This window comes from Tyto alba, unplaced genomic scaffold (genome assembly GCF_018691265.1).
Source record: "Tyto alba isolate M040663 unplaced genomic scaffold, T.alba_DEE_v4.0 Super-Scaffold_39, whole genome shotgun sequence".
Classification (NCBI taxonomy): domain Eukaryota; kingdom Metazoa; phylum Chordata; class Aves; order Strigiformes; family Tytonidae; genus Tyto; species Tyto alba.
The window spans coordinates 6,877,912-6,999,807 of NW_024881314.1; the positions used below are offsets into that span (position 1 = coordinate 6,877,912).

General features: G+C 42.3%; 5 protein-coding genes across 14 annotated transcripts; 2 read left to right on the forward strand and 3 right to left on the reverse strand.

Moving 5' to 3' along the window:
- Positions 1-10,644: 10,644 nt before the first annotated feature.
- Positions 10,645-16,203, reverse strand: WFIKKN2 (WAP, follistatin/kazal, immunoglobulin, kunitz and netrin domain containing 2). The gene is made up of 2 exons (XM_009975276.3): positions 15,652-16,203; positions 10,645-13,430 (listed from the first exon to the last, which is right to left on the reverse strand). The coding sequence occupies exons 1-2, from the start codon at positions 15,850-15,852 to the stop codon at positions 11,919-11,921; spliced, it is 1,713 nt and encodes a 570-aa protein (XP_009973578.2). The 5' UTR covers positions 15,853-16,203; the 3' UTR covers positions 10,645-11,918.
- A 14,982-nt stretch (positions 16,204-31,185) lies between these two features.
- On the forward strand, positions 31,186-38,589 carry LOC116960239 (ankyrin repeat domain-containing protein 40-like). Its single transcript, XM_042802742.1, has 5 exons — positions 31,186-31,683; positions 32,347-32,495; positions 34,004-34,420; positions 34,987-35,162; positions 35,863-38,589. Exons 1-5 carry the CDS (start codon positions 31,550-31,552, stop codon positions 36,004-36,006), a joined length of 1,020 nt encoding a protein of 339 aa, XP_042658676.1. The 5' UTR covers positions 31,186-31,549; the 3' UTR covers positions 36,007-38,589.
- A 1,562-nt stretch (positions 38,590-40,151) lies between these two features.
- LUC7L3 (LUC7 like 3 pre-mRNA splicing factor) lies at positions 40,152-59,901 on the reverse strand. Of its 7 annotated transcripts, XM_033002576.2 has the most exons (13): positions 59,673-59,900; positions 52,773-52,839; positions 51,872-51,911; positions 51,497-51,641; positions 50,178-50,252; positions 49,986-50,090; positions 48,734-48,895; positions 47,984-48,267; positions 47,267-47,427; positions 42,152-42,292; positions 41,941-42,046; positions 41,461-41,526; positions 40,152-40,602 (listed from the first exon to the last, which is right to left on the reverse strand). In XM_033002576.2, the coding sequence occupies exons 1-12, from the start codon at positions 59,769-59,771 to the stop codon at positions 41,502-41,504; spliced, it is 1,410 nt and encodes a 469-aa protein (XP_032858467.1). In that variant the 5' UTR covers positions 59,772-59,900; the 3' UTR covers positions 40,152-40,602; positions 41,461-41,501. The 7 variants fall into 7 exon arrangements, 6 of the variants coding, with proteins under 6 accessions (XP_032858467.1, XP_032858468.1, XP_032858466.1 ...); XR_004408537.2 differs by having other exon boundaries at positions 41,461-42,046; XM_033002577.2 differs by lacking the exon at positions 41,461-41,526.
- Positions 59,902-60,722: 821 nt separating this feature from the next.
- On the forward strand, positions 60,723-71,648 carry ANKRD40 (ankyrin repeat domain 40). Of its 3 annotated transcripts, none has more exons than XM_033002583.2 (6): positions 60,723-61,529; positions 64,446-64,594; positions 66,335-66,808; positions 67,683-67,864; positions 69,215-69,268; positions 70,607-71,648. In XM_033002583.2, exons 1-6 carry the CDS (start codon positions 61,393-61,395, stop codon positions 70,691-70,693), a joined length of 1,083 nt encoding a protein of 360 aa, XP_032858474.2. In that variant the 5' UTR covers positions 60,723-61,392; the 3' UTR covers positions 70,694-71,648. The 3 variants fall into 3 exon arrangements, with proteins under 3 accessions (XP_032858474.2, XP_032858475.2, XP_032858473.2); XM_033002584.2 differs by having other exon boundaries at positions 60,729-61,529; positions 70,908-71,648; XM_033002582.2 differs by lacking the exon at positions 70,607-71,648 and having other exon boundaries at positions 60,735-61,529; positions 69,215-70,376.
- A 674-nt stretch (positions 71,649-72,322) lies between these two features.
- On the reverse strand, positions 72,323-121,648 carry ABCC3 (ATP binding cassette subfamily C member 3). 2 transcript variants are annotated; one of them, XM_042802653.1, is made up of 31 exons: positions 121,534-121,648; positions 107,020-107,196; positions 105,988-106,113; positions 104,965-105,102; positions 103,082-103,207; positions 102,203-102,264; positions 100,877-101,008; positions 96,669-96,887; positions 94,176-94,353; positions 93,471-93,632; positions 92,290-92,382; positions 90,834-91,037; positions 89,473-89,619; positions 88,984-89,071; positions 87,901-87,967; positions 86,253-86,379; positions 85,729-85,905; positions 84,699-84,866; positions 83,769-83,952; positions 82,761-82,866; positions 81,916-82,069; positions 80,296-80,503; positions 79,421-79,731; positions 78,492-78,691; positions 78,271-78,397; positions 77,387-77,488; positions 76,218-76,364; positions 75,122-75,280; positions 74,582-74,748; positions 73,393-73,587; positions 72,323-72,751 (listed from the first exon to the last, which is right to left on the reverse strand). In XM_042802653.1, the coding sequence occupies exons 1-31, from the start codon at positions 121,561-121,563 to the stop codon at positions 72,643-72,645; spliced, it is 4,590 nt and encodes a 1,529-aa protein (XP_042658587.1). In that variant the 5' UTR covers positions 121,564-121,648; the 3' UTR covers positions 72,323-72,642. The 2 variants fall into 2 exon arrangements, with proteins under 2 accessions (XP_042658587.1, XP_042658588.1); XM_042802654.1 differs by lacking the exons at positions 72,323-72,751; positions 73,393-73,587; positions 74,582-74,748; ... (9 more) ...; positions 83,769-83,952; positions 84,699-84,866 and having other exon boundaries at positions 85,798-85,905; positions 86,253-86,395.
- Positions 121,649-121,896: the final 248 nt, after the last annotated feature.

Consider the following 121,896-nt stretch of genomic DNA (forward strand, 5'->3'; position numbering starts at 1 on the left):
AGAGGAAGGACCCATCGAAGGGGAAATGCCTCCACCTCCTCCCTCCTCTGCTGGGCTCTTTTTTTTTTTTTTTTTTTTTTTTTTTTTGCTTTGTTTGGTTTTCTTTTTTACTTTAAGACATAAAAATTAGGAGGGAGGTGGTCTGAGCCCTTGCTTGTGGCCGAAGGGCTCTGCCCCCGGTCCCAGCCTCCCGGCGCGTCCGGAGCGGGGGACAGGACAAGGTGACACAGCCGGGCGCCACGTCAGCAGCCCGCGCGCTCCCGCCTGGGGCTGCCAGCAAAGGTGGCGGCTGAGAGCGCGCGCTGCCTGTGCCCTCAGCAACCGCGCTGTGGGAACGGGGCCGAAACCCCCCGCTTGGCTCTGTGCAGGCAGCTGATGAGCCATGTGAGCGTGCTCTCCTCCTCCTCTGCATCCTCCTCTTCCTCCTCCCCCTCTCCAGCAGGTCTCCAGGGCACCTGGGGAGCGGTGGCAGGTTGCAGGCCGTGGGGTTGCGCGAGAGCTGGCCGTGCGGAGCCGGGGCAGAGGACTGTGCTGTGGGGAAATGGGCTCCCCCAGGAGAATGAGCAACACCCACCCAAGTAGCCACAAAGCAAACAAATGTGTGCTTTTCCTCAGCCCATTGACTTTTTTTTTGTCAGCTGCGGATGCAACAGCAGAATAAGGGAAAATGTAGCTTTTTATTTCCCTTCCTTGCTCTTGCTAACCCCAGCCATCCCCTATGTGCTGCTCCAGAAGGAATGAATAAGGTTATTTTTGTTTAAGGCACTTCTGCTTCAGAGCATAAAGTTACTCAGCATTTGCAGGACCAGGTCATTGTAGATATTTTTATTCTGTGTCTATTTTGCTCTGCCTCGGTCTGACGTATTATGGATGCTTCCAATTAACAGGGCATGCACATAAACAATGCTCTACTCCTACGTTACAAATCAAAAGAGATTTTTTTTTTTTTGTTACATTTGCAAAAATGTATTCATGTTCAGATTTTCTTTATGCAAAAATGAAAGCACCTGAACTCCAAGCCAGGGAGGGTTTGGTGAGCAGAGAGTGTAGGAGCCTGGCTACACCATGTTATATAAACAAACTGGTGTTTTTGCAAGCAGACCCAGAGGAGTTTGCAAATGCATTTATTTAAGCAAGCAGCCCATCTGCTCCTACCAATAATGGATTTGCAGACCAATTGTGTATTTGCTCAGCTTACAGGCCAATGAGTTTTACGTATGTTACATGATTTGCACAAATCGATATGTAACATAGACACACGTGCTCACATCTGGCACACTTGAGCCATGAAGACAGGGACTTGAATAGTGACCTAGTTAGCACCTAGCAGCAGCTGAATCTTCAGGACAAAAATATAATATTAATTTTTTTTTTTTTTTTTTTTTTTTTAATGAACTGTTATATTTTATAAGGCAGACTGTAGCAATGCCCGTTTCACAGGACTGTGTGACTCCTGGGGGATGCAGCTCCCACGGGAACAAGGCTTGGAGCGGCTTCGCTCACCTGGCTGGCCAAGAAAGAAAACTCCAAATTACATATCAGTGTAGTACAGCTGGATGGAGGATCTGCCCCCACTCACAGCATTGCCAAGTACATGGAGCTGTCTCTTAATTCTAGCTATGGAAGTAGGGAAGAGAAAGCTTTATCCAGAAAAAGAAAACTAGTCCCTTCTGTGGGAAAACTTCTGTGGGAAATATGGAATATAAGCAAAACTTCAAAGGTTCTACCTAGAAATTTCCTTCTGAGCCCTTCAGGGTGTCGAGGGTCCCTGTTTCTATTTATGTGTCCATCTCCCACTGCTTCCTCCTGAAGTGGCACCTGAGACTCTGGAAACCTCCCTTCTTGCCAGAAATGTTTCTAGAAACAGCACTTTTTTCGCCACGCTCAGGAATGCTTGCAGAATGTGATCTCAAATGGTCAGTCACGAGCGTTTGCCCTAAAGCTTGATTTAAGGAGCTGTGCTCGTCCAGCAAAATCCGGGAGCTGTTTCTGTGATACGGTCCCTCGACCAGCCTGGTGAGAAAAGTGAAGGCCAGGAACTTAAATTTTATGACCTTGTAATGCCCAGAGGCTCAAACCCATGAAAAAAGTCTCAGTGGTCAAGGCAAGTACTAAAAAAAGGAGAAAGGGAAAAAAAAACCCAAACCTGTCTTATCTCCAGATTACCAACTAAACAACCTGTGAGCTGCAATAATTCTGCAAAAGGTGCTCTCAGGAGTGTTTTTTACAGTGAAAGTAATCATAAATAATAATAATAAAAAATACATGTGTGTGTATTTTACAAAGGAAGGAAAAAAATCTCTTCCTCTTCAAGCCCATAGTCTGTGAATAATTTGTGAACAAGAGAAGCAGCTCCATCTATCTTACACTGTATTTGTTACAAATCATCTGCTCATGTGTAAATATTCCTGCCAGGGTAGGAGCAGCAAATCCTCCTTCAATTTTTGTTTGCTGAAAAACTTTTATAGCTAAACATGAAAAATTGAATTGATAAGTAACAGGTGTAGAAGTGCATCTCAGGATAAATGTATTCCTGGAGCCTGTGATGGAGGGGCTGGGTGACAGTCTTTATGAGGCAGCTGGTGGCTGCAGGGCAGGATTCCTGGCTGGAACACCTTGCTGAGCCACAAGGACTAATCATTTTGCAGGGAAACAAAAGCCAAGCCCAAAAGACCACCGTCAAAGCCCACTTCCCTCCTAGCACACCTAAAGCGAGCAGGCAAACAGCCACTGCCTGAGTGAAACGCATCAGAGCATCCCATCTTGGAGAAAACTTTTTCAGAGCTCACAGAAGGTCCCTAGGTGGCAACACTGCTCCTCCTGACCCTCCCGTGAGTCTTGTCGTGGTTGATAGATCTCCAAAAGCTCCTGCTTTGGAGATTCCGTGACTAAGCGAGACCTTAAACTTCCATTCTGAAATAAAAGTGAGAAAAAGAGTATATGTTTTATGCTGGTGGTGGCAAAGGAGAGTGTAAACCTGTGATGGCTGAAAGGCTCTGCCAACTGAAGGCAAATTAAAAGAACAGCTGAAACACCCAAAAATTTATTTATTTAGAAGAAATAACAAGATTTTAAAGCCAAGTTTGCGACACTGGGAGATGCGACTTAGGATCTCTAAATGCTGTAGGTTGCCAGCGTGCATAGATGTTTCTGTAACCGAGAGCCCAACGAGTAACAACTGCAGAAAGGTGGTTCAGCCCTTCCAGCCCCTGCGCCCAGGGCCGAGGATGCTCGGCTGGGCCGCGGCACCGAGGGACCGCTGGCTCCGTCCCGTCACCCCCTTGGGACTGTAAGCTCCCTGCAGGTGATCGCAGCTCTGCATCGCTGCGGGCAGAGCGCGGCCCCCTTCCAGGCAGCCCCGTGTTACAAACACAGTCAATAATCCCAAGTACAGACATGGGCTGGACAGTCGAGGGGCAAAATGCCCACCCCACCCTGTTCCTGATATTTTCAGGGGAAAAGCACATCAGAGACCCAACAGATAAGGAGATTTTGGTGTGAGTCCTGCTTATCACACCCCTTAGATGAGTAGATCTGAGAAAGCCATTAAATTTTTCCTTTTAATCTATGTTTATTCTCTGCTGACTCTGTGCAAGCCTGCTGTGTCTACAAACACCCGTCCAGCGCGGCAGCTCCGGTGGCACGTGCTTGTGAACGGCTGCTCCTTCACCAAAATGCCAAACCAGCTGATAAAAGTAGCAATTTCATTATGTCAGAGATTCAATACTTTTGCCCGTCTCTTGATCAGATGACTTTTGGAACTAGCTAGCACAGTAATAGTTGTGAATTGCAAATACTACAATCAAATATACATTTTGAGTTTCATCCTAAGCTAATTACCTGAGTAGTATACATCTGTTAGCTACAATAAATTAGAGCAGAAATGGAGAATTTGATTGCAATATTCACTTTCCAGATGATCCGCAGGTCAAGTATTATTCACTGAAGAGATTCATGAATAATTTTGAATAACTGGACCAATATATTTAGAAACTGTGCAATCTGAAAACAGGGAGAGAAAAAGCCTCAAATAAATTATACATTGTGTCTTTTTCCTGCAGCTCTGGAAGTGGATTTGATTGTCTTATCACACTCCCTACTATATCTTTTTTTTTTTTTTTCTCCTGATAAACCTAAAATCTCTCTTGCTGTATTACTAACCAGAAAAGGATGAAATCAGTTGAATAAGAACAAGCTATCTAGCTCGGGAGTGGGGGTTGCTTTCCACTTAGAAAATCTAAATTATGCAGCCAAGTGTCTATGAAACAGTTACATTAACTAGGGTGAGGCAAATCTGACCACAACTGGAGGAAGCTTCACTTTAAGAAGCAAATAAACCAGGCGGGTGAAAAGTTACCGAGTGCCAGGTCCCCAAACCGTGATGCCACACGCCACCTCGTGTCAGGCGCTGGGAGTAGCTGGAAGCTCCTGCCCCAGTTTCCAGCCATCTGACATAATTTCAGTGCTGAGGGATGGCTTTTGTGTCTTTCTTTTTTATCTTTGCACCCCAAATAAAGCAAAAATAGGAAGACGTGACCGTGTGAGGAAGATCTTGGTTCCTTCATGCTGAGGCCATGGTGGGTGCAGTAACTGGGTGAGTGACTAGTTGTGTGCCAGTGCTTGGGTTTGGCTCGTGTAATTACATGATATGTTAGTGCTGGATGGAGAACCGGACCCTGCCTGTTCATAGGGTGAGTCCTACTAAGGACAGTGAGGTCTCCACTGCCCCATCACTGTCTCATTATCCTGGTTGCACCTTGCTTTCTGTCCAAGCATGGACAACCTTGGAGTCATTTCCAGCCAGAGCTTTGTGATTTCCAGTGTCTTCCCCAAGCCCTGGAGACGCAGCAATTGTGGGACACCTTCTAGAGACACGGGGCTCCAGAGTTGGAAGGGTTTGTGACTGTTGTCCCTCCTGCAGCGTGGTGTGCTTGTGGGGGCACATGGAGGTGCGGTTCGTATTTTAGCAATATTTGACATTATGGGGCTGAAACGTGCCTGAGATTTATCTGGTGATCTTAGGAGCAAGTCTAATAGCAAGTAGTGTCTTCTTAGCAAGGCAGTAACCAGCCCAGTCTGAGCATGATGTGCAAGTGCTGCTGGGTTAAGATGTCCGTAGGCTTTTGTGCTTATTAATGGGAGTGTTGCAAGTCGTCAAGCTGCTGGTGCTGTTTTGAGAGATGCGATGTGCAGGATCTGCTCGGGGGGGTGCCTGAACAGTAGAGGCAGGCTGGACCAGCCGCCCTGGTCAGACCCATGTGTGGATCATCCAGGTCTCAAATAGGAACAGCTTGTTTGAAGTCATCATAGGAATGCACAGCTAGGACTCACTTTTCCCCCCATGTCTGTCAATCAATACTGCATTTCATCTGCTATTTTATCATCCTGTCACTTTGTATTATGATGCCCTTCTACAGCTCCCTACAGTCAGCTTGCATTCTTGCAGCCCTAAATAACTTGATCTCAGCAACAACCTTTGTAACCCACTTCTCCCATCCCTCTTCCAAACCATCCACATCACCCAGTCCAGGCCCTCGCACAGGTCCCCTTCATTGTGAAAACTGACCTTTTGGTCTCACCATTTCTTTAGGATGTTTCAACCAGTGGTTGGCTCAGGAGACAACCTTACCTCTCCCTGCAGGACAGCTAGAGGTTTTTAAAAGCCTTGGGTGAGGAAGTTGCTCTAAGGCCTTGATCCAAGTCAACTCTATCAGCTGGACCATCTCTGTCCTCGTGATCGCTTCAAAGAAAATTAAGTGTTATGGAGCTTCGCTTCCCTCTGTTGAAGTCCACAGACTCTTCCTCTTTGCATGATATTCATCATTCAGCTGTGAGTTTTATGCTCTATTACAGTTTATACCAGACTTGCTGAGTTTTCATACTCAGCCTCGAGGAACTCTTTTCTGAAATTAGCCATTATTCCATCCTCTGGTCCTGCCGCAGACTGAAGCAAAGGTTATCCACTGCAGTTAATGGTTAAACAATTTTTTATGTGAGTACTTTTACCCTTGAGTGAATACCATCTGATCCTGGAGATTTATTACTGTTGTTTTTCTAGTTATTTCAAGCAGTAGAGGAAGTCACATCCTTTACATGTGTTACAATACCCCCTTGGTTTGGGTGTGTTAGGAGCAGAGCAAAGGAGGAAGAGAAGGCACAAACCCCTTTATAGGTAGTTTCTTTTTATGCCAGTTAATCCAGTCCAACTACCATGTTGTCTTGCCAGTTTAAGGCAATAAAACGCTTCCCCCTCCTCCCTCTAGATGCTTCTTTTCCTCTTTCTTTTTTTTCCAGCCTTCTCCTTTCCTCCTGCATTTCTAGCCATCACTGGGACAAACGAGAGGGGGTAGGTGGGACAAGACCCATGGTCCTTTCCATCCTGCAAGCACCAGTGTCTCATGCCCCAGGAGACTGCACAAGATGCCCCGGAGTGGGGTCTGGAGGAGGCTTCTCGCCACCCTAAACTGGCCATAATCCTGACACATGGACATTCATGTCCGCTGGGTTTTGCCCTCACTGCCGTTGTCAGAGCTGCTGTGGCCATGGGCTTCTGCAGCACGTGCAGGTCTGTGACCACCAGCAAGCCTGAGGCTTGGGGGGGACCCTCCAAACGGTGCCGGCGGAGCTCACAGTTCAGCGGTTGGATGGGTGAGCACCCGGCGCTGTGGAGGGTTGGCTGAGAAGAAAGGTGGTAATAGGGGTGAGCACAGGGGAAAACACCGAGATCAGAGCGTTTCCTGACTTTGAAACCTGAACCACATGGCAGGCTTTAGAAGACTTTCCATTCGCTTTCTAACGTCTCAGGCCTGAATGTCATATCATTTGCTCAGCCATAAATAGCTGTGAATTAAACAGGCTGTGCTGCTTTTTTGGCTAATAGATATGTCCGCTAGTGCTACAGCCTTATCTTCATATCCCACTGGTGTTTGCATTGTAGATCAGGAGCTCAAGCTGACTTTTTTTTTTCTTTTTCAAGATTTAAAGAGCTGGCAGAACATTTATTCAGTTGTGCAACCTCCATTCAGAGTATTTCTCAGATCCTGGACATGGGGCTCATTTTTTGTCCTTTGACAGCTGCTGTAAATCAATAAGGCAGTTGGAGGTCACTTGTAGTCAATCAGTAACCGGTGCCAGCGAAGGGGAAAACACTAAATATTTGGTATAAAAACACAGGCTCTAAACTTGAAGTTCTCACTCAGGGTGACATTTTTGCAGCTGTGCCTTTGGAAACCTGGCTCCATTCAGCCTCAGTGTAGATACCCAGCCTGGCCATGATCTTTTCCTGGTAATTATCTACACGGGGAATTTCACGGCACGTGCACATCGCACAAATTATAGCAAAATAGGGCGCAAGGTGCTTCAAGTGGGGGAAGTGGGTCTCATGGTACAAGGTGCTAATTTGGTGCCAGCTGAATTACTCCTCCTTTTTGCAGGAAGTCATTAGGTGCTGGCTGAAGCCATGCATGACCTTTGTTACAGCCACCTCCCTCAGGATCTGAGACCCGTGGCCAGGTGGTAAATCTTGCAGGGGTCCCTAATTCCCTTTGAAACAACTGGGAACTAAGCTCTTAAATACCTTTGCCATCTGAATCATCTTCCAATGGCGTCATCACCTCTGTTTGCTCCTAGTTCTGGAGCTGGTTCCCCGTAAAAACATCTGCCTGACCTCATCTGAAGCCTCTGCAATGAGAACACGCTCAATTTCCTCCTTCCTTTGACCTCAGCTGCTCTGGGCTTTGCGGTGATGCAGGATCCTATCTCTGAGTAACCATGCAGCCATCCCTCCAGGCGTGCTAACGCGGGGCCCTCGTGCCCTGCATCGCCGGCTGTATAATGCATCAGGCCTTATACATAATCAAGCCAGGCTCTAGCAGTGCCCTGTACAGAATCTGCACACCGTCACTTTTTTGCTGGTATTTTGTCCCCCCGTTAACAGAGCTCAGCTGCACAGACAGTTTGCACAATAACCTGTGACTCATTTTCAGATCCATCTGCTGGATGGTTTCCATTGAGCTCTAGCTGCAGGGTTTGCAGAGTCAAGTGTTGCACTTTTCATCTTCGCTCCAGACCGGGAGGTGGGCACACCACGCTGGTGCCAGCAGCTCTGCTCTTTCCTCTAGCCTCCCTGATCCATCTCTGAGCCCTGGCGAGGTCCTGCAGGTCTTGAACCCAGCTAACGTGGCTCTGCCTCCTCGCTGCTCCCCAGCCCAGTGTCTGCAGGCAATGCTGCTTCTCTGGTGTCCGTGCACGGAGGAGAGCTTTGACAGCGGTCGACGGTCATGGCCGCCTGGCTTTGGAGGTGGCATCCTTCCTCCAGATCTTCCCTGGGACCTCAAACTGGCACTCGTGCTCCTTCCCAGCCCACCGCCATGCAAGGAGAGGAGCCAAGCAGGCTTTTTCCCTTTCTCGCCCTCCTCTCATATGTTTAATACAAACTTTAAATACTGACATTTCCTTCCAGCTTTCTGACAACCTTGAGAGATGCACGCACCCCAGAGAGCAGGACGGAAAACTGAGTGCATGAGCAACACAAAAGGGATTTTCTGATCAGGAGCTGCACGCAAGTGCCTATTAGCCTTGCAAAGGCTTTAACGACATCCCTCAGCGCCTGGCCCTGTGCGTAGGATTTCCTCAGGCTGGCTGACTGGTCAGACTTGAATTTTAGGCTTCTTAAGGGTTTAATAAGAGGCCGAACTAAAATACTAGCTTTGAGTGGAGAGCCAAATTCTTCAAGGTCAGAAGGTGGAGAGGCTCAGGGTTAGGGTCAGTCCCATGCCACGGGGAGGTGTGGTGTTCTCAGGATGGCCAGGGATGGATTTTTTGCCGGTGAGCCGGCGAGGGGCTGCCCATGGCATTGCTCCTTCTGCCTCAGGGCAGACGTGGTGTTTCAGTGCAGCGGAGCACAGCCCTGTGCACCCCCGAAGGGCTCCCAAAGGAGCTGGTCACATCCAGTATTTGTCCTCTCTGGGCGCCCTGTCACTGTGGGGCCGCTTCCTGACACCGAGCTGGTCCCAGCCGACACGCCTGCATGGCACCACAGGAGCTGAACGGATCAGCCTGACCCGCGGCAGAGCGGGCACCGTGGGGGTGGCGGCTGGGTTTGGTGCTCGCCCACGCTGCCTCGTGCCGAGGGTGCGTCTGCCCGGCACAGAGCCGTCCCGCAGACACCGCGGGGCTCGGGAGCAGCCTGGCTCCGTGGGTTTGGGCAGGAGCCACCCGAGCGTGGCCGTACCGTGGCTGGGAGCTGGGCTGGCCTGTTTGGTGGCCCCTCGTACTGCACCACGTTGGAAAACTGACCCAAAATATCCCCCCAGGATCCCCCGTGCATGAAAGCCCTCGCACATCAGGACACATAACACCTTGCACAACCCCGGGTCACAGCACCAGCAGATCACTTGCACACTCACTTTGCTTTCAGTGCAGGCTTTATTCCCGGGGGTTTGACTGGGAGTAGAAGTTAAGACTGCGTTTTAGACCCCAGGCTTGAGCACTGTAATGCACTAGCTGGAAAAGCAATGAATCGTGTGCTTTTTTGCTCTCAGCTACGTTTGCATCCCAGCTCTTCTGGAACAACCGGGTACATGTCTCCCGAGTCACTCCAACACTCCCACACTTGCAAAATCCTTTAGCTTTTGGAAAAAAAAGAGCCATATAAAGCCAGTCTTTATTAAACCTTCATCCTCCTATGCCTCTGTGTTAGAAAGTATGGCAAGAACAAGACACTTCCTACGGCTTGCTTGAAAAATGACAGATGAGCCATCAAAACAGTGGCACTTGCCACAGCCAGGGATGATCCAGCAGAGGTGCTAACTGCTTCGGAGGGCAGTGGGGCCAGCATCTCCCAGCTCCAGAAAACCGTCTTCACAAGAACGTACCCAAACATTATGGACCTTTCATTGGAGTTTATCTGATGTATGCTTAGGAAAGGTGCAACAAAAAAAACAAGCAGGTATTTTTCTTGGCCAGCAAGTGTGGTCCAGGCTCCTCCCCCTCCCACCTAGCTGCTTCTGAAAGCATGCAAAAAAACTGGAGATTCAGATCTGTTCCTGTTGCCAGAGCATCTCAGACATGACCCGAGCCCAGACCACTGGGAGAGGAGCCCAGTTCCCCGTTATGCTGTGGTCTCTGCCCGTGGCTGGTGCGGGTCATGGGGAGCCTTCATGAAAACCACACCTGGCCCCACGTTCAACGCTGTTACCCTCGCTGTCATTCTTCCTCCTTGCAACTGCAAAGCACCCAACCTGTGCAGGCTTCGGGGGGGTTTAGAGCCTTGCAGTTCATGCTGAAGCGCAGCATCTGCCTGTTTAACCTCCTTCCCCCCAGCCCTTAGCACTCCCAGCCCCAGCACATGTCTGCAAAAGCAGCTGCGCATCCACTGCCGGGCACCGGCCCCCTGTCCCGCCGCCCACCCTGCAGCAAGCCCGTTAGATGGCACCACGGAGTTGCACTCACTGCACCTTCCCTCCTCTCGCCCAAATGTGCCTTGACACCCGTCCAGCCTCCGACGGGCCTTTTGTGCAGGGCAGAAAGCTCTGGGCACCGCCGCAGTAACTCCCAGCACCAGCGAAGGAGAGCAGCGATAAGGCCCGCCGTGCCACGCTCGCCCCTCTTCCCTGCAATGACAGTCCTTAGCGGAGGCAGGAATTTTCCAGGATCAGCTTTTTCTTTATTTAAGGATTTTTGCCTAGGTAAATGTTACATTTTTGGGCACACAAATGTTAAAATGATCAATCCTATGTGCACGCACGTGCTCACACTGACAGCCCGTGCTGTCTCTCTTAGGGTATTTATTCATACGCGTATATACAGTGGCCTGGAAGAAAATATTTTCTGCGGTTTGAAAGAGTGCTCTAAAAGGGTCAAATTGATAAATGCCTTTAAAGAGTGTTCACTCTGTGTGTCTGTGTCTGTGCAGTTCGGTTTCAGCAGCTTTGTGACTGTATAATACAGTCTGCAGACTGTGTATTGCACTTTTCTATTTTGAATTTTGTTCTGCCTCTCCTTACTTTACTCCCTCAGCTATAAAAGCAGGATTTCTAATGAAAATAAGCAATAAATTGCTGCATAAGCTCAGGTGTAAAGAATTTTCAAAAGCAAGACAGCTGGCATCACACTGCCGTCCTTCTGCCTCGAACTGTTTGTGATGGACAATATATTGATTAAAACAAAAATAGGGAAGTGCAATGGAATGAGGGTGTTTGCTAACCTTTCTGTATTGACAGAAAAGTCATTTCAGGGTGAGACTGTGCCTTGAGCTTCTACAGGGACCTGTTGTCCTGGGCATAGGATCAAGGGAGTTTTTTTCTCCAGTAAGAATTGCAAGATAGGTAGTAGTTGCCATTTAAAACCGAGGTACATTCCAAAGAAAACTGCTAGGAAAATGTCAATTAAAAGAAGCAAATTCTTAATGCATAGATTGGTTAAATGTGCACAGTTGTAAATGTAGACAATAATTTACAGGCTTTTCTCTTGAAATATTAGTGCTGCTATAAGGAGACAAGTGTGACTTATTTATAATGACTTACCATAGCATTTCCATACTGTAAATGAGACAGATTAAGTTGACATTATATATTACTTAGCTGTGTACCAATTAGCTAAACAAATGCTATGAATTCCGTCATTTATGATGGAAGCTACATAAAAATTGTATAATTACTGCAGTGAGTCATCTATTTAAATGGCACTCCTATATGGACGAATTGATTTCAATGCAAGATTAATAGCCTTTTGCTGCTGTTTTACGTGCTTGCCAAAGACCATACTACATTGTTGCTAAGCATCATTAATGGATTAAAATAAGGGTTCTGCATAATTCCTACAGTGTATCTTCAAACAGCTTTAGTTTGTGCACTAGCCTAGCGCTCGTTAGCCCTACATAGCACACGGGTCTGGAAGGCTGACACGTGTGAAGGAGGTTAATGCAATCCTAGGAACTCTTTCAGAAGCTCACAGGTTTTCTTGTGGATGACTTCACGGAGTTTCCGCACCCGCCGGATGCTGGAGGTCCCCACAAAGCTGTCTGGCTGTAGGACAGCCATGCCGTTGTGGACATCTCCCATGATGATGAGCTGGCCATCCACTGTGGTCATGTTGGGACATGGGCAGCTCCAGTCCATGTTCAAAAGCGTGATTTCTAGTGGTTCCTTCCCCAGGAATTTTAATCCCATTTTTTCATCTTTGAGAATCTCCTCCACTGTCACCAGGGCATGTCCCGAGTCTTGGTCTTCAGTCAGCTCTGTTATACGGCCCAGGATAACAAAGTCACTTTTGCAGAAGCTCGTCACCAGCTTCTGGCGTGGTTTGCAAGCTTTGCAGTGTGTGTTCTTTGGGAAAGGGCACATCTCTTCACAGGCCTCCCGACTCTCAAAGTTGTTCTCGTTGCCCCCACACCCACCATAAATGAAGGACTGGCACTGCTTTGTCAAGCTGTTATAGGCCCATCTGGGCTCGTAGGCCTTGCAGTGACCTTGGAGGGCTGGCAGATTGCAGATGTTGATTGGGCCATTCATGCACGTTAACATACAGTTCTCGTAGGTCTCAAAGTGGTTGAGGTTGCTGTTGCAGTTCCCATAGATGAAAGTAAAGCAGTTGTTTTTCTTTGCGTCATAGTACCACCTGGTCTGCTCTTCCCCACAGTCTTCACTGTCTGGTTGCTTCAGGCATTCATCAGTTGGAAAATGTGTTTTGTTTTGGGAAGCTTCTTTGGATGCGGGCTCTCCTTTGATGACTGACAAAGGGAAATCAGCCCTGAGAAGGCCACCGCTGTTTTTGGCGGTGCAGGTATAGATGCCTGCGTCTTGGAGCTGGGTGTTGTAGATGACCAGCTGGGCGATGTTGGTGACCACGACGTTCCCTCTGACATGGTTTGGCTTCATAATGACTTTGTCTTTCCCATCAACCTGCTTCTCCCATGTGATTTCTGGCTTGGGTCTCCCTGTGACATCACAGAGGAAGCTGACAGTCTCTCCCACGTAGACGGACTGGTGGACGGGGTTGTTCACTAGAGCAGGTGGCAAGATATCGATGACCGTTGTCTCGGAATAGGCAGTAGTAGGGCGAGCCGTTGTTTCTGGTGGGATAGGGCTGGTGTTTGGCCAGGTAAGATGGTACCTACAGGTGACTACGTTCAGTGTAATGCCTTTGATGCAAGCTTCTGCATCCATGTAGCACTTGTTGTAGTAGGTGAGCCCGTCGGAGGCACAGGTGAAGCTCGGCTCCTTCTCACACCGGTCCTTGCACTTGCAGACGGGTTGCCCATCCCAGATGTCGCACTCTGAGCCTTGCTGGATGCACATGAAACGGTCACAAGTTGCCTCTTTGGGCATTCCCACTGGCCCTTTTTTCCCCTTGACGTCCATGTATCGAGCCGCCACGCAACTCTTCGTTCCACAGACATTGGGGCAGCACTTCTCAAAGGTCTCACACTCCTGCAGGGAAAGAAAATAATCTGATCATTACTGGGGACAGAATAAAGTCCTTTTTAGAGACCCAGCAAGCAGAGAGCCCAGAAACTTTCAAGGTGTTAGCTCAGGGGACCTGGTCTGACACAGATATCTGTGATCTGAAACTCAACGTCTCCACTGGGAATGAGTAGAAACATCCCCCTCAGCATCTCCCAAGAGGTGTCTAAACACACCGGGGTTTTCTGAAGTGCTTCGAGGGAAGACTCCTGAGAAGGAAAATGTATTTCTGTTTCTTAAACACTAACCTCATCAAAAGTCTTTCCTAGAGTCACATGGACTGCTTGACTACCAAACCAACAACCCCCCTTCTGCACTCTCCGAAATGCCTGAGGACAAGCCCTGAGAAACAAGAGCGGATGGAAAGTCTTATCATATGGCTGTAGGCAGTAATCCTTCTTATTTTCCACAGAAGTATGTAAAGTATTATTTGAATTCCCTGAGACTAACAGCCTACTCTTGGAGGTGAAACTGCCAAGGATTTGTAATTGTTCACATTGTGGAGGAAATAATAGAATATCTCAAAAGTAAGAAAATTCTTGCTCCAAAAATAATTTTTCTATGGTATTTAGAAAAACAAACCCAAAACAGCTCATTATGGTTTCTCTGTCCTATTTTAGTCCTATTTTCAAATGCAGCATCGCTCTTCTAGTGATTTATTACACTCCGTCTCAGCTACAGTCAGCTCTAAATTGCAGTTAATTTTAGCAGAATTTTCATCTACTGTGCAGAAAAGGTATTTGATATGTGTGATCACAGCTGCTGTGCTGTTACGGATTACTTTAAGAGACCATGAACACTGCTACCATGTACACAATGACACACACTTCCACTTTGTGTTAAACCTCTACAAACCCCCTTCAATCCAATGGCTTTCTCCGTAAGTGAGAACGAAATGTTTTTTAAGCTACCAAACTAAACAGCTTCCCCCGAGTCCAGTATCCTTTCCTTATTGGGAAAAAGATGACCTAATAACATAACTCTTTCCCCATTTCCAGCAGCACATTACTATGTTTCAGAAGCAAAGTTAGAAACCAGACCGGGTAACGTTTTCGGCTGAGGTTAAGGAGTGTGGCTTCAGCAAACTCGGTGGCAGAGCCCTTGGCTGCTTGCAGACCGCTCGCTCCATGCAAGGTCCCAGGACTCTGTGCTGCCACAAGGCAGAAGCAAATCTTTTTCGCCAGTGGCTTCTGGCTTTCAGTTTTTGACAAGTAAATTCTTAAAACAACATCCTCTGCTGCTGCTGGGGTTTTGCAAATGTTTTAATATTCACTGCTGCACCTGGTAGTTGAAATGAAGGGGGCTTATTTGGGCATAGCAAAAGTAAAAACAGCACCTTCATTCATAGCACATGAGATCCGTCTGAGCAAATCTCTTTGTTTACTTGATGGCCAGACTTTTTCTCCATTTCCCTCCCCCCCTCCACCCTCCTAGCATTGCAGAAACAACCTGGATACAGAACATAAACCCAGTGACATTTTTCAGCATGGTACAAGTTGCTGTCAGCCTGGTTTGGGCTGCAGGAGCTTTGCTGTTGGACATGATGTAAGAGGCAGGACGAGCAGGTATTTTCAGATGCCAGCTTGAGCTGGCAGTGCTGACAGGTTGAAAAATGAATTTTAGGATTGTAAGCTAAGCACATTTCGAGCTGGGAGCATCACAGAGAACATCTGCCTGGTCATTTTAACCATACCCCTGTTTTGCACTCCAAACACACTTTGTGTTTCAAGTGCAGCAAAGGCTGATGCTTTACATTTAAATCCAGTGGTTTCATACGTGATTCCTCCCAGAAATACAAAGCACTGACAATGGCCACCACCAAGAAAGAACATGGTGACACTGCTAAAATACTATGGATTGGACCCAAGGCTTACTGAGTTCCGGAGTATCAAATTTGGACTCTTCTTTTGACAAGAAAGCAAGCAAAAATGATCAAACAGAGAGAGCACCGTACCCCCATCAGCATAAGTGACAGCTGCCACACACCTCCCCACTGAACTGGTAACTCATCAAACCTTTTCTATTTTACATAGGTCACAGGTCAATTAAATGCACGCACTGTCTGCATCGAGTCCTGCGCGGTGCCAGCGCCCTTCTATCTGGAACAGAATCCGACTGCGGTGCAAACAAGCCCACTGACAAACCCCATCGCCCGCGACGCAGGGAGAGAAAAACGTGCATCACTCACCAGGTCAGCTTCGCACTCCCTCTTGCAAGTGCTCTGCGCGTCTACCCACAGGTTGGGGTTCATGTCATTGGGGCATATCCCAGCGTGGGAATACCGGATCGGAGGTAGGGCTCTCCCTTTCAGAGAGACCTCCAGAAGCAAGAGGACACTGCTCTTCCCCAGCAAGATCCACATCCACCGAGTGAACAGCACCACCAACATCTCAGAACTTCTCCAGGGCAATGGCAGTGACCGAGCTGGAGGTAGTTCTTGTTTGCTTGGGGTTGCTTTTTTTTTTGGTAAGCCTCAAATTTTCGAGGAACCCAAATGCACCTGACTTCTGTAAAAACTTCAGCAAGCTCCTTTGCTGCCTCTGTTGATAGTGCAGTTTGGTCTGGACCTCATTGGATTAAAGGTCCTAGGAAGTTACCCCCTTATTTTAAGAGAAATGCTAATAGTCTGAGCAGAGTTAGCTCTATTTATACCCTGCCTCTGTTAACAAGTCAGAAAAAGTAAACTTGATTTCTTTGACAGGCACACGCTTCCTATGTCCTGGTGGCAGTCAGACAGATTTGTTGCAAGAAAAAAAAGCTGGAAAGAGTTCAAAAGGCTGGAACTGGCACGGTGGGACCCCTGCATGTTTCTGAATGCAGGGAGGCCTTCTTAACCCCTTTAGACCTAAAGTACTTCCCTATGCTAAGAATGGCATTTACTTCTGAAAGAGTACTTGTCTAAATAACACGGACCCGCGGTCAGGGGATTTCCCCACGGCAAGGGGCTACACAATCACTTGCTAAAGGGAACAAGTAATAGGATTGAAGCAATTAAAGCTAGAATATCATATTTTAACAAAGGAAGTAGGAAAGAAATAACCTATTTAAACCTAGGATCAACAAAGCAATATATCTTCATAACTTCTCCCGGGGCTCCTCTGGGCTTTTTTCTTCTCTTTGGTGGGGAGATTTCCAGGATGCTGGGTTTAACACTGCCCTCCAACCCCACCAGCAAGATGTTAAAAGTGTCCCTGAATTCCTCCACATTTCCTGACAGCCAGATCCCATTGTACAGTGCATTGCTGACCCCTTTAACAGCGACAACAAAAAAATAGTAGAAGTTCAACTCTATGGAAACCTGCATAAAGGAATGTACAGCATTTTTGCATTGGGGGGCGGGGGGAAATTCAGTCAAGCTGAGTTCCTCGTTCCCTGATTATTACAGCAAGGGGCTGATCCTGCTCGTGCTGAACACGTGCCAAAATCCAGAGACGAGTGGCAGAAGTCAGAGTCGCTCAGCACCTTCCAGGATTAGAGCCTTTGGGCTGAGTTCTGGGCTAGCTTGGATGGATCCTGCACGGTGCTAAGAGCCCCCTGGAAGGACCAGGTAAGTTTGCATCCCACGTGGGGGTTCAGCAGGGCTGGAGCAGCATCAGTGTGCTTTGGGAGGAGGGAAGGTTGGGCGTCTGCCCTGTGCCCAGCACCGAGTGCTGCAAAGCCAATGGACCCAGGCGCAACTACCCCTTACTTCAGTAAAGTTTTTCCATTGGGTTTATTAAACCAGGGTTGTTTTTAATGGCTGAGTTGGCGCCTAGTTCTCCCCTGAGTGATGATGGCTGCCAACCAGTGCAACCAGCAGTGAACTGGGCCACCATGAAGGCAATGTCCCAGGCCGTGGGGCTCCTGCTCCTCCCCGGGGCAAGGCAGCAGAGCGCAGTGACCTGCTGCTGTTTCCCAAGGATTGCCTCTGAAAGGAAGGGAGAGCAACCTGGAGCCAATCTGCCCATGGCTGTGGCATTTCTGTGGCAACCCAGGCTTAGAAGAGAGGCTCTAGCAGTTCTGATTTGTGTGACCGCATTAACGATATGCACAGTATTTGAATTTCATATGACGTGCGGAGAGAAGTTGTCCAAATTAGCTATTTATAAGGAGCGAAGTCAACTGCCAGGCAGCAGTTTGCAGTTGATTTATTCTCTCTGAAACTTTCAAAAACCTGCATGACACTTGTACAAAGTGCGGCTGTGCGCGAAATGTTTTATTCAATACTTGTTTACAAAGACAAATGCAGCACCCTGTGATGCCTAAAAAAGCCAACCAAAAATGACACATTCCCAAGAGGCACTTAAAATTCTTACAGCTCTATTAACAACAAAATCACATGTATTAGTGGTTCTGTTGACTAAACAAAGACACTTTATATTGTAAAAGTGACTACAGATAAGCTTTGAAACCAGCTGTACGTGTGTCTCAGAGAGTACAGGTATCCTGGGCACTGGAGGAGCTGCTCTGATGATCCCAACAGCCGCTGTACATGCAGGGAATTTGCCCTCAGTCCATGGCATTGCCACCATGTAGCTGTGGATCTATCTTTTTTTTTTTCCCCTGCCCTCTTGGGTCTTTTTGGGCTGTTTTACTCCCTTACCCACTGGGCCAGAGGTGGGGAGCTGGTGGGTCCATGGTGCTCTTGCAGCCTCCATCTCCTTTTGTGGTGCCAGAAAGCCACCTCCTTGCAAGCTTTGGCCATGTTGAGTGAGAGACCCACCAGTGCAAACTCACCCTAGGTGGGACTCCCTTTATAGGAGGAAAAAATAACACGATAATTTTTTTTTTTTTTTTTTTCCCCATCCCAGAATAAGGATTCCTTGCCCAGAGGCACATTTCAACTGTGGGGGAGCAGAGTGGGGCTCTGAAGAATCAGACACTGGTTTGCATCTGACAAACCAAGCAGTCTTCTGCTTTGCTATGTCTTCCATCCAGAGGGATATTCTCCAGGGACGTGTAAGTCCCACCACAGCTTTCTGCTTTCAGCTCCCAGGTATCGTGTTCAGTGCAGGATGGCCAGGATGGTGGAGCTCAAGAGGTGACAGGTTGATGGGCCCAGCTGAAGTTGTCGTTGCACGGGACGTGCAATTCAGCTGATTTAATTGTGTCTCTATTGCAGATCAGAGGGGTCGTTCAAGGAAAGGCCATTTCAATGGCTGGATTTAATGTACTGTCAGCCAAAACGTTGGGCCAGTGCTCGGCACACTAGAGAGGGGCAAGGACATCCCATAGGAGCCTGGGAAAAAAGGCAAAGCAATTATCATCAATGACAATGATGGTTTTGTTGGCTCATTGTAACGTTATAAATGAGGCACAGGAAACCTGTGTTAACTGAGAAATCATGCTTTCAGCAAAACTTTTGCACAGGAAGCCTCTTAGGGAATCAAATCCTGGCCTAATCCAGCAGAAGCCGGACAGACGCTGTGCCCCTCTGACTCCCATCGCTCCAGGAACAGGGAGTGCTCAGACCCGTGAAGGATCAGTCCCTTGGACACTTGAACACAGCCGGGAGAGGGAGGAAAACAGCACCATAAATCTCCCCGTGAATGCGGGCAGGCAGCTCCTGAGGTCAGAGGAGGCAGTGAGGACTCTGAATAACCCTCGACAGCTGCCCCGTCCCTGCCAGGACATCCCAGACATGCTGTTACCCAACCTGAGGAGCACATCCAGGAGGGGACACCTCTATGCAGGCTGCCCGGGGTTGGCTTGGGGACAGCAGGGACACTGGTTGTCCCAGCATGGACAGCCAAGCTCTGCCTAAGGCACTCGGTATCTCCTGGGTTTCATTGAAGGCTGTTTTCTTGTCTGGTTTAAATTAGTTTAACTCCAGTGACCTCAACGGATCAGACTGGGTACTCCAGAGCAACACCAGCTAATGCCAGCTGTGAATCGGGGTCTTTGTCAAGGACCCTGGGCATAGTTTTTCTGTTCTTTCTTGTTTATAAAGCACTGTGCATTTTTTTCTTTAGTATAAGAAAATTATTCTCCATTTCAATTAACAAATCTATTATGAACACTGAATTTATGGCTTATCTTGTCTCATCCGTCAGATACTGATGTCATAAAGATCTTCCCAAATGAGTTCTTAGAAGAAACCCCACTACTCCCCCAAAACCCACCTTTCGAGGTGTTGATCTGAGTCTGTTGGGTGGGCAGCGGGGACAAGCTTTCTCAGAAGGACAAACCTGAGCCCTGATGGCACAAAGCAACATCCTGGATCTGCTCCTGGCAGCGGGGACTTGGGGTCTCTGACCAGTCTGTGCTTTGCAGATGTCCATCCGACGCTACACCACAGTCCTGAAAAGCCCTCCTAGAATGCCCAAGGTCCTGGTTAGGGCTGTCGATCTAGAATTGGCTTAACTGTTGCTGGGTTTTGTAAATGATAATTTCTTTACCCTTTTCCTTACTCTTGCCAGGCTCCTATGGGATGTCCCTGCCCTTCTCTGCTGCGCCAAGTGTTGACCCAGTCTTTGGTGTGACCTCTTCTAATTGAGGAGGGAAATGGGACACACAGGAAAGTATAATTGTGTTGGTTTTTTAATTAAACCACTGTTGAAGGAACAGCAAACCGTCGATCGTATTTATTAGGCAAAATGAGCAATCCTCATCTGGAGTTACTCAGCGGATGGCGGATTGATTTGCTGGTTTTATTGTGGAAGGGCTCTTGGCAGGAACCGTCACCCCGCGACGTTAAACCTCCCATCTCCCATTGACCTCTGCCTCGGCCAAGGGGCCCTTCCAGATTCGGCCTCTCGTGTTGTCTGGGCCTGCCGCCACTCGCAGCCAGTTTTGCCAACACAAACACAAACCACCCCCTCTCCAGGCACGGCCGTGATTCATCGCTGCCGGGTGGTAGCTCGCTGCCTGCGGCATCGGGAGCCCTCACACGAGGGCTCAGGGCTGGAGCAAGCACTGGCCTGTGCTGGGGGTGCGATGGGCGCCCGCAGCTCCTGCCGCCGGGACAGGCAAGCCCAGGGCTTGCAGGTTGGACCTGTGTGCCTCTGCTGGGCCTCTTCTGCCTTTAAGCTTAGCTTAAAACAAAGACTCTGGTCCTTGAGGCCTCCCTCCTCCGCCACGCAGGGCAGCTGGGCGCAGCAGGATTTGGGATTAACTCCCTGCACCGCCGGGGCCAGCGATCTGCTCCTTCATCCAAGCAGGGCACTAGAGCCTGCCCTGACTGCAGGGCCCTGGCAGCCCCAAGGACATGCTCGTCTTCAGCCCCACCATCATCATTCACGCTCCTCAGGTGGCTCCTTGTCCATGCACAGATGAAAATGTAATGCCTGAACAGAAAAGTCCTTTAAAAAAACCCTGTGTTGTTTAGCAAGTAATGATGTTCCAGTCTGTATGTAAAGCTTATTGCATTTAAAGCTGATAGCCAGACATTTGAGAGGAAACATGACTGCCAGATCCCTTACGGAGCACAGTTGCCAACTGCTTGCCTCAAGCAGTAACGTTGCTTCCAAACCCACACAGAAATCTAGATAATGCCTCAGGACCTTGGCTTTAGCTTGCTTTGGACTGCAAAGGGCCAAATCTTCCCCTTTGAGCAACGCCCCACGCCCACGAACCTCGGCAGGACTTGCTCAGGGGATGCCCAGGAAGCCTGGATGCCTTTCCACATCCCTCAGAAGAGTGCATGTCTCACACTGGCCAAGTGAGGAGGATTTTTGACACCCTGTGATGCACCTCTGAACATCAGAGTAAAAGGCAAAGGCTGCTGTGCTGGCCACATGCTTTGGAAGCACGTGCCTACGAGCAGGGGCAGATTTGGGTTGAAGGTATGCAATGGTAATAGAGTGCCTGGGTCCTATTTTCAGGGCTGTTCTTACACATAATTAGCAGTGGAAGCATATTTCAGGTTCTCCCTAGTTAAGATTTTTGTCAGGGTTCCCTGTAAGCACCCATAACTAGCAAGTGTCGGTTTTGACTTCTGAAATAACCCATCCGAGCAGATAACAGCATGTACAGGCAGGCTCGGGGAACCAGGGGCATATTTAGAGCAGCGATTGCTCACCAAAATGAGCCGCTGTTTATGTGCATTCTGCCTCACGCGCAGATGCTCAGTAAGCAGAAGTTAATGTAGTTAGACAAAAGGGCTCAGTTTGGGGGGAAAAATCAATAATGTCAGGGAGTTTATTACAGGGTTATGGGCCACCTGCTAGAACTCAGCATTAGGTCGGCATTACGTTGTGTTTCGGTGAGAGCTGATGGCATTACACTCAGACAAGGCTAGCGCCAGAATTATTATTTTATGCCTCGGCAGATGGCTTCTGCTTGGGGGTTTTATCTTTGAGTGCAGACATACGACTAATCATCATTTGCTTTCTCTTTCTCTGCTAACGTAAGCTGGGCAGGAAGCAATTGCCAGTTTGATGATGGTTCATTATTGCTAGGTTTATTCCGTCTGAAACAGCACAGCAAGAGGCAAAGAGGGTACAAAGGAAGAAAATCAACCAGTTAGCAGTGAGATATGGGGAAGAGCTGGCCTCAGAGGCTTGGCTTTCACTGGCCTGTCTCTTTCTGTCTTTCTTTCAGAGGCAAAGCCTTAGGTATCCCACAGATAATTCGGCAAGGCCATGGAGTTGGTATCTTTGGATTGCCAAGATTGCAAATGTCAAACGGGAATGAGTTCATCCTGCCTTAGAGCAGGAAGGCCCAAGTGCTTTCCCAAAGTCCCTTCCAGCCCTGTTCTCTGTCACCCTCAATGCTGAGCGAGACCCGCTCCCTCCGTTAAACATTCAGTTAGGGAAATCTGCAATCTGCAGTGCAACCTGGAAAATCAACAAGCAGGAATCACAGCCTCAGTGGCATGACTGCAGGGCCAGCACTTTCATGTCAGGCCCTCTCAGTTATCCACTTGCACGGTGGGCAAGGGCACCGTCACCCGCTGAGCGTGGGGAAACCCACACCCCACAGACACACGGCTGCAGCAGCGAGGCTTGCGGCCCTCGCTTTGTTGCAGGTTTTAGGAACTGGTGGTCAGTTTTGTGGCTGGCTTCGGCAGCAGCACTTTAGGAAACCGGCACCAAATCCATGCTGCGCAAATGGAGGTGTTCCCATGTCTTGCAGCACTGCTGTGGCTGTATAAGCCATAGCATGAAAACCTTACAGCTGAACTGGTACATTTGTTGTTGTTTATGATTTTCATTTTTTTCTGCTTGGTTCCAGCTCGATTTGAATGAAACCTCAGAATAAAAGCAAGATGCAGGCCTGGTGCATGCTCAGGCTGAGTGCTCAGCACATCTTTCATCAAAGCCGGTGATGTTTCTCCAGGGACATGAGTTAATTTAGTTCCACATGTAGGAGGCTAATGAATATTAGTAAACCTATTGCAAAGATTCACTTCGGTCTGCAAATGACCCTAATTTAACCTCCCTTATTTACTTTCAGGAATTTAAAGCTGAGAGGAAATCACTTGCTGAGTGTCAGACAGAAACAGCCATGAAAGGATGGAGTCCCAAGACCCTGCTTCCAACCCCGCGGGCACCATTTGCTTGTCAAAAAGCTAGTTGAGTATAGAAGTGTCCTGTTGCTTTTGGTTGTGATGCAATTCAACTTACAGAAACAACAAGGTTTTAACTTGCTGTGCTAACTTAACACACACCCGCCCCACCCCAGCTATCACCTTTCTTCCTTGAAAAACCGGAGTTTCTCCTGGTTTGTCCTGTAAGACTTAATTCCCTGTGACTTCAGCATGAAGGTACCACCTCACCATCACTCAGACTTGATCCTTTTAGAAAGTTTATGAACCTTTCAGTGGATGAGGTCTGAGCTGAGAATTTGTAAAGTGAGATAAAACTGCTGCAGATTTGCCTGGTTTTGTGCTCCACTGTGAGACTTTACCAAACCACTGAATCTGTGGAAGTCTGGAAGCCCTCGCTGTGGCTGGGAGCCTCTCCAGGAGATGCAGAGCAGCTCCCAGCGACTGGGCTTTTCATCAGGCAACGAGTGTTGGCTTCTTCAGACAACCTGGAAGTCCCAGAGCTCCTCTGAGGGTTTGGTATCCAAAACTTCGCTATAAACAATAACTAATTTTCACAAAATGGAATTATTTCCATTTCTGCATATATCATGAAATCCTTTTAGCGTCAAGTCTGTCTTCTTGGAATTTAAATCTAAATTAGGACAAAATTCTTTTTAACTGAAGAAATATTGCCTTCATTTGGCTTTGCTGGCTGTTAGCAGTCCTGACTGTTGCACAGCCTATTCTCTAACCACTCTCAGAGTGTGACCCCTGCCAGAAGCAGTCCCCTACCCTGGTAAATTGGGCATATTAACAGCCTTTCCAAGAGGTGAACTATTTTGTTTCAGTTTGCCCTGCGTACTCTTTTACCACCAGATGCGAGACCTCATATGCTCAGCATTGCTTGACCCAGATGACAGCCCTCAGAAACAAAAAATCTCTTTTGGGCCACTGACACTGTTATTCGAAATGCCCAAAGACGACTAAATGCAGATCTAGTATAAACAGGGTGCTCCTCTCCTGGCATTCATTCGGCAGCAGATCTGAACACAGGCTCGAGGTGCAAGTGATGATTTTCTTCCATTGATCTTCAGAGTGGCAAGCCAATCCTGCCTGCCCTGGCAACGGGATGTTTGTCTGCAATTAATGGCTTTTTTTCATTGTCACTCCTTCTGATTTCAGCTAATTCAGCTACATTTTTATTTTGATCTTTTATTGTTTGCAGCATGAAGGGTCCACCTGCAGCCTACATCATAGCAGGGTTCGCTGAGATGCAGCACTTTCTTTTCCATGGCAGTTTTGAAGATAACCAGTCCTTGATTGCCTGATGTGATGGTGGCCGGCAGAGCAATTGTAGGTAAAGCTTAAGAGATCCATGTGGTTTAATCGTTATCATTTTCCTGTGCCTCTAGGGCCCATTGCATCGGGCTCATTGCGTTATCTAACCAATTGCTAGGATTGTGTTTTAATGATAGATGCAGCAGGCTGCCTTTGAGCAGGGAGGTACAAAGGAATCGGCACATCGTTAGAGGCGAGCATTTCAAACACGCTCTGTAATGGCCTGATTTTTCTCCGATTGAAGTCGATGGTAAATATTCTTGCTGACTTCAAAGGGGAGCGGGGTGAGGTTACAGCCAAATGCTCTTGGAAATCCCACCCAGCACTTCATTTTTCTTGACCTGAAGGCCAGTTCGGTCAGCGCTGCTTCCACAAAGGAGCTTTCAGGAGTCCTGTAAAAGCCGTCAGAGTGATTTTAGCCCTGGGTTCACATGGCAGCAGCATGTGAATTGCAGCAAATCTAGAGCCCTCCCACGTTCTCATTTCTCTTCTGCAGATGTCCGGCTGGCATCGCTCTTTCTCCCTCCTCATTGACTGTGGGGAAGTTTAGATGGGATTCCTAATTAAGTCCTTTGGTTCGGTGGGGCGAACTCCTGCTGGGACATGGGAGGATTTGGGGTACCCTCACAAAACCTTTGGCTTTTCTGTGCGTCAGCCATGAGAACAAGCTGGCCTATGCACCTGGAGAACCTTTACACCTTCTCTGAAACCCATGGCATGAGCTGTGACTTTGTCTCTTCCCGTCACAGAGAAAATGGTCTTGAATTCATTTTTCTTTTGTGTTTCTTCTTTTGTAATTTTACACATTTTTCTTTTGTGTTTTTGTAGCACCATAGTTACAAAGCTCTATGCAGGGTGGGAAATCAGACTTTTCCATACATTTCCATAAACTAATTTCCTTTAAAAATCAATTTGATTTGTTGATATGGAATTGTTGTCTACACAGAACCCATTCCTGTCTCTGCCATTCTAGTCTGTGAGCCTAGACCACTTACTCCCTCCGTGCCACAGCTTCCACCTCTCTGAAGGGGATTGTAAATCTCCCAAGTGGGACAAGTGACATCAGTTTGTCTCTTAAATCCCTAGTTCTTGCCATTGTCGCAGAAGTGATGTGTGAGTGTGAAGTGTGATTTGCTGCAATCCCAAAACTGTCTGAAAAAAATGACGAACACAAAAATTGTATCTACAGACATTTGTTTGCATGTCTTAAGCATGTGCTTAAGCACAACCCTTTCTAGCTCACACACACACACATACTTTTTTTTTTTTTTTTTTTTTTTTCAAACTTTGCCATGGCTAGAAACCTAATACTGTTACTGTTTCAGAAATATAGTTGGTTTGTACTTTCTCAGCTCCTCAATTTCTTTGAGGAATCTGGCCACAGAAAACCAGGTTAGTGCACAGTAGAGGCTTTCATGGCCACTAATCTTGATGACAAAATTATTCGAACAAATACTTCTTGTGTCACCAATATATATTATGTAAAACCTTGTGACTTTGATTATGTGTCTATAATACAGATTAGTCTGTTTGGGTGTTTGGTGCTGACCTCCAATAAGCTCCTAAAGTATTAGCAAGAATTTGCAAGTGACAGGCAGGCAGAGGTGCTGTTCTGCCTAATCCCATTCTCAAAACTCTGACTATGTATGTCTGAACAGTTTCTGTTGCTTTCCTTAAGGCACTGGGCTATTTCTTCCTCTGCCCCCTCCCAACTGCCTTTGTCCTTCTCTCCACTGCATTGATGTATCACAAATGTTGGAAGATTTAGCTAACTTTATGGATTAGAGCCAGGAAGACAGCGAGAACAAATTTAGAATAGGAGGCAGAGAATGTACCAGCTGGGAGGTGATGCTCTCAATCTCCATGGAGACCTCTTTAGTTACAGCTTTGCTAATTACTCTGTTGAATTGTATAGCGTCTGGTTGAAAGCCCATCCAAGTCAATGGAGAGTTTCTAATTGACTGGCCATGTCTCAGGACCATGACGAGTGCACAGGGCATAGCCCCTAAGCGTAACCAGTTATGATTTGCATTTGTGGCTTTCTCCTTGATGGCCAAAACACAACCTAAGGAGAATGCAGACACCTTGATCTGGTCTCCTGCATGGGGCCAGCTTCTTCTAAAGAAAAAAGCCCTGCAGAGACAAATGTAGACCTTGTTTTAGCCAAACAATTTTTTTCTTAGGCATGCAGGTGAGCCACCTCCATCATCTTGCTGATAGCATATGCACTTTCCACGGGAGTCGGCTCCTGCAGGAGATGAATTGGGACAAGATCCACAGAAGCCTTTTGGCTCCAACACCTAGCTAGCACATGGCCCTACGCAGGAGTCAGACAGCTACATACATTTGTCCCATGTGCCAAGAATGAGCCTGTTTCATGGCTTGGGAGAGCAAAGCAAGGGACTACAGACACGGGCAGAGAGGAATGCTGCCAGATGTCTAGAGAAAAAGCAAAGGCGGCCCCTTGTCTGCTCAGTTTTCTGGGTTAGGACATCTCAGCCCAGAGGGGACCAGGCTCACGCCTGGGGCCCCTACCCACAACCGCAACACAAGCAACAACAACCCTCAGGGGGAGAAGTTTGGATCCACAGCACTGCAGCTCAGGCTTGTCATTACTTGAAGCCAAACTGGCTTTAGACACTAATCCACTGAACAATTTCCAGTTGTTATCAAAATCTATTGGACTTGTTAACCACGAGTCCCTGAGCTGATGTACCACTCCCCTCAGGTTCCAGTTCTCTGATTTGTTTGTTCAGAAATTATTTATTTGTCCTACAAATAGGAACAATGTTAAATTAACAACTGAAAAAAAATAAGCCACGCACCATGCCTGATTTCTAAAGGGCAGTCTGAACAGGTCCTTCTCCTGAAGATAACCATTCCCCCAAACATCAATGCCATTTTCCAGCCCCCCCCATCAAATTTCACTCCACGCTGCAGGCGTGTGCATCTGTGTGCGTACGTATGTGCTCACACCTGTTGAAAAATCCCATTCCTGGGCACTCAGCTTCCCTTCAAGCCCCTGCGGGATGCTCAGCAGGGCTGAAAATCCATGGGATAGCTGAGTGCACTGTGATTCAGGGATGCTCCAGGGGGCTAAGACCTGTCCTAATTCCCAACCTTCTGTGCCATCATCAGCATTGCAATTCCTGCCTGGCAACTTGGTGAAAGGAGTTGTGATTTAAGGGCAAAAGAAAGATGGCCAGTGAGTTCCCTACAACTTTGCAATTCACTGAAAGGATTTATTTATCTTGTCACAAATAGAGAAGCTAAAGGTAGGGTCCCAGCCACACTGTCCCAGGTGTTTATCTTGCTTGACGCTAGACAGCTGGAAATGATTGGGCTCAGAGCTCACTACCTTTGGCCTCTTCGACAGTAGGTAGAACTCAATAGGTATCTCCAGAGGATGAGTTCTCTGCACTATTCTTAGACACCTGCCCCAGGAGTTAATGAATCAGCCTCTGTGCTGCATGTTTCTTCTCAGGGGCACGAAGGGAGTGTTGGGTGATGCAGGCTCAGACTTGATAACGTGGAGCTTCGAATTGAACCTGATTCACCTACAAACTTTCATATGGGGACTTCCATGGGGTCAGCACAAAAACTGGTATAATATAAACTATTTCTCCCATGTCACTTTGAGTTCTTCCTCTGAAATTGTCTCCTCTGCATTCAAACACTCATTGAAAGGCCCAAAGTAAGCAGCGTAAATTAGTTTAAATCTAGGTGAATGTTAGGCTTGACTTTTAATTCATTACATCTTTATTCTCTACCAGTCCTGCCATTTCCCTGAGCCTTAATGCCATAACAGCTGTAAATCTCTATCTCTCTGTGTATGCACATTAAATATAATGTTTAAGGTTTCTGACTATCCCTAAATATTATTTCTAATACCCTTACACAAGTGCAGGATTGGTTGAAATTGGCAGAAACATTATTTTGGTGGGTAGGGTGGGGACTGTGTGTTTCAAATATGATTGTACAGCTGTATCACTGTGTACCTAAAAATTAAGCCTTTAAAAATATGCTTAATAATTATTATAAATTATTGAGAACTTGATTAAAGGAGTTGGGGAATGAAACCTGAAATGCAAAGGGAGCGAAAAACTTCAGAAGCCTTAAAAAAAAAAAAAAAAACAGAAGCAAAGAGCAAACAGACAGACCATGGTTTCTCCAAAAAAGGAGAAAAGAACCAATCCAGAGGTTCAGTCACTGTCGGAAGCTTGCAAAAAGACAGATATTAAAACTAAACCAATAAAATCTGGAAAACTTGCTCTGAGAACAAAGACTGGACCAACTCTCCCTTGTGGTTACTCCAAGCAGCAGCAGGATGTCCAAGCATGTCGCAGCTCAGCGCTGGCTCTGCACGGCCAGGCATGGCCCGGCGCGCCCAGCAATGCCCGCAGGCTGCCAGGGCTGCGCCCACGGCTGGTCCACACGGCTCCCCCTCGGGGGTGAACACACGGGGAGCACTGAGCACCTGTAATCACGAAGAAAATAAAGTACCACCGATCTGGGCTCCACACACGTGCACTCGCTGCGGCTCAGAGCTCAGCATGTTCCTACTGAAGGCCAAGGACATTTAGCAGGGACATTTGGGAGGCAAAGTGACTGCTCGCTTTTGCGCAGCCAAGCCATGAGCGCGCAGCACCGGGTGTGATTCCCAGCAGCTTCCCAAGGCGATGGCCAGCCCTCTGCCAGCACCTGCCCCCATGCATCCGGCTCCACGCAGCTCCCGCTGCTCCTGGAAGGGAGAGGGATGCACGTGTGCCCTGCACAGGTACAGGCACCACGGGGGCTTGCCAAGCGTGGGCACAAACCCAGCTGCCATATGGGAAAGGGAAGGAGCAGGGAAAGAACATATTCTGGGCTTTGCTTGGTTTTGTTGTCTGCAAAAGTAGTGCCGATAACCGGGGAGGGGGCAACGTGTGCGAGGGGTCTGAGCGTCCCTGCATGAGGCACGAGCAGGAAGGCTCATGGCGGCAGCGGGGAGCTTTGAGTCAAGTGAACTCGCTGCTAATCCCCTTCTACACAGTCTTTCTTGAGGGAGGAAATCTTATGACTCCAGGGAGAAGTACGTTGTGTAACTAAGCAATGGTGAACCCGAGTTGCATTTAACAGGGCTTGGCACAAGCACGACAGACTAGGATATCCATCCCAAGAGAGCGTGAGAGAGACCATCTCAGTGCATTGCCTGCCGGCTTCGAGTCCTTAAAAGCCCTGGTGTGGCCTTGGGAGAGGAGCTCAAGTAGAGGAGAAAAAAAAAAAAAAAAGAAAGAAAAGCCCCATAACCCTAAAGAAATCAGCTCACTGCACAGGTCTTCCCTGCGCTTGTTGTTGAAACATTGCATAATGTCTCTTTGCACTGCGCAGAGCTTTGAAATCTGCAGGATCAAAGCTGTATGGAGACACTATGGATGTGCTGAGAGAAATTTAAAGGCATTTTACAATTATATCAAGAAGCATGAAGCCACACTCTGGGCTCCTCTTGCTGTTCTACTATGACATCTAGTGGCACAGTGCAGTTTTACTGATGAACTGGGATCTGGGTTTCTGTTTCCAGGCCTACTCCTGTGCTCATCTCCTGAATAGCTTTTCCCATCAGTCTGAGAGATGTCATGTATGACTTTGGAAAAGGCTGTTCTGCCATTTCATCCTAATGGATTTTTCCGGATTTAACAAGTTGGGATTTAAATCTTTCACAGTGTGCAAGAGAGCATTCTGCTTCCTACAATGTACCACCAGATCTCCACATTTGTGTGCCTTGTCTTTGTTTTACAACTTTACGCCACAGATGCTGAAAACAGACAAAAGTGATCGTGGGTTAAAATGTGTGATCATTTAAGCTTTTCCTGAAAAAGAAAGCAAGCTAAAATTAAAAGATCTAGGTCACAGCAGCGTCAAGGCCGGTCTTCGAGCTCTTGGAGGTCTGAATTTACAGCTGTTACGGGGTGAATCCTGTTTGCAAACCATTCTCTAAATCGAATTGTTTCTCATACAGTTGGTTGTGTCTTTCCATACAATCCGGGCAAAATTTTTGTTCAGTCTGTTGTGTGAAATCAACAGCATGTGATCTGGTGTTAAAATAATGCCACTGAGTCACTGTGTAACCTTTGTCATGCTAGTTAAAAATGCCAACGCTGTTTGTGTGCGTCCCTCCCTGTGTTCTCGAGGGCAGTCTGCAGGGATGCTGGGCACTCACAGAAACAGAAAGGTCTAGTCTGTGGGCCTCAGCCTCTCCTGACTGATTAAAAGGAAGATGATTGTTCTACTTTTTATGTGTTTTGAAGCTTCATTGATATTGATAGGCATCAGGGAACTGTTTGGACAGTAAACGCTGCAGGCATAGTCTTCACGTAATTGCCACGACTGCCATAGCAGGGACGTGGCAGGCCAAAGTGACTGCAAACCAAGTCTGAAATTAAATGGTAGGTTAAAAATAATGTCTCTAATAAGAAAAGTAAGCAATAAAAAACAATGAAAAAAAAAAAAAAAACAAAACCAAACAGCTTAGTGCAAATTTCTCATTGGTGGCAGACACTGATGCAAAAATAGAAACCCTGGAGTTAAAAAAGAGCTCCCCAACACATGTCGCACTGATTTAATTAAGAGCATGAGCAACACGCCAGAGACGGAAGGGCTGGGAATTAGGGGTGCCAGGGCTGGGGGCGTCCGGGGAAGCCCCTGGGGCTTTGGAACCCATCCTGGTGGCACCCGCCCGGCCCCAGCCCATGGGGCTTGAAGGAGCCAGGCTCAACCCGTGAAAAACGCCCCGAAGCAGGCAAAGCCAGCGTGATGTGCCTTCGCCGGGCAGGCAATTTTGAATGGCAGCTTCTTCCCTCTTCCCCAGGAGCCGTCTCCCCTCAAGCCTCTGTGCAGGGGTCGGGCTCTTTGCTGGGCACGACGGCGGGCGAGGGCGGAGAGAGATCGCGGGAGGAAATGCCTCAGTTTTGGAGTTTTCACCCTGCCTGGGTCCCCGCGCCTCCCCAGCCCTGAGGGCTCCGGGCTGGTTTGCCCTCGGGCAGGACAGCGGCCGCCGCACCCCGCCCCGGCCCCGGGCACAAGATGGCGGCGGCCGTGAGGGCGACGGCCGGCGCGAAGGGCCGGGGCGGCGGGCGGCGGGGCGGAGAGGGCCCGGCGGCGCGGCGCTGAGGGGGTCGCCCGGCCCGCCGTTCCCCTGCCGCCTTCTGACGGGCTCCGGCGGCCCCGCCGCGGCGGGGTGGGGCTGCAGCGGCGGCCGCAGCCGGGCCGAGCAGCGGGGAGGTGAGGGGACACGACACCCTGCCTGCCCCCGGTACCGGCGATGAGCGGCGCCGAGGAGGCGCGGGAGCTGGAGGAGCGGCTGCGGGAGGCGGCGGCGCTGGGGGACGTGGAGGAGGTGCGGCGGCTGCTGGGCGCGGGGGCGGACATCAACTCCCGCAACGAGATCAACGGCTGGTGAGGGGCGCGGGGGGGGGCGGCCGGGCCGGGGGGCGGGAGCCGGCGCCGGGGTCCCGGCGCTGCGGGGGGGGGCGGGCGGGCGGCTGCCCGGGGCGGCCGGTTCCCGGGGGCGGCCGCCGGGCCGCGCTCGCTGCCGGGGGGGGCCGGCGCTGCCCTTGCCCGGGCTGTTCGGCCAGACGTGTGTCGGGCCCGGGGCTCCCCACGGGGGGCTGGGCACCCCTCGTTAGACGTGGGGGAGAGCTGCTTTGAGGACACCGCGCTTCTGTTGCCGAGTTTTCTTTTTTTACAAACAAAAAGGAACTGCTAATCTCAGGAGGCGCTGAGATTTACTGCTAAAGAGGATCACAGTAAGGAGGCCACCGGTCACTACCGTGTTTGCTCAAGGAGCTCTTCTGAAGTTGCTCCTGCCCACCAGCACGGCTCTTGGGGAAGGCAGTGGGGAGCCACTCCTCGGGCTGTAGCAAGGCAAAGGAGGTCCTTGCCCCACAGAACTTACAATAGATTCATCATTTTAAAAAAGTGGTGCAATGAAGGAAACTTTATTCCCAGTTCTTACCGCTTTACATGCAACTCTGGCAAATTAAGCTGGGTATGTGAGGAGGAGCTGGGGCGATAGATCTGAGGTTGACAGCACAGCCCCTCTGCTTCCTTCCCTGCCAGGACGTGTCTGCACTGGGCCTGTAAGCGGAACCATGCCCCGGTGGTGTCCTGCCTGCTGGATGCTGGGGCAGATAAGCAGATCCTCACGGCTAAAGGAGAGCTGGCTGCACAGTTAACTTCAAAACCAGAGATCCGGAGGATTTTGGGAGGTACTGTTCCCATCTGCAGTCATCTAGAATTCTTGGTCTGAAGACTAAAGTATTTTTAGTGCTTTTATCTGATGCAGTAGATTGGCAAAACTTTGGCTAGGACTATTGTATCTCATTAGATATCTCCAGTTTATAACTGTAATTCATACTCAGGCAAATAGACGAGGGGATTTCAGGATTTATTCTGGGCTATGTCATCAAGAGATCCGAGAGCTGTATACTTCGGGAAATTGCTGCTGCAGTCCTATCTGCACTCATTGAGCAGAAGCTAGCATGCAGGCTGCAAGTGGAGGCTTTCACAGTTGTACAACTTGACTGTTGTCTGACCATAAGAAGTCTTAGAAATCCACTCAGAACAACTGCAGCATTTCAGAAGTTGTAGTTTCTGAGTATTTTGTTGTACTGTGACTTGCAGTATGATTCATTTTTGCCCCATGCTTCTGTTACCTTACACTTTTCATATGCACAGCAAACCCAGTTAGATGTATGTGACACTCCTGAACACTGCCAGTGCCTATTTCCATCACCATCTAGGTACTGTGCTCCATATTAACACCTCTGGAAATGTTGCTGGTTTATTTTCTGCTAATTGCACTTAAAGCGCTGTCTACAATGATACGCTCTTACAGCAACACTGCATGGTTATCTTAAATGTAGTTGCAGTTGAATCATGACTAAGGTTACAACAGTCACAATTGAAGCAATGGCATGTTCTTTGCATGAGCATTTTTGTTTGCTTTTGGGCACGGTGCTCATCTCTTGGACTTAGTTCTCATGGCAAATGACTTGCGTTCTGTTTGTAACATCTAAACTATCAAGACCGAGTGAACGAGCTCTGTTACAGTTGCCTTATCTTGCATCTGTTAAGCTTTCATGTGTTTCCTGGGGAATAAACACTTATCACTTACATTCTCCTAAATGTTTTTTATTCTGGGAGTGTACTGCAATTGAGCAGATTTTTCTGAACTGCTTTGACATTAATATTAATGTCCTGTAATGCTTAGTCAAGAATGTCATTACTGCAGTACTTTTAAGCAGAAGAGTTGGCTTGGGTATTATATCAAATAGTCATGAACCTGAAGAAATACTCAGTTTAATTTGTTGACATGGGTCATAATAAACTATTTAGGCAGTGTTATTAAAAGCACTGTAAAATGAGATTTAGCAAAGAACTACTGGTCATACAGTTCCTTTGAAAATGCTGGAATAACACTGCTAGAAATTATGTGTCTTTCAACGGTTATTTTTTCCCCCACTTTGCTTTTAAAAAACACAATAAATTGCAGAGATCTGTAGATTTTTCTTTCATTCCACAGCTACTTGCCTTCCAGGTGTTACATGTTTGTAATACGTTAGTATCATCCTTTGATTACCTCAGAATGTGATGCAATTTTAAGGCACAACAAGAAAACTAACTGTATTCAAAATGCGAAAGGTCTACCCAATAACATGGTGGGGTTTTTTTCCCTTTCCAACCCTTAACCCCCATTTTTTAACTTCATTCATAGAGGAAGAAACTGAGTGTCAAGCAGTGAAGGATTTAAACTTGCCAATTGTTGCAAACCACTCGGCCGACCCACCGCTCCCTTACGTTTACACTGAAGAAACCATTCCGGACAGCTTGGCAGAATCCCGGAACGCGAGTGCTTCCACCTCTCCCGCTCCCCGGTGTGAAACTAGCCCCTGCTCGCCCGCAGCTCCGGTGGGGAGCACGTGCGCGCCGGCATCGTGCCCCAGCGACGAGGACTTGGCCGCCGCGGCTCGGCCGTGTGCGCCGCCCCGCTGGGCTGGCCGGCCGCCCTCGCCTGGCCGCACGGCGCTGGTCTCGCCCGGCGCGGCCCGGCAGCACGACAGGGCACCCGCTGGTCCCGCCCCGGCCTTTCAGCCCTTGTTCTTTACCGGCACTTTCCCGTATAACGTGCGAGGTAAGGAGCGGCGTTTCCCATCTTGCTGTGATACGATACTCCGTTCCACGGTTCTGATACAGGGCGGAGGATGAAGTTCAAGAACCATTCTGCTTTCAGACTCGTGGGGAATAGCGGCAGAGATGCTGAATTCTTTGGCCAAAAGTATCCAGAACCCTTTTTTTTTCCCCTTTTCTGCTCTGCTAAATAAAATGTTACCCTCTATTTTAAACATGGTGATGCTTTGCAAACCCACGGAAAGATCGGTCCAAGCAACATAAAAATTCAAATTTTGGGCTATATTATATAGCATCAAATGCATCTCTGGTAGGTTGGCAACGACTTCATGACTGGATGGATTAGATTTTTAACACTGTAAACATGATTCCCCTGAGTGCGTCTTGCTGTTCAAATGGAAGGTTCTGTTAACTGCCCAGTATCTCTCAGTGAGGTAACAATATAAAATAATTTGTATTATAAAACCTAAATTCAAAAGATAATGGTAAATACTGTTAGGTTTGGGTGGGTTTTCCTTTGTTTTTTTTTGGGGGGGAAAAAAACCCCTTTCGATCTTTTTTTTCAATCAGAACTTGTGCTTAAAGTGAGAGTCCAGAACCTCAGAGACAATGACTTCATTGAAATTGAACTGGACAGACGGGAACTGACCTATCAGGATCTGCTCCGAGTGAGTTGCTGTGAACTGGGTGTTAATCCTGAACAAGTAGAGAAGATCAGAAAATTACCTAATACGCTAGTAAGAAAGGTAAGAATTGAAATCAGAAATTGACTTTGCACTCTGCAGACATCACAGAAGGTGTTTTTGTAAAAAGATTGGCAAAACATGGCCTTGTGATAAAAAACAAAAACTGACTTAAGCTCACAAATTCAAAAGGATATTGGACTTTTCTTAAAACTTCATCACGTACTTAAAAATACTCTTGTCAAAATAGAGTATTTTTCAGCTTCTAAAGTGCATGAAACTATTACAACTTGACTTTTAAAAAAATGTATTAGAAACAGTGCATTAGTGTGCTTTTAACGTAATTGCCACATACTTCTTCACTGATTGCCTAAAAAGAACAAATAGTAAGGGGGAAAAAGCCCACAAATTGGCATATGAATAATTTAAAGATACGCTGTTATCAAATGAACATGCTCTTCTGTTCCAAAAGTACCTATTCTGGAAGGCTGTAAATGAAATGTATTTGGTCACAACTCTTTGTTAAGTGACATGCACACAGTCAGATCATGAGGTTCAAGACGATACATGGTTCAAGGAAAAAAAAAACAAACCCGAGCATGCTTTGAAGAGTGTATACAGGTAGCACTTTTTTCTTTCATTATTTGTTCTTATCATTGGGTGTGACCTCTCTGGGATTTTAATTTTTAGTTCCTTTAGCCATTATTATAAAATAACCAGGTATGCTTACAAGTAATGTGTAGCTCTGTCTGTTCTTTAAAAGGACAAGGACGTTGCCAGACTTCAGGACTTCCAAGAGTTGGAGTTAGTTCTTGTGAAAAGTGACAACTCTCCCTTCAGAAATGCTGCATCAGCTTTGACCGAGAGACCGTGCTACAACAGCAGAGCATCGAAGCTGACTTACTGACTCGTCTAGATGTATCTGGAGTGTGAAAAGCTGGTAATCATATGCTGCTGCCTTTTGAAGGCAGTGAATTAAGCATGTGTAAAACCTTAAGTTATTGTTAGGGTTACTATTTTAACTAATAGTTTATCTTTTATATTTAATATCCCCTTTGCTTTTATTTTTTTACTTGATACTGTATTCAGATAAGGGATACCTCATTTGTCTACTAAAATCACATGCTTCCAATGTATTTCAGTGAAGTTTATTGGTATTTGGCAACAGAGGGCAGGAAAGACTTAATTACTGATATGAAATGTATGTTGAGTACTCCCACTCTTTGACCAAATAAGACTCACGGAGAAGAGATTCAGGAAATGGTGTGTGCGTCTGTGTGTATATATATATATGTATTTTTTTTAAACTTCCTGATTAAGTTAAACGTCAGAGCGTATTTGGCATATAATGAGCAGTTGCTCTCTAAAAATGTAAAACTTGCAAGCCCCTTCACAAAGACTTGCCAAGATGTGTTGTCTTGCCTGCTACGGATAGAAATATTTAATGCTCTGAAGTGACAGGAGAAAAATTTTCACTTGGCTGAAAAATAAGTAGTGTCCCCACTGAAACGTTTCTTTCCCATCTGAGAATACTGTAACTTAAGTGATGGCAACCCTCCACATCCATAAAAAAATACAAAAGCCTCTCTTAATTAAGGAGCATTTAAGTCACAAAGCAAGTTAAAAGTGCCCTTTCAAATGAAAGCCCTTATGTTTCAGGAACTAGGCAGGGGATCACAAATCTGCGTCCATAGCTTTATTTATTTTCCCACCGCTGTGAGGAGACTCTGCATTATCCCCACCAAAATTCAGTACTGTTAAGTCAGCTGCGTTCCTTGTGGCCCACCCTCGCTGACCAGTTACAAGGCGCGTGGTTGGTTTCTGCTGTGAGAGGAGCAGGAGAAGCACAACAGTATACGCTTGAGGTATCACAACTGTAAGGAGCAGTCGCTCTTGATTAGCCATACTAAACTAGAAACATACACCACTAGCAAATAACTAACCTGTAACTTTACATGTTGCACAGTCTACTGGCACCTTTACGTACTGTCCAGAGTTTTAGCCAGAATACTGAAAGGGCTGAAGGCCTCCAGGTGCTTTCAACTGAACTTTGTGGGGGGAGAAAACCCCCAAGACTCTGGTTAAGCTACAGACTGCTTAACTTGCATTTCAGCAAGTCAATAATAAAAACATCCACCTGTGGTTTTATGAATGGCAAAAGTAATCATTAAAACACACCCTGAAGTCACTCCCTTCCCCTGCAAACGAAGTATTTAAGTCGAAGCATTGCTGGAGGCTTTTCCTGTTAACGTGGCGGTCTAAGTTACACCTTAGGAGGCTTTTTGTCTTTCGTACCAAAAACTAGGATAATGACCTTTGCACCAAAAACCTTAATTGGGAACTAGGGGGTGTGAAGGAGTTGTTTTTTCTGAACATGAGCTGCTTTTTTCTTCCCCCAATAGTACTGATTTTCCTCCCATCTCTGCTTTATTAAGCTGCACTAGAGCAGAGTTTAGGCACAGCTGATGCAGTGTTTGTTGTTGATCTGGATTGTAATGTTGACATTCAGGCCATAAATAGTACAATCAACATGTTTTGGTAGGAGCAGCACAGCTGCCACCCTCTCTCAGCTTCCTGCAGCACAGCTGCTTTATCCTCAAAGTGGCTCCCCCAAGCGAGGTTAGTAAATGCATGCACAGCCGAATACAGAAACCCCTTCTGCCAGCACAAGAGATGCTGGACTCCAGGTTCAGGATTTCACCAACTTACTTAGGCTTAAAATTCTTGCATAGTGCATTCAGAATAATTATAATCTTTTCCCACTTGCTCTTTTCACTTAAACTCTGCTGACTTGCTGTTCTCAGTCCTGGCCCTTCTCTATCCAGGAGCTGGCCTACCCTAAAGCCCAATTCAACTCCTGGTAAGCTCAAGACTGACACAGTATGAAGTAGTTCCTTAACTCTGGCTCCCACCTCGTTTTTCTTGTAGGACAGGAAAGGGTTTTATTTTAACAATTGTATATTTATCTTTTCAGCACAGCTTGGAGGCTAGTTCAGATTATGTGCAATAACTGTTTGAAAAACAGGAGTAGTTAAATGGTTCAAAATTAAGAGTAATTTCTTTTCAGTTTCTTTGTAAATCCAGTGTAAAGACTGCCTCCACTAATTACTGAACATTCAGCTATAGGAGCAGCTGGTTTAAAAAAAACCAAACATCTTTATTTGCCCTAGTTTTCACCAAGAATAACTGTTAATGTGACAAGACTAAAACTTTAATCATGATCTGACTGTAATAATAACAGTAAGTCTATGCATTCAGAGAAATATTTTTGTATGTTTTATGCAGTTTGATAAATTCTAAGGCACACTAGTTATGTTAACTGTTTTTTGCTGGGTTTTTCCTTTGAACAATAAACTGTTGGTATGACAACTGAAACTAAGTTTACAATACTTACTGTTCTTCCAAGGACAACTTTTGTTTGCACTACGGACTTGTACTGAACTGACATTGCTACTCTTCACTTATATTAAAGTATCAGTTGTTTCAAGTACCCAGATCTCTTCCTTTTTCAGGGTGTGTGTGGGGGGAATGATACATGGCACTCCTGGAATGGACAGGACCCTCTTAAAATTTCAACACAACTTTGGAAAAAAATCACAGGCAAGTGCATTTTTAACACCTAGTAAGACTGGCAGGTTGCCAAAACCAGGATGGAGAAAGCATGTAGGAGGTGCTTACTGAAATAAACTACTTGTTTTTTATTTAGCATTCCCAGAAAATCTGAGATTATATTTATTTTGGGATTGAGCTTTGAAGACAACACTTTTCACACAGATGAATCTGTTGCCAAGATGCTCATTACAGTCAAATCAGAAGGCAGTTACTACAAAGGCACCATGCTTCCTATGCTCTGAAAGACAGAATTTTTCCTTCAACACACTAGAGAAAGACTCCACTATCAGCCATGTCAGAATCTGAACCCCAGTCCAGTTTACTGCAAGGTACCTCATTTTATCATTTATACCTCTGCAAAATAAAGAAAGGAAAATGCTAGTCCCATAACAAGTATGTGCAATGGAACGTGTAAGACAAACATTTTAGCCACTGAAAGAAGTAACACATCGAGGCAGTAGCTGAATCATATCTCTTGCACAAGTTTCAAAAGGAAAAGGTGTTCATGCAATGTCCATAATTAGAACTTAATTATAGTTTTGTCTGCTCCCACTTGCATTAATTTTTCTAGTTACATTTTTCAAAAAACCCCCACCACCCAATCTCAATCCCCTGTGCCCCTGTAAGGGTGCCTGCTTTAGAATGATCAAAGTCAGAAAGGGAACATGGCTGGCTGCATGCGATAGTACTCCATTTCACCAGAGGAACTGACATGCAGATCCTTTTGAGTGCCCTTCCACAAACAGATGAGACTTGCCAAAATTAGAACAAGCAAGTTACAATAGTGCTTTGTCCACATATGACTTCAGTTACACGTACAGTCAAGCCCTGAATACAAACACAAAGGATAATGCTTTTTTAAAAAAATGTAAATTCAGTGCCTTACAGCAGTGAAGTATGCTTTACTGTTGCTGACTAGTACACATTGCAGTTCCTTCCCAACGAGAACTCCGCTTGCTTGCACTACAGCTTCACACAAAAGCCTACGGCATGTCTCGCTTCCCTTGTGTCTGTTCTGACACGCAGACTGCGCACGCTTACCAACTGCACACAGCTGTTAATGAACATTCCCAACTGATTCTACAATGCAAATACAAGGCAGGCTGATGGCCAATCTCAGCAGGGACATCTTTCTGATAATGCTGTAAAAGTTTAACTGCTTTTTAAGGCCTACATTTTTATTGCGAGATTTCTGTAATTTCCTAACTAACTGCAGCATAACCCAGACTTCTTAGGGGACACAGTATGCAACTGCCTCTAACTGCTGAAAACGTAAGCTTGAAATGAAATACTAACTGATGGCACCAAAAAACCCCAAACCCACAGACACCACAGAATAACTAAGCATCCAAATTAATGGACTAAGCTTGAAGACATGAGTAGATTTATTAGGAAAGAAACTTATTTAATATTAAATGTTCAATGACAGAGACAATCGGATTTGTAACAGAAATTCAAAGATACTTTATTTCCATTTCTCGTATATCAAGAAGCTAGGAATAGCTTAGTTGTAAAAATGGGATTCATTTTAGTTCGATTCACACAAATACTAAACATTTATTCTTGTGTTTTAAAGTCCAAGAATGAAAACTTGCAATTAAACACTGAGCAAGCCATGTGTTCAGGTTATGTTGGTTTCTTATCTTAAAAAGTCTTAAAGAAAAAAAGGATACAGGACTTATATTCTCAGTAGCATATGTGCTATTATCAACACATCTTTCTGAACACTGGGAGGAAACACCAGTCCTGAATTAAATTTTATAAAAAAAAAAATTTCTAACTCAACTTTATATTTTTCTACGCCACTACAGCTTTCTTTCACCTCATTTTAAAGCAGATCTTCAGTTTAAGCTGTCTTCCTCTGTCTTCGCAGACTCTTCATGTAGTAGTCCTATAATGCAAAATTTTGGGAAAACAGACAATTAGACAGCATTAAGAGCATTTAGTTTACCATTCCTATATATTGGCCCAGTTGTTAGCTGTCATCTTAACTCTACAGAAATGTCAACATTGGCCATGACTGGCTTTAGAAGCAATTATATAGCATTAACGGTTTAACAATCAACATTAAGTGTTGAAGAGTTCCTAGCATAAATAATGACACTACAGTAATAACTTATGGTGCAAGAAGCTCATTTATCAGCTGTACTCTCCACTGTTAGTTCCTTATTTCAGGAATACAACTAAAGACCTTCTGTAAGAGTAAGAAAGCTATGTCAAGAGTGGGGAAAAAACTTCAAGTTTTCCTTTAAATACAGCATTTTTATTTCCTATTGTTTAGCCGTTTCATTTCCAACAAACAGTTTTTCAGCATACATTCTTGCCATGAACATTGTAATTGTGTGGTGGCATCTGTCTTTGTATTTACATTTGCCTTAGAAGTCTGTTATCAGCCATTCCACTTCTCTGTACTATGGCTGACTGCAAATTCTCCTACACAGTAGGAAATATTAAACACATACCTCTTTAAAGACTTGAATTGCATTGAAAGTAACAAGGCGATTATTATGTAGTGTTTATTGCATTTTAAACTCTTTAAAGATATCTAATTCTGGGCAGCACTGCATCCCTACATACAGTTGAAAGAAAATTCCATTCTGTTAACATCAGATTTACAGTATTCACACAATACACAAAAAGTCCTTTTCACTATCTTGAAAATCAAAAACACAACAGTAAGCTTAAAGATTACAGGCAACAGCATTCAAACATGGATGTGGGTAGAGAAAGGAGTACCTGGCATGAGTACCTGCTTAGTTTGACTGAATCCTTGATTTTTAATTTGGCTTTTCATGGGCCGCTCACAACACCAACGCTGTGTGAGGTATGGTAGTCAGCTGCAATAATTCATAAACCCTACACTTCCATCAATCCAATGCTACTGGCTCTCGAGTTACAGAACAAACTGCATTAGAATGCAAGGCAATAAAGCAAAAAAACTAGAAACATCCTTGACAAAGAAATACTAGCAGTTTATATGAAAACAAAGTAGTCCAACATGTGCCTCAAATATTAAGTATTAAAGCAAAAGTTTCTGCTGATGTACCAACACAATATGGACTTAAATACAAAAACAGTTCAACTTTTTTAAAAAACGATAACAAAATCCCTAAAAATAAAAAAAGGATAATTAATTTTTCTATGGTGACTATATTACAAATATGTCCCAAAGAGGCACACTAATGGGGGCACGAGTCTGCTACAAAATAGCTGAGACAAAACAATGTACCTCAAAATGTTTTGCAGGACTACACTGTCTTTTCCTTCAGAAGGTGCTTTAGTATGTCTTCTTACTTGGCTTAGTTCCATCTTCATCTGTGCATACTTACGCTGCACTGTTAAACAGTAACAAAAAGCCCTAATCAAAGTTTGAAATAATGCACTTACCTCTGTCTGATCTGAGGTCATATCAGATCAGTTTTAATTGGACTGAGTGTCACCTTCAGATTTAATGTCTTCACTGGTCCCATTGACCTCATTCTTAGTATCACTCTCCTTCGAGTCTGTATTTGTGTCTTCACTCTGTTTTTCTCGACTACTGGACTTCATACTACTTTTTTTATCATCAGATCCCCTCTTTTCTGCCATGAAAGAAGACATTGACCATGGATTTCAAAGTAAAAACAAACATTGCACAGGTGAGATATATATTGCATACAAAACGGGACAATTATTTTCTACAGCAATAACAGTAATACTCAAAAAGTTACAGAAATAGGCTTCAGGCTACCATGCTGGAATGAAGAGGGTACAAAAAAAGGTCAAAGGGGACAGTACAGGGTGGGGAAAAGAGGAGAAAGGACAGACCTCCTAACAGAGGCAGCTACTCAGCTGTCTGTTGAAATACACCAACTGGGGGGTAAAGAGGCAGTCAAGAAGTTAGGCAAATGTGTAATTACACGGCATGGCTTCCTTACTTATCATGGGACTCTTTTTGTCCCCAGGTTTTAATTTATCGTATCTATGGCCACCTTTCATTTACAATTGTCATTAAATACGGCTCTTGAAAAGAGAATCAAAAAGAATGATGGGACAATGCATCAGTGCATTATCAAATAAATCAGTATCTGCCAGTTAAACAAACTAGCAACTCCAAACAATCAAATACTCGGGGAAACAAATAATATTAAGCACCACTAAGTCTGCAAGGTAGGGATCACAGTGACAACCAAAATGTCATAGGAGCTGCATGCTTGCTAGTGCTATTAATTCTCAATTTTATAAAAACATCAGTCATTTATAATCCACTCCTTAAAAAGGCTTGGGGACACAGTTGGGAAGATATATAAAAAGCACTGTTTTTCAAAGACAAAGGAACAGCGAGATGGGAAGGATCCCAGTTTCATCATGAATTGGAAAGTTGACTGAAGAGTTTCCTACACTGCTAAAAAATTCATTTTTTCCTCAATAATCTTCAATGAAGGAAGGAAGCCAGAAGCAAAAATATTTCCATGGGAAGAAAAACATTCAGTATTAGAGCTGCGTGCCTCATCCATAAATTCCATATTTGCAAATTTAATAAAAATATCAATTCTGTATTATTCCACACCATAATATTCAACCTTTGATAAGTAAAGACACTTTGGAGATAAAAAAATAAAGATTTGAAAAACCAACCTCTTGGATGTCATCATACAGAACAACATTCATGCGCTTTTTTCTGATTATTCCCTGCTATCCGGGCAATTAAAATAATATATATTTATATATATCCCCAACACAGGAGCACACAGATTGAACACTCTGAAAAAACTATTTTAAATAATGTTATCACCTAGACTGGCATAACACACTTTTAAATTCCAGAAGACAAAGTAGAAATTAAGCTTTAAAAGAGAAGCAACATCCCAACTTCTTTGTTTTAAAACAGACCACCAAAGGGAGGGGTAAAGCCCCCGCACAGAATTGAGGGCAACTGCCTAATGAACACTACTACTGAGGTTTCATCTGAAGCAGCACATCCAGTGCACGGTGCTTGGAGAAAGCACACAGCGATGTCAAAGCTAGCTGAGGAACTAATCGTTTTGTATCTGTCTGCCCTCAGTTTTGCAACTCCGCAGGTAGATTGCACTCTAACTAACCTTGTTAAAAAGTCTTCTTTTTGTGTCTTATAGGTATCTCCGATGCACACGTAGATCCACTGAGGAATAGTAGTCTTGTTTCCCCGCAGAGGACTAGTAGTCAGTCCAATAATCTTATCTTCTGTCCTATGTAGATATGGTAGATCTTAATAGCCCTATGGATGTGCAGTGTGCAGGGTTTTGTTCTGTCTTGTTTGTTTCTTGAATGTGGTCAGGAAGGATAATTTTGTTTAAGGTTAAAAAACTACTATTAAACTGTGGTATGAAAGATGAAACTCTTCTAAAAACTTAAATAATAAAATAGGTTTACCATAGCAAACCTCCAGTTTGCCAAGCAGAACTGAGAATGTGTATTCAGCAAATAGTCCAATAACTGAACTTCTTTCAACTCCTGGAGTATCTGCAAGCAGTTAAGTTCCTCCACTGTATTTTCAATCAGTGAGATTTCTTTCTTTAAAAGCACATACAGTTAGTCTGCTGTTGAAACTGTGTATATTATTTCAGCTGTGATCTATTAGGTATAATCACATAATATTGACTTTGCTCCCTGATTCAACACATGCACATTTTTCTGATTGAGTTTGTGCGGGCAACTGAGATGTATTTTGTGAGAATTCTTACCAAGATAATGTGAATGGTTTTACTGTTCAGAGAACGCAAAAATCAGTCAAACATAATATCCGGTATTACAGAGGGTTTGGGTGTTCTGACAGTATTTGCTGAGGTTTAATCCCTAACATGAAAACACAATCACAGAATTATTTTTATATATGAATCCAGATTAAAGAAGGTAACAAGTCTGGAAGCATGTTCCAGTATTAATCCTTCATAAAATGAAGGTACTTGCAGAACAGATGTTTTCCTTTCCTTAAAAAACCCCAGCTATTTATTCTATCTACTCTGAAGTTAGTTTACTCAAACAGTAGTTGTTCTGCATGTTTATATAAACCTAATGCTCAGCTGCTGTTTATGTCTGATGGCTCCCTCCTTTAGCAAATGTCTCCCTGTTCCTGAAACCTGAGGCAGAAATTAAGGTGTCTCCATTTTTACATATACTTTTTCTTACAATCTTAAAGGTCGCTGTAATCTACAGTATCTTAGTGAACAAGCCAGGACTTCTGAATTTTCAAAGTATGGCACTAATTAAATGTGTAACAGTAGGCAAGCCTTGGACAACTATGCCTTGCTTTTTTTTTTCCTGTTAAAATTCATGTTTATAAAGCAGTTTGAGATTTCAAGATGAAAGGCACTACCATCAGTAGTTACAGCCAGGCCTTTGCTGCTTACTTTTAGAACTACAGATCAATGGTGGGTATAAAGACAATTTGATTCTGAAGCCAATATTCCAAATGGATCACTAAATGTATTAAGTCTAACTTCTACATTACTACTTTTTGTGCAAACAGTAGAGCAGGTAGCCAGCCACACGCATCAGCTATATGACCCTCTAAAGCTATCTGCTTAACCACCTACCCACAAACTGTAAACAGGAGGATGCAACGGTGTTTACAGCTTCATCATAGAAATTCATTATTTGTCTGTTAAATACTACTGGGGTTTTTTATTTCTTTTTTCCCCTCTTTTTTTTTTTTTTTTTTTTTTAAATTAAGGATTTTCCAGAGAAAGGGAAAACCACAGACTTCTTCAGCATTACAGTCCTGTTCTAAGGCCTACTTGTGTTTCTACGAATGTTATGATTACACAGTCAAAAACAGTAATTGATTTTTCCAGGTGGAATTTTCATCACAGCTCATAGCATCACCTCACTGTTCTCGTTTCTGGAGGAATAAAGTAGCAAGCAGCAAATAAAACAGCCAGCAAGGAAATCAGTCAAGTTAAAACTAAAAATATGGAGATGCTGAAGAAAGTTCACTAGCTCCTCTATTTATGGAAGGACTAAGGAAAGAACTGAAAAGCCATTAAGCTCAAAACCAGACCAAAATTGAATAAATAAGAACAGTTATTTATATGCATAGATACACACAGACTCCTGAATAGGATGTTCTTGACTAAGCACCAGAAATCTGTTCATAAAGTAGGCAAAAGAGGCACAATATCAAGTAGGAATAAAGTAACAAATGGACAGATACAGGCTACAGTACTGAATCTGTGTTTAAACACTACACATCAGTTCCACTGCCAATTAGCAAGCAGCTAAAACCCACTTGCTTATAAAGGGCAAAGCAAAATGAGACAAGAATCAATACAAAAGATGCACCACAATATAAACCACAAAAATTAAAACAGTCCAAGGAAGTCAGGCAAGAAAAATACACAAAGTGTTACCAACATTTTGGGAACTAATCTGCTGGGTAAATACGGAAAAGTAAGGGTAGGGCAAACAGACCTATGCAATTCAGAAACATGCACATAGCACCTTTCATTCCAGAGAACCTCAAAAGTACCTTAGAAACAGAGCAGAATTGTTTCATCCATTACTGATGGTCAGCTCTAATAACGAAATGGGGCGGCTGTTTCAGACTGGACATTAGTCAGCACCCCAACAGAGCCAGTAGTTTAAGCCAGAAGTTAGTAATACATTCCTCCACAAGTTTCAAAGACTTTTAAAGGGGGAAATTTAGCAGTAACAGTGAATTAGTACTTTTTCACAGAATGTCAATCTGTAGTGTTCTCTCAGTTGCTCTTTTTAATCCTACTTAAAGGTAAAGCTTCTGAACACCAGCCTTTGATGAAGCAGTGAGTCACCATCAATGCTGTTGTACGTGGCACGTACAGCTATAAAAGCATTCCAAGGACTAATTAATACAGCATTCCTTTGGGATTCACCTGAATACTAACAAAGCAAATCTCACTTAATTTAAATTAAAAGAAAAAAAAAAAGGGAGGGGGGGTAAGGGTGTGGGGAAAGTGCAGAATATTGGGGAGAGGGCAGTAAGTTGTAATTTAGAGCATTACAGAAACTCTGCAAGATTTATCTTGATTAGAAAAAAACAACCCACAACCTTAAAAGCAGTTAAAGGAAAAGAAAGAAAACAGGATACTGTAAAGTAGTAATAGATAGTACAGGTGGAAAGCCAGCTACCAATCTCCCACAAAACATGTACCAGCAAAGGGTAATTACAGAAATACCTCCTAAGAGTAGAAATAGAAGATACTCACTCTTAGGAAAATCTGATTACATGCTTACGCTTTTCTAAAGGTAAACAGGTCTTAAAATACATCAAAATTCTCACACAACTAAATCTGCAGACAAAGTGGTAAGCTGTTAATAACTACTGTAACAGGATAGAGATGGACACTGGGGTGTACGTATGCACGCACGTGCATTAACAATAACTGGAACGAATAAAATGCTTCAAAACTGGTTAACGGCAACATATACAGCTTATAAAACCAAATCTCATTTGATGCTAACAAAACTTTCAGTCACTTCCTGAAAGACAGAACTTTTGAGACTTTAGGGAAAGTTTAGTTTCAGAACTTGATACAAACTCAGTCTTCACACAAACATACCTTTTTCTTTTGACTTCCTGTCTTGTTCTCTCTCTCTGCTTTTGCTTCTGTGCTTGTAGGATTTCCGATCCCGGCTTTTTGATCGTCTCCTGTCCCTACTGCGAGACCTATGTTTTCTTTCTGATCTATCATGACTTCTGCTTCTTCTTCGGTCACGACTCCTTAACATTCAAAGAAAATTTCAAAAATGTGAATGTCAGCTGGTATATTCTAACTCAGAAGATAAAACAGTATGAGTCACACTTACCGATACATTGATTATTTGCAGGAAACAAGTATCTAAAACAAGCCTTTGCATTATGTATACAAATATTTCTCAGTACGTAAGACCTGGCTTCATACTGCCTTCTTTACTTACTCAAACATGCAACCACACAGCTTAAAGATACCCACTTCTATGAATTAAAGACTAACTCAAGTTAAAAACAAGACTCTCTTCTTTGGGAGCATTTGTCTACTCAAAGATCTCTCATAAGACCACTTCCACCACAACAATATCAACTACTTCCAAAAATGGCGGGAAGACAGTGAACACACCGCAAAAACTTGCTTATCCTTAGAACCAGTAAACTATGTCTTCACTTAAGAGATAAGAACAGTGAAGCTAACAAACCAGTGATGTGATCCAGGCTGACAGATCAAGTCCCCACAAGATTTTTACATTTTGGAAAGTTACACAGAAATATTTTGTACACAAAAATATTTCCACACAGGTACCTGCTTCGCCTTCTTTCTCTGCTTCTTGATCTTTTGTGGTCTCGTGAACGGCTGCATCTTCTGTCAGATGTTCTGCTTGAATGTCTACTTCGCGAACGACTCCTTTTACGTCTCTCTCTATCACGAGCCCTCTCTTTTTCCTTTTCTTCTTCTTCACGTCGCCTCTTCCTTTCCCGCTCCTCTCTTTCCCGTTCTCTCTCTTTCTCTCTCTCTTCTCGTTCTTGTTTCTCTTTTTTTAATCTGTCATCACGGTCAGGTTCTTCTGTCCTTTTTCGTAATTTTTCCTTAAAAAAAAATTCACAGAAAGAAATTAAGATTACTCAAGATAAATCATTCAATATAACTTAATTTATACTTTCTGAGGATGCAGCAACTTAAGCTTTTACCATATGTCAGGGAGTTTTTCCAAACAAAGGACAGTCTATATAGAAGCACTTGCTAAAATTCCTTGTCTTGCAGAACTTTTTTTTGTCATTCTCAAGAACAAGGGCCACACTACAGTTCTTTACAACGGCCACAAAAAATTCCCACCTCCATTTACATCTTTACTTGTATCTAGTGTAATCACATACAACAAAGTATGTCAGCGCAAGCACAATGCTAAATGTGAAGTGTAGGACTCCATTTAATTTTGATATACCATCTTTAGACTATTTCACCCACTTGAGAAAGTCCACTGGACAGCTTTTATTTACCAAGGGAAGTCTCCAAACAATTTTTAAATGTTCAGTAACTGGAAGAGATGCTTACTTTTAAATCTTCTACAGTAGCTTTTATTTTGGCATAACCCATGTGCTGTTTTCCCATCAAGTGGTCATCTACCCTGGACTGTGCATCTCCTACAATTAAAAAGGCTCCACAAACTTCACAAACTTCCATTTGCTTTTCTTGGGCTGCAAAGCTCTCGATTGTCTGTAAAAGAAAAATATTTGATACAGCAAAAGAAGTTTTAGAATTTTATTGCAACTGTTGTCAAATCCTCAGTGCTAGTGAAAGCTGAAAACTGTATCTGCATGCTTCGTCTTCAGAGCACTGCACCTACTAAGATGAAAAGGGCAAAACTAGGCTACATACGCCCATTCCACATAAGCCACAATGGAAGAGTCAATTCGAAAACACAGAAAACAAACCTTATTCCTCACTGCAAAGGACTAATAAGTACAAAGACGTATCTGCAACTTTCCTGCAATCTCAAAATTAAGGAAAATAAAAATCAGTTTTGTCTTAAGATGGCTTCTTTGACATCAATTGAAATGTCAACAGCTGCAAAATAACCATGGAATGTCTCAGGGAATGAGAAGGCTAGAATATCCCATAAAGAAATACAAAAAGGAATGCTGGGCTTCTACACTGAGAAGGATAGTGGTCAAATTAATTCACTGTTTCAACACACATATGAGAAATACACTGGAATTTCAACAGAAACCCAAGTGAATATTGCTGTGCAATGTTCATGAATCATATGGACACAAACACTATTGCCTGCAACATTTAACAATTTTTAAAAAAAATAAAACAGGAATCACAATTTGAGCATATTATTAAACACCAAAATAAAATGTTTAAACATAAGCTCCTTTATATTGACAAGAACTTGATACTTAACACATTACCTCTGGCTTCTGTAGCTCTCAAAGTGAGACAGATGCCTGTCTATAGCCGCAGCCCTAACACAAGGGCTTTCTGTAACAGTCAGATTTGTAATTCAGTAAAACAATATTGTGGAGGCTACACAGTAAAGCTGAACTGAGACCTGAACTAAAGTATGATGCAAGCTCACCTCCAGGACTGCTGCATAAATAATTGCATCGTTTGTGTGCAGGAAACCCACTCTCAAGGTAGCATGCTAAATCAACCCACTGGATTAACACATTTTTATGTCCTGTTATTAAGTTCTGCACAGAACTTGCATGCTTTCAGTGTAAGGACAAGGTTAAAAAGAATGTAATGTCACACCAAATTTTGAAATAAAGTCTGACAGAACTACAAGCACGTTACTTACTGAAGTTGTAGACCTCAGCAATTCTCTCTCTTCCTTTAACTGTTCAACAAGTTTCATCATTCCTTGTGCCTCTTCCACCTTCCCTTCTGAACCTAGTTCTTCAATCTAAGTAACAGTAAAAAAATTCAACTTTTATTTTTAATCAAGTAACAAAAGCAAGAGATGTCTGTTACAGAGGGTGAAATTACTCACCTGTTGTAGAAGTACATCAATTTTGTCAGTTAACACCTGAATCTTCTCTTCATTTTTACCAGTAGGTCCCGCTCCCTGCCAAACAGTACAAGTGTGTCTTTTTTCTTTTTCGTTTTTTTTAAAGTTAACATAGCTTTTAAACACACAACTGGATGTCTTCTCATATTCCAGTGAGACTTCAGGATTAACCTCCTCATGCCCCTTCTCCCTTGAGGACCTACTAATAATAGTCTAGTCTAACTTAAAACACTCCTCAACACAGCCTACTCCACTCTTGCTGAGAGAAGCAAGTTCTAGTCACACTAATTCCTTCTAAATAAACAAAAAAGTTCAAGGTCCTGGCCCATAAAAGGTAAGACATCCGAATTCAAAGTCCTAAATTTAAACTCTGAAACTTCCATGCAGCTATTACATATCTTTGCAGACACTCAAGTATGACTTAGAAGTTCTGTGGGCTCTGAAATTTAATTTCTGAGCATAAATGCAAAAAGAATCTCACTTTATCCAAACCATACTTGTTAGTAGTGTCCTATCTGTAGGCTGCCAGAAGAGATACATCTGCTTCCCCCACCACCTTTGCTCTACTCCACATCCAATAAGCTCTCTTGACTGGATACTGTCCACAGCTCCTTCTGAAGCAACTGGACTTTGCACAGAACAATTAATTGAGGCAGCAAAAAGGAGCCAGGCTACCCTAGCAGTCATGAAACTCTCAGAGCAGAGGCCACAGTCACTGCTTCAAATCTATCAGGGGACAAGAAAAAGCAAGTCAAGTAAACACTTAAAATTTTTCTCCCAGTCAGTTTAAGCTTTTCATTAAAACCTGTCCAGTATGCAGCTTGGAGCTGAGAAAAGTTGCACAGAAGTATTTCTTTCTCAAACTTCCAGCTGCCTAAATCTGGCAGCTGACGGGGATTTAGCTCCATCAGCTGCTGAAAGACCCACTACTTGCCTACTACAGCAATCACTGTGCTATAGCTTACTAGTGGAGGGAAGGGGGAAAATGCAACTAAGAGAGAGAAGATAAACCGAAGTTAACAGGGTAAAGACAACACTTGACAAGTTTAATGTTCCAGTGCAGAGAACATATGCTGATTCTGGGGAAACAGATATGGGGAGAACAGAGAGGGAATCTTGCTGACTGTGGAGCCACTTGGCTTGTCCATTAGGGCTAGATGCAATCTGCTGGCTAACAGATTAAGAGACTTATCTAATGTGGATCTTCTGGAAAACAACGTATTTTACCTGAACAGACAAGGAAGAGAACATGAAGATGCTATCTAGAGGAAAAATTGCCTAAGTGATTCTTCCACACTCACCCCAGAAGACTGCTGATTCTGTGACAGTGCCAAACGAGCATGGCCTCTCCGAATCCTGCGTTCTACCTCTGCAAGTAAGCTTTGTAAATAGCGTAAGAAGTCTCTTTCATAGCCCACTTTCATAAAACGAGAGCTCTTCTCATACCTGGTAAAATATTTTAAAAATTAAAGCTCGTGTCAATCCACAATATATGAAAAATAAACAAACACTGCAATGTTATAAATTCTTGATAAAGACAGAAGAATATTATACATTTAAATAAACGTTTACATTAATCAAAAAGCCATTAGTGTCTCATGGTTGGGTTGACTTTTAAAAAAATTTCAAGCATAGTAGAGCACTATCTGCATTAACATATCAACCAACATACTTACTGTTTACGTAGATTTTCATCATGAATTTTTTCACAAGGACCTAAAAAGACCAAACAAAGTTTAACCTTGCATTTCTGAATGCTGTATTCACATTCCATTAGCATTTGCTTATGGACCATATAGAACAGAGCTATAAACACTTCCCAGGGACTGCTACGCCTGCCTTTCTGCCTCCTTTGGTTAGAGTTTGAAAGACACATTAAAGAAAAAGAATGCCAATATGGTTTAGTAATTATAAACACAAAGGAGATTCTGAAAGATATATAAAGTCTTCTCCAGTGTTCTTTGTAATATACTGGCTACTTAAATTGTTAATCTTCAGAGTAAAATTAGGAGGTATGTGGCCTGAGTTCACAAATGTAGTCATGTTAAAGCTCCCCACCTTCCCCAGCCTACCAAGCTCTTCAGTGGACTTGGAAATTATCACTAAGACAAGAAGCCTGTTTTTCCTAGTTGCTGTCTCCAAACTACATGTTGTCCGCCTACCAGCACTTGAAAGCTACTAGTAATTTAGAGATGGCCTTCGGTAAGAACTATTACAGTGAGTCAGTCTCAAAAGTAAAAAAGCTCAATAAGGTATACTCAAAAAAAATCAGTTAAAACCCGTCCCAGGTAAAATAAACTGAACTAGAAGCCAACACTTCAGCAAGAGAAAAATCACCCCACATCCAATAATTTAGCCAAGTATGTAAGAAAAAAAAGAATAAAAAAAAAAGGGTTTTTTTTTCACTCAGAGGAAGTAAAATCTGGAATAAATATTGCTTTTAACATACTATATCACTGGCAATAGTTTAAAAATAAAAAAGTCTATTTTCAAAGTGTGTTGACAAATAAAAATGCAGTTTACAAACAAAAGTTCAATTGTAATTACATGTAAGTGAATAAAAATTACAAGACTTACCTAAATCAGAACGGGTATTTGTAAATAATTCAGCTGGGCAAAAGCCACAGAGGTAGTATTTACAAACCTGACAGGAGAAAGAAAAAGGCATCATTTTTTTCCTCATGAATTAGCATTTTTAGGTAATCACTTCTATTTTCTAAGATACAGTATAAAAATCCCCTTTGTACATTGCAAAATTTCTGAAAATTGTACACGCATACAACCTCTATCATTGCCTTACTTGGTAGCAGTAAGTGCTACAAGGTGCACCTTGGCAACAAAGCACCAAAAATCATACTTTCCATTGCAGTAATAGTATTTCTTAATTTTGCTACTAAATATTTAAGATTACAGGAAAGCGTCAACTACTTGTAAATAAAATACAGTATTTGATATTTCCAAAGGAATTAAATCTGATTGGACTATTCAAAAAATTACAGTGAAATTCCTTAACCGTGAAAACCCACAAGAGGTGAGAACGTCTGCCATGGAAGCATGTTCCTTTTAGCTTGTCTGTAACAACTCTGTGTTCAGCCTTCATTTCTTCAATGCCACTGTCTTGGGAGAACAGGAGCCATCAGCATTCAAACATAAGGTAATGCCTCAAGGATTCTGATGTCAACTAAAAGACTTAAGACAACATACAATAACTACCCAAAAGCTTCCCCATCCCACTGCTTTCAGAAATCCCTACTTTAAGAAAGATATGCAAAGAGGCATTGTATACCTCTTTAGGCGGACAGAAAAGATACTCATTTTTAACTTGGTTTCCTGCCAACTGAAAAAAGGCTTGTTCTGTTTCTACATAGTCTATTTTTACATTAGCAAGTCAGGTTCTTTTTGATAGAAGAAAAATACCACCAGGAAGTTAGAAAAAACCCAACGTGTTAATCCAGACAGTAAATACTTAACATATAATAGGATAAAACTGGCTTTTGTTAAAAAGATTATTCACCCTCAACTATGAGCATGGGCTTAGCTGGTCAAGTTGGTCAATTCTTAAAGCTCGTAACACAGAAATACCTCCTGTCTATCCATAAGAACAGCCAAAAAGATAAAAATCAGAAATATTTTCACCCCTAACTTCATAAGCAATCTTAAATAATTATTCAGTAGACAGTTCCCCTAGATATGAATGCCATTAACTAACTTACATGTCAATCTGTAACTAGCCTAAACATCCTTCTAACATCTCTTTTATGTTACACCAGTTTCTAATAATTGGCAAATCTAATAATTGCTACTGCATATGACAACCTAGTTGTAATACTCTCACATATACTGTGGACAAAGATTTGCGACATAGCATTTCCTAAGATACATTTTTGAAGTATTTTAACAAATGGTGGTGAGGAGATCCAAAACTTACCCCACACTAAGACCTCATTGAAATGCCTGTGACATCAGTTTATCAAATTAGATCAGTCTGATTTATTTTTCCATGCTAACTGCCAGACTATAGAAGTTAAAAACTCTACTAACTGCTTTACAGATTACATAGAAAAACAATCAAGTTTTCTGCTAACAAGCCATGGACACGAAAAACAATCAATCTCTTATTATACAATTTGAATACTTTTCCCATGATCCAGGTTAGGACACTGTGGCACCCCTCTGAAGCAATTTATTAAGAAAACACCACACAAAATCACAGATTTTTTTTTTATTCCCAGGAAGCAAGAAGAAAGTTACTGGACAAAATCTGGTTTCAGAATCTGCTCTCTTCTCTGAAAGCTACAATATCCCATCTTTTAATACCAAATTGTTTCAAGGGAGTAGTTTCTAGGATGAACTCCTGTACTAGTCAACAGAAATATAATTTATCTCTATGTTCTATTTCTCTTCCATTTTCTCATTCTCACATCCAATTATGAGGGTCAGTGAAAAGGTACTTCCCCCAGAAAAATTTCAGGGATGGATTAGACAATTTCCTAAGACACAGAGAGCACAGTAGTAACAGTCTAACCATATTATGCTGTAAAAAGGGCTGTAGAATGTCTTCTATCAGCTCAAAAACTATGCAACCTGGCCTGTAACAATTTTGAAATGAGTATCAACAAGAGGAGCAAAGGAAGAGTTATTAGAGGGAGAAGTACAATAAAAAAAAACAAAAACCCCAACAAAACAAACAAAAAACCCAGAAAACCACAACCAAAGCCAGAAGCCACCAACCAACATCAGAAATAATAATTTTATGAAGCACTGCTATGAAGTCTCCTCTTATGAGCTGATAGTTACGGCCAAAAATCGTAGTAACCAGTACTAAAATATACATCTTACACAAGTGTCACATGTTGTATTATTTATATATTAAAAACCCCAACAACAAAAACCACATACACTGAAAAGTTGCAGCAATTTTCTCCTAACTAGCTCTGGATGTGATGATACCTAGTGAATTGCTTGATATTCTCTCCTAAGAAAAAGCCTGCAGAGAAATACTCACATTAAAGTGGTTCAGACTAGTGCCTCTGCAGCAATCTCCTCCCTTTCTCATACCTGTTTCATTATGCTCTTCAACAGATTTTGTTTCAACAGAAAAAACATTACTTCAGAGAATCCTGAAGGGCATCACTCTGGCTTAGCTTCGCTTTGTGGAACATCTGCCTTGACAGGCTGTAGATGCCAACCAGCTGTACTTACAGTCCACCTTTAGTAATCAATGATGAGTCAAAATAGAAAGTACCAAGAAATGGCTGAAACATCACAGAGCCATTAAAGGACTGAAAGAGAGGTGATATGCTTCAAATGGCATTACTCATCCGTGGCTTATCAGACTGTTGATAGCACAAATCAGAAGTAATAGGGAAATGTATTTGCAGAAAAAGAGCAATAGGCAGTTGAGTATGGGTATTTACCTATGCAGGTAACAGGCACTTATCCCTTTTGCCAAATTATGCTGATGACTCCACTACCAAGAAGGTGTAACACAGAGGAATGTTACTGACAAACTCTTGCAGGAGTATTGGCCATAGCTTATGTCTCAAAGCCCTTCAGGTCTCACATTTCGGTAAAACACTAGAATGAATACAGATATTTGACACTTGGAACTTTCCACTTCTTCATCTCAAATTCACCAATGCTTGACATGTCTTGAAGGCAGCAAAGTAGTAACCTTCACCTCAAAGTTGACTAAGCTGTCAGCAAGAATGGCTAGCTCTTCCAGAGTCTGTGAACCAATTCAAAGCTTTCCTATATGAAGAAACTACTGACAGCTCTAGATCATTAATACTTCTACATTAACACATTCCCCTTCTGCAAGAAATTATTTATTGATGGAGAGAAGTATCAGTATAATTGTAATCAACAATTATGTAAGCAAATTCCTTTAGGCAGACAATTCCTAGTAAAAAGGTTGAGAATAAAATCCAGGAGGTTGTGGCTTACATACCAAAATCTAGAAAATTCCTTCATACAGAGGAGTTCTTTGAAACCATTAAAGTTCACGTGCATCGGACATTTTATGAGCAATGCCTGCCCACACAAAACTAAACAAACATAAGCCCTTCCCCTAAACCCCACTCTTAGAGATAACCTTCCCTTACTAATATTCTTCCAAAGCAAGTAAGACTGAAGTCCCCTCCCCATCTCACCCCCCTGGAGGATTAAGTTCTGAGATTCTATCCCAATGCAAACCAATTTAGGTCTTTAGCATTAAAAAATGAAAATGTAATACATCAATAGCCAATACCATCAAATCATATACAAAACCTACATTTTGAGAAACTGCAATCCTATCAGAGATAATGGCTCACAGTCGTTTGTCCACAACAGGTCTCCACTCCTCCCCACTTCCTGAGAACACTAAATTTACCTTGAAGGAATCACTACAATCTCAAAGCCTTATACAAAGTACAGTTAGTCAGTGCTGGGCTTTCCTGTGCTACAGAACAGCCTCAAAACTCTTACACAATCCCTGTTTCTGCACAAATATGTTTTGTATAGGTGGCATATTAAAGCAAGAATGTGTGAATCAATAAAGCTACTATTCCAAAAATACACTTTGTCTATGGATATGACAGTAAGCAGAGACACTATAATATATTATACTAATAATTTCCTCCTGCCTGCATACAAAACAGAAAGCCTTTATGCCAAAACTAGAATTGATCATCTAAGGACATGCTGCAATACTGAAATACATAGCAACTGGGATTTCAATTTTTTAATATTAGAGGCTTTGATCATGTCAAAGTTTTAAAGTAAGAACTTAAGGTCTACAAAAGGCTTTACAATACTTGATCAATGTTTAATTAGAACTGCAAATAAATGCTCAGCTATCACACACTCTGCTTCTACACCTTCAAAACAACCTACTCCTATCTTGTATTTCATTGCATCTTCCAAATAGTTTTTGATATCCACCTAGATGCAATTTACAAGTGATAAAGAAAACAGAGATGAGCTCATTTTGATAACCTTCCATATCTAAAACCGTTGAAATGTGACACAAAATCCTGAACTTTGGTATGAGTACAACATGCTTACATTGAAAAAGCTACATGTTAATGTATGTTTAATTTTACAATAAATTATATTAGCACACGTATTTCATCTAAAAAGCAAAACAGCAGTCAAGTAGATGAATTAATGTTACTACTTGAACCTTATCTGCATTCCCTGTCTTTTAAAACACCCGGCTTTGCAAATTTCATCTTTAGGTGATGCAGGAAGTCAAACCAAAACACATGTTTTAACAGTAGTAAATTTTTTTTATGAACTCATCAGTTGACTATTGGAATTTATGAAAACATTCCTTCCAGAGAGGTTCCACTTGATTATGGTCCTATAAACTTCATAAATAAAAGCAGAAGAGCAGCAAACAGCAGCAGTTCCTGCAAGACTGAAGGCTCAACCTGAACTAAGCCTGTGAATTTCCCACTGTCCTTAAGACACAGGACAGCTTTCCACCTTCTAAATTGTCAAAGGAGGACTGGAAAGAAGAGACCAAGCCCCATTTTCAAAACAGCAAAACTGGACAGCTTAGAAACAGATTCCCATGGTTATAGTCAATCTCTTCAGCATAATATTTAAAAATCTGCTCATCTGAAGATGAAAAAAGTAATCTGAATTTTATTAAAGCAAATGAGGGAAAAAAAATTCCAATGAAAAAAATCTCTCTCACCTTAAGAAATAAACCAAAACAATCCCCTTATTTAATTCCACCTGGACCAATGTGGCTCAAGCCATTTACTTAATATTTCCAAAGAGGAACAAATCCTTCTTACTTTGAGTTCAGAACCAAAAGAAAATATGTAACTGAACACCTAACCGAATAATGGTATTTCGTTAATAAGAGAAGTCTAGAATGACATTAAGGTCATGAAAACTTTCTGAACTCTCAATTTCTTTCTGACATGCACAGCTTACCTATATAGCAGCATTTTTCAAGTAGGGAAAAAACAAAAAAAACCAAAACAAAACACAACAACAAGCAACCAACCAACAACAAAAAAAACACCACAACCTTCCCCCCCTCCCCCCAAGCATTCCTTGTACTTACAAAATCTAAGGCAAGACAGATATTTGTCCTTATCTCATGCATTCCAAGACAAATTAAAGAATGCATTAGCCATCTTCAAAAAGACATAACTCTTGTTTGAAAACATGAAATTCCCAACTCTGATTAAGATGCAGTTTAGAACAGCCAAAAGCAAGCATTTCTCCCTCCAGCAATTTAACATCCCGAGAAAATGCAAAGGGAGGGGAGGAGCTACAGGCTTTTTGCAGTTTAAATCACAGAAATTCATATCACACAGGTAATAAATGAGCTACTGTAACACTTTCTTTTAACATATACTGCAACTCAAAAAATGTATTATGAATGGGGGGGGGGGGGGGGGGGGAAAGTATTTCAGTGGTGTTCATCTCTCCCCAAGAAGCAGCTATAAGAACTTTAAGACTACCACTAGTGTTTTGTGAAATAACTTACAACTACAATGGATGTCACTAAAATTCATTATCGATTAAAGCTCAACCACAGTTAGGGAGAAAACCCACTCCATCATCATCATAATAATAATAATTTTTAAAGTATCGTGTGAGCTATTTATTGCAGAAAATTAACCCCCACAAACAAAAAATACGTAAGTACAACTAAACAATAGTAATGTTTTGGTTAGCCCCCCCCCCCCCAGGAGCTACGGAACTTCTTTGACTGAGAAAGTATGGAAGAAATCAAGCTTTTCTTAACAAAATCCTCAGTTTCAAAAGTCTTATGGGTCTTCCTTATGCTACAACCTCCAGACAGTTAGTCAGTACCTCTGTATCCTTCTGTTTCCTTTCCCAATACCACACTCAGGAAGAGATCCAGAGACATTTGCCTTCCAAACTACCAACGTCTCATCTCTTCGTACAAGTCAGTGGGCTTCTTGTCAAAAGAGCAAAATTCCACTATCCTCCCCGCCTCTCCAACGCATTGTTTTTCTCTTCCCCCACGTGAGATCCCAGCCACCAACAGGCCTCTCCGAAAGCCCCTATTCCCGTTTACCGACACTCCGCAGAAAACACGCCACGGCAAACACAACCTCTCCCCCTTGCGCCAACCACAAACACAAGGCCTCCCTCCTCCCAGGAGCCCAAACAACAGCGCAAGCCCTCCCGGACAGCCTTGTTATGGCAGGATCCTCCTCCTCACTGTAAGGCTCAGCGAGGTTCCCGCGCAACGGCCCGGGCCTAGCCCGCCCCGCGGCCGCCATGCAGGAGCCCCACACGAAGGGCCCGAGCCGCACCCCCACCCAGTCCCAGGGTCCCCCCCCGCTCCCTCGGCCGGCTCCTCATCCCTTCCCCCCCGCCCCCGTTGCTTTCCCCAGGCCGGGAGAAACTACAGGCCCGCGGCCCGTGTGGCTACGACAAAACCTGCGAGGGGGATGGGGAGGAGGGAGGGAAGGAGGGGAGAGGCGGCTCCGCTTCACTCACGCTCTCATGGTCCCACCGCACGTTGCTGCGCTTCTCGTCCGGGGCCAGGTTTCTGTCCCGGCCCATAAGCTCATCTAGGAGCTGGGCGGCCGATATCATCGTGTCCTCCTGGCCGAATCCCCCCACGCCAAGCACCGGCTCCGCCGCCGCCCTCTCCTCTCCTCCCCGACCGACCGCGCCGCCGCCGACAGTGACAGAGACAAAATGGCGGCGCGGCTCCTCGCCCTGCCCACAATGCAGCGCGCGGCGGCTAACCGCCTCTGGGGCCTGGCGGGGCCGCGGCCGCCGCGCTCCGCACCCACCCGGGACCGGGCTGCTGCTCCCAGTGGCGGCGGGGCTGCCGCCCTTACACACACACACACACGCCGGGGCCGCGCAGGCCGTCCTGCCCCGTGGGGTGTCATGGCGCTGGGATGCGATGCCGTTGGAGGCAGAGGACACAGGCCGCGGCGGCAACAGCAGCGTCGTCACCGTCCCCTCTGCTCCCTGGCAGGGCCACAGGCACCGACGCCATCCCTGCGGCAGGTAGCGGCCGCCGGAGTGTCTCCCTGTTCCCTTAGGAATTCTACTGACATGCTGAGGGGGAAAAAAAACCCTCCCTCAGATCTAACTTAAATCTTACCGTTTGATCTTGGAACTAGTTTCCGCTTGTTTTGTTGGGTCGTCTTCCTTTCTAGATGTGACTTTGTACCTCATCTTTCCTCAGTTTCACACACCAATTTTCATCTATTTCTCAAAATAATTTTCAGCATCGTAAGTGCACAGAATTACATTTTTAATTAAATTATATATATATACATTTTAAGAGCTTAAAGTCTCTATACATGTGGATCCTGTAAAACCCACAGGACTCTGAGCAGTCTTGCTCAGAATCATCAAGGGCTTCATGGAAACGCGTTACCCGCGGAGTTTCCTCAGAGAAGTAACACCTGCGTTACACAGGCTCCTCGAAGTTCTTTCAAGCTTTGCAATTTTGTAACGATTTAACAACCCACTGCAACTGTTGGAAGAGCGTAATCAAAGCCAAGGCAACACAACTTCTGTGAATTTTCAATCTTAATACCCTGCAGTATTTTGGGGCGGGAGATGGGTGTTTGCTTTAGAAAACGGGCAGAACTGGGTTGTGTTTCAGCTCCTTTATATTGCTCCAACCGCATCAAGCAAGCTAACGGCTACACTGGAACCTAACTATTGCAGATTGCCCCGGCATGGTCACACAGAGCAGACTGGAATAGAAACACCTAGATGCCTGGCTGAAGCTTGAAATTAATGACTTTTTATAGTTGTGTATTATTTTGCCAGCTGTTCTCTCCCCCATAGCTTGGTTTAGGACAAGTCCACAACGACCAAAACCAGCTTTTCAAAAGAAGCAATGGAAATTACAGGAATTACCTGTAATCTCTCCATCTCATTTACAAGCAGACGTTGATTTTTTTTTTTTTTTCTTCCCTTTGGGGAGGTTAATTGATTTTGCCGAGAACGCGCAAAGATGGCGAGGATTCCCCAGCCAGGAGAGCTGCGCGCATCCAGACCCCGCAAGAACGAACAACGCGACCCGAGGCACCGCGCTACGCGACCGCGCGTGTGCCGAGGGCGGCCGCCTTCCCGCGTGGGGCCGGCGGGCAGAGCCGGAACTCGCCGCCTGGGCCGGGGTTGTCACCGGCAATAGGGTCCCCCCGCGGGGCTCCTCCTCCGCGGGCGGCGGGGGGGCCGCGGCGAGATGGCGGCTCCGGCCGCCGAGCGGGAGCGGCAGGAGCGGCTGCGGGAGGCGGCGGCGCTGGGGGACGCGGAGGAGGTGCGGCGGCTGGTGGAGGAGGTGGGGGTCGGCCTCAACTCCCAGAACGAAGTCAACGGCTGGTAAGGCTCCCGCCGCTCCGCCCGTTTGGCAGCGCTACGGCTGCCGCGGGCTCACGCGAAGTACGAATCGGTTTGAGCCGAGAATGGAATGAAAAGGTCGATCCGGTGCCCCTCGGTGTAGGTCCCTGTCTCCCAAAGAGGAGCCGGCGGTGGTGCAGCCGGTAGCCGCTGTTCCAAACACGCGGCCCCTTCCCCGCCCCTGCTCGGGTCCTGTGCGGTTCGCTGCTGCTCCAGGTCACTCTGGTGTTCCTTTATATTGCCTTTTTTTTGTTTGGTTGTTTGTTTTGTTTTTTGTTTGTTTGTTTGTTTGTTTTTTTTTTTTTTAAATTCTGGAAGAGTATTCTGGCAGCCTGAGACACAGCACAGGCAGTCAGAACATAAACCTTGGCTTGCCAATACGTGTTCATATCTAACCAGAAATATTTCCTATTAACTCCTAAATCAGTTTTGAAAATGTCTTTCCCTTTCAAACAGGGAACTTGCAGCCTGTTTCAGTGATACATATAAACGCTTTGGTTTTGACATCTCATGACACTAAACCCAAGACTTTTCTGTAACAGACACTTGTACAGGTGGGACTCCATACACGAACAGGCACACACAGAACGTTATCTGAAGCAGGATTTACAGGGAATGCTCAAGCATTTTTGGAGACCGTTTTCCATAAGTTCTATTCAGCCTGTATTTACTGTGCTGTATTGTGCTTGAAGTTGTAATTAAAAAGAATAAAATTAGGAAAAGAGCTAGACGTTTAATGATGCAAGCTCTGTCTGCAATTTTGAGACGTGTGGGATACTTGCAACTTTGAGGTTCGAAGTACGGTGATTAAAATTGGAACTTGTACAGATTTAAGAGAACTGATTCTTAAAACATTGAATTATCTTAGTGCGTAAGATAAACAGCTGATTGTCATCAAAATGAGTTTGTATCTAAAATGAAATGATGAAATCTGTCATAATTATTTTTCAAAATAATGATCTGGTCATATTTAACTATGGCAATAAATGGATCTTCACTTATTTAAGTTTCCTTGTAGAATGTTAATATCTCCAATGACCTTCTCAGTATCTCTGATGCTAAGAGGTGTTGAGTACTTAGGTTTTGATGTGTGTCAGGTCCACGGGTAGCTGGTACCTCTCTGCATGAGACCACACAAAGCGGTCAGGACCCCATGGCCACACTGTCAGTGCTTTTTCCCACCACTTTGGTCCAGACTAGTTTATGACTTTGCAGTGCACTATTCACACTCATGAAAAGCCCAGAAAACACTGCACAGAAAAACAAAACAAACCTGATCTGAGTTTCATGGAGCTTATCTCAGATTCTATGGGATCTTTGGTGTTAAAAATTCAGGAATACTTTGTGCTGACAGAATTCTTTTATCTCATTTATAAATGGTACTTTCTAGCTGAAATGCATAGCCCAGATTTGGAAAGAAAATACAGGATTTTACATTGCTAGCAGTATCACCTCTGAAACACAGATTTTGTAGCACCCTTCGTAGGATAGTCTGTGAAGTAATATGTATACATACACTTAATTCATTCATGTCTCTCCAATTAGATCTAATTTTACATAACCTCTTGCTGCAGTGACAAGTCCCATTACTTTTAATTCAGAGATACTTTCTGCCGCCATCAAGATGCAATAATTTTAGTAAGAAGGAATTGTATAATTGAGCCTTTTTTTTTTCTCGTAAGATGGGTTTAATTAAGTCAGAGTATATAAGAATGAAGGAGGCTTTACAAGTTACTTTGTCATCTATTGGTTTTACCTGATTTGTATCCCTTCAAAGATCAGAATCTCTCTCCCTTACATCATTCTACAGAAGAAAACTTAAAAGAGCAGAATTTTGTATACAACATTGGAAGTTAAAGGTCAAGTTACAACTTTGGAGCCTAATGACTGTCTTCTTCTTAAAAAAAAAATAACCCCAAGAAAACCAAAGTGGAAAAAGCTTTTTGGAGCTGGACTTTCAACTGAAACTTTTTTCCCTTATAAGTTTATTATTTATCTCTGCTTTATTTTATTTAATTATTTAAAAAGAAATAAATAAACTTGGAGAAGGGTTAAGTGTGTTCATTTTTCTGAAGAGTTTCCTTCAGCTGGAGCTAGAGAATTAGAATAAAATGTAAAAGCTAGAGAAAGATCAAGCATCACGAACCCAGGATAGGGAAGAATGGTAAGACTGTGTAGCGAGTTATAATATGTGAGTCTTAAGTCCCTAATACTAAGCACTAAATAAGCTCAGTAGCTTTTAGGATGTTTCTTTATTATCTCTCTCCAGGGCAGCAACTGCAAATAATAATTTTAAAAAATAGAAAAGTGATTAGTTCTGTGCATCAGTTAGAGATTGCAGAAAACTAATTGTCTGTAGATCAAAGCCTGGGAATTGCTGGTGCAGCGAATAGCAACTGGGCAAAGAATTGTGCTTAGACACTGTGCTCATCTGGAACATAATTTACTTTCCAAAAAGTGCAAGTTATTGTGCAGACCTTAATTAAAGAGTAAAAGTAACATCCTAGGGAAGTATCAATATTAGTTTAGATCTATGCATACACAAAAATTTTAAGTACAACCTATTCTTTCAAAGATTAAAATAGCATACACAAGCCTTCTTTTTATATTTATTTTTCCAGAAAAGTCAGTAGCCTAATAAATGACAAATTGAAAAGATCCGTAACTTTAGAAATACTACTACGGTAACTTGGTATCAAGAGCATCAGAGCAAGGGAAAACTACATCAGCAGGTGTCACTGCAGGCTCCAAAACCACTGTTGGTTTCCAAGGAAGATTAAAATTTTTTTATGTCAACATGCATTAGATCTTGTTCTTCTCATAGGTGACAAGAATGAGTGGAAATTAATATGCTGTAATTTAGGATTTCAAACAGTGTTAACTGTTTTCCATGTGCAGGACTTGTTTGCACTGGGCATGTAAACGGAACCACGCTCCCGTGGTGGCTTACCTGCTGCGTGCCGGCGCGGACAAGGAGATCCTCACCAAGAAAGGAGAAAGGGCAGCCCAGCTGGCATCAAAGAGAGAGATAAGGAAGATGCTGGGAGGTAAACCTACTGGCTATGCCATATGATCGTCAAAGACATAGTAAAAGGCTGTTGAAAGCATGTATGTTCCAATCTTTATTTTGCATCTGAAGATACTGTGTTTGGGTTTTAGTAATAACTGACTTGATTTATGGAGTGTTTACTTGGTAAGAAATCAAAGTGTAAGAAAAGAGGATTACCAACAAATTCCCTATCTAGCCAGCCAAACTTTTTTCCAAACACTGAAAAATTAGAAAAACTGTATTTTGAAAAATGCCGTGATTAAACTAGTGAAAGATAGATGCAGCTTCCTGTTTTCAACAGGAGAAAATCTCTCAAATTTGTATGAAGCTTTTATATGAGCAACACCTAATTTTCCTGATGTTCTGTGGAGCTTAGACACTATGTTGAATAAATGGAAAATTAGCAGCCTGGAGAAACAGCTCATTAGAGAACATTGGTAGAGCGTTTTCATCATGTTTTGTAACTGTTGGAGTGGAGTAGGTGTTGCTGCTCGAGGTGATAAATAATTTGAAATGTGGTCAATTAACAACCTCTTTCCTCCCCTTTGTATTCCCTTGTCTGTTTTTGTTTTCATTATTGTCTCCCAGCTGTTGAATTGGTAATATTTCAGCTCTCCCAGTACTCCCTGTTCTTTTCCCTTTATCCCCTGCCTTAATATCGAACAACATATTACCCTTTGTTTTTCATTGCCTTATACATTATGGAGATGATAGCATTATACCACTAGAGACCATGTAACAACATGCTGGCTACAGATTAAAACAAACCAAACCAAAAGTATTGCAGTGTTTAGAAGCAAATGGCACCACCAGAATTACTAGAATCAGACTCTGCTTTTGTGTTTACTGTATTGCAGCATTGCTAAAGAATTTCACCAGACGGTGGGTTTCTCTAGGTTTGCTTTTTATTAACAACTCAGAGTTGGGCCATCACCTCAGTGAGTGGCAGAGGATACCTCAAAAAACATCCTCTATATATACAACTACAGCATTATGCAATTAGTATTTGTCAAAAGAAATTCTCAGTGTTCTTGCTGTTTTCCCACAAATCCTCAGTTCTCCATTCTTCAGCGGTTTCAAAAGTCCAGTGTCTCCTCCTGTCTCGTCTCAGTTCCTCTTCTGTAGTTAGTGGTTGTAGGCAGAGAGTTCTTCATTATACATCAAAGATCACCTTTGAACTTCTGAGAACTATTCAAGTTGTTCTAATAATTCCCACTTAATCTATGTCTAGCCTATAATAGTTAATTTTTCAATATTGCCTATTCTAAAAATCAATTAATTACTCGTATCTTATTCTCATGTCTTAAAACCGTGATGCATGATTCCTTTTCTGTTGATCCAGTGGGACTGAGTTTTACGTCAGCCATGGCAAGGGCTATACATGGGACAAATGAGCAGCTTATGCATATTGTTTTATAGAACACCTGCATTAAATTAATCATTTCTAAAACAATTCCTAATAATTAATTACAAATCCAAAATCAGTGAGGCTTAAGGCCTAGCCACCTGTTTCAAACATCTGAGCACAGTTCTGTTTACTGTAGAAAAAAAGGTATAGTGCTTCTTGATTCATCTTTTAACCTGTGATGCTTTTAACACTGCACTCCTTCCCTCCCTATAAAAAGAAAACAAAAAAAAAACCAAAACCAAGAAACCAAAGGAACCCCACAATGCAGTATCAATACTTCTTTTTCTCCTCAAACCAGTCTTGGAGAATGCTGTTTTGTTTGTTTTACAGTGGAAGATGATGAACTCCCAGACTTAAAGAAAGATCCAGATCTGCCAATCATCCCTAATTATCTGGTGAACCCACCTTTCCCTTACATTTATAACACCACGAGTAACAGTATTCCAGATCCCTCCGTGAATGGGAGTGCCTCACACTTGGAATCGCAAGATGCTGACGCTTCTTCCTTACCCGATGTGGAGGCTCGCACACGCGCACCCTTACAGCACGGGAAGGCTGCTCCCCAGGCGGCCGGTAACGGGGCCGTGCCGTCCCTGCCCGCAGCGGGCTCTGCACCACCACGCTCCAAACCCCTCCTTCAGAGAGCTCCAGTTTACCAGGGACCTGTGTCTTGGAGCAGGAGTCCCCCTTCGCCAGCTGGATCGCATCAGTCTGTACCTCAGCAAGAGAACGGCTCCTGTGTGGGGCCTGTGCCAGCATTTCAGCCCGTCTTCTTCACGGGAGCTTTTCCACTTAATATGCAAGGTAACAGTAAAAGTCTCTTCTTGCTTTGTCTTAGAACTTCTGTTGTCTTGGACAGTGAAAATAGACTAATCAGGGTTACATGTATTCACAGGACTTCTAGAGATTTTCAGGTTCCCATGCTTAGGCATTCAGAAAACATTTGAAGGGAATTACAGAGGCAGATATCTTGTTTCTGCTGGAACTGTTATTAAAATATTGATGAAAACATTTGCTATTTGTCTCAAATGCTATAAAGGCGTACAGACACCAGGGTAATCTAATTCTCTAAATAGCATACTCCAAGCTTCAAATACAGAACGTGAGTACACAGCCAGTGAGCTCAAGAGAGAACCTCACTTGGCTCAGTCTGCAGAGCTGAGTCTTAAGGTGAATTCTTACGTGATCTGTCATTTCTGCAGGTAAATTTTGCCTGCTCAAAGAGGGAAATCTGGGATTTCAGTTTCAGTTCAGAATTTCATCCTTGAAATAAAAGGTGTTCTGATGCCATGAATTAGCAATGAGAAGTTAACTGATGACTAAAAGAATCGAAAAACAATAAAAGCAATCTTGGATTGCTCAGAAAATTGATAACCAGTATATTCTGCTTTTAAGTTAGCTTACATCCAGTAAGAGGAGTATTCATGCAAAGGATCATACCTGCATACACACAGACTGTTCTAGGTTTGTAATGATTTTTTCATATACGTTGATGAAAGCCAATCTAATGAAAACTGTAGTCATACAAGTCCAGTTTGCTTTCTGAGAATTCTGGTATTGTTACAAATAATACAAACAAGGTTAATAAAACATAGAAATATCTGGAAGTTGTCATAGAGCGATCTTTTTCAATTCCTCTATACATCTGCCTATTAATGTACCTTTTTATTTCTAATAGAATTGGTGCTTAAGGTTAGAATACAAAACCCTAATCTTAAAGAAAATGACTTCATTGAAATTGAACTGGATAGACAAGAACTGACCTATAAAGAACTGCTCCGAGTGAGTTGCCATGAGCTGGGTGTTAATCCTGAGCATGTACAGAAGATCAGAAAATTACCAAATACAATGTTAAGGAAGGTAAGAACTCTCAATTTTGAATTGAAGTAATTTATAAAAAAGATTTGTAGGTTACCATTAAAAAGGAATAATTTGTTGGTCACTTACATAGGCCCATATTGCAAAAAATAAAAAACCCAACCCCTCCTACCCCCTCCAAAATAAAGAAACAAACAAAAAACCTGAACAAAACCCACCAAAACAGAAAAACCTTTCAAATTCCAGCACTCAGCAGTTGTTTGTTTGTTTTTAAGTAAAAATGTTCTTAAGTTTATTGATCATTTCCTCTCATAAACATTTGGTGTTGAGCCCAATTAATACCCGATTTCTCTACTACATTCTTGAATTCAGTGCCATACCACACCGCCGTGGCCCATCATCAGCATTTAAAAGGCCTGCAGTACTCAACTGAGTTCAGTAAAGGCTGTATGCAGCCCTTTGAAAAAACAGACAGGTGTTTCAGAATTATTCTGAGCGCGGGCCTCTGAATGCAACTGTCTTCCCTTCAGTGACATTTCCCTGTGCAGCAAACAGAAAATGGACCTGCTGACCTGTTCTACCAATTCACCATTGACCTTTCTTTCACTCTCAAATCCCTCTAGAGCATTGTTGGCGTCAGTAATGGAGCTAATCTGATTAGCACTAAATTAATAGACTTCACTGTACTGCATCTTCACTGACTATAAGATGATTTATTCTTTGTCAGTCAAGGAGTGAATTAAAAAAAAAAAAAAAGACATAAGCAATTCTGTCACTTGCCAACTTAGGTTGTTGTTGAAAGGACTGGTTTTATTTCCAGTTCTAATTACTTCAGGCTCTCTGGGTAGGACTGCAGGACGCTTATTGTTCCTTGAGGTGATAGAAAACTAATTCTACTTAATGCTGTTGAGCAGCAGCGTACTGCTGCAGAGGGGAGCGGAGCGTGAGCCCTTACTGTGGGAGTGTGAGACCTTGCCAAAGCCAGCGCTGTGACCGTGTTGGGGGCTGATCTAGAGGAAGCTGCATGCAGGACTTTCTTGGGTAGATGCAAGAATCAATTAATGACCTTCTAAGAATTTCCAAGGGGGGGAAAAAAAAGGAGGAGTTGGGGGTGGCATGCAGTAGATCTTTACCAGTGTAATTCCACTAATCACTTGCACTCACCATTAGTGTTTCATTCCTTCTAAAAATAGACTTAGGTGAGTAGCTGAATAGGATCCTAGTATAAATATAAGATGCAACAAGATGTCTGCTTTCCAGTTTACTGTAAAGAATTGTCATATTTATGGATGAATACATACCTTGTGTTAGTATGAGCCTATCATTTTAACTTACCTCTGCAAAATTGAACAGATGGTTTATCAGCTAACAACTTACTGTATTTATTTAAAGGACAAAGATGTTGCAAGGCTACAGGATTTCCAAGAACTGGAGCTTGTTCTAACAGTAAGCGACAAAAACTTACTTTTCAGAGCCCCAACACTTTCTGAACGGAGTGGTTATAACAAGAAGGCATCAGAACTTACATACTAATTGCTTAAAGAATAAAAGATTTGTATCTCTCATTTTAAAATTACATTTGAAATATAGTATCTATAAGGGCTAATGATGTGAAAAAAATCTATTTTGTTAACCTTGAAAAAGACTAAAGTTGTTATGCACAGTTACAGCCTCTAGTTAATCTAAGGGTAATGAGTCTGATATGAAAATAGCTTAAAGCAAAGGAAGTATTGATAGAACCTTCTGTTAATGTAACACTTTTCAAAAAGATAATCTTGAAATACTGCGGAGTTAGCAGCTCTCAGGGAAAGGCTTACCTTAAACTGTTCTAGTAATTTGTTTGCTATAAAATAGCAGAGGTACTCAAGCTAAAGAACCTGCCATGAAATGCATTTAATAGTTGTACTGAATCCATTACCATTAACATTCACTTTTTAGATCATGTATTTTAAGTCATATCTTATTTAGAAGGAAAAAACCAGAAGGGTTTAAAGCTGTGGAAGAAGCACAAAACTATGTCTAAATACTATCAAGTGTCTTATTACCTGTGATTTCTTAATCCCTGTTTACACTTTTCCCTATTTCTCAGGTTGCAAATAAAAAGTGATAGTAATTATCCAAATCATAAATATGCTCTCAACCAAAATCTCTTATATTGTTGTCTGTCAATATATAGTATTGACGTGTGAAATTTAAAATACTATTTTTGTTACTGTATTGACAACATATTTCTCCAATGCTGCTTTAATTTCTCCTTTTAAAAGCACAAAAATTGTAATTTTATTTGCCTTTCACCTCTACATTCCTGAGAAAGATCACATCTTGAACCTTTACAAGTTGCATGTGTAAAAAGAAACTATTGAAATGCCCAGAGTTTTCTGGGCCGATATTAAATCTTGATGTTCCTATGCAATGTATTTTCTTTTTTTCCAAATGACTTGTGTTTACCCATGTTGTTCACTGGAGAAAAAAAAAAAAATCAGTTTTCCTGTTACTTAAAATTCAGAAATAGACACTTTACTATGAAATTCTGAAATAAATAAATTGAAAAGTATTTAAGAGCTGGATTTTATTTAATTTTTTAGGATTTTAGTATTTACTCAGTCATTTGCATTTGAGGAAGAGTTCTATTCAGGTAGCCTGAATGTAAAAGTGTGTACTATGAATTAGATCAACGAACTGAAGTACGAGATGTAACAGGCAAACAGAATGTACCAAACTGGACTGAATTCCCCTGTTTCTTCGTCTTCCCCCTCCTTTCTCCCGTTTCTTTGGAAACTACAGCAACCAAAGGATTTTATCATCTTGTCTAAGACTTTACAGCCCGAGCTAGCTGTACAGGGTATGCGGCCCTGTAAACGGGATTTATAGAAGTAGCGTGCTGAGCAGGGAGCATTTCCTCCAGGGCCCGATGACCCCCTCTGACCGGAGGTCGGTGTCCACCACAGCCGTGACTCCTTCCTCGGAGGCTGGGGCAGGTAAAGAAGTTCCTTCTTGCCCTGCAGTCAGAGCAGTCACCTGTGTTAGAGCTGATACAACAGGAACTGGTACCCAAATTGACCCGTGCTCTCTCTTTCCCATCCAGTGAATAGCACTCTGTGCAAAGGGGAGCAGCTTCAGCCGGAGTGACTGAGCACACAAGAGGGAGCCCTCTCCCAATCCGCCTTGTAGTCGGATGTCCAGTGTTCACCTGGAAGCACAGAGCCATGCAAACACCCAAATTTCCTGCGTGCCAATTAACTAGACTGAAGCTCAGTCTCTTAAGGCAAATAGTAGAACATTTTGTCACAACCAAATACCCTCTTCTGAAAAGTGCTGGAGGTCAAATGTAGTCTGAGTCATTTGCAATACCTGTTCTTTTATACCAAATTGATGGTGGTATATTAACTTCTGTAAAATGGAATAATAAAATTGTTGTTCCTCATATCCCACTTTGTGTATTGCATTCTCCCTGGCACGCAGAACACAGGGTGTAGGCATCGGCTGCCTGAACGCCAGCTAAATCCACGAGTGTTCCAGGCTTAACCAGTCAAACGTGCTAGAGAAAAGCTCAGCTGTTGGCTTGATGACTTCGTTGTGACCCTGATTATCTTGCACAGATGCTGATCACTATCTATGCATTCCAAGGAATATTTTTATACGTTATGCAGTTTATACACAGAAGATACTATTAACACTGCTAACACTGATCAGTGTATAATTATTACCTTGCTGTGTATGCTAGTTCATTACTTTGTGCTCTGCTATATGAAACGTTAATATCAAATGAATGCTTGGCTGCAGATTCTTGTTTCTATTTAAGAAGTATTATTTGTAACAGTTAATAAATGATTATTTTTGTCTTCTCAAAGTTTTTTTGAACTTTACTTATGGAAAAAACAAAGGAACATAGATTTCTAGAGTGCTTGGTGGAGGAAGCAAACAACTAAAGCAAAAGTCATTCTGTCAGCTTGGTTGTCAGTAATAAGGTAGATACTTATTTCTGCAAAAGAAACATTATTTCGGATGATTAAGTGTTGAATGAGATAAATTATATACACATCTGCTCAGCATGCATGTTCAGTTTAAGCAGAGACTTACTCATAGTGACTTCATACTTGAGAGATACAGCAAAATTATAATACTTCTGTGCCCATCATGTCCCTGCAGGCTTATGTGGAGTCCACTAAATTGGTAGAAATTGTGTAGTTAATGATTTATATTAAGCCATCTGTAGGTTTAGTTTTATATACACGTTACTCATAATTCTGCTGAAGAGGAATTTTATAATACTAAAGTTGCCCTGGGGCAGGGATACCAAAGGTCCTGGGCTAGCTCACAGCCCTGAGGCTGTAGCATTCAACACCCTTGTCCTGGGGGAAATACTGAAAGGAACAGGTTGGAACCACTCCAAGATGACTCATTAGTTCACTATTTTTCAGCTGAGTCACTGCTTAACTGGGCCTGTCTTTCCACTTCAAAACCAGTGAATCCTTATGCAGAAAACACACAAACCAGGTGTAATTTGTACCATTAATATAATTTACTAATTATAAACCTGAATACAGTACATATTGCCCTGCGATACATCCATTTTCTTGGCAGAATGTTTGGCATTCTTTGGGAAAAAAAGCATATAATAAAATACTTTATATAGAAAATATTAAAAAATATAAAATTCACTTTCAGGTCCTTATAATTGTAAAATACTTTGTTCACATATCACAAGTTTAGTCTACTACAAAAACTGTTTTGTAAATTACAGTACATTCACAAGTCACTTCTGTGGCAAGTCAGTAATATTAAAAAATCCCAAACCAAAAACTCAAGGGGTCTTCTGTTCACGCTAGTCCAGCATCTTTGGCCATACTGTAGAAAATACCCTTTGCTGCTATAAGGCTTGCAGGTGTATCAAATTCAGCTATGGTTCCGTTGTCTAGAACAAGAACCCTGTGCAAAACAAAAGGTGGTGGTGGGGAGGTGAAGATATGTCAGAGAATTCCTTGCAAGCAATGTGACAGCCCTTTTTATCATAAATCAAACTGCTCTAACCTTTGCCTTGCCTTTGTTTTGCTCAATTATTTTCACATACTGAAACACAACAGATGATAAACATTCTCCCTGTGCTGCTGTTTGATTTAAAAAGGTACAGGACAGTCACTCTCTCCCAGGGGTAATGAGGCGGGGTGGGGGGAGAAAGTGTCATACTGGTAGTTCTGGAATTGAAAATACAGTACCAGAAAGCCAAGGAGATAAAAGCTCATGAAGTACAGTAATGTATTTTCAAGTAAAATGACCTGACGTTAGTGAAAAAGTTACAGTAGCTGCTAGTTTAAAAAGGATTCATAAGTTTGCTGACAGTGCCATTAATGCAACTGGGGAGTATCTCTTGCACAGCTTTGGTTAGTGAATATAGAACCTGTTTCTTATACCAACAGAGGCAAAGTCAGGTCTGGATATTCTAGGATTATATGGCTTGAACATCATTGCTTACCTGACAGGAGCGTCAGTGTGACTATCTAGAGACAGACCAGATCCTTTTAAGTAAACCGGTAAGCGTCCCCCACCACGCACCATTAAGAGATTTTTACCTTGTGTAATCCATGATTGTGTTCAGCCTGTGCGCTATTGTCAGCACTGTGCAGTCTTCAAACTGGGTCCTGATTGTCATCTGGATAAGATCATCTGTCTCGAGATCGATGGCCGCTGTCGCTTCGTCTAGGATCAAGATTCTCGTCTTGCGAAGTAGCGCTCTTGCCAGACAGACGAGCTGTCTTTGGCCAACGCTGCAAGCAGAGACACCCCACTGCCCTTAGCTCTCCACTGCTCAGAATCGCTTGTGCAGATTACTCATCAGGTAAAGTTACCAAACAAACAAAAAGTATTTAGCAAACAGCCTGGTCTGGCAGCCCTAGGACTGATACACACACATTGCAGCAATACTCAGCTAGTTTCAGTGTATGTGTTCACTTGCTGCCTGACTCAGTACTGACAGAGCCACCAACTGCCCCCTTTCTATTGCCGTGACAAAAGCCAGGGAAACTAATGGTTACAATGCTTCTGCCTGACTCTTCAGAAACACAAACAGTTCTAACAGCACTGAGTATATATGCAAACTTTAACACAAAAAGAAAAAAAGTGTTCTGAGGCTGCAAGTCTTTTCTAGCATATAAAAAATAAAACATCTGGGCATCCCACACCTCCTCCCCTACTACAAACACACCCCAGGCACAGCCTCTGTCCAAGTTTCTCTGCAGGATGAGGAAGAAGCTGAACATTCATCACATACATAATGTGGTTACACCACAGTCCCAGAAGCCAACGCAGCATATCAAAGCGTGGCATTCTATCATCCCCATTCATGTCTTCATTGGTCTTCCAAATCATAATGGAAAATAAGCATTGTTAAAAGTGCCAGTTCAGGCAGAGGACTCTTACTCAGCACAGCCGTTATATATGTTATCATGGCATTTCCCTTCCTACCAAACCATGTTTAAGGGACTGTCTTTTCCCAATACCTTGTCATCCCGAAACTTCTTTACTGATAAACCAGGATTTTTATTTGGGAGAAATCCTTCCCAGCAGCGAAGAAGAATCAGATTATTTGTGGCAGAGGCAGAACCGTAGGCAAATGTTGGACCCTTAGTGGTTTTCTTGAAACAGGAATAGGTGGCTAAATCATTTCATACACAAGAGACTACGGTGTAAACCTGTGCTACTCACTGAATGAATGAGCTGAATGAAAGCTCAGTGTATGTTTCTAGTTCAAGCATTCCTTACCTAAGATTTTCTCCACCTTCGGAGCATTCATAGTCCAACATGGATGGCTGACTGCTGACAAACCTCTTCAGATGAGACAGTTCAAGAGCTTTCCATATTTCTTCATCTGAATACTTATTAAATGGATCCAGGTTCATCCTCAGCGTTCCAGAAAAGAGAACGGGATCCTGGATATAAAACCAACTTTCATTAGACAAGTGCTTTAGCTGTTTTGAGCGGAGATATTATGAATAACTGCTCTGAAGACTCCATTGCACTGCAGGTAGGCTACCTCCCAATCCTGTCCACTCTGAAAATACATTACATTATACACACTTAAAATACAAATTCCAACTGTAAAGATGGTTTATCCTAAATCCTGTTTTATTACCCAGCATCACCTTATGAAGTGACAGGACAGGATCACTTAAAGTATAAATAGTTTATTTTTCTGAAACAATTTTATGAGTGCAACAAAGCATTTCTCTCTGTTGATAAACCATTTGTTACAGTTTGCTAAGCTGTTAAAGATCCTTCCTTTTTGACACACAGAAACAGTACCTGAGGAATAATTGTTAGCCTTGATCGAAGGTCATGGAGACCAATCTCTGAAATTTTCACACCATCGATTTTAATTTCCCCTTTTACAGCTTCCAGGATCCTAAAGAGACAGAGTGTCATGGAGGACTTCCCTGCTCCAGTTCTGCCAACAATTCCAATCTACAAAAAATTGCAGATTTAACAACAAAGTGTATAGTTAAAACCAAATCAAAACCCAGCAAAAAAACCTCAAACAAACCTCCAAGATTCTTCTAAGAAGTCTGACACAAGATCTGAATCTCAGGAAGAATGTAACCATCCTTCCCTAGAAACCGTGTCTAATGTATATATTGCCATTCCCATAATTTGAGTGATATTGCATATAAATATGTACATAGGCCTACAGCCATCCTACATAACTTTGGTTGATTAGCTGAAGTACCCATATTAGAAGTCCAATCATTCAGGAATAAGAAATACAGATGTTTCAGAGGGCAACTCAGACTTTACAGTAAGCACACGTATCTCCATTCCAGAAGGCAGCTGTCATCCTGTCTGCTTAGTGTAAGGATAATTCTCTTCTCTTTTAATAATAGTCTGTTACGTGGAGGACTTTCCCATGCTAATTGTTCTGTACCAGCACGTAAAACCCAGGGCTTTCTATTGAAGCATGAAGAAACAAATCTCCCAGAACAAAGACAACTTCCTGATTAAGGAATCAAAGAATGTCATTTCCCTCTATGCCAAAATTTTCACAGGGAAAGCCAGAGAGCGGAAAAAGCTGGAATTCCTTCTCTCATCTGCACTGCTTCAGAAAAGCATTCTTGTCACTGAATTTTTGTCACTTGTGCTGGTGCCTCCTACATGGTGTACAGTAGCCTGTTGCCAGCCTAACTTGGAAAGTTCAGAATGTCCCATGCACGTGGTCCTACTGGTTCCAGCCTGGAGGATGCTGGCACACCAACAGCACGGTTGTCACTGCTGGCTCCTGCAGTGCCAGCCTGAGTACATCTCCACCACTGGGGTAAGTGTGCTTGTAGCCCCTGGCCTCTGCTCCATGGTTGTCACTAGAGGCCCGAAGCAATGTTCTAGCAAAGACACACAGCTGGTAACTCACCTTTTCTCCACCGTGCACTTGGAGGTTTAGACCCTTCAGCACTAGATCCAGCCCCTTCCTGTACCTCACGGAATAATTCACAAACTCCAGCTCTCCCCTGGACGGCCAGTCTTCTGGGGGACTCTTGCCCTCTATGACCCAGGGAGCCTAAGGAAAACAGGTCAGAAATGCCTCATATAGGTTTAAGAAAAAATAATTCAAACTCAGATACAATCATTAACATTTGTTGGTTACTAGAAATATATCTGATAAATCAAATCTCTGTTATCAAATAAATTTACAACAATGGGAGAAAAATATGGGTTCCTAAGTATCTATCCATTTTGGTCTTTGTTGTGAAGTTTAGAGGGAAAAAAGCGTGAGCATATAGGGCCAAATCCTCAACAGATATAAATTTACATTTTTCCCATTAACTTCAATAAAACACTGTCTGTTCCATGCCAGCTCAAGCTCTGGCTTATAACATGTTATCATGCACCTTGTTGAGCTTCATTTTAGCTTCCAGATTAAATACTTAATCTCCAGAACTGCACACTGCAGCTCTCCTCAGATCCTCCATTTCCTAATGCTTAGTCTTCCATCATGTACACGGGGCTACAAAACCCAGTGTGTCCACAGAGTATCAGATTTCCCAGCATAGCTCCATCTGCCACCTTTACAAGTCTTTATCAACAAAGGTAGATGATGGGATGATTTTCCTGGATTAGGCAGTACAGTGTTCCTCGAGATGTTCTTCTCTCATGGGAGACAAGGAATGATTAAGCTGATTAAATAGAAATACTATTGAAAACATATGCATAGCCTGATAATTGTACTGCAGCTGTGCTCACTAGCAGGATCACTGCACCATCCATGCAGGTAGGACTATGCATCAAACACTTCAAACCCAATGGGAGCAATATTCTGATGGTGAAACTCATCTCTGTTGTACTATAGCCTCTCACAGTAGCAGAAAATGAGATGCTAAGCACAGACTGCATGACGGCAGTAATAATTTGGAGCTGTGATAGCATAAATTACAGTTTAGAGCGTGACATTTGTTCAAGTTAAATGATAACACTCTCAGAGCAGAAGCTGTCTCTCAAGAGTCTGAAGAAAGACCGTGTAAATGCGTGCATTAAAGTTTTGCCACGCTTGTTGCTGAGCACATTTCACGTTTGGTAGCTGACCTCTGTTTCAGTTTCTGAATACTCTTTTATTCTTTCAACAGCCACAATGTTAGTTTCAAGTTCAGAAGTCATTCGGACCATCCAATTCAGAGACAAGGTCACCTTGGAAAAGGCAAGGAACAAAATATCACTCACAGAGGAACAACAGATACAACAAAACCAGACACCGCTATTACAGCATGGATTCACATTAATATTACAAATGGAATAATTACCTTTGCATTGACATTAATACAGTTACTGGGACAAGAAGTCTACAGATAACCAGGTGCTCATGTGAAGAAGCATATGCCTCCCATGGTGATTTAACAAATGGCCCTCTCAGAAAAGTTGGTTCGAAGTCATTCCCCTAGTCATGGGTCTCATTGGAAAATTGCTAATAGCAATCCTGCACACTCATAGTATCTAAAAAGTTTCTTGCAAGAGTGAGGCTATTAAATCTGCTGAACTGCCCACAGCTTGGCTGAGTAGCTTATCTTGCCTATTTATCAATCCTACTGATCTGACCTTGATTACCTGAACACATGATGTGTTACATCCTAGACACGATGCAGGACACATTAAGCCCACGCTGCTCAAATGACCTATTCTTGGTGGGTGCACCTGATACTTCCCTGAGCTTCCTGCACGCCACTGCTGGGAATACTGGGGTGCAGCACAACCTCAATGCTCCCAAAGTGCCCTGAAGTCCTACTACATGTGAGCTTGCTGATGGTCTGTCAGCATCTGGTGTAAATCTCTACTGTTTCCAGATATCCCACAACTCATTTTTATTATTTTCCTTATTAACTTCTGCTTTAATGAGCACTTAAATTATTGCTAGTGTATCCATACCATCTACAAAAATGCAAACCCATCAATGAACAAAAAGCTATGATACATACCTGTAATGCATAAGATACTGAAAGTCCTACCAAGCCAGCATTCAGGCTGTTTTTACCAATCACAGCAAAAAGGGCAGCAAAAAGGACAATACAGTTCCCCACAAATTCAACTCGAACACCCAGCCACCTGGTAAAAAGGCAGAGTGGTAAATGATTGCTTGGACCAATTATGCAAACACAGGATTATCTAAGTGGAAACAAGAATTTATATGTCTTTTTACCTGTTTGATACTATGCCAGGGTAGTAACTCTTCTGATTTTCATCCATCTTCACATCACTGATGTCTACGAAGGACTTCACTCGTCTGTAGGCTCTGATGACACTGGCCCCTGATACGGTTTCTGAGAAGTGTGAGTAGATGGGAGATCTGCTCACAGACTCCAGACGCTTCAGCTGGCGGGACGTAGCTACGTAGAATCGCTGCCATTTTTTGAGAAAATTGAAAGGTACATGAAATACTTTCTCCTTTAATAGAGAAGAATTTTTTAGGTTAAGGAGTTAAAGGAGATTGCTACTGATGCACTTCAACCCTCCAAAATATTCTCTATAATTAAGAAGAATTTCATGGAAGTTATCTTTGCTTCATTCCACAACAGAGTATTGGGTAACTGCAATTTCTGTAGGCTGTAAGTTGAATTTATCTATGTGCCTTTAAATTTAATTAATATAGCCTAACAAAATGAACCCATTTGTAGGAGTCTCATTTGCCAAGAAAGCAAAACATGAATTTGCACCTCCATTATCAGGTCTCTATTTATGGTCTATAAAATAAACTTAATTTTTGCTCAGAAGTCAATGAAGTTGATGCTTTCTATTTTCAGTATTTTAACTCCTCACCACCTTAAAAACTTGTCAATATGTCAAATATATACACACTTCAATATATTGAAGTGCACTCCAGCTCTACCTCTAGCAGTAGGCTTATTTGTTATTACTTAAAACTAAAAAAAGGTTATGCCTATTTATTTTATGACCACACCTCACAGAACATTTCTTTTTCTCAGAGAAGTAAACAATGTTTTGTTTACATAAACACGCAGTTACTTTAGATATTTCAATTTTCCCCGAAATTCATGTTGTTTTTCCTAAAAGGAAACACAAACAATGGAATGAGTTATTGCAACGGTAGTCAGATATTTTCCTAGCTACCTGAACAAAGAAGTACAGAATTGCAAGTGGAACTATAACCACAGCGAAGAGCGGAGTACTTGCTATAATTACAATCATCGTCGATAAAGAGGTGAAGAACGTTCCGAGGAACATCAAGATGGTTGGTGGGATCACTTCATCGATCACATAGATGTCCTTCGAAAAGCGGTTGATGATTCGGCCGGTCGGGGTGGTGTCGTAGAAGGACTGTGGGCTGTGAAATTTGTTCTCCAGCAGAGCAGCGTGGAGCGTGCGGGCTGCATTAATGCCTCCCATGGCCAGGGTGAAGGAGCAGATGAGTACGATGAGGCCTGGCCGGTGAAGAGGAGACGTGTTCACCAGTGAACGGAACGATCCCAATTCGCAGCTCCTTGACTCTCAGCAGTTTCTGTTGGGCTAGAAGCTTTTTTTCCTTTACTATATTCCCTGTCCACCCTCCTCTTACCATGCACGTTAGCACTATGACATTGTGGTCACTGCTGCCTAAGGCACAGGAATGTGTCCTGCAGGATTTCACCATGCTGTCCACGCTACAGATGCACAACCATCTTCCCTCTGCTTTCTGCAAGCCTCCATGAAGTCCTAAAGCTTCACCGCAACCCTTCAGTCTCTTCCATGCCTAAGTTTTCATGTTTTCTCTCCAACTTACCCCTCTCAAGCTTCCATGTCACCTGTTCAACCCACTCCAAGGGCTTCACAACAAAACTAAAAGTGGTCGGCCAAGCTCGCTTTGTAGCTCCAGGTTACGTTACTTCCCTTGCTTAGGAAAGGATTTGGGGGGCAATTTTGGGCCACCAGCAACTGGTGCCATGGCTTTCCCACTTAATTTCCCTCTTTACTTAAGATTGAGGCATCGTGATTTTATCTGCTCTCACCTTGCAAGAGGCCCAAGGCAGCATAGACTCCGATTCGCGTGGCTGTGTTGTGCTGAGTCCCATTTATCACCGGCTCGTTGGTCCAGTCACTGAGCCACACGTTGGCCCCGATGGCAGCAGCATTTTGACAGCAATATAGGAAACATATCACTAAAGAAATGACAGGGCTGACAGCTTTCATGTATTGCCAGAACACTGTTAGCTTTACCTGCAAAATCACACACCAAAGCTGGTTTGTAGAACTCGCACAATCGGGAGTTTAGACAGAATAAGAGAAAAAAATTCTTTGTCAGAGGAACTGCCAAGTTCAAAACTGCCCAAACTCTAACATACCACAGAGAACAGTTCATCTGCCTGAGCTCCATGTCAGGGCCGTGACTTTCCAAACAAGTCAGAAACTTCTCTGAAATACTCTTTTCCACCATTTCGAGAAGCTCTATTTTATTAGTTTTATGGGGTTTTAGTTTTTAAGACTATGCAAGACGACCACAAAAAAAAAAAAAAAAAAGAAAAAAGCAGATGATCAAATAGCAGCAAAGGATGGATAACGAAGACAGGAGCCAAGTTTTTCAGGCAAAAGCAGCAACTTGGCAGGCATATCGAGCTCAAGACTACTTTAAATGGCCTATTTAAGGAAAAGTGCTGAATATGCTTCATTCAGGTGTCTTTACAGCAGCTTAAATGAGGTACCAAATGCTAGTGCACCCCAACAGAAACATAAACAGGTGATGCTTGTGTCAAAAAGTAAAGATGCTATCTCTAAGGTAGTGCAAAAAGGCAAAGAAGCAAAAAGAGACAGAGACTCAGGACAAATCTCAGTCTCTAAAAAATCATAAGGAATAACTAAAAGAACAAGTGTTGTTGATTAGGGACTTTGAAAGCTGAAATAATCCACAGAAACAGTTAATTATATGTCTGTGCCATGGACCATATACATCAGACTGAACAGGACATACTGAGCCTTCTGAAGTGGAGTGAAGGAGCTTGCTTAAACAAAACCTCCCTGGCTCCTATTCCACCCACTGCTCCTTTCTCTCCTTTCATTTTATTTTTGTATTCCCATCATCTTTTTTTTTTCCCCCTTCTCTTTTTCTCTGTTCCCATTTCACTCCCTAGCCCTGCTCAGGAAGAGGACAGCCCCTTTTGTACCTACAAGCATAAAATGCTCTCAAAGCCGGGGTGGCAGGTACCCTCTAGGCAGAACAGATCCGCTGGCACACAGCAGGCAGCTGGCTCCTATAACCCCCTGCTGCAGGTCATCAAATACCCAGTGCTGCAGCTGGACTAAGCAGCAGCCAAACAGTTTAAAAACTAACAGTGCTGAAAGCTCTGCAATGCAAAGGCAGAGCTGACAGAGTGCAGTGCTACATGGTATCAGGTGACTGTGGCAGGAGCTGGAAGGGAAATTTTTTTTTTTCCCAAAGTACAAAGACGTTGCCAGATGCAGAAACCTCTGCCAAAATCCCAAATTTGAATGATCAGTGGCCACCAGATTAATGCCTAAAGCGTGCAGTTATGATTTACACAACACACTTAACAGAACTAGATCAAATATGAATTTTTTTTTTTTTTTTTTAAAAAAAAAAAGTAGAAAAAGGGCGGGAAGAAATCAAATCATACCGTTCCCGTTTCAGTGGTTTCAGCCTGAATAAGTTTCTCGTTGGGATTTTTTCTTGGCAGAGGAGGCTCTGGTGGCTTCTTTTCACAGACCCTTCGTTTCGTTGACATTTTGTTGGGACATTCTCCTCCCTCAGAAGATATTACACTAAGTTGCCTAGTTAAAACAAAGAGTCATTAGAAGAAAAAGGGCATATTGTGGCAGTGCTAAGGCAAGACTGGGATGCGGCAAACTGGACTTATTCCCAGCTCTTCTGCTGAATTCCCATGTCAGCCTCACTCACAACTATGGGTGCTTGTACCACCTCTGAATGTTCAGTGATGCCAGAAATATAGAACCTAACAAAGGCTGTGGTAGGGCCTGGGTTCTTTGGTAAAGGCCTTTAGAGGCTTTATCACAAAACAGACATTTCAAAGCTAACTCCTGAGCTTCTCTGTTTCACATCAACAGTAGCTGGACAGCATCTATGGGTATGGTTATGAAAACTTTTAAAGATTTCCAAGATTCCCAATGAAAAGGCACAATGCAAAGCGTTTATTTATCATGTAACTGGTAGCAGTTTAGCATTGTGTGGGTAAATAACATACAGTTGGTGTTACCTGAGAACCAGCGTGTTGCTTTAAGAAATTGGCTCGGTTTGGATTAAAAAGAGATTTGCAGGAATTGATGTTTGATCTTCTTTGCGTGTTCTTTCACATTCATTTTCAAAAAGGACACTAAACCAATTTATTTATAAGAGGAAACTAAGGAAACTAAAGCCCAGACTGAGAAGCAGTATGTGATTAACATCTTTCAAAAGTGTTTCACTCCAGACACAGACTGTAAACACATGAACCTCAATGTTTACCTAAGAAACTGTTTGCGGACTTCGTTCGTCACTGGTTCATTATCTGCCAGATCAGTGTGGATGCTGAGGGTGTCTTCAGCTAGCAGGACTTCTTCTTCCTCCAGCACTGCAAGACAAGATCACACCTCAGATTTTCTGCTGAACAAAACTGAAAACACAGAAGAAGGTGGCTATAACAAAGCAAGAATCATGCAAAACAGTATCACAGCAGGAAAATCATGGTGCATAAACTCCCCCATAGTTTTGCTTACATCCCTTCTGTGCATCGCTTCTAACTAAATTGCAAAGATCTTGTGGGGCAGGTCAGCTGCCAAATACATTTACATTACATTCCTTAGATCCATCAGAAATATTAAGCAATAGTGTTATAATTGATTCTAGATAAATTCACTTCTAGGGCATGCTCTAGGCATGATCTTGTGATGGAGAAGTCATGTCAGGAACTGCTGTTGCTAGAAGATGTTGTGCATGTTCCTCTTTGCCTGTCTGGAGAGAAGCAGTGCTGCAAAGAGCGTGGGAACACTGTCACACAGAGGGAACATTTACCTAAATGCTTTAATCTTGAATCATTTTATCAGAATCAAACCAAGCTGAAAAGTAATCAAAGATTAAAAAGTCATTTGAACTTTGCTGTATGAAAAAATCCCCCACAACATGTAAACAGAGAAGTAATACCAGACTCTGGGTAGCCCCCTTGATAGCAAGCCCAGTCTGTTCTTGGCTACTCCATTTTCTACTGACCTTGCTAATTGTATAATAAATTCCAAATTTTAAAAAATTTATAACACAAGAATTGTTTTTTTCTAGGACAAACCACATGGAATTTTGAAAGAAATTTGGGAAAACATTTATCAGTAACACAGACCTGGCCATAGACAATAATTTTCACTGTAGTGCAGAAAGGCAAATGCCAGGCTGTCATGAAGAAGCAGGTGACACTTCATACAGAGAAAATGCCTATAATCTGGTTGACAGAAAAAGACATTTTAAGAAAAAGTACTACTGTACTTGTCGGTTCGTCCTCTTCGATGTCTTCATCAAGCGCATAATTTCGCAGGAATTCTGCAAAGGCTTTGTTTTGTTTCAGAAGGTCTTGGTAAGATCCCATCTCAGAGATTTTGCCATCTACCAGGACAACTATATGATCTACCTGAGGCAGGAAGCTGATACCATTGGTCACCAGAATTCGGGTCTGGATAGGGAAAAACAAAAAAACCCCACATCTCTCAGTTGTCACCGAGGGGACTAACACTACTCAGCAAGCCAAATACTACCATATTTTTGGAACAGGAAGTGAGTCATCATGTCAAGGTGAAATGCCAGGAGAAATACACTGTCCTCGTTAGCCAAATTAGCTTGGAAATATATACATGAACTTAGTATGCTTTCTACTGCATGCTGGTATAACCACAGAAGGAAGTAAACCAACGGAATTATCATTCCCCATTTCCCTTGTGTTGATTTTCTTTGCAACCCTTCCCTTTTGAGCTCTGAGATAGTCTGAGAAGTTCATAACAGGAGTAGAAGGGGAAGCAAAGAAATTTCAATTTGGTTGCATATTGCCAAAGACCTCTGTAAAATCAGTAAGCTGTTACAACTTCCTCACTGCACTGCCTCCGAGTAACAACAAGCAATACTAAGCTGACAACCTTTACAAGTTTCTGTAAATGTTTTTGGAGATCTCATGGTAGGGATTTTAAAAGACAGACCAGGTTTCTGCCTCTACATGTTCTGACTAGATCACATCGCTTCTGGGCATGCCTAAATAGCAGCTCACTGCAGAGTCTGTGCTGTGGGGAAAAGGTGTCTACATTGCCAATTAAACAGAAATTCAGGAATGATTCAGCACTCAAGCCTCAGTGGTGAAATAGCTTTCCTGTTACCCATCAGTGTTTCGAGTTTGTGTGCATTTTTAAGAGGATCTAAATGCCAGCTTACTTTTCCTTTAAGTACCCCATCTGGACCAATAACTTTGTCAAAGATGTGCTTTGCAACATGTGAATCCACAGCAGAAAGAGGATCATCTAATAGGTAAATGTCAGAGTTGCTGTACACTGCACGAGCAAGGCTCACTCGCTGCCTCTGGCCACCTGAGAGGTTGATGCCCTGAAGGGAAAGAGGAGAGAACAAAACATATCACACAACTCTGTTCCAACAACAGCTATGACTTTTTATGGCTTTCACCCAGTCAAACACATGGATGCTAAATTGAAACATGAGATGCTGAAGAGAGTAACTCACTCTGAGCCAGAGACAGGAACAGAATGCCTCTAAATCTGTTTGTTCATTGCCAAACTTCCACTCACCCAGCAATCTGGAGACTGAATAAGCCTCTTGCTTAATAAGCTCCTAAAGGGAGCTGTTAAAATGCAAAACTATAGAAAGGAAAACCGTCAACCAGGATGTAAAATGCAAACATTCAAAGCAGGGCTGTGGCACCTGGAGCATCTTCCACAACTCTCACCTTACATATAAATCCACATATTCACCCCACTTCATGATATCCATCTCAAATTTAGTGGCCTATGAAAAAAAAAATCTTTGTTGATAATCACAGATGTAAAAGTTTCTCATTAAAATGAGGTGTTAAGGAATAATCATATCACTTTTTGACTTGACACAAACCATATGTTCCCTCTCTTTTTATCCCTTTAGGAAAAAGAAGGGCTTTACGTATTCTGGACAGATGCACCTTTACCATTGGACAACAAATGGAGGATGCTCTGAATTTCCAGGGCTAGATGTGCAACTATGCACCACAGTACAAACACCTGATTAAGGTTAGGAACAAGTTTAAGTCCAACTGCCTTCCACAAAACTGTCCCACATGTTTCAGTGTTGTTTGTAGCAGGGATGCCATTGTAAAGATCAAACCAAATCAAGTACTGACTGTAGAGCAATCTCTCTTTAGCTAGACAGAACAGGAATCACAAAGCAGGTCTGACTTGAAAAAAAATTTTTAAATTACCTTTTCTCCAATTTCTGTCTGATCTCCTCCTGGCAGCACTTCTAGGTCAGTTTTTAAAGCACAGGCCTCCAAGACATTTTGGTAATTTTGTTCATTAGAAGCTTGGCCAAACAAAATGTTATCTTTCAGCGTGGCATTCTGGATCCAGGCTTGTTGAGGCACATAAGCAACAGAACCCTTGAACAAGGAGGGGAGAAAAGAAACCTTTGACTTGCAACAAGCAGAATTCATGCTTATAACTATGATTAATATCTGCAGCACATAGATACAGCTCCTGTTTGATACACATTCACATTATACATATATGTATGCTAATTGCTGATATATAGTTGATAGAATCAGGAAAGTCATTTTATATAAAACACAATTGAACAGGTGTGGGCACAACCCAAATAAACATGCAGACAAGCTGGCATAGAAGCAAACAGAATTCCCTCTCCAGCCTGACGTACATTATAAGCAATGGCAGGCATAAGCAGCACATTTTCATACCATCACTAAATGGCATCATAAACAATACCAACCTTCACAGCCACTTCTCCTTCCAGCTTTTCCATTTCACCCAGGAGAGCAGACACCAGAGAAGACTTCCCACAGCCAACATGGCCAACAACGGCAACCAAAGCACCACTGGGGACCAACAGATTTATACTGTGGAGGAAACAGGCTGGAAATTAATTAAACATTAGTTCACTAAAGACAGTATGGGTCTTTAAACCAGGGCTGAAATACACAGTGACAATCTGACTGGATCTACTAAGCACGCCTTGGTCACTGGTGTGCTCTTCCCTTTCTTGTGTACAATCAACTGTAACCAGAACTGTAGGAATAAACGGAAACCCAGCATTAATCTATCTTGTTGGTTGTTAGATCAGCAGGATTGGTAGCAAGACTTAAGACCGTTCGCTGTGATGTATCAATTTATCAGCAAGTCACAACAACACAAGAAAAACAAAACTTTCCCAATTAAAATCCTTTACTGTTTTCCACACTGTGTTCTTAAAAAGGTACTGCTTTAGGTCCTCATCTTGAAGGTGAACTGATACAGAAATTACTGATGGATGCAGTCTGTTTGCCATCAAAGTGCCTTTCATGAATAAAATCAGGCCAAACGTCCACCTGCACAAATCCTGATGCAGAACTAGGACTCATATTCTTATGAGGATTCTTACCAAGCAGGTAGTTGATGTTTTGAACACTGCGAGAGGTTTTTTGTTTGTTTGTTTTGAAAAAAACACATTCAAGGCAGGAAAACTCAAAAACACTACATTTTTTTTTTCATTATTCTTTCCCTCTAGCTGAGTTTTGCTTTACTGATACTTTAGGAAGTCACTGGGTAATTTTTAGGCCCAGGTGGCTAGAGGTTTGAGCTGGAGATGCATGGTTCTTTCTGAAATAAACACCAGAACAGTCACATCACTGAAGTCAACTTGGCTGTGGATTTAGTTGCCTGAACCAAACTGGCTCCTTTGAATTCTGAGTCTCTGGTTTGTAGGTTATCCATGTATAACCTGTTAACATAATACACTCAGCACAGCAGCACAAGCTCCTTGGACTGAGAATTCTAATACTTATCAGGTTTCTGATAAGGTTTCTGTCAAGGTTTCTGTTGATCTGGCAACAAAGCATAACATAAGGGTATATATGCTTCCAGACAAATTTTGCTTGTATTCATTCAAACAGGCAAATAAGCAAAACATCCACTCCCGTAGTCTGGAAAAGGCCCATCTACAGCCACAGGTATGAGTAGGCCACAAGACTCTTAGAAGAACTGACTGCTGTTGGCATGCCCAAGTCCAAACCCAGACATCTCAACTGTCCTCATAATCCACCAGATCACTTTCATTAGTCCAACACTTCAGTTAAAAAAAAAAAGTATATTTAAGAAATTTACGTAGCCTTTCTGTCCTTTTCAATAGGTAACTGTTTTATGCTAGTCACTGTGGAGTTAAAGCCTTAGAGCACTTTTCTGTAAAGCCTAAATACCATGAGGCATGAGGATTAGCTCAGTGTTTTAAAGGCAGAAGAGATGCGCATATGGGATCTGTGGAAACAACCTTTTCTAGAATTAAGCCTGCAGATATTACTAGACATCTTTCAAGTAGGCCTCCCAGGAGCCAGAAACCAGGAAGCAGGTAGATGTTGTACTGCAAGTGCATAAAGAAATCTTACTCTTTCAAAGATGGCTTAAGCTCCTTTCCCCAGCTGAACGTCGCATTTGCTACACTGATGGCATTGCCTGTATGACAAAAATAAAACAACAGAGAAGGCAGGAAATGTATTACAGAGGATAGCACAGCTGAGAGACTGGCAGACAGAGGAATCTTTATTTATGGGTGTTTCACATGCGCTGCCGTTCCTTTTTCTACTGGCATGGGAAGCAGTGTCTCATGACTGTGGGTCACAAGACAGACTTGTTCAAAGTGAAAATAACTGATCGCATCTTAAGCTATAGACTATGAGTTTACAGACCTGTGGAGCTGAAAAGCTGTCCTGCTTCACCCTGCCCCAGTGAGGCTAGTCCCAACATTTGCTGCTCAGAATCCCCACACAACTGTTAGCACAACTTTACTTAAGAATCCACTTTCAAATCGGTAGGAGACTACTGCATGCTGTTGACTTTGATATATCAGATGAAACGTGCCTCTGCACAGCTCTTGCTTGCCCCACTAAGAAGTCATAGATCTGCAGGTTTTCTTTACCTCCTGGTGGGGTGGTGCACAACAGTGATCGAGTGACAGCCACACAGCCATCCCTCCTCCTTTTCTGCTTATGGTATCACACACTTGAGAGGTTCCAGGCCACAATATCAAAGTACATTATATGAGAAAACACATTTTTCTGAGACCACCTGGTTTGGTCATTTGCTTTGGGAAACTGTTTCCAACAAAATAAATAAAAGCTGTGTATATAATGTTCCTGAGCATTTGTGCAGTGTGAAATGTTTGAGCACAGGCCTTGCTGTCCCTAGTCAGTGGCTGCACTTCATTATTCAGTGCTCTTAGCATCCCAATTCAGATGCAAACTCAGGCCCAATGACTCAGCTCAGAGCTCAAAAATACAGCCAGAAACTTTTGTAATTTCCACATAGCTTGAACAACACACACATACTTTTCAAAAAGCAGCTTCTTTTTTTAAAAACCAAGATTATTGTTGTTATTTTCTTTTTGCTTTTTTCCATAACTCAACCAGTCCAAAACAAATACAAGATGTTTGTTGTATTAGCATAGTTTAGAAAGATACTGATGTCTTTACCTGGTGCAATCACTTTTGTTTCCACACAATTTGGATCAAGTTCATCATGACTCAGGAACTGCTGAATTCTCTTTAGGGAAACGCTTGTCTGAGAAAAGAGCAGGTCATTTTATCGTTCTTTTAATGGGGACTTAATGCTCTTACTACTGAAAAAGAAAGTATGCAGAATGGCTTAAGCTTTCACCCCATGGGCTTCCTGAACAGACTCATTCTTTCCCTGCCATCAATCTTATGCTGAAATTCAAGCTTTTAACTGTGAAATTTCTCATACCAAGCTGAGTTCATCTGAGCAAAGCAAAATTCACACAGATAAGCTTACTTAGAAGATGTCAGGCTCTCCAATACAGCGCAGCAGTAGAGAAAGGATATTAGAAAGAAAGCCAGCTAGCAGGCAGACGCAAGGGATCTCTGCATTCCAGAAAATCAGGACATATGGGGTTCTTTCTGTTCAAGTTATTCAAAACAACTTATGCAACAGATCCTCCTTACCTGTGCAATGTTGCTAATGACTTGTGGAAGCATATTGAGGGGAAATTTTAAAATATTAAACAAGGAGAGGGAGACAAAAGCCTTTTCTGCATCCAGGATGTTCTTCTCATCCACTGAGACATACACAGCAAACGTTGTCAATGCTACCTGAAAGCCAGAAAGTGAGTTTACTGCCACATGTATGTAATATTTTGACATTCTAAAAAGCAGTCAAGTCTGATAGGCATCTTTGAAATAAAAGTATCAACAATAAAATTGGGCACATTCTCTGTTTCTGACCTTTACAACACGCTTTAATAATAACAAGTCATATGAACAAGTTGATACAAAAAAGGGCACATAGAATAAAATAACTTTCAGATTACTAATGGTGACATTAGTTGAACTAGGAGATTCAAGAGGTGAACTACAGAACTTGGGTAAATAAAAATGAGAAGCAGTTATCTGGCTGTGGTTTGGCTGCATTTCCAACTCCACCCAACCAAATTTTCCCATTGTAAAATGCAGGCTAAGCAAACAAGAATTACTGATCAATAGGAAAGGGAGTAAAATCCAAGTTATTTGCTGGTTCTCTGTATGACAAGGACCATCCACTGTGGAGGGACAATCCTATGCAGTAGACTAATGGTGAGCAGAAATGGGAATGTGTATTTAAAGAAGAGCATTCACTTTAGGAAAATATGAAAAAGGCAGGACCTTGATGCCATTAAGAATGTTTCTGCAGGGTTGGACCTTTTATCTTGAGAACAGTTGGCTAGGAATATTTTTGACAAAGCACTTATCTCAGTGTTTTTATTCACCAAAAGCAAAGCCCCTTCTGCAAAAGGGATCACAGTGCAATGAAGTGGAAAATAGGGAAAATGAAATTTGAGGAAAAAGCATTTCAGAATTGGCAATGTATCATTTGGGCTTCATTTTTTACATTAAATCAATCTTTTTTTTAGGTTGCAGAATAATTTAACAACTCCATCTCCCACTAAAACAAGCGGAGCACTAACTCAAAAGGTAGAAGTGATTCTGTCCTGACTGACTCAATTTTTTTTTTTTTTTTTTTTGTTATTCACAAATATCTCAGTTTTCAAATTCTAGTTTCAATTTGTTATGGGAAGTACTTTGAAGTGGTTGGAAATTCTCCTGAGACAGCTATTCCCAGCTTCCTCTAGCAGGTTTTATCAAGAAATACTTTAATACCAATTAACAAAAAGGCTCTAGAGAACAGGGAACTTTGCTTCAAAGCATGTGAATTATTTTTTTTCAAGTATTTACATTTTATTCCCATGTATATTTAGCAAGCATAAAGCCTCACTTATCCTTCAAGGATGTACTTGTACAGCTTAGAAAGTCATGCAAATTCAATTTACCAGGAATGGTGCACTGATCCATGCAAAGGTGGACAAAGAATTGAGATAGGCAGATTTTTTCAAAACTCGCAGCTCATTCTTTCGTATCTCCAACACTTTTTCTGAAAACGATGGTTCCCAAGCATATAGCTTCAGCACCTTTATACCACCCAGAATCTCATTCATTAATTTAATGCGGGAGTCTTTATATCGCATTTGTTCCACCTAGGTTATTAGTAAACACAGGAGACAGAGTATCACAGGACTGACTAGAAGAGAGCTTTCAGCATGTCTCACAGCTGTGATGGTCCTTGGGTGACCTCTAAAGAGGATGCAAACAATAATTAAAGAAAGCCAGACTGTTATCGGTAAGCTTAGTGTGCAAGTCTACATCTCCAAAGAAACCAGAAATCAAAGAAAGTCACTGAAAAGCAGAGTACAAAAGCTTTCCACTCATCTTCATTGTTAGGGGTTACATTTTCAAAACCACCTTAACGGAAGATTCAGGCACTTCACAAAAATACTATCCTACTTCTTCCTTTGATTTCTTCAGATTTTTTTCCTGATATGCATAGTTGTATTTCTTAGGGCATCCCTTGAAAATTGTACATATAGACAGATGAAAAAAACGCCTTCACACACACATGTGTGTCAAGTTATGCAGCTCTGTGCACCTTATAATGGGCAAGGGAGAAGAGGAATGTTAATACTAACATGCCATCATCCACGAGATTTAATGGGAAGACTGGATGTCTCTAAGGCACATAATAGTACCACTGTTACTAAGGCTGTGCTTAAATTTCATAATTTATATTAATTTTCCAATTCATACCTTTTTTACATCAACAGCTTCATATTTTTTTTAATCTTCAAAACAGTCACTGATAGATTACACAGCACAAGCTACTTATTGGGTTTTGCTAGCACAAAGCCAGAGGGCACTATTATATTGGTTTTTTTCAGCCTTCCTTGACTAGAGATGGCTAAGACTACAAAGAAAGAAATAAAGTATCCTTTTACCTTATGATAATAATTAAAATTTAGCCCAGCTCAGTAGCAGTGAAGGTCAACACTGGCTGTTAGCATAAAGAGCTGCCAGGTTTCAGTTCCCATCTCTGAAAACTGTCATTCACGGATTAAAGAACAGCATTTCTTTGCCCTTTCTCTAGACACTCCTAGAAGTTACCAGGTGAAATGATATGGAGACAGAGAAACTTCCTGCTAATCCCAGAAGCTGCTCCAGCAGTATGAAGAGCCACTGACTCAGTGCCACACCTTTCCCTTAAATAACATTCAATTCACAATGCAAAAAACTATCTGAGAGGATACAGTTATTAAATATATCAGTACAATCTTACTCATAAGTAAATTGGTGCAAATGGCAGCTCATTAATGGCCAAGACAACCACTGATGCCTTCATTTCTCATAGCACAGCTTCCAATTCAGATAACGTCACCTAATCTGCTGGTACCTTACCTGGAATGCTCTGGTTTTTATTGCTATCGCGGAGTTAAACGGGATAAGTAAAACCATCACGGCAACTCCTGCCAGCACAGAAGGCCCTAAAGTCTTGATTGAAAGAGAAAGAAGGTAAGTTGCTGTTGTACCCAAGTCCTGCTGTTCCCTGTGGTGAGCATTAAAACAACAGTAGGTTAAAGAAACAGAAATGAATGCTTTACACAGACAAGTTGAACTCCTCCCAGTGAAGTGTTCTGATTCCACAGAACAACTGTGAGGAAGAGAGAAAAATATGACAGCATCCACCTTGAATTATTATTATGCTAGTATTGGTGACAGCAGAGCGCTTTGTGATTTACCTATTATGTGGCTCCCAGTGGGAGGGGAAGTAAGTTTGAACTAATGCAAATACAGAGCTATTGAGCAAATGTAGAAATGGAACAAATAAGCCACACAGGAGTTTTTCCATTGAATTCTCTCTGACCAAGGGAACTGTAATTACTGAATGAACCCAGTACCCTCAATGAGAGTAAAAGCACACAAACTGCTAGCTACCAGAGTTCAGCTTACCAGCAGAGCTGTAACTCATAAAGCTGCTGCAACTTAATGGCTTTCAAGTCTAAATCAATATGGTTATGCTGGTGCTACTGTTTTATGCAATAAAACAGATTAATTGCTTAGAAACACTTTAAGGATGAAAGTCAGTGCTCAAACTGAACCTGGAATAAACCAGAAATGACTTTGCTGTAGCAAAGGAAAAATTGTGGTTATTCCAGGTGAGATTTGTTTCATGTTGACTTGCACAAAACTTCTTTACATGGCATGATAGAATCTTTACACATGGCTCACATTTCCCACGCCCAGGGTTATTTTTTTTGTTTGTTTGTTTGATTTGGTTTTTAAGCCATTTCTCTCAAGCTCTCATTTGTATCAACTGCTGGGGACACAGTCCAAGACTGATCCTAACAAAGCATGGTAGGGACAGAGGAGACATAAAGGCTATCTTTTGCTTCAAAAGCCTTATCTTGCCTACCAGCTGAACAAAATAATCAAGAGACTAATTGATCATGTATACCTATGTTACTACAGGACAGAACAGTAAGTTTCTAAAAAGGCAGTGGTGGGTCAAAATAACAAAAAAAATAATAAGCTTGCACATCGTTTAGACAAATTCTGAAAAAATGTGACAATGTCTGTACCTGCCATAGGAAATACAAAGCTAGAAATATCTGGAGTGGTGCAGACCACAACATGTTCAAGAAAGTCATCAGGTCCATGAAACGCTGGGCATCCACTGACATCAAGTTGACAATTTCTCCAACAGTAGATGAGCGCTTTGCTGAGTTTGTGATGACTAAGGACTAAGAATTAAGAGAGATTCAATGGATTCACAGTCTTGATATGCATGGAGAAACACAAAAAAGAAATCCTCAGTTATTAGCAAAACAAGACACTCCCTGAGAATGTACTTCTACAAGAATGAAATAATTCACACCTACACCAATTCCTAATCTCAAAAGAGGAGGACTTCATGAAATGGTTTGCTTGTGAGTGCTTCTATCTCAAGCCTAATGTAGCATTCTGAAGAAAACCTAGTTGCATCTAATCAGCTTGTAACACAAACACGCTATTCTCCTGGATCCCTCTTCCAAATATTTAAAGTGAACCAGTACTTGCCTGAGATGTCTGACCTACCAGTACACCCACATTATGCTGTTGGTTGCTAGAAAATTCTGTAAAGTATGATAGAGGTATTCCTAAAAACTCAGCAAAAAACCCAATTTTTATATTCTATGAGGCTATTCTTCTTCAATATTCCTGCTCTTCCCTGAGCATTTGAGAACTGAGGCCACTTGCTTGGCTATACACTAGTGTTCCAGCCCATTAAATGCTTCCAGTCTTACCTTCCGGTATATCACTCCAGTGATCCCAGTTCTCAACCTCATCCCAGTAACAAAGCAGTACTGGAAATGCTGGTGAAGTATGAGCGTCTGCAGCACAGCACAGATAAACATCAAAGCTGCAATCAAGAATCCCCACCAGGCTGGGGCATCTTTGTCCTTAATGAAGCCAATTAATACACTGTTTTTCAGAAGATTAGGGAAGAAAAAGGAAAAAGAAACAAACAAAAAAAAAAACATGCAGCAAGTTTAATGGGACATAACGTAGCTTCTCTCAACTATGGCATCCTGCCACATCCTCTTTCTAATCACAAAAAGTAAACAGCTCTCCAGGATGCAAGCTGAGTTACGATTTCAGCCAAACAACATTGCAAAGATACAACAACAAAACCTTAGGTTTTGCCCGGGAGAAAGTCCATTTGCAAATGAGCCTGTGGAAAATGAAATATGATGAGAAACTATAGGTTTCCCCCAAGATCCAACATTTAAACACATGGGTCACTGTTTGAGCTCTGTTAGACAGCCCCCCAGGGCAAGAGGTGAAGGATAGGACACAGTAGGGCAGTGTGTAGTAAAGCAGGCAAAACCAGCTTCTTTCTCAAATCCTTTTCAAGCAGCACCAGTGCTTCTGACTGGGGTGTTTTCCCACAAAAAAAAAGCTAGATTAAAAGACATCCTCCTGGATGGATGGATGCATGAAATGTTCTTCACTCCTACTTTTTTGGTAAAATGGGAGTACCATTAAACTGGCTATATCCCATTTTATTAATAAGCTATTTCTTACTACACACAGCTGCTCCCCCCATGAGACCTACACACTGTCATACAGCAAACAAGCAGAACAACATACGGCAATGGCCAGTGTTCTCAAAAATCATATTTGTGATTTCAGACTACTGGCCAGAATATTGAATTGTCAAAAGATGGGAGGAAAAGACATTTGACTCCATGGTTCAAATAACCAGCAGGGAGAAAATATACCTGGAAGCTACAAATCAGGCCCCAAAGCTTTGTATTAGAAGCATGAGGTTGACACATCTTTCTTCTTCTAGCCCACAGAGATCTTCTCTCTGCACTGCACCAGTCAGTCATGCTCTAAGTGGACAGCTTCAGGAAAATCCCTTCCTTGTAGTTCCAGCATGGGATTGAGTAATCTTTTCAGAAACATAAAACTATCTTACATGCAACTTGCCAGACAGACATGGCTTTTTCATTTTCTCTTACCCCTAGCAGTGCATTTTCCAAGATTGAAGGAATTTAGACTTGAGAAGAAATTCCCCATCATATGCCTTGAGATATCACTGACAACATATCCAGGAATATATGCAAAATTGAGAAGTTCCCAGAATAGATCATACTTAATGTGTTCTCAGAAGGAAGCCAACTGCCTCCTCTTCACTAGGGACTCTGGAAGAAGACAGACTGTAAGCTATTAAATGTCACCATACTGGGTCAGACCCTCTTTTTAGCAAATTTCTGGGTATGTCACAAACCACCCACAGAACAACATGATCTCAGAACACAGCTCCAGGCCCATGTTTTTTTAAGAGACACTCATATAGGAGTAGGTCCCTCTCTTCTCCCCTTCCCCACATCCACCTGTAGCCTCCATCCAAACTCCATTCCTCTCTCATGCATTAACAGGACTGTGTGCTTTTCCACTGATTTGGAAATAAAAAGTAATTGGTTGATACAAGTGCTCGTATTTCCACTGTTACTATCTTCTTAGTTAATGATTATCTCACTTTAAGAGTAATACTGACAAAGAAAAAAAATGTGGGGATCATGCAAATTCCTTTATAGATCAGGCTGAGCAACTGGTCCCCCCTGGACAGGGGAGGTACAGATGTTCCTCATACAAGGAGAGCTTGAGGACATACCACTTTTGTCAAGATCTCACTTTTTTTTTTTTTAATAGAACTGTAATTCTCTTTCACATGGAAATTTACTACAACTGTGCCTCACGCATCCTCATTGCTGTGCACAACTAAGAACATGAACTCATCTAAATGCTCAAAAAATCTTTCCCAGATGACAGCGGCATGGCCAAAGCATCATATACTTGAGCATCACACTTCATTTGTATATCAAGTCACGCTACAGCTGCAGGCACCACCAACACATGTGGGTATCAGATGTACAGAGACTACTGGATCCAGCTAGCAGTGCTTCGCTTTGATTTCACAAATAATCCTTTAGAAACGGGGAGAAATTGCTTTGGACTGCTGCACGGAGCAACAGGTAATTTGTAATTCAAAGCTGTCTGCTGATGATGGGCGATTTACGAATCTTGAATTCCAGTGAAGTTTGCCCAATTTACAGCTTAGTCCACAATAAAGAACCCCTGTCTTATGGCATTTCAGTGGGAAGGTGAGGAAGCATACACATGCAGCACTGTGAGGGAAACTAGCGATACATTTAAAAAATAAATACTCTGTGTCAAAGCCAATCCTCCACTGGGATTGCACATAGAAACTACTCACGCTGTAAACCAACCTTAACAGCTGAGGGTTGACGAAAGAAAGTAGGTCTTGTATCAGCTTGAAGAAGGAGCCGATTAAGAAGTACGGCCCAAAGGTCCTCAACAAAGCTTTGAGAAAGGAAGGCTTTCTGTTGTGCTTTTTGTCTCTGATTAGAACTTCAGCTTCCTCTGGACCATCACCAACATGATTCAGCACATGGTTAGATTTCTTCATATATGTCACATCATCTTTCCTAGAGGAACGAAACAAGCAATTAGAGACAACTGACAACAAGAATGTCATTGCCCTACATGTACAGCACTGCACTAAAATCTAAAAGTCTGCTCCTTTCTTTGCTCTGCTATTGATCGACAGAAAGACTTTCAACAAGATCTACATGCACTCAGAGATAGGCTATTCGTGTAATGAGTCTTGTTTTCTTTTTCTGCAGTACTTATGAGATGTACTCCACAGGCCAGAAAATCAATCACCATGGGATGTGAATGTGGCCCAAAGGAGTAGGAGATGAAGGCTTGACTTCCTTTGGCAGAGGACACAGTTGACATTGAATCTCCAGTTCCTTGTAAAGGAATCCTCTAACAGTTGCTGTGTACATAGCACAAAAGGCACCCTCACCTAGTCCTTCTGAGACTGTATTCATTATTCAATTAGTAGCTGTACTAAACCTTTAGCCTTATCTGATCACACAGCTGCTTTCAGAAAAGTAGCCTGAATCCCTCTGGGGAGACAGGCACTGAATCACACACCAAGCTAAGAGAGGAAGCAGGCACAGCCCTCTCAAAATACAGTTTTGCATTCCTGGAGACTTGAAAGAGTACAAACCACAGCACCTCCAAAGCTGAGCCACCTCTGAGATCCGGGCCACAGCTGTCCAAGGTTCTTCCAGGACAGAAACTTTGGGTTTAGGTGCTTAAATTTTACTCAGATGACAATTCAAGCATTTAAACCTTGCTTGGCTGTATCCCCTTTTTACTCTGTGCCTCTCATTCTCCATCTGCAAAATAAACCAAGGAAGGTGACCTCTTCTGCAGAACCCTTTGAGGCTGATGGATGAAAAATGGACCCAACAGGTCCGTGCTGCTCTCCAAGGCTCTAGGTGGGTTTTCTAGAAGCACCTCCAGGGTTTAGGTGCCTGACTTCTGTTGTCCATCAATAAAGAGGGGGTGCTCCAGGAAATTATTTCCTCCATGATTGGCTCTCAAAAAACAGCCTGGCAGCTCTTCCGACAGCAAATACTGAATTGCTGTTGTTTTTTGGGGGCTATGGGACCTAGAGAACAATTTCCTGAATGTCACCCAGGAAGGTTAAGTCCAGGTGGAACAGGGAGAAGGAAATTAGTCTGGGACAGGTAAACCTTATAAGAAGGGACAGATGGAAGAGACACTCTAGAAACAGTGAAGACTTACACGAAGGCATTTGAAAAATAACTTGTAAGTACTACCAAGTGAGGCTGGATTTATGATTCTTCATAAAGTGTGTGCAAATTTTTTGAAGCTAGCTGTCTGCAGAGTAAAATAATTCCAACAGCCTGTGAACATTCAAAATTATCACCATGGCTAACAGTCCACAGGTAGAAACTTGTTCACATTGCTTCAAACGAAGGCATGTGCAAATCCCAATTTCTTTGCAATAAAGTTTGAGGGCAGGGGGAGAACCTAGTCCAGACAATTTTTTTTTTCTCCCTAGGCAAGAACAAACAGTGTTGTCTTTGTCCTTCCAAATCAAATCTGGACAGTTTATGAGCAAAGCCTTATTTTTCTGGCAACCAGGTTGTTAAACCCATTGAAGGATTTGAAGAAACAAGACTACTTGCCCTTGGCTTTGTGCTATTAAAAATGTTTATTACAGTGACCTAACAGCAACGTAATAGTTCTCTCACAGCAAAAAATCCCAAAGGGAGAAAATGCATTTCTAGTGTTTACTACGGGTAGCTAGGTGAGGTCAGGTTTTCAGCAGTGTGTGGGACTGCTCACACCCATTTTTTTAACAAAGCAAAAAGCATGTGCCTGGTTTCTATTATTTATAGCAGGGCAGATAATAGATGCTGATTATCTCATGGGAAAACACACAGCTTTCTCTGTAGTGAAGACAAGGCTCTGCACATTCATGTTGTCTTTGTAAGCATAGTCTCAGAAGCTAACCAAAAGTGAGGCAAAAGAGACTCCAGCTCTCTCTTCTCCATCCAGCACAGCTTTAACTTTCTCAGAAGCAACTGCATTTATCAGTAAAGTGAGTGAATACTTCAGCCATACATGCAAAGAGAGCAAAAGCAAAGGAAAAATACTCTTTGTATGCTTTACAATCTATAACAACTTAAATCCACACTGATCTCTCCTGTAACTCATCAGTAGCAAATGAATTATTAGCAATTATTTAACAATAATTCACAAGACAGCTGTGAAGCAAAATGTAAAAAAAGGGTTTGGAACAATCGAAATGTGATAAACATTACCATAAAATAAGTTTAAAGCTTTAGCTATGCCAGAGGTGCAACTGATTAAGTTTTCAAAAATAAATTAGTACTAAATACAATATATTTTCTATGGCACTTTCAACACATGTACAACTTGACATAGCATTTTTAATGTCATAAAAGCTTGTTCAGAGCAGATTTAATGAGAAGAGTTTAAAAAAGTATTTACAGTAGCTCCCAAGCAACTACCACTAATGTTATTTGACTTGAAGTAATTGAGAATACCTACTTATAATTAAAGAATAAGCAGAGCCACGAAGCTTTTAGAGTTACGTGAAACCCAGCAATCTGGAGTACAGTGAGTTTCTTTGTTTTTGCTTTTTCCCACCTCAGCATCATTAATATAGTCACCACAAAATTTTACCTAAGCTAAATACAAGTCAGAATTTATGGTTAAATTCATTGCCAACTGGCCCCAGTTTGTATGAATTATTTCCAAACTGCAATGAATCCCATAACAAAACTCCAGGCACAGTTTCTGGTTTCCTAGCCAAAGTTTTCCTGGACCCTAGGCACTTCTGCACAATGGCTGTGCTCTTACTATATAAAAGCCTGAGGGAGTAAGATTTATGTCTGTGCAGCAGAAGACCAGAACCTAGACAATGCACATTATTCCACACCATAAAAACAGAGACATTAAAAAAAAAAAAAAGAAAAAAAAAGTAAAACCACAGCACGCATAGAGCACTAATGGACAAGCTGCTGGTGGTTAGCGCTGCAAACCTTCCAAATTTTAGCTGTGAAGTGAAACTCTCCACATCATAATCAGCCTTGCCAAGAACCTTACAACTCTCTCCTAATATTATCACATCATAGGGTCTTTCCAATTTGGCAAGGATATGCCCAGAAGAAAGCCTCCACATGGAGAAGAAATCTCCACAATGAAAGGAAATGGAAGTGCAGGCCTCCTCCTTATTGACATTTTTCACTTGAAACACACTATCACATCTATTTGTTTGGAAACATTTTGGACATTAACCAGTGGGAGAAGGAAATACAGTTGCACAATAGATAATTTCTTAAAATTAGATTAGGACAGAACATGCAATAAAAAGGATATCCTCTTTAGCATGGATGTAACTATATGCAAGTTCTGACCCTCATCCCATTTCCATCAGAGACTCTGGAAATTTTGCTGCTAACTTTCTAGGCAACAGGAGTAGGGTCTCAGCTCTTAAATTGGGATATCTCTTCCCCTCCTGCCTTTCACATGTTTTGAGTTTCATATCTTTACTGCTAGGAAGTGAAGAGTTGCTCACTGCTGAGCCTCAAGGCTACAAATAGTGTCAGACCAAAAAAACTCATGATGGGGATGATGATGAATTCCTTTGGGTTTACGGTGCCTAGAAGCTGTGCTCTAACATGCCTAGGAGGGAGGCAATTACGGGGTTAGACATCTACCAGCTCAGTGATGAAAGTTGTTAATTTTCTACAATCCAACCAACTCAATCCCTTCTGCTTACGCAACTTCAGCCCTTCTCCATGTGGTAAATGGCACTACCTGCCCAGGTAGATCTTAAGCACGTAGTTAAAAAGTGTATCGTTGGTACACAAGCCCCAGAGGCCTCCTGCTTGCCTCTACCTAGCCATATTAAAACAAGATAATATAACTGTTAATATTAATGAAGAACAGATAGGTTGAAGAAGTAGATGCCATTTTTAGTTGGCTCGTTTTCAGGGATGAGCAGCTTATTCATGTTGAAACTACTCTGATCAATCTCTGTTTGCAGACTTGTTCGTATACTTACTGTTTGCACTCTGATTTTTCTTTGTCCCACTCTTTACTTAGTTGTTGCACAATAATTTTGGAAGTATCATCTTCATTCAGCGACCACAAGTCTTTATCTTCGAGGGGTCTTTTGTAACCAAGAACTGCCATGCTGCACATATGGAGAAAAACAGTCCAATTAAGCCTGGCTAATATTACTTAAAGCATTGCTAGTAACTCTGGAACTATTAAGCTAACAAAAGCAAGACGATACATCCCCACAGAAAGGGTGATAATTGTAGCTCCACCTCCTTTTGTTTCTTATATTAATGTTTGCAATTAAGGAAAGGACATTACGTAGTTTTGATTACATGTATTTTATTGAAAACATCACTTCAGGAAAAAAAAGGACAATAAAAACCAACTACCAGAAACATTTGAATGAAACTAAATTTTAAATGAAAACAGTGAAGTTTTAGAAGTGAAAATAACTACATCTATCTGGAAAAACTGTCAGAGGTGAACAAAATGCAAAAGCGATGCTCACATAAGTTAAAAGAAAATCAGATTTCTCCAAAAAATACAGTTCCTCAACTGCAAGAGAAATTTTATCGAGATACAAACATCTAGTTGTCAAGAATCATGATGGGGAAGCTGAACATTCAAAACTCTGGAAGTTGAGAAAGATCTCACACACTTACTAAAAAGAACTTTACAGGGTTGTTGCCAGGACAATGAAGTTACATGGATGGAAGAATGAAGATCTTGATACTCTCAACCACTATGGAAAAAAATGGGTCTTAACATGACCTTTGACAGCTGCTCTACTTCTTTATCGTGGAGTAACAGTAAGCCCAGTCTCAAATGTGCATCTTTAATACACATGCCCTTTGACAGCTGTTATCAGTTGGTGGTAATCATTTGTATATATAATCCAGTTTACTTTCCCTCTTGCGTGGAAAATGTCCTTATAAAAAAGCATTCACCCATGAACCTCAACAAGAAACAAAATGCATCCTCAGGTGGGTGAAAGGTTGCCACAATTAATCTTGTGGAACACAGTCTTACATCTTGGTTTAGGTTATATTCCAGCATGTGGTAAGCACAACCAGACTGTATAACCTGCTAATCATGTCACAATTGTTGACACTATTCTTCAAAGAAGAGGTCTGGGCAGAATGAGCACTCTGAAAGCTGCTTCTAAAAAGGCAAATGCCAAAAGTGCTGACACTACTGTGGGTGAAAGAGCATCTAACATCAGCTACTTACAGAGGAAAAATCTCTGCATTGTTACCTCTGTACAACACATATCACAAGTAGAGTTTGGGGTTGTCAGCGGAACAACAGTTTGAAAAGAGAAGCTCACCTTGTAAACCACCAAAATGTCAATCTTGACAGGAAGCCTGAAGTTAACTCTGGACATGGATTCTGTAGTAAAGTTGTGGGGGAGAGAAAAAAAAACAAAACAAAACAAAATAAATAAAGTAATACATTTACCATTACTTTAATAAGATGGTCTATTTTGATCAATTTTGCTACATTATGTAGTATATTACATGTATGTACCTGTGTCCTAACAAGACATAAAATTGATTTCTTTATTTCTCACATCATGCAGCTTTTTATCTTTAAAAATTGCTTCATATATTGCCTTTAAATCACACTTATATCAAGTGAAATGTCATTCTATAGGTCTCGAAATGTTCATTTTAAGAAATGAACTCAACTTCTCTCTCAGCTTCGTTCAAACATAAATCCAATTATAGGGACCATTTTATGACTCAGAGAAGAAATTTAACCTGTGACACCACTAGTATCTTCTGTTATTAATGTTTTTCCATATCTATTCTCAACACATATAGAACTCATTTATTAAAACAACCCTTAGAGACTTTAGCTAATTGTAATGTTAAGCAAGTAGACTACCATCTCCACAAAAAACCCTCTTGAAATAATTAATATTACACTTCAATATTCATAAATGTAATTTAAACTGCTGTGAAACAGAAAGCAGGAGAGCTGCTTTCACTACACAGCTTCCAGTTGTTACTGAGGGCACATATAATGGAAAAAGACATCAAACCCCAATATGATTTTCCATAACCAATGTTTTGTAAGGGGGTCATTAACTACTGTAATCTCAATGACAATCCAAAGCTGTTTTCAATCACAAGTATTCTCAGTGGAATTCTCAAAACATGATATAGTCTGTAAAATGCAAATAAAGCAAAGTAAAAATACTTACAGGATCTGTATTAACAGGGGAAAAAAATGGAGGCTTTTCTTTAAAACATGAAAGAATCAACTCAATGATTATCAAAGCAAAGTAGATGTAAAATGTGGTAAACCTGAACCTTTCATTTACATGGCCCTAGAGGGGAAAAAGAAACACAGTAAATTATTGTTTTTATTGTCCTTCCCAGCCCCCCCACCACACACAGACACTGACTTTTTCACAGCTTCTTTTGTCAATTCCTTTCTTCCTCTACAGTTGAATACTGCAAAGTAGTTGCTAGCAGGAATTATCTTACAAAAGTATGTACATACTCTGTAAAGTGCCTAAGAACATGCTTATCTCCAAGCTTCTCATTAAATTATGTCAAATTAAAAGTGCTTATACATCTTCACTGCATGAAGACACCCTCTGGAATCAGGGCTACATGACATCCTTTTAAATTACCTCCAGGGGTTCATACAAGATCATGTCTTGAGCACAGGAATTGTCAACCAAGATGAGAAAACATCCATTTACTTTAGTATCTTGTCACTGACAAGCAGTCAGTGTTAAATACTTTCAGAAGCAGCTGCAAAAAAACACTGTATTGCATAATAACAGTTCCATCTGTTCTAGAGATATTTCCTTTACTACTCATATGAGTCTGCAGTTGACTTAAAACTTCTTGATGTGAGGGTATGTCCCTTATACATTTCTTTCATACCCTAATGTAGTTGTAAATGCTCTCATTGTTCACTTGAAATGTTTAAACTTTAAGTGCAGGAGAAACAGTATTTGGCCCTCAGCAGTTGTGAGAACAGCAGAAATATTGTCCACACCCATTCTAAGGCTCTGCAACCATGATTTTAAGTTGATTAAGGATTCAAACATTGATAATCCAATATTTGTACTTATGCATGACTACTACAGTTTTAAAATTGACTTTAAGTGCTGTTTGAAAGTGTCTCACCAGGACTGCAGCTATTTTCTAAAGTTCTGCACAGACTGTCATTTAAGGTCTAATTCAATCTCCACTGGAATATTTACAACAGCTTGGTATAACAAAACCCTTGCTAAAAGGATAATGCTGCTAATAGCTACAAAAAAGTAAGTATTAAAAAAAAAAAAAAAAAAAAAAAAAAAAATCACCAAACAGAATAAACACTGATTTCACTGAGGAGGAGCAATCACCTTAATGTTTTTCAAACACTCCTTTTCACTCCTAGACTTTGATGATCTAATCCCTGAAGCAATCTGCTTTGCCCTACTTAGTGGCATTTCTTCCTGTGAAAAATATAACAACTTTCTTACTGTGGGAGAACCTGCTATGTTTTCAAACAGGAATCATAACAGCCCAGGTTTCTTTTCTCTCCCTCCAACTTTCTGTTCTCTATTTACAGCCACAGTTGGAGTCAAAATGCTGTCCTTGGCACAACAGGCACTGACAAAAGAAAGCCTATGGAGCTGTATAATGTAGCCAACCTAAGCAAAAAGTGAACATTACATATTAAAATGCATCATCTCTGATTACTACCCATCCCTATTTAAGCATGACAGGGGAAAGGGGCTGCAAAAGGGAAAAGGGAAGAGGAAAAATTAAAAAAAAAAAATAAAAAAAAATTTAAAAAGAGTCTGTTCTAATATATACACAGTGTTGGTACAGCCCTCACATGTCTATCAAGTTTCTGGTATAGCCTTGGGCCAAGCAAAATCTGCTTTTTGACATTGCATGAGAAATCCCAGTTTCCTTCAAGTTACACAAGTCTGAGTCAAGGCAACAGAACCAAACTTCTCTTTCTCTCTGGCAAAAGCTGCGCTCAGATCTGACTCCAAACTCGGTGATTCATTCCCTTCATAGAGATGTTAATGCTACATTTCCTGTTCTCCAAGTGCTAACAAGGATGGTATGTTACCTGTGCTGCTGTAGTCATGATCTTAGACCGGAGAGGCCCCACGGCACAGAGCACTGACAAAAACCAGAAGATAATGAGCACTCCAGAGGATTGAACTCCTCTCAGCCTTTCGTACTGAATAAGCAATGTAGCCAACAGCTGTAAAAGCAAATACAGGAACACGTGAACACAATCCTGTCCCACCGCTCCCACTATTCACGCTCTCAGTTGGCAGCTGTTACAGTCATCATAGACAACAGCACCTCTTTGAAATAAGGCCCCATCATGACTTCATAGAAGTCAGTGGCAAGGCCTCCTCTATCTAAGGAAAGCAGTGAATAACTTTATGAAATAATTTGGTTTTACTGTTTTCAGAGCCTCATATCCAGAATTCAATTTTTAAACCAGACTTTGTACCTAGGCCTAGGCACAATTAACTATTAGCCACAAACATTTTAAACAAATGTAAGAACTGTCATTTCTGCAGTCCAGATGGACAATCATGACTTCTTTAGAATATAAAATTTAAAAAAAAACCTAACCAAGGGAATTAAAAATTTAACAGGAAAATTTTACTGCTTCATTTTTCATACAACAGCCACAAGCCCGTTTGTCAGCCTAGGCAAAGCAAATTTGGTTTCTGTTTAAAGGAGGAACAACCATCAGATAAGAGACACAGTTTTACGAAGTCCAATACAACACTGAACAATGCGCAAGCAATTCTCTATCATATCTGCTTAGACAAAGTCATATCCAAATTCTCCCCACACCTGGATCACAAGCCTGGAGAAACAGATGAGAACAAGGCGGGAGACAGAACAATCTCTCCATTATAAAACTTTTAATTTATATAGCTGAATCTACACGAGAGAGATATCTGTAACTGTAGCCTTTTTGGTAAGCAAAATTTTCTTCAGTAATACAAGTAGTAATAATTCACTTAAAAGAGTACAGGATAAGGCAAAGAACGCAAAGGAACCCTTTTCCTCCTTCATCTGTCTAAGAAACAGTTATTGATCACAATAAACAGAAACAGCTACAAACCACAGTGATGCCAATGATCAATGGAGTTACAAAATAGACTGGTGGAGGTGTTCTGTTTTGCAGGAGCTCGTGGAAAGAGAAGAAGAGATCTGCCCAGCTCACACACCACAGTAGGACACCAAACAGCTGGAAGTAGTCAAAAAGAAACAGCATTTGGTAGACTCATCTCCAGGGGCAAAGAGCTAGCAAAACTGTTAAAATTTACAGATTCACAACAAGACAAAGCTGTGTAAACAGAACACTGCTGCATAGATCAGCTGCAGTCAGGCTAACAGAACTGTCCCACTGCACTCAAACCAAGGGTCTTGTCTCAGCTGCTTTCCAGGGGATTGCAAACACAACTAGTAGAAAGACTAACGTATTTACCTGTTATTTTCCCATACAGTTCAGTTTTGATTGGAAACGCAGGCAGCATCCAGACTAAAGGCAGACATGCCCTGAAGCAGAAGCCTGGAATTTTTCTCCAGGAGTAACCCCAGTTCCCTCGTGGCCTATGGAAAGTGACTTGCTTGATTTCCTTAGACCTAAACATTTATAAACCAGAGGTGCTGTTGACACCAGCCATCTCTTAAGCACAAGATGTAGATGAAATCACATAGCTACCGGGTGGGTAGAGTGGCTTGAAAAAATACCTTCTTGTGCTTATATTCACAATGAGCTTCAATTCTCACTAGACCTACCTTAACATTTTTGTTCGCAGCTTTCAGTGCTTTAAAGCTTAAGCAAAGGTGAAGCAGCATAGTTGTGGCTCAAAAAAGGAGTGAACTCTCTTCTGCAGAGCAACCAGCTCTTCTCTCTACCCAGAAAGATAGGCAAGCAGGATGGATTTCCTTACAGATGAGCTATCCTTTGGTATTCTTCCTCAGAAATCTGTACGTACACTGTTGTTTCCTATAAGCAAGTTCTTCAGTTCCCCCATAAATCAGAGGGAATTTTGCTTAAACCCTACTTCAGCACTTGCTTGGACACTGAACTAACGCTAACAAACTCAAAATTGCACATTACTCGTGGAACACTGCAAAGAGATCTTACCGTCTTGAACCTGCTCAACATGGAAAGCACAATGTACCCTCTTTTGTTGTGCTTTAGGTAGAGAAGATAAAAGGGTAATGCACTCCACAGATAAATGCTCGGGATCCATGCTAGGATGGTATTCTGGAAACATGGTGTCAGGTCTGGATTATCAGTGTGTATCGAAAGGTTTGAATCCTGGAAAAAAGATGAGACACGTTTATTAGTAGAGAGGCAGAAGCGCTGCCAATTGGAACATCTGCCTGAAGAAGTTGTATCCAGATTCTGCTGGAGTTAGCACATGGCCTTAGTAAAAGCTTTCCCAAAATACCTATCCCAACCTCTTGTGGTTAATCTGCTATAGTAAAAGGGTTAAGTACAGTTACAAATACTGGGTAAAATCTAAAAAAAAGAGACTTCTGCCCTCCTATATCTCACCGTTGGACATATATTTTGTAGCAGATAAACAAACCCCTCGTGTTTCTGCCTTTGCTCAGGCTTAGTTACAGGTGCTGACACCACGACACTCCTCAGGCATTCCCAGCCTGGAGCACAATTGCTAAACAAAGCGCTTGAGGCAAAATCCTTGACTTGAGAACTCATCTATCGAGAAAGTCCAGCACTGGAGAAAATTATCAGATTTAGATCAACCATATCCTGACCTGGGAAAACCCCCTGCATTTATGACTAAAATTTTGTCCTTCTTACTCATATGCCTCCAACTATAATTACTTCCCTATTCTAAACAAACGTAAAAGGAACGTATTGTACATGCAGGTAGGAATATGGGTTTTCTTGAAAACATTGAAAGCAATGCTTTCCATCTGTGACCTTGGACTCCACAATTCACATATGCAACTTGTACCTAAGGATTTGAATGCACCACATGCAAACACACAGTTACACAGGTTCAAACTAAATTAGAAATTTCAGTACAGTTAAGGGAAACTTGGTTTTAATCAAACCTACTGGAAACTCACAACTTGCATTTTGCCATCTGATGTATCATTTAAATGTGGTAGATAAATACTTACTTGCAGGAAATGTAAAATTACTTTGATGTGCTATCATTAACAAGTAGATGATAAAACTAAGATACTTGTGGTTCAGATATGCCTTATCTCTGCACTAGAATCATTTACTTCTACCTAATTATTTGTGGGTATGGGCTCTCAGTAGAAGTATGTTCCAGTTAAACTGAGCCACTTCTCCCCACCCCTTATAAATGAATGACTGACTAGTCTGAATATGAATTCTTCAGAATAATTTCCAGTCCTGCTTTTGTTTACCAATACAAAAGAGACTGAATGCTGAAAGCAATGGCTGATTTTAGGAGAACTGAAGAGCCACAATCTGCTGACAATCTTTCAATTTTGGTGATGATCTGTCAGAAGGGACATGCATCACTGCATCAGTCCACATACACACAAAAGAGCTCGTAAGTGTAATGAAACTACAAAGCCTTGGCAGGTTGCAGGATGGTTTGGCTGAACTGTGACAAGTTTGTCTCTCAATACTTCAGCTTTGGCACAAATGAAACCTCTGGCCGTGGTGAAGGGTGGCACAAATCCATCAGCTACACATCTGAACTGCACCCTTCAATGCTGCAGAGTTCGTGCCTCTCCAGCCGAGAAATGGCCTTTTCAGAGGCACGCAAGTACCCTGCGTGGGCCAGGGAAATAAAATCATTCCCCTTTACCTAAACCAGACCTAAGGGAAACTTCAGCCACAAATCAGGAGCAATTACACTGCAAGTGAAACACAAGATCAAAACCAAACCAAACGCCAGCCTCACATTCAAACAATTTCTGTGTTTTCCTCTAGTGAGCAGGTCTCTGGCACCAGAAAGGAACATAATGTTTAAAGAGGACCATTTTTGGCTCATCATCAAAACATTTCAGCATCTCTAACATGATAAGCTCCCCTAGCAGCTACCCTGCCTGGGGCAAAAGATGCCCTCTAGAAGTTTGGAGCTGAAGAGCTCTTTAGTTCCAAAGCAGGAGCTTATCTACTATCATTTATTCAACAAAACACTAATTTCCTCTTCAAATTACATGTGGTTTAGCAATGTCTTGAGTGTGTTTGCAATTGTGCTCCTTTTGCTCACTGGAAAAAATCCTGGAAAAGGAAAGCTGAGGAAGAACAGCAATAAATGGGCACAGAATAAAACAATGATTCTGTTTAAGGGAAAAGTTAGTGGGGGAAAACCACACACTTAATTTAAACCTTTCCTATAAGACCAAAATGTTCAGAAATGGCTTTCTGTCTGAGAGCAACCTAGAAACTGCCCCAGATGTCCATTAACTTCGGACTGAACACAAGCTGACTATTGTATCCAAGACACAGACTGTATGGCTGCCAAGCCATTTAAAGGTTTTCATTAACTCTTATTTAAACAAGGCAAAGGACTTGCATTTCTGAACATATAAATATAGCTAGTCAGAAAACAAAAATTCTGTCCTAAAAAAACATGCAAGATTTTGAGACTCGGTTGAATTATCCCTGAGAATAAAAGTGGAACCATGCCAAAATCTTGTGAAAGTACAAGAAGCAGTACCCACCCAGTGACCAACAAGAGCCTACTGCTTCCATGGCACATGGGAAAGAGGAATGCGGGCTGAAGGAGAAACCTATGTCCAAGGTGTCAGACCTGACTACTGGCTATCTTGGTAAGGTTTTCCCAGGTCCGGTTTCATCCTGGACCAGATAAACAAGCTTTCCTGGAACAGATCTGTTTCTGTAAAAAGTTTCCCTTTCAATGAATTGGTGTTTTCTGAGAGCAGACTCTTTCCATCCTTGAATACAATGAGAGGGGTTCCTGTTAGAAGACAAAGTACCTAATACATTTAAGTAGTGTAATTCCATACAAATTACTTGCTTTCCCTAAGACCGAACCACAGTGAGCTAATGCTGCTATATCATGTGCCACGTAGCAGGGACTCTGCTATGAATTGTTATTACTACTTTTTATTCTGGGAATCTGAAAGTTGCGTTTCTTACCAAGCCGGATCTTTTCACAGAGCTGGCAGTTCCATTTTATGGCTTTATAAATCACCACACTGATAGCATATATTCCAATATCCACTCCAACCCTAAACAACTCATTTTGAGTCAGGATATGACATGAAGTCTCAATACAATCTATCGTGGCCAAGCCAACACTGTTAAATATTGCTAAATACCCTTGAATTCAGCAGTAAAGTTACGGAACTCCACCCTTGAGAACAAACACAAGAAGCAACGGCTGGAGGGACACACCAGCTCTTTGACTCCTATCTTTAAGGCTCCTGCTTTAATCTGGCTTTGCCTGTTCATATTCTGAACTCTGTTCTTGTAAGCAGAACTGGTTTAAATGCTTCTTGAGTCCCAGAGCTGACCCAGGGCCAGGGGGAACTGTCAGCAGGCATCTCACAAGGTGAAATACTCATCAGCACATGTTGGGAAACACCACTTTCTCTAAGAAACTCATCCCAGGGAAACTGTAACAGCCAGCGTGTCCATCACAGCTAACATCACTGTCACCTCTCTTCCCCACATGCAAGTCTTAAGGGCGGTAACCTGTGACCTCTTCCTAATCCAGATCCCCACTGTGCTCCATGGCTCCTCCAGACTGCCAAGAGCTCTGTGGCAACTGTCTGTAAGCAGCAGTATTTATTTCCTTGGATGCAGTATCATGGAACAGGTTGGAGGCTCTGCTGGCAACATACAGCAGTGCAGAAATACCAGCCCACTGTACCAAATTCCCTGGGCACACCAGTTACTTAATCCTGTAATAAATGCAATGCCAATGTCCATGGGAAAAGAGATTAGAGATGCTTGTTACAGCTTCACAGCAGACAAGGAGTTCCCTGGAGTCTAAAACTTCCAAATTAGTGGGGCTTTCTGTTGATCGGTTAAGAGTATCATTGACATTGTCCCTTGCAGCAGCTTTCAATCATACCCATCATTCTAGTCACAGCCCTTGGATAACCATGACCCTCATATTAAGGGCCATCTGTGCAGTAGGACTTACATATAGATGAGCAGTTTTAAATCATGTTCTCATTTAAGGGAAGGTATTCCACAGGGGAGGCTGTGAGCAACACTAAATCTGCTCTAATACTTAGTACTTTCTATTACACTTTCCCTTCTGGAAAAAAACACTGCTATTGAAAAGGCCATAATGCATTTAAAGCAAACAAAATTCAATACAACGTATCTTGGGTTTCTTGCACATAATTCCTTACAGCTTTCAAATAAAAGGGGGAACGAACAGCCTAAAGCTAGGCTGAAAAACAGCAACTGGGAAGTTCCTGTCTATCCCCTTCCCAAACCCCAAGGATGATGTTAATAGAGCCTGCTGAGAAAGACCAGTCAGGGTTCTGGTCTTTGGTTTAAGTCTAAACCAACGCTTACTCCACTACAGAAGTTTAAAATAAAAGTGCCTCACACTGGTTTTACCCATCATACAGCTGATGCTGCAGTAATACTCCTCAAACAGTCGGTAATGAAAAGCTTCCAAACCCTAGGGTGGACTAACAATGTCTTTTGTAGTCTCAAGCAGTTATCTCCATTGAATGGATAAATTAATACATGTTTCTCTCTAAGTTTCTATAGCACAGAAAGAATCAGGAAAAAGCACAGGAAACACAAATTCGTTCTTTATCTGCTGGGAAGGTGAAGGCTGTTGCATTGACATCATTCACACTCTATCCAAGGTTAATACATGCCATGTTGCTGATTCTGTGTCAGTTATCACTAGTTGGCACATTATTTAAGATTAAAAAACAAATTGGAAAGCTGACTGGGAAGGTACACATGAACAGTAAAGATAGAGAAGTGAATAACTGAAAGTAACAGTGTTCCCTGCAGTAAATAAACAGGGAAACATGTCTTGTAGAAGAAATCGTTAGCAAGAACTTGCAGATGAGAATCTTCCTGCCCTTCTTTTGCCCCTAGATCTGGTAAATACCCTGCCAGTGAGTTTCACTTGCACAGCCTGGCATAAGAAAAAAAAAAAAAAAAAAAAAAAAAAAAGGATGTTTTTCTCTTGGCTCTATCACACTGTCTCCTCCTAATAATGAGGATGGCTCTGCAGCAGCTCCATGCCACAACACCAAAAACTACCAGTGCCCAGTCTTAGCTACAGCACAGGCTTCATCTCAGCCATTCCATGTCTCACCTCCCACTTCTAGCTGTTGTCCATCTCCTCTGCTTGGTCCCTGTCAGTAAACTCTTTGGAGCAAACCCTAATAATCATTTTAGAGCACAAATGCAAACAAGCACTATGCTCCAGAAGGCTTTCAGTGTCAAATGGCCTTTTCAGCACAAGATCATCCATGTGTGTTTCCAAAGGAACCATTTCACCCTTATGCACAGAAGGAGTAACATGCTTCATTAATTCACAGTGCTGTTGTACAACATGATTACATGAACAACCCCCACAAAAAGGGCAAGAAATAATGACATTCTCCACTGCAACACCACAACAATACTGCTTGGAGAAAAGGTGGGGTTGAGAGGATGCAAGCATTTATAGTATTGCATGAACCACACAGTTAATAACCAGAAATAATATTTTTATATTTACAAAGCACACTGAAACAGTTATCTACATTAGTGAAGGACACTATGCAGGATGCTGAACTTCCTTTTCCAGTAGTAGAAGGATCTTTAATGGCTTATTTTAATGGATCAAATATACCTGTCACAAGTTCATAGCCTATATGAACTAGATTATGGTTGTGGAATAACTAGTCATAGGTTTTTGCTTGAGTTGAAGTTGCGTGGTACAAACTGTACCAACCACAAAATGCACTTGAGAACTGTGGACCAGGTATCCAAAAAAATCAAGGTACGAATTTAGTGAAGATGTTACACAAAACAGTAAGTTTCTCTTTCTTCTCCAGAAGTTCAGAGCTTCTCTGCAGTCATGAACAAAAAGGAGGCAGGATATGAAAAAAGTAGGTTTGTATTCTGCCAGAGCCATGTGGCCCCGGGAAATGGGGCTTTCAGAAAAACAGCTGTAGTCTAACCGAGATAGTAAAGTGCAAGCTGACCACAGGAAATACCTGTATCTAAGACAGCATACACAAAGTAAAACTTATCTACTTCAACTCTTTTTGTAGCAGTCATCTTGCTTGCACAGGGGGACATTTATTGACTTGATGAGGAGAAGGCATAGTGCAACCTTAGAAGTATGAATGCTCATGAATCAAAAGCAGAATTGAGAGTAAAAGGAAACAGGATCATTCCTTCAGAATAAAGTCCCCAACTGCCTTTTAGAATTGATCAAAGCTATATACAGTTGTAGAGAAAACCTTCTGTTAATTGGATCATCAAAGGCCTTTCCTATGCCCTTGTGCAGGTACAAATACAGAAGTGGGTTGCCCTGTCTCAACCCAGTGTGATGACGGGTGTGGGGGAATAGCCTTAATTTGAGCCATCCCATCTCCTTCCAGTTGAAAGAAACAGAGTAAGTCCAAGGATCATAATGAATTTATCTCAATTAAGAAGGGGTAGAAACAGGTGAAAGAGCTGCAAATTAGATGGTTTCCGCTTAATTTTCTCCCCTTCCCACCCCAACTCTGCATTTTAAGCTGGCCCATCCAGTTGGGCTGATGTACAATAATAAGGACTGTCACAAAAAAAAATTGTCATCAGTGCTGCTCTGACACTCCACCTGTCTAGTGGGAGCTGGAACTGACAAATTGACTGCAGCGATAATGAAATTTTAGTGTCTGGTCAAGACTGTCTTTACCATGACAGTAGCATGGGAGTTTGGGGGGGAAGGATACAAAGGTGACACACCATCTCAAGCATCCAAGGCTGGTCATGCTCTTCATCTGCAGGGACACTCATTAAGGGAGTGCCAAGAAGCCAAACAGAGCAGCAGGCTAGAGGGCAAGCACAGACTCTGGGTACTAATGAGCTTTAATGCCAATATTAAGCCTGGTTTATCACTCACAGAAGTGACCTAAGCTCACCTAACACAGACGAGCATTACACTCTAGATATACTCTCAGAGTCAATTTGCACAAACAGTACTCATCTCTCAGAGCTACTTATTTCACTCATTTTTATTCAGACAAAGAGTGAAATCCACAGTCTGGCCCTAAACCATGGCAGTAGTTTCAGGGAGAAAAAGAGCTCACAAAGCACCACTACAGCTAGCATCTTTGGGAAATGTCTGCTCCTACACCTCCCTCCACCCTCTCAGCTATTCTCTCCTCTCTTCTTTTTAAAATGAAGGCTGGCCTTTAGTGTTTTTAAACCAAAAAATTCTGAGATAAAGATGCAGTCAGGTGATTATGGAAAAGGAATACGTTAATGACAGAAATCAGAGCAAAGGCAGAACTGCCCTGGTACACTTTTTACTCCACACCAATTGCATGCACAGCTTCTCTCCAATATCAACTAAGCAACACAGACAAAGTTTAAAACTTGATTTTTGACACCCAGAAACTCCCTATTTTTAAAAGAATCGTGTTTAACTATGATCTGTACAAACACCCTGCAACTCAATCAGCCCAGCCAGTACTGCTATGAAAAGAGCAGCACCATCCCGAAAGAACTGCTGTCAGACTACAGTGGTCCAACTACAACACGCTTACAATAATGATGCTTCAAATACCCAAATGAGCCCAAACTTTCACACTTTGCCACAAAGAGGCTTAGACATGGAAAGTGAGTTTTTGTAGGTCACTGACATGTAAGCAAGAGGTAGCAACTCTGTATCAGGGCAGTAGAAAAAAGGGAAAGTAAGAAGCAGACAGAATAGCATTGCTGCATATGAAGATTACCACTGGCCACAATTTTCTGTCTGATAGATCTTCCAGTAGTAAACTCTTACCCCCAACAGATATACCTTGCTTTTTCAAAGGAGACAAAACATAAAAGCATAAAGTTTTTTAATGCTTTTTGTTTCTCTTTGGTTTTGCCTGCTCTCACCTCCCCTTGCTGTAATAAAAAAGATGATATCCAGAACATGGGGTTTTTTCCCTTTTATTTTTCCATGTTTCCAAATGTAGCAAAGGGAAATTAAAAAAACTGCATGTCTAAGAGGTGAGGGAGATTCCAGAACACAAGTCACTCACCAAGAGGGGAAAGGAGAGATACCGAAGGAAGAAATGGTAAGTATGCTGGTTTTGGTTTGTTTTTGTTTTTGTTTTTTTTTTTTTTTTTAATTGCACAAGTGTCAAATGTGGTTCTGTATTCTCAGAAAGTTTCAGAAAGAAAAAAAATGAATTATTACTTCTAAAACTAAATGATTTTGACATGTGAAACAACTCCGATTAAATGGCTTTTCTTTCCCCCCTCCATTTCTTATTCTGCTCTAGTTCAAAGCTTTATGTCACCAGCACGTGATACTACTGTAAATGATTTAAGTTTTTTCACGTTGACTTCACCTGTCACGCTGCCACGAGATTAGCACAGGGACAAGGTGCCAGCTCACACAGACCCAGCACGGAATCAAGGCTGCTGGTTGTACAAAAGCCTGAATGCATTCCTGGGAAGATGTCTGGCTGCTTGCCGCCGTGCTCTCCTCCAGCTCAGCCAAATAACGTGCGACTGGATAATGGCCCATCACAGTCATGGCAGTATTAGGAGACAAATGGAACATTAGCTTACTGGAAAAATCAAAGATCCCATTTAATAGGTTTCTCAAGGGAATTTTTTTTTAATTAAATTTTAAACTGTAATAGTCTCTTCATTTTAATACATTACAAATTTACACATATAGAAAGGAAAGTACTACACTACTAGTGGCCTACCATTTTGCCTACCAGGTAGGTTAGGCCCCATCTCAAAATGCTTCATATTCTTGACAGTAATGACTAAGTTCCATTTAAGGAGCTCCTCATGAGACTTAGATTTGGTTTCAGATATTATTTCTTTTCAGGAGGCAAACTTTATAGTATTCCTCGAGTTTCACTGTCCTGCCCCCAGGAAACACATGAAGGGAGGGACAAACAGGCTTTTGTGTCCAGAAGATCTTTGTGAATCATCTCCCACAAAGCTGCAGTGCACCTGGGCAAAAAGATTATTTTCCCCTTGGGTTTTTGGTTTGGTTTTTTTTTTTTTGTGTGGTTTTTTTTTGTTTTGTTTTGTTTGTTTTTTTTTTCCTAAAAATCCTTTTTCCTGCAATTCCAGAATTGCAACTGGGAATTCCAGAAGGGACTCAGCCATGCTGGTTGAGTCAGATGTTGGTGGTGACAACTTTATCAGCTGCTCCCGTTCTCCTGCACTGAGGACTGTACTGTTCGTTTGAGCCATCGGTGTGCTGGTTTGAAGGAAATGGCAATGACCACTTTCCTTCAAAAACATGAACAATCACATTCACATATTCTACTGAAATGAATGTCATTTTCATGAGCTTCATTAATTGACACCGTCATTGAATTCCACAAATCCTTGACATTACCAGCTTTCACTGGTATTAAGCTTTGCTCACAACTCTCAAATCCAGACCTGTCTTTCCCAGATTCAAACACAGTCTATTATGCCGTTTACACACAGATGAATGATAATAGGTCCTGGATAATACTCCACATCTAATGATAAATATTTATACTGCTTTTGACATTGAGAATCTGATGCCCAAATCTTTTAGCAATAGCTTTCATTCAACTCAATCCAAGAACCTTAAAATCTTGGAGGATTTGAGCTTGAGTACTTAATTTCTTTTAAGTTCAGGATGTTACCAGCACAGCTACCCTTTGAGGGAGCATAACTTCATACATCTGATGTCTGAAGAGACCATTAAAGTTACCTTCTTTGATCTCCCACCTAACATGAGAGAGAACACAGATACTGAACGTGATAATTTGTGAAGAGATTGACAGAAATGGAACTCAGTTATCTGAAGTTGGATGCAGCTAACAAAGATTATGTGGAGATCTGTATCGCATTTACATATATAGAAACACTGAACTTTCTGTGTTTAACACAGCATGGCAGAAGGGGAAGCTACTATATAAAGAACAGCCAGCCTTGACTATACCAGCCTACTGCAGAACCCCTCCTTTGCGATGACCTGCTACCACCATTCACTTCACTCTTCCTCTGCTGTAACTGGTTGAAAGCATAATGGTTAGTTGAAAACACAATGGAATAATTGAAAACTGATGCTTTATTATTAATTAAAGGACAAATCACATAAGTCGTGGGGGTTTTTAAAACAAACTTCTATGTCTTACAAGAAGTACATTGTCATCCTCCTTGAAAGAAACATTTCTTCCTTACTACAGCTATCCTAAATCATCTTGAACTACAAAAAAATGTAAGCATGAAGAAGTAAAAGGGTAAATTATTCAGAGGGGAAACTGGTGGCACTTTGAGCTAACAACGGGAAGTTGCATTTCCAGAGAGCAGCATGACTTTTAGTCCAAACCTACCAAAATTTCACAGAATGACTCAAGGTGAAGGAATATCCACAAACCTAAAGGTTAAAAGGGTGCTTGTATGAGACTCTCTCAAAGACAAGACTGAGGTATTGTTTACTTTTCAGAGTTGCTGCAACTTCCTGTTGAATTACTCAAGTCTCTGGATGAAGAAGGAACCAGCACACCACGTGGGACGGGAAAGAAAAAAGACACCAAGACACAGGGTAGGCAAGGGAACTGAGCTCTGTCAGCTAAGTAGGATCAGAAGGTACAAGCCTGGATCTCATCCACCACTGACGAGAAATTGTGGCCTCCCCTTTGAAGCGCTCTATCATTTGTCCTCCCACTTCCTATTTATGCTGTTAAAAAAAAAAACAAACCCAAACACCAAAAACACAAGCTGCTGCGTAATCCTCGGCACTTAAGTCTGTCTGTAGGCCAAGGTGTTTATATGACCCATCATCCCAACAGTACCCAAGTACTGCAGAGCACTTGATGTTTTATCATCACAGCAGCCATAGTGCCATTTCTTACCCAGAGAGTCTGAGCCACAGAAAGACAACACATCTTTACACTGGAACAGAATTCAGTTTTCTAAGCTCGTGTTGTTTAGTTGCTAGGTCAAAAGACTTTTGCAGGAAACCTTCCCTAGGAGATCACTTTCTCTCAGAGGAACCACTCATGTTTTACCACAGTGCTGTAAGCAACAAGTGATAATTTACTAGTATCTACTTCTCAAGTAGAGAGATTGTGGGTCATATTAATTAGCACACCTATCCAGCACACCTACTGTCACATAGTAGATATATGACACAATAAATAGGCGGTAATTTTGGGCAATAGTAAATAACATACCTAAGGACTGCCTTGTGTGGGTATGTGCTACTGCATTCATCTTCTCACGAAAGGCATTATCATGAGAACACTGCTAGGAGATATTAACAACTAGCTTTGAATTCTGAATTGAAGTAGACAGTATGTTTCCAAGTGTTCAGATGAAGAGATCATTCATATTGCATTTTGAAAAAATAATGTTCCAGTTGTTCCTCCTTATATACAAAATACCCTATATTTGTATTAGCTATTTGCTGATTGCGTGTTCAACAGGCAAAGCAGTAACTGGAAACCAAAAGCTTTTATAGATTTCTATTGTGACCTACAGTATTTCCTTTAATTTCTTATTTCTAAAATGGGTTGAACAGGAAATTATTTTGCCTCTGCACAAACACAAAAACCCCAACCCGTTGATGTTTCCAGCAAAATTCCCCATCCTGCATCAGGGTGAGGAGTTGAAACCTTAATGCATTTGGCAAACCAAAAAAATTCAAACAAATAGATGATTGATTTATCAATCATCTGTTAAAGTTGATATATTTCAATGTAAATATTTTCATAAGTTAATTCTGAACTGTTTTGTTTTGATTCTGACTTCCCTTTAACATGAAAGTATTGTAGTTGTTTAAACTCCAAAACAAAGAATTGTTTCAATTGGAACAGCATGTTTCCTTTCACTCTAAACGGTTTTAAAACTGACACCAATGTGTCATTCAGCTTCCAAAAAGTATCTACATTTTCTTTCACAAAAAATGGGGGAAGAGATGAAGTTCATCACCTCTGAAAAAGGAAACAATACAGCTTCACATTTTATCATGTTCTTGATCTGAACACCATTAGTTTGTGTGCACAGGCTAGTAACTACCTTTCACCTTGTTCTCACTTCTTCAAGTGTGCAGCAGTGCAAGAAAACCTAACTTTTGTGGACATATTTCAAAAAGAAGCCTCTACTTACATTTTCCTATGGAACAGCATTTTTGCCCAGCAAATCATTTCAATGTGACTGTCATACATGGTCATCACTTAAAATCTCTCATAAAATCAGTTCACTGTATACACTTCTGTTAGCAGAGAAAATACCACCAGCTACCAAAAACTGGGTGTAAGACTCTTGGTCACTAAATTCAATCTGTTGGTCACTAGGCTAACATGCTCCATTTCACACAGTTACTGAGTACCATTTTTTAAAACAATTAAATAGACTGAAAGTTGTTCTGACTCTAAACAAATCTGGATCATTCAAAAGAAATAGAAGAGGTCTACATTTATAAAGTAGTTTGTCCATTGGTTAAACAACACTGCTTGTCTCTTTTCAATCAGCCTCCTCTTATTCTTTAGTAATATTTTATGTTGAGGTATAAGTATGCGATAATTACACAAAAGATGATGATTCTGGAGAGACTTTTAACACATGCCTGACATCTTCCTTTAAAGATTTGGATAGAAAATGCATTTCTCTGTCAATCCAAACTACCATGTTTCAGATCAACTGGTGTTATCACATTTGAAAATTACTTTGTGCAAGGCTGAAGGTATACTTTTTAATTATTATTTATGCTTTTTAAAACACATTTATATCTCTTCATCATTTCTGATGTAAATAAATGTTTAATAATTAAAATATCTTCCCTGGATTACCTTTGTACTACTTCCTGCAAATTCAGTTTTGAAAAGCCTTAGCAATAATAAAACCAGGATATACTACCTGAGCATAGCGTACATCAGACACAGCACTGCATGGGTACTCTGCTTGAGTGTAACAGTACTGCATGAAGCACAGAATGATGCACATATTTCACACTTAAAACCAGCAATGCTGCCTGAACATTTTACATTAATGTATCAATAAACTGTTATCAAAAATTTTGTCCACGAAGAGTAGTTGCACTACAAGCCTTCCTTTGAGAAGCTAAGACATGCTTCTGGAGGCAGTCAATAGACTAGTGAGCAGTGTTGATCTGTTTGTGCTTGTTCCTGTTCTATAACTGTTTGTAGTAGAAATAAGAGGTGAAAATACTTGTTTGAGCAAGCTTATCTGCCAAGCATTGTAGCAGACAGTGTGCGGAGTACTTGGAAATGAAATCTGAGACCAAAGAAAGAAATGTAACCAAGGGGTTTAGGAGCCTAAATCCTCTTTTAAAAAGTAATGTTGAGACAGATTTTGAAAGATAATTAGTTAGTGGAAGAAGGAGCTCAGCATTAAGTCCTCATAGCCAAATGCTTGTATTGTCCTTTAATAGCTTTCTAGCAGTGATTCATCTTCAGACATTCTTTTTCATTCCTACTCATCTTTCTTTGAAAAAATCCCCCTTGAGCTAAATCAATATAAAAGAGAAAGAAACATGTAAAAATTGGGATTTATTGGAGGACAGTTTCAGATTCACCATATGTGCTCAACTCCCCATAGCTTCAGGTGGTCTAGTGTGTGTCTAGACAGCACAGAGAGGAAAGCAGCATGCTGCACCTTGGGGAAATATGGCACCAAGTACTTGTAACAGCTAGCAATTACACGCTGAACCATCAGAGCAGACCATGGCAGCAGTTCCCAAACTTTTCTGCTTACACACACAGTGACTGCTGCAATCAGCCTTTCCAAAGGCTGCAAACACTAACAGAAGTCACTGCGGTCCTCCAAGGCTTGTGACCACCCTTGGCTGCCACAAACCCACCACTCTTCAGCAGTTAGCAAAGCGCTTAACAGGGAGCACCGGAGTGATTCTGAAGAGCGGCAACAATGCTAAAACAGGGCCATAGCCAAGTTCATCCCTACGAGGCCCATGGATGGATTACAGCTGTTAGGGGCGCTGCAAGAAACCTTGTCCTGCGGGGAGGTGGGAGCTGTGCCATGGCCTGGGGTCTGAGGGGGGGTCCCCTGGGGTCTTGGCTCTGGCGTGGAGATGCTGATCCGCGCCCCGGAAAGGCGCCACCGGCTCTGCCGCCGGTCCTGCTCCTCCGCCGGGCGCGGGAGCCGCCGCCCCAGCCGGCTCTCAGGACGGCCTGCCGCCGCGGCCAGGCAGCCCGAGGGAAAGGGGCAGCTCAGCCCCGCCGAAGCCGCAGGAGCGACCTCTCCCCGCCCGCCCCGGCCCCTCAGGCCCGGCGCGGCCAGCACACGGCCCCTCTGGCGGGCAAACTCCCCGCGGCGGCGGCGGCGGAGCGGGGTACGGCGCTTCCCCTCCGCCCCGGGGCCAGCGCCGAGGGAGCCGGTCCCTGCTTCCCCCCCAGCCCCACCGCCCAGACCTCCCCAGCCAACTTTCTCCTCAGCCGGGGGGAACCCCGCGGGGCGGGCAGGGGAGGGGAAGGAAGGGAGGGAGGCGGCACCGCCGGTCGCGCATCTTACCCAGAAGCGGGACCCGCAGAAAGCCTCCATGGCCGCGGCGGGGTCACAGAGTCTCCTCCAGGCCCACGCCGGGTACCTGAGCGGGGGAGAAGCCGGCTCCGTCCCCCGTGGGCGGGCCCGGGGCGGGGAGGAGCGGGCCTGACGCGCCCCGTCCCGCCCTCCCCGCCTCAGGCCGGGAGGCGCCGGCCGGGGCCGCGTCGCCTCGGCGGGGGCCCCTCAGGGCGGGAGGCGCCCGCCAGAAAGCCCGAGGCCCCCTCAGCCGGCGGGACACAGGGACAGGGCTACCCCGGCCCCACTGTGGCAACCCCCTCAGAGGCCGAGCACCCCCCGCCTGGCGCCACAGGGAGGGAGTGGGGCCGCCGC

Bases quoted from the DNA above. Each gene is read 5' to 3' on its own strand.
- WFIKKN2 (XM_009975276.3), bottom strand. From the start codon at position 15,852: ATGTTGGTGGTGCTGTTCACTCGGTGGATGTGGATCTTGCTGGGGAAG. The intron at 13,431-15,651 runs GTGAGTGATGCA...CTTTCCCTGCAG, and splicing joins GGGAGTGCGAAGCTGACCTG to GAGTGTGAGACCTTTGAGAA.
- ANKRD40 (XM_033002583.2), top strand. From the start codon at position 61,393: ATGGCGGCTCCGGCCGCCGAGCGGGAGCGGCAGGAGCGGCTGCGGGAG. The intron at 61,530-64,445 runs GTAAGGCTCCCG...TTCCATGTGCAG, and splicing joins CAGAACGAAGTCAACGGCTG to GACTTGTTTGCACTGGGCAT. The intron at 69,269-70,606 runs GTAAGCGACAAA...TGGAAACTACAG, and splicing joins AACTGGAGCTTGTTCTAACA to CAACCAAAGGATTTTATCAT.
- LOC116960239 (XM_042802742.1), top strand. From the start codon at position 31,550: ATGAGCGGCGCCGAGGAGGCGCGGGAGCTGGAGGAGCGGCTGCGGGAG. The intron at 32,496-34,003 runs GTACTGTTCCCA...CTTCATTCATAG, and splicing joins GATCCGGAGGATTTTGGGAG to AGGAAGAAACTGAGTGTCAA. The intron at 34,421-34,986 runs GTAAGGAGCGGC...TTTTTCAATCAG, and splicing joins TTTCCCGTATAACGTGCGAG to AACTTGTGCTTAAAGTGAGA.
- ABCC3 (XM_042802653.1), bottom strand. From the start codon at position 121,563: ATGGAGGCTTTCTGCGGGTCCCGCTTCTGG. The intron at 106,114-107,019 runs GTAAGATCTCTT...GACTACTTCCAG, and splicing joins TGTTGAGCAGGTTCAAGACG to CTGTTTGGTGTCCTACTGTG. The intron at 94,354-96,668 runs GTTGGTTTACAG...TCTGAAAAACAG, and splicing joins GTCAACCCTCAGCTGTTAAG to TGTATTAATTGGCTTCATTA.
- LUC7L3 (XM_033002574.2), bottom strand. From the start codon at position 59,771: ATGATATCGGCCGCCCAGCTCCTAGATGAGCTTATGGGCCGGGACAGA. The intron at 52,840-59,672 runs GTGAGTGAAGCG...TTCTCCTGTCAG, and splicing joins TGCGGTGGGACCATGAGAGC to GTTTGTAAATACTACCTCTG. The intron at 50,091-50,177 runs GTGAGTAATTTC...ACTGTTACTTAG, and splicing joins TTGATGTACTTCTACAACAG to ATTGAAGAACTAGGTTCAGA.